The following is a 144,179-nucleotide window of genomic DNA, read 5'->3' as shown; positions in this document are numbered from 1 at the left end:
ACAGGGGACTGGTAGCGCTGCCATGGAGGCCCAGACTGTAGAGCCAACCAAGTGTGCCGATCGCCTGCAGTGGGCTGGGTCTCCTTCCCCCCCCTGCCACCAGAACCCCCCAGCACCCCCCTCGCCACCGGACCGGAGGTAGGAAATCAAACCAATTAAGGTCGTATTTAAAGAAAATTGGAGCAGGGTTGGAAAAGTGGGGGCTTTTCCAAAAACCACAAAAAGAAAAACTCCATGGCTGTTCCTAGGCAAAATATGGAATGGCATCAGGACTGATATGGAATGGCACTCTTTGTGGTTGATGGTGTTGAAGGCACTTTTAGATGTCTCTTACTCTTTACCAATACAGCATTCCCCAGCCCAAAGTTCTGTCTAAAAATGTGCCCTTCGTATAATTCTAGCTTTTGTCAATTGAAAGTTGAGCTATTTCAGCTATTAATCATGTGAATATGCTCTTGTCAATGGTGTTTCTTATTCAAACAGAGGTTCAGGGAGAAATGGATGTTAAATAATGACTCTGACCAGGAGGCGTGGCTGCTTTTCCACTCAGGTTGTCTGTTCCCTGCCTACTGTGAGATTTGGCCCAGTGTAGAGTAGAGACAGAAAGCAGCTCTTCATAATGAGTGCATGGGGCGTAGCCAGGACACTCCAGGGGCCAAATCCACTCTGGCTCTGCTATCTATGCCCCTGGTTGGAAGAGAGGGGCCTCTGTGAAAGCACAGACACCTGTGGGGATAAACAGTGAGAGGGAATGTGGAGTGTGATAGTGGTGTCTGATCCAGCGGTCTGTCTGTATGAATGTGTGTGGAGGAGTGTGTGATATGTGTGAATTGATCTGAGGGGGATCTTTACAGCTAGAAAGCTTGTCTGGGATCAGCAGTAATTGCCCCCCTTGGTCGGGGACATTAGCACATTTCCAGAGCTCTCTCTCTGATCTTCCTCCTTGCTGTCATCTCTCAGGAAAATCCCCTCATTACTGAGCCCAGAGTGTAAATGCCCCATTTTTCTTTCCCCCCCCATAAGCAGGCTTTGTTCCCTCTCCCATTTCGCTTTTTTATCTCAGCACTTAAAAGCAATTATTCACTAAATATGAATGCTTTCAAACAGACACAGCTATTCCAAAGTCTTTTTTTCTCCATTCATCTTTCTCTCCTTTGCCTTATGGGCAAAAACAAAGGGAGGAAAGTCAAGGTGTCTGGTGTCTGAAGAGCTCCCTCCCCGGCTGCAGAAAAATAGTTGTTGTAATGTGATCATACATTAAGGATGAAAACAAAACAAAGAGAGGGTGGGGACACCTGAGGACGCGCCCTGTCACTACAGAGGAACCATGGGAACTGCTTCTGAGCCCAGCGGCTGCCAGACGAGGGGGAGTGGAACACAGTTGTGCGCCGGCCACAAGATGAGATAGGACTCTATAATGCAGTAACACTGCTGTGTTTAGGAGGGCCACACAGCAGTGTCTGATGTTCACACCTGTAGATGCAGGCTCAGTGTTACCATTCTTGTCTGGGATGTTTGTGTGATATTGCTGCTCGTGATGATGATGGTGATAAAGATGGTAATTACAATGACGATGATGATAATAGTAACTAGAAAAGGACGTTTCAGTAGAAACTTTGTGTGCTTGCTCAGCTTACTGAAGGTATTATTATTAATGGTAGTGGAATAAGCTTACATAGTGAGATAGTTAGAAAAACATCTTTGAGATATCTTCCACTAAAACCAATGAAAAGTAAATATTTGGTGACCATTGAAACAAATGTTTCAATGTTGATTAATGCAACTTTAAATGCTTACAGTGTTAAAAGTAAAGCCTAAAGCTGATGTCACACGAAGCAATCTGAACTCAATTTATGTTGCTTGCAACAAAGTTGCATCTGGGTTGCTCAGTGTGTCACAAAGTGGAATAAAATGTATTTAATTGTCATTTTCATCAACAATCTACACAAAATACTCTGTAATGTCAAAGTGGGAGAAAAATTCTAAGGGTAAAATAAAATCATGAAAAATAAAACACTAAACATCTTGATTATATACATATTCAACCTCCTGAGTCAATACATGTTAGAATCACCTTTGGCAGTGATTACAGCTGTGAATCTTTCTGGGTAAGTCTCAAAGAGATTTCCACACCTGGATTGTGAAACATTTGCCCATTATTATTTTCAAAATTCTTCAAGCTCTGTCAAATTGGTTGTTGATCATTGCTAGACAACCATTTTCAGTTCTTGCCATAGATTCTCAAGCAGATTTAAGTCAAAACTGTAACTCGGACACTCATAAATATGGAGAGCGGTACTCAGTAATGTGTAGTATTGGATTTGCCGCAAACATAACACTTTGTATTCATACAAAAAGTGCAGTATTACTTTAGTGCCTTGTTGCAAACAGGATGCATGTTTTGGAATGTTTTTATTCTGTACAGGCTTCCTTTTTTCACTCTGTCAATTAGGTTAGTATTGTGGAGTAACTACAACGTTGTTGATCCATCCTCAGTTTTCTCCTATCACAGCCATTAAACTCTGTAACTGTTTTAAAGTCACCATTGGCCTCATGTTGAAATCCCTGAGCGGTTTTCTTCCTCTCCGGCAACTAAGTTAGGAAGGACGCCTGTATCTTTGTAGTGACTGGGTGTATTGATATACCATCCAAAGTGTTAATAACGTCACCATCCTCTAAGGGATATTCAATGTCTGCTTTTTTACTTTTACCCATACACGAATATGTGCCCTTTTTTGCGAGACATTTAAAAACCGCTCTGGTCTTTGTGGTTGAATCTGTGTTTGAAATTCACTGCTCGGGACTTTACAGATAATTGAATATGTGGGGTACAGAGATGAGGTAGTCATTCAAAAATCATGTAACAAAGGGGTTGAATACTTATTGACTCAGTTTTTATTAATTACTTTGACATGATTTATTGTGAGTAGGCCAGTGACAGAAAATCTCAATTTAATCCATTTGAATTCAGGTTGTAACACAACAAAATGTGGAAAAAGTCAAGGGGTGTGAATACTTTCTGAAGGCACTGCATGTACAGTACATGGTCTGGCAGTCAATAAATGTAATTTAAAAAGTGAACCCAGACCTTTCTCTGTCCAGTTTCAACTGAAATTGCCCAATATGAACTGCACTGTCTAGCTAGCTTAGCTCGTAGCTAGCTTGGTAAAACATGGTTGGCAATAGGCAACATTTTGGCTAGCTAGCTAGCTAAATTGTACAGCCAGTATTTTCTCTGTATCAATGCTGTTACAATTACTAAACGTTTGGATAAACAAATAATTTATGAAACCATGATGTGATGTATGACAAGATTGGATGTTGCATGCAATTTCAATTGGCCAATTGCTTCATGTATCAGCAAAGTTCCATGATATGATTTCACTTGCAACTTGCATCTGCACCAGAATTTGCATCCAAATTGCTTTGTGTGACACAGGCTTAACAGTTATCAAAATGCTGCATCGAAGCAGCTAAAGTAAGAAAAAAGTGTGTTTCCCCCAGAAAAAGGAAAAAAAAAAATAAATAAAAAAATAAAAATAAAAAATAAAAAAAAAAAAATTAAAAAAAAAAGAAAAAAGTGTGTTTTGGATGTCTACCTTAAAAGATGAAAGAGACAGGTTTAACCGTCCTTGTCTTGAAATTGAAACAGGAACACACCTGCCTTATTATCCCCCTGTTGTCACCATAACTAATAATAATAATAATAATAATATGCCATTTAGCAGACGCTTTTATCCAAAGCGACTTACAGTCTTGTGCGCATACATTTTTACGTATGGGTGGTCCCGGGGACACATGCAGGTCACCATAACTACACATGCAGGTCACCATAACTACACATCCAGGTCACCATAACTACACATCCAGGCTTGACAACTCGTCCATAAGACGCAGTTAAAAGTAAAGATCACACCTTAGAAAATTATGTAGCTAGATGTCATTGGGCCCCAATTTGCTTCCTTTAAACAGTGGCGCGCTGCACTAAATGTCCAAATATCGTTTTGGTAATTTGGTGTCATCCCAAGGTGTATCTGCTCCGACAACACAAACTTTGCACCAATATGTAGTGGAAGAGTAAATGGGAGTGTTCGAAGCGAGTGGGCAAATTAGCCATTCCAAGTTCAATAATTAACAATAGGCGAAAATATAAATTTATTTGATCATAACAGGTACACCATTGGTCGGAGATAATTCCTCATACCACCTGTACCCTACATATCCTTTGCAAATATATTGAAGTAGGTTTAGTATATTCTCGCATTACTAAATGATCTAAACAGCGAGATATTCTCTAAAACATTGAATGACCAATGTTGCATACGAAAGTATTCACCCCGCTTGGCATTTTTCCTATTTTGTTGCCTTACAACCTGGAATTAAAATTGATTTTTTGAGGGGTTTGTGCCATTTTATTTACACAACATGCCTACCACTTTGAAGATGCAAAATAAATTTTTTTGTGAAAAAAACAAATAATAAGACAAACAAACTGAAAACTTGAGCGTGCATAACTATTCACCCCCCCCCTCTTTTCATTCGTTATATTTTATTTTATTTTATTATTTTTTTTTGGGGGGGGGGGGGGGGTAGAAGGATTACTTTATCCTATCCCAGGTATTCCTTAAAGAGGTGGGGTTTCAAATGTCTCCGGAAGGTGGTGAGTGACTCCGCTGTCCTGGCGTCGTGAGGGAGCTTGTTCCACCATTGGGGTGCCAGAGCAGCAAACAGTTTTGACTGGGCTGAGCGGGAACTATGCTTCCGCAGAGGAAGGGGAGCCAGCAGGCCAGAGGTGGATGAACGCAATGCCCTCGTTTGGGTGTAGGGACTGATCAGAGCCTGAAGGTACGGAGGTGCCGTTCCCCTCACTGCTCCATAGGCAAGCACCATGGTCTTGTAACGGCTGCGAGCTTCAACTGGAAGCCAGTGGAGTGTGCGGAGGAGGGGGGTGACGTGAGAGAACTTGGGAAGGTTGAACACCAGACGGGCTGCGGCATTCTGGATGAGTTGTAGGGGTTTAATGGCACAGGCAGGGAGCCCAGCCAACAGCGAGTTGCAGTAATCCAGACGGGCGATGACAAGTGCCTGGATTAGGACCTGTGCCGCTTCCTGTGTAAGGCAGGGTCGTACTCTCCGAATGTTGTAGAGCATGAGCCTGCAGGATCGGGTCACCGCCTTGATGTTAGCGGAGAACGACAGGGTGTTGTCCAGGGTCACGCCAAGGCTCTTCGCACTCTGGGAGGAGGACACAATGGAGTTGTCAACCGTGATGGCGAGATCATGGAACGGGCAGTCCTTCCCCGGGAGGAAGAGCAGCTCCGTCTTGCCAGGGTTCAGCTTGAGGTGGTGATCCGTCATCCATACTGATATGTCTGCCAGACATGCAGAGATGCGATTCGCCACCTGGTTATCAGAAGGGGGAAAGGAGAAGATTAGTTGTGTATCGTCAGCGTAGCAATGATAGGAGAGGCCATGTGAGGATATGACAGAGCCAAGTGACTTGGCGTATAGGGAGAAAAGGAGAGGGCCTAGAACTGAGCCCTGGGGGACACCAGTGGTGAGAGCACGTGGTGCGGAGACAGCTTCTCGCCACGCCACTTGGTAGGAGCGACCGGTCAGGTAGGACGCAATCCAGGAGTGAGCCGCGCCGGAGATGCCCAGCTCGGAGAGGTTGGAGAGGAGGATCTGATGGTTCACAGTATCAAAGGCAGCAGACAGGTCTAGAAGGACAAGAGCAGAGGAGAGAGAGTTAGCTTTAGCAGTGCGGAGAGCCTCCGTGACACAGAGAAGAGCAGTCTCAGTTGAATGACCAGTCCTGAAACCTGACTGGTTTGGATCAAGAAGGTCATTCTGAGAGAGATAGCAAGAGAGTTGGCTAAAGACGGCACGCTCAATAGTTTTGGAAAGAAAAGAAAGAAGGGATACTGGTCTGTAGTTGTTGACATCAGTGGGATCGAGTGTTGGTTTTTTGAGAAGGGGTGCAACTCTCGCTCTCTTGAAGATGGAAGGGACATAGCCAGCGGTCAAGGATGAGTTGATTAGCGAGGTGAGGTAGGGGAGAAGGTCACCGGAGATAGTCTGGAGAAGAGAGGAGGGGATGGGGTCGAGGGGGCAGGTTGTTGGGCAGCCTGCAGTCACTAGTCGCAAGATTTTATCTGGAGAGAGAGGGGAGAAAGAAGTCAAAGCATAGGGTAGGGCAGTGTGAGCAGGACCAGCAGTGTCATTAGACTTAACAAACGAGGATCGGATGTCGTCAACCTTCTTTTCAAAGTGGTTGACGAAGTCATCCACAGAGAGGGAGGAGGGGTGGGGGGTGGGGGGGAGGATTCAGCAGTGAGGAGAATGTGGCAAAAGAGCTTCCCTAGGGTTAGAGGCAGATGCTTGGAATTTAGAGTGGTAGAAAGTGGCCTTAGCAGCAGAAACAGATGAAGAAAATGTAGAGAGGAGGGAGTGAAAAGATGCCAGGTCGGCAGGGAGTTTAGTTTTCTTCCATTTCCGCTCAGCTGCCCGGAGCTCTGTTCTGTGAGCTCGCAATGAGTCATCAAGCCACGGAGCTGGAGGGGAGGACCGAGCCGGCCGGGAGGATAGGGGACACAGGGAGTCAAAGGATGCAGAAAGGGAGGAGAGGAGGGTTGAGGAGGCAGAATCAGGAGATTGGAGGGAGAAGGATTGAGCAGAGGGAAGAGATGATAGGATGGAAGAGGAGAGAGTAGTGGGAGAGAGAGAGCGAAGGTTGCGGCGGCGCGTTACCATCTGTGTAGGGGCAGAGTGAGTAGTGTTGGAGGAGAGCGAGAGAGAAAAGGATACAAAGTAGTGGTCGGAGACATGGAGGGGAGTTGCAGTGAGATTAGTAGAAGAGCAACATCTAGTAAAGATGAAGTCAAGCGTATTGCCTGCCTTGTGAGTAGGGGGGGACGGTGAGAGGGTGAGAGGGTGAGGTCAAAAGAGGAGAGGAGTGGAAAGAAGGAGGCAGAGAGAAATGAGTCAAATGTAGACGTAGGGAGGTTGAAATCCCCCAAAACTGTGAAGGGTGAGCCATCCTCAGGAAAGGAACTTATCAAGGCGTCAAGCTCATTGATGAACTCTCCAAGGGAACCTGGAGGGCGATAGATGACAAGGATATTAAGCTTAAATGGGCTAGTGACTGTGACAGCGTGGAATTCAAATGAGGAGATAGACAGATGGGTTAGGGGAAAAATTGAGAATGACCACTTGGGAGAGATGAGGATTCCTGTGCCACCACCCCTCTGACCAGATGCTCTCGGGGTATGCGAGAACACATGGTCAGACGAGGAGAGAGCAGTAGGAGTAGCAGTGTTTTCAGTGGTAATCCATGTTTCCGTCAGCGCCAGGAAGTCGAGGGACTGGAGGGTAGCATAGGCTGGGATGAAGTCAGCCTTGTTGGCAGCAGAACGGCAGTTCCAGAGGCTGCCTGAGACCTGGAACTCCAGGTGTGTGGTGCGTGCAGGGACCACCAGGTTAGAGAGGCAGCAGCCACGCGGTGTGAGGCGTTTGTGTAGCCTGTGCGGAGAGGACAGAACAGGGATAGGCAGAGGCATAGTTGACAGGCTGTAGCAGATGGCTACAATAATGCAGAGGAGATCGGAATGAAATGAACTAAACATCTGGGAAAGGAGAGAGCAGGGCCTCCCTCACCAAAAAAATAAATATAACTCTCCCAACTTCCACCTCAGAAACTATAATTGTTTCACTGAACCACCCGAATAAAACTCTCCCAACTTCCACTTTAGAAATTAGAATTGTTGTAAACTACAGCGGTTCAATGTTTCAAGGAATAGACTCAACTTACTTTATTCAGCTAGCTAACTATGACGCCATAGCTAACTAGCATGCTAGCATCCAATAACACACAGTTTAGCACCAATACTTGGTTACAACAAACTACCAATAGTGTGTTAACACACTAAACAGATCATTCGTGTCCGTGTCTAGTTCTTTCATAACGCCGCAATAATTAAACGTTGGCTAGCTAGCACAAAGATATTGTATTTAGCTACTACAGTACAGCTAGCTGGTAGTGTTGGCTAGCTAGCAATGGCTGCTGTGTTGACTTTGTTTGAAAAACGGCGTCGCTGCGAACGAATGTAGCTGGCTAAAAGGATATTGTATTTAGTTGCTACCGTTGCTAATAGCTACTCGCCAGCTAGTCTAGGAGGTGAGTTAGCTAGCTAGCTTCGTGCTACACCCGGCACCGCCGAATACAAAAATAACCTACAATAACTACATACAACAACTACCCACAACAGCCCACGATGCCTACCTATAATACCTAATAATATACAGCCCACGATGCCTACCTATAATACCTAACTACAATCTAAATACATAGTTTAAGCCTTACTCGACAAAGCCCAAGCTATGTATAAAGCCAAACTTACCCGACGCCAGCTGTCTGGGTGGCAGACTGCAATCAGTAGCTGTAATTAAGTCTCCCACATGGCTTTTGGCGAACACCAAACGTGTTTGCATATTTTTTTCTTTAAGCAATGGCTTTTTCTGGCCACTCTTCCGTAAAGCCCAGCTGGGCAGCCCTCTCTTGGCAGGTTTGTTGTGGTGTCATATTCTTTCCATTTGTTAATAATGGATTTAATGGTGCTCCGTGGGATGTTCAAAGTTTCGGATATCTTTTAAATAACCCAAACCTGATCTGTACTTCTCCACAACTTTGTCCCTGACCTGTTTGGAGAGCTCGTTGGTCTTCATGGTGCCGCTTGCTTGGTGGTGCCCCTTGCTTAGTGGTGTTGCAGACTCTGGGGCCTTTCAGAACAGGTGTATATATACTGAGATCATGTGACAGATCATGTGACACTTAGATTGCACACAGGTGGACTTTATTTAACTAATTATGTGACTTCTGAAGGTAATTGGTTGCACCAGATCTTATTTAGAGGCTTTATAGCAAAGGGGGTGAATACATACAGTGGGGGAAAAAAGTATTTAGTCAGCCACCAATTGTGCAAGTTCTTCCACTTAAAAAGATGAGAGAGGCCTGTAATTTTCATCATAGGTACACGTCAACTATGACAGACAAAATGAGGAAAAAAAATCCAGAAAATCCCATTGTAGGATTTTTAATGAATTTATTTGCAAATTATGGTGGAAAATAAGTATTTGTTCAATAACAAAAGTTTCTCAATACTTTGTTCTATACCCTTTGTTGGCAATGACACATGTCAAACATTTTCTGTAAGTCTTCACAAGGTTTTCACACACTGTTGCTGGTATTTTGGCCCATTCCTCCATGCCGATCTCCTCTAGAGCAATGATGTTTTGGGGCTGTCGCTGGGCAACACAGACTTTCAACTCCCTCCAAAGATTTTCTATGGGGTTGAGATCTGGAGACTGGCTAGGCCACTCCAGGACCTTGAAATGCTTCTTACGAAGCCACTCCTTCGTTGCCCGGGCGGTGTGTTTGGGATCATTGTCATGCTGAAAGACCCAGCCACGTTTCATCTTCAATGCCCTTGCTGATGGAAGGAGGTTTTCACTCAAAATCTCACGATACATGGCCCCATTCATTCTTTCCTTTACACGGATCAGTCGTCCTGGTCCCTTTGCAGAAAAACAGCCCCAAAGCATGATGTTTCCACCCCCATGCTTCACAGTAGGTATGGTGTTCTTTGGATGCAACTCAGCATTCTTTGTCCTCCAAACACGACGAGTTGAGTTTTTACCAAAAAGTTATATTTTAGTTTTTTCTGACCATATGACATTCTCCCAATCCTCTTCTGGATCATCCAAATGCACTCTAGCAAACTTCAGACGGGCCTGGACATGTACTGGCTTAAGCAGGGGGACACGTCTGGCACTGCAGGATTTGAGTCCCTGGCGGCGTAGTGTGTTACTGATGGTAGGCTTTGTTACTTTGGTCCCAGCTCTCTGCAGGTCATTCACTAGGTCCCCCCGTGTGGTTCTGGGATTTTTGCTCACCGTTCTTGTGATCATTTTGACCCCACGGGGTGAGATCTTGCGTGGAGCCCCAGATCGAGGGAGATTATCAGTGGTCTTGTATGTCTTCCATTTCCTAATAATTGCTCCCACAGTTGATTTCTTCAAACCAAGCTGCTTACCTATTGCAGATTCAGTCTTCCCAGCCTGGTGCAGGTCTACAATTGTGTTTCTGGTGTCCTTTGACAGCTCTTTGGTCTTGGCCATAGTGGAGTTTGGAGTGTGACTGTTTGAGGTTGTGGACAGGTGTCTTTTATACTGATAACACGTTCAAACAGGTGCCATTAATACAGGTAACGAGTGGAGGACAGAGGAGCCTCTTAAAGAAGAAGTTACAGGTCTGTGAGAGCCAGAAATCTTGCTTGTTTGTAGGTGACCGAATACTTATTTTCCACCATAATTTGCAAATAAATTCATTAAAAATCCTACAATGTGATTTTCTGGAGAAAAAAATTCTCATTTTGTCTGTCATAGTTGACGTGTACCTATGATGAAAATTACAGGCCTCTCTCATCTTTTTAAGTGGGAGAACTTGCACAATTGGTGGCTGACTAAATACTTTTTTTCCCCACTGTATGCATGCACCACTTTTCTGTTATTTATTTTTTAGCATTTTTTGAAACGTGTTTATTTTTTCATTCCACTTCACCAATTTGGACTATTTTGTGTATGTCCATTGCATGAAATCCAAATAAAAATCAATTTTAAATTACAGGTTGTAATGCAACAAAATAGGAAAAATGCGAAGGGGGATGAATACTTTTGCAAGGCACTGTACATCGATCACCTCTGCTCTCGGTCTCAATTACTAATGAAATCATGCAGCTGTGCATGATAAGGTATACAATTAAATAGGATAACATCTTAAACATTGTAGGGTATACTGTAGATTGTCCTAAAAACTAGTGGGACCTCCTACGGACGGTGAAAAATCATTGCTTTAACTCAATGTTGTCAGGCTACCATGTATTTTATACAGTAGGGACATTTCTACAATGGCACTATCACAGTGGGAAAGCAGAGAGTGGTACTGGTAATGAACAACGCTCCAAAGATGTCGCGTCATTATAGTTTCCTAAGCCAGCTATCAGACATTCTTCCTACTGTCCCGTTCACCCTGTCTAGACTGTCGCGTTGGATCATTGAAATGTGCTCATCACTGTTTTAACAGGTTCAAACAACCACGTTTGTGTGTCCATTCCACAATGATACCGCAATGTATTTTTTTATAGAGTGTCCACCCAGGCACAGGCTCATGGTGCGAGAAAATGCAATTCAGTGAGGAAATTTCACTTCCTTATGGTATAAAATACATTTCCCCAGAAAAATACGACCATTCAGTTTCTGAGTCGCTCAGTGCAGTTTTTCTATAACGTTAGGCTTACATCCAAAATCAGATTTTGTAATTGAATACATCTTACAACAAAGCAACAGTCACTATTGACAGGCGGTGCCGCTTCCTCTCATAAACTTTAGCACATTTTGTGTTGCAGTGGTCCAAAGCTACGTTTTTTCTGCGGGTTGCAAAAAGTACAATTAGGATGACAGGTGCTGAAATATGCAGGCTTTGAATTGTAAAGTGTCATGGTAGCCTATGCTTGAAGCTCCATTGAAATTTCTCAAAACTAAGCTTGTTTCTGTGGGAAATCATCGAAAAGGGACAGGTATTTCACATTGAATATGAAAGCATACATCGAAATATGAAAACACTATAGGCCTGTGTGGTTGTGGTCAGTAGTTGTGTGGTTGTGATTAGTAGTTGTGGTCAGTAGTTGTGTGGTTGTGGTCAGTAATTGTGGTCAGTAGTTGTGTGGTTGTGGTCAGTATTTGTGGTCAGTAGTTGAAGTCAGCAGTTGTGTGGTTGTGGTCAGTTGTTGTGGTCAGTAGTTGTGTGGTTGTGGTCAGTAGATGTTGTTGGTGGTTGTGGTCTGTAGTTTTGGTCAGTAGTTGTGGTCAGTAGTGGTGTGGTCAGCAGTTGTGTGGTTGTGGTCAGTAGTTGTGTGGTTGGGGTCAGTGTTGTGTGGTCAGTAGTTGTGGTCAGTAGTTGAGTGGTTGTGGTCAGAAATTGTGGTCAGTAGATGTGTTGTTATGGTCAAAAGTTGTGGGCAGTAGTTGTGTGGTTGTGGTCAGTAGTTGTGGTCAGTGGTTGTGCGGTCAGTAGTTGTGTGGTTGTTGACAGTAGATGTGGTCAGTAGTTGTGTGGTTGTGGTCAGTAGTTGTGTGGTTGTGGTCAGTAGTTTTGGTCAGTAGTTGTGGTCAGTAATTATGTGGTTGTGGTCAGTAGTTGTGTGGTTCAGTACTTCTGTTGCCAGTATTTGTGGTCAGTAGTTGTGTGGTTGTGGTCAGTAGTTGTGGTCAGTCATTGTGGTCAGTAGTTGTGGTGTGTAGTTGTGGTCAGTAGTTGTGTGGTTCAGTAGTTGTGTGGTCAGTAGTTGTGTGGTTGTGGTCAGTAGTTGTGATCAGTAGTTGAGGTCTGTAGTTTGTCAGTAGTTGTGGTCAGTATTTGCGAGGTTGTGGTCAGTATATGTGGTTGGTAGTTGTGGTCAGTAATTTTGGTCAGTAGTTGTAGTCATTAGTTGTGGTCAGTAAATGTGGTCAGTAGTTGTGTGGTCAGTAGTGGTGTGGTCAGTAGTTGTGTGGTTTTGGTCATCAGTTGTGTGGTTGTGGTCAGTAGTTGTGTGGTCAGTAGTTGTGTTGTTTTGGTCTGTATATGTGGTCAGCAGTTGAGGTCACCACTTGTCACTCGTTGTGGTCAGTAGTTATGTGGTTGTGGACAGTAGTTGTGTGGTTGTGGACACAAGTGGTTGTGGACAGTAGTTGTGTGGTCAGTAGTTGATGGCCAGTAGTTGTGCAGTCAACAGTTGTGTGGTTGTGTTCAGCAGTTGTTTTGGTCAATAGATGTGGTCAGTAGTTGTGTGGTCAGAAGTTGTGTGTTTGTAGTCTGTAGTTGTGGTCAGTAGTGGTTATTAGTGTTGGTCAGTAGTTGTAGTCAGTAGTTGTGTGTTTCAGTTGTTGTGGTCAGTAGCTGTATGGTTGTGGACAGTAGTTGTGGTCAGTAATTGTGGGCAGTAGCTGTGTGGTTGTGGTCAGTTGTTGTGGTCAGTAGTTGTGTGGTTGTGGTCAGTAGTTGTGTGGTCAGTAGTTGTGGTCAGTAGTTGAGTGGTTGTGGTCAGAAATTGTGGTCAGTAGATGTGTTGTTATGGTCAGTAGTTGTGGGCAGTAGTTGTGTGATCAGTAGTTGTGTGGTTGTGGACAGTAGATGTGGTCAGTAGTTGTGTGGTTGTGGTCAGTAGTTGTGTGGTTGTGGTCAGTAGTTGTGGTCAGTATTTGTGGTCAGTAATTATGTCTTTGTGGTCAGTAGTTGTGGTCAGTCATTGTGGTCAGTATTTGTGGTGTGTAGTTGTGGTCAGTAGTTGTGTGGTTCAGTAGTTGTTGTCTGTAGTTGTGTAGTTGTGGTCAGCAGTTGTGGTCAGTAGTTGTGGTCAGTAGTTGAGGTCAGTAGTGGTCATTAGTTGTGGTCTGTAGTTATGTAGTTGTAGACAGTAGTTGTGTGGTTGTGGTCAGTAGTTGTGGTCAGTAGGTTGAGTGGTCAGTAGTTGTGCGGTCAGCAGTTGTATGGTTTTGGTCAGTAGTTGTGGTCAGTAGTGGTGTGGTTGTGGTCAGTATTTGTGGTCAGTAGTTGTCAGTAGTTGTGGTCAGTAGTTTGTCAGTAGATGTGGTCAGTATTTGCAAGGTTGTGGTCAGTAGATGTGGTTGGTGGTTGTGGTCAGTAGTTTTGGTCAGTAGTTGTAGTCATTCATTGTGGTCAGTAAATGTGGTCAGTAGTTGTGTGGTCAGTAGTGGTGTGGTCAGTAGTTGTGTGGTTGTGGTAATCAGTTGTGTGGTCAGTAGTTGTGGTCAGTAGTTGTGTTGTTTTGGTCAGTATATGTGGTCAGCAGTTGTGAGGTTAGTTGTTGTGTGGTCAGTAATTGTGTGGTTGTGGTCAGTAGTTGAGGTCACCACTTGTCACTCGTTGTGGTCAGTAGTTGTGTGATTGTGGACAGTAGTTGTGTGGTTGTGGACAGTAGTTGTGTGGCTGTGGACAGTAGTTGTGTGGTTGTGGTGAGTAGTTGTGTGGTCAGTAGTTGTGTGGCCAGTAGTTGTGCAGTCAACAGTTGTGTGGTTGTGTTCAGCAGTTGTTTTGGTCAATAGATGTGGTCAGTAATTGTGTGGTCAGAAGTTGTGTGGTTGTGGTCAGTAGTTGTGGTCAGTAGTTGTGTGTTTGTGGTCTGTAGTTGTGGTCAGTAGTGGTTATTAGTGTTGGTCAGTAGTTGTAGTCAGTAGTTTTGTGTTTCAGTTATTGTGGTCAGTAGTTGTATGGTTGTGGACAGTAGTTGTGGTCAGTAATTGTGGGCAGTAGCTGTGTGCTTGTGGTCAGTAGTTGTGTGGTTCAGTAGTTGTGTGGTCAGTAGTTATGGTCAGTATAGATGATTTTCTAATACAAATGTTGTGAAATGATAAAGGTAAAACATAGTAAACATGATTAGATACTTTGTAATCCAGATGCATGCCTGAATAGTGAATATAGTCCATGCAGTGTGTAACTGTTCTTTAATGTGTGTGTGTATATTACTTTTTAAGAAAGTGCCTGAGTCACGCCACCAATATAATAGGATAAGAGACAGAGGCACCACCTAGAGAAGCGCACGTAGCCATTGTAAGGAAACTATGTGTGGTACTTTGATTTTGGAAGATGGTGGTGGTGTGACACCGAAATATGTTAATCATGTACATATAAGGGAGTAACTGTGTAGGTTGTATAAACATGACTATGCATTGATTCTGTGTAAAAGGAGAGTTCAGAGTCAGGGCAGGCAGTTGCTCCATGGACCAGCTCGGCTTTGTTGCGCTTTAATAAAGTCTATTTTTGAATTCACAAGCTCCGTTTTTTTGAGAGATACTTTTGAGTTAAATATTTCTACCACATAAATGGCAAGCTTGCCAGGTGTGACAAACAGGGACCAGAGATGGTGAACACCTGTGACTGTGGACGGCTTGGACGAACTATACAAACAAAGTGGCCACTGCAAAAAGGTAAGCAAAGTTCTTACTTAATAGTATAACGTTTGTGTGGTTCGCTCCGGGCCCGGCCTCAGCTGCAGTACACCAAGTAGGTCTCTCCAAATTTAAGAACTAGAAAACCAGAAACTGGGAGCTTTTGAATTCAAAATGCATGCTAAATGATAAAGGGAAAAAAGCCTAGAGGGTTGCAATACATAGAAAATAGTTTAAGTAAGAGTAGATCTGCTCGGTCCGGGCAGGTGGGTGATTTGCTTGGGTCATTGTGGTTCATTCAGTTGTGATCGGGTTGGATGTTTTATCTGTCTCGTTCGTGTTGCTCATCTGGTAAGTATGATCAAATCTGCTTGATTAATTTGATTGTTTTGTCTGACTCGTTTTGTACTCATCGAGGCCACTCGGTTGATTAATCTGAGGCATTTGTTCAAATCGTCTGATTCATTTGTTCGTCCGACTGGTCGTTCTGTCTGATTCATTGTGATTCATTCAGTGTGATTGAGTTGGATGTTTCGTCTGTCTCATTCAGGTTGCTCATCTGGTCAGTCCGGTCAATCTGTTTAGGTCGATCACTCAATTCGTGCATTCAATAATCAAAGTCACTCAGTTATTCATCTGAGGCATTTGTTCAGTTCGATCGATTCATTTGATTCATCCTACTGATCACTCTGTCTGGGTCGCTTCAGCGCGAGCGGCTGTCCATCGGTTTGGGCGATCAGAAAAAAATTGGAAGTCCTACGAATACCGCTCTAAGTGGAAAAGTTTATCACTAAGAGGACTGTATAGGTAGGCATAAGAAGTCCTGGGAATACCGCTATAAATGTGTTGAGGAAGTGAATCATTTAGAGGGCTGCATAGGTAGGCAAAAATCCTGTATTATACCGCTTTCTTGTGTCGAGGAAGTGAGTCAGGAAAGGGGCTGAATTTGCAGGTTGCTTAGGAAAGCGTATGGAAAGGTGAGAGTAGAAGTTAGTTTGAAAATAATTCTGCTCTGGTGGGGAAAGGCTGGCACACCTCTTCTGGGCCGTTGCTTAAGTGTAAGGAAGGATTACTTTATACTATTCCAGGTATTCCTTAAAGAGGTAGGGTTTTAAGTGTCTCCGGAAGGTGGCCAGTGACTCTGCTGTCCTGGCGTCGTGGGGGAGCTTGTTGCACCATTGGGGTGCCAGAGCAGCAAATAGCTTTGACTGGGCTGAGCGGGAACTGTGCTTCCGTAGAGGTAGGGGAGCTAGCAGGCCAGAGGTGGATGAACGTAGTGCCCTCGTTTGGGTGTGGGGTCGAATCAGAGCCTGAAGGTAAGGAGGTGCTGTTTCCCTCGCAGCTCCGTAGGCAAGCACCATGGTCTTGTAGGGGTAGAAACACACATACAGTTAAGTGGTTTGAAGTAAAGAAAACACAAGCAAAGGAAAGATTCATGAGGTGTTCCACACAAAAGAAAAGTGGACATCAGGAAATATAAAAGAAAAACCGAACATATATTTATGATAGCTAGATATTCAGTGGTTGGGAATTAGTTGAAATATGCAAGGGGAAGATTCATGAGGTGTTCCACACGAGAGAAAAGTGGACATCAGGAGATATAAGAAATAACCAAACACACATTTATGCTAAATAAGTTCTGGCTAAAATAACCAAAGACACTAATAGATTAACAATAAGAGAAAAGCAAGTAACAAGATAAAAAGGAACTAGGGAACAAAATAGTACAAATATTAAAATAAACCAAAAAGGGGTTAAAACTTGTGACTGGCATTAAGGAGTCAAAAATACAGGCCATAAATATGAATAAAAGGGCAGTAGAAATCCTGAGTGCTAGGTATCCCCTATGCAAGGGAGAAATAATAAAAACATCTAAAAAAATGGGAACAACGCACCAGGAAGATGGGCACCAAATGGCCAGAAGGAGGAATGTTTGACTTCACAGTGTGTGAGGAAATGGAAACACTAATAAAAAACTATAAAATAAAAGACACAGGAAAGAAGAGGAAGGCCAAAAGAGAAAGAGAAAAATAAGTACTCAACATGTTTAAAATAGAGGGAGAAGGACTGCTAAATAAAACACAAGAAGCCAGAAACATGTTGAGAAAGAATGATGAGAACATTTTTACATTTTAGTCATTTAGCAGACGCTCTTATCCAGAGCGACTTACAGTTAGTGAATACATATTTTTTTATACAGGCCCCCCGTGGGAATTGAACCCACAACCCTGGCATTGCAAACGCCATGCTCTATCAACTGAGCTACATCCCTGCCGGCCATTCCCTCCCCTACCCTGGACGACGCTGGGCCAATTGTGCGCCGCCCATGAGTCTCCCGGTCGCGGCCGGCTGCGACAGAGCCTGGATTCGAACCAGGATCTCTAGTGGCACAGTTAGCACTGCGATGCAGTGCCTTAGACCACTGCGCCACTCAGGAGGACAAAACAAACAGAAAGAAAGTGGACTGGTCCACGGGACCTCCGCCATACACCGGTGGACAATATCCACAGGTGTTCGGAGTAGTATCAATAAAAGGAGAAATAGAAATGGAAGAAGAATGAACTCCTTTTATGTCCACCCGGAGGAGAGAAAAGGACCCGAAAGAAACAGGAAGAACCAAACAAAGGGCAGAAATAAAGCCAAAAAGATTGGACCGCTATGGAGAGCTAAGGTAGGCCTTGGGAAGAATGAAGATGACAAAAGAAGACGATGGGGAATCTCCGGATGAAGATATGACAAATATCGAAGCAACAAACGAGCTAATAGGAAGAGAAATAGACAAATTGACGAGAACATTTATGAAAAAGGAAGAAAGGTAGAGAGAACAGAGCTGGGTTAGACAACAGACTGACAGGGAACTAGAGGAGGAGGAAGAAGGAGCAGCGGCTGAAATATGGGGGGGAGTCTGCAACCAAGAAGTAAGGGAGGAAAGAGTGCGGAATAGGAGAACACTGAAAAAACCTGAAAAATATGAGGGGCAATATCCAATCTTAATAAAAGGTACCCAGGCACATTATTTTCCATGGGGATCGCAGGACCTGGAAGGATTGGTTGCCCGCCTGCCAGATTTGCATGATGGGGCAGGAAAATGGATAAGAACCTTTGAGGAGCAAACCATGGGGAAACTGCTGGCTGTGGGGGATCTGAAGGCACTGTTGGCAAGGGTGGTAGGAAAGGCAAAATTGAGGATGTACTGAGGAACTGTGACCTGGAGAGAGAAGTGACAGACCCGCAAGGAGACGGGATGGACTTTGACTCACGCCGCCCTGAAGTCTGGTGAGCACTGAAACTGGAATATCTGGCGAGAATTGATCCCAAGTCACTAAAAGGGGGAACACTGGGGGAAACAGAGAATCCAGCTGCCTATCTACATGAACAAATGAAACGATGGAGACTGGAAACAGAACGAGACCCAGAAGGGGACCCACTGATGACAACTCTGTTCCGAAACTCAGTGATAGAGGCCATGCCCCAGCCAGTGAAAAGCAGGCTGGAGGATGTGGTAGGACTAACCTCAAAATCACACAAAGAATTCTGTGACTATGTGATACATGCATTAGAAAAACAAAGAAAGGATGAACAAAGACTCATGGAACAGGGGAGACATTCAAAGAAAGCTGACTCAACTCCAGCTGGAAGAACTGACAAACAGAGGGAAGAATAAAATCCAGGCTCCAGTAACAGCACCTATGGCTGAGACAGGAATGGTGGCTGCAGTCTCTTCCGGAGGGCCACAACTGCTTCCCGCGCCACAGGCTCAAGTGCAACCCACACCACCAGTAGTGAATGTGTATGCACAACAACCCCAGCAATGGAACAATAGACAACAAAAACCTCTACAAAACAATCAAAAAGGAGGAAATCGGGGCCCACAAGGGCCACCTGGAATCTGCTGGGGATGCCAACAGCCAGAGCATACCAGACGAAACTGCCCCACAAACCCCTGGCAACAACAGGGGAACAGAAACCAAAGTAATTGGAAAAAAACTGGCGGCTGGCAAAAAAATCAGAAACAATTCCAAGGTCCTGTGAACCCATGGGCGGGGCCCAATCAGGGGTACTAGGGGTGCCTAGAGAATCCTACAGGGGAGGGTCAGTTTCCAGTGTTAACTACGCAAGCTGATCAAGAACCTATGCTGCAGGTTCAAATAGAAAATAGAGGCACACCCATGATGATTGATACTGGAGCCACTTACACTTGTGTAAGTCCAAATTATGCCTCTCACCTCCCCATGTCTGGCAAATACACCAAAACTGTAGGATTCTCGGGACCAAACGCAGTTAATTCCAATGACAGCTCCAGTTCGCCTGACAGCGGATGACAAATCCGCAACCCTCCCTATACACGTATCAGAACACACCCCTGTCAACTTATTAGGAAGAGATGCCCTATGCAAAATGGGTATACAAATTTGGTGTTCCTCTGAAGGGGTAATTACAGATAAAGCAGGGTTAAACTTACAAATGGTAATGACACAGGGCACAGCAAATGTATATTGGTTAGGGGGCATTGAGACAGAAGTAGATAAGACAGTCAAGAAGTGGGGTAGGTTTATACAGGCTCAGATACCAGAAGCAGATAGAGGAAAATCAGAATATCATTGGATAATGCAATACGATCCCAATCGTGATGATCTTTTAGAACAGCTGTGGTTGTTAAACACAAATGGGAAATCAGTACCAATTATGTCTCAGTACATAGTCATAGGAAAACAGGGAGCAGCAATGGAGGTAACAGATAGGGACAACTCAGACTTTGTGGCAAAATTGTATCATGTTTCTGGTGCTGCCCCACACATTACTTTACTAGTAAACAAGGGAATGGAGGCCAAGGATTTGGGCCCCATGATGAAGCGAGCAAAAACAAGTCAATGGAACAAAACAGAAAACCCGCTAATTGTGTTGCTTAATCTACTGATAACTGATGCGCATGGTTTTGACCATTGCGCAAGGGGGGAGGTGATAAGGAAAATTAAAAACAGGGATACTGGTCACCATATCTACAGGCAACGGTAGATGAGGTATTAACTAAATGTGAGGTGTGTGCACAAAACAATGTACGAAAAGGAATAACTAGGTTAATGGCAAAAGATACATGCTAGTGATCATAGATAAATTTAGCAGATGTGTAGAGGCAGCACCATCAGCAGACCTAGGATCAGGGACAGTAATCAAATTTCTAACCAGAGAAGTAATACCCAGATTTGGAATACCAACAGAAATCAGTTCAGACAATGGATCAGCATTTATTCAGAAAACGGTGAAACAAGTACTACAGCAGTTAAAAATTAAGCAGAGACTGGGGTGTGTATATCACCCGCAGTCGCAAGGAATGGTTGAGAGAATAAATGGAACCCTCAAGGCTAAACTGAATAAAATCTGCACCAGTGCAAAGCTCAATTGGGTGGATGCACTACCACTAGCTTTGATGAGCTATCTAACAGAAATACGCACCTAACCCCGCATGAAATGCTTACGGGTCGACCCATGCCAGTGGCAGTTCTGAGAGGGCCCTACAAAGGACCCTCATTGGAACAATTAGAGATGGAGCTTAAAGCATATGTAAGACAACTAACTGCTATACATTAAGTGATCTATCTCCAGGAAAAAAGGCGAGAACCAGAACCCAGACCAGAGGAGCCAGGACCGGTGATCCCAGGAGACCAAATCTACATCTGAGTGTTCCGCAGAAAGTGGAACGAGCCCAGGAGAGAAGGACTATACACGGTGATCCGAGCAACGCCCAAGGCGATACAGGTGGAAGGAAGTACAACGTGGTACCATCTGAATCACTGCACCAGGGTTTCAAAGGGAACCGGCCTGCCACCGGCGAGCCATGAGGAAGCTGAGGATGTCGAGGCACCAGGCGGAGTCCAAGAAGAAGAAGAAGCAAGCACGAGCCTCAGAACCAACATCGAAGGCCAGCAGTTGTGGTCAGTAGTTATGCTGTTGTGATCAGTGGTTGTGGTCAGTAGTTGTGTGGTTGTGGTCAGTTGTTATATGGTCAGTCGTTGTGTTGTTGTGGTCAGTAGTTGTCAGTGGTTGTGTGTTTGCGGTCAGTAGTTGTTTGGTTCAGTAGTTGTGTGGTCAGTTGTTTTGGTCAGGAGTTGTGTGGTTGTGGTCAGTAGTTGTGGTCAGTACTTGTGTGGCTGTGGTCAGTAGTTGTTGTCAGTAGTTATGTGGTTGTGGTCAGTAGTTTAGTAGTTGTGGTCAGTAGTTGTGGTCAGTAGCTGTGTGGTCAGTAGTTGTGGTCTATAGTTGTGTTGTTGTAGTCAGTAGTTGTTGTCAGTAGTTGTGTGGCTGTGGTCAGTTGTTGAGTAGTTGTGGTCAGTAGCTGTGTGGTCAGTAGTTTTGTGGTTGTGGTCAGTAGTTGTGGTCAGTCATTGTGGTCAGTAGTTGTGTTGAGTAGTTGTGGTCAGTAGTTGTGTGGTTCAGTAGTTGTTGTCTGTAGTTGTGTGGTTGTGGTCAGTAGTTATATGGTCAGTAGTTGTGTGGTTGTGATCAGTAGTTGTGGTCAGTAGTTGAGCTCAGTAGTGGTCAGTAGTTGTGGTCAGTAGTTATGTAGTTGTGGTCAGTAGTTTTGTGGTCAGTAGTTGTGCAGTCAGCAGTTGTATGGTTGTGGTCAGTAGTTGTGGTCAGTAGTTGTGTGGTTGTGGTCAGTAGTTGTGGTCAGTAGTTGTGGTGAGTAGTTGTGGTCAGTAGTTTGTCAGTAGTTGTGGTCAGTAGTTTGTCAGTAGTTGTGGTCAGGATTTGCGAGGTTGTGGTCAGTAGATGTGGTTGGTAGTTGTGGTCAGGTGTTTTGGTCAGTAGTTGTAGTCATTGGTTGTGGCAGTAAATGTGGTCAGTAGTTGTGTGGTCAGTTTTTGTGGTCAGTAGTTGTGTGGGTGTGTTCAGTAGTTGTGTTCAGTAGTTGTGTGTTTGTGGTCAGTAGATGTGGTCAGTAGTGGTTATTTGTGTTGGTCAGTAGTTTTGTGTTTCAGTTTTTGTGTGCAGTGGTTGTGGTCAGTAATTGTGGGCAGTAGCTGTGTGGTTGTGGTCAGTAGTTGTGTGGTTCAGTAGTTGTGTGGTCAGTAGTTGTGGTCAGTAGTTGTGTGGTTGTGTTCAGTAGTTGTGTTCAGTAGTTGTGATCAGTAGTAATGTGGTTATAGTGAGAAGTTGTGGTCAATAGTTGAGTTGTTGTAGTCAGCAGTTTTGGTAAGTAGATGTGTGGTCAGCAGTTGTGTGGTTGTGGTCAGTAGTTGTGGTCAATACCCAACTAACAAGGAACGTAACTGAGACATATGTAACATTCCCCTTAAGTCTTCCAGAGGTGCTGAATGTCATAGCCCGTTTGGGTCATTATAGGCACATTCGTAACGTTTCTAATAAGTATTATAGAGGTTATAAATATAAAGTCGCTATACAGACATCATGGGAACATTAAAAACGTTACATGGTAGTCCATGAAATGTTCTGGATATCATGTTATTTTGGAGATATCCTAGGAACATTTCATAACGTTACATTTAGAGCTATGGTTTGTCTTCATATGACGTTACAATCGGAATGATCGAAATACATTTTTGAATATCGTCTGTAAGTTTCACAATAACGTTATTATGACTTATATGGGGACTAAAATAACTTTGTGGTCAATAGTTGTGTGGTTGTGATCAGTAAATGTGGTCAGTAGTTCTGTGGTTGTGGTCAGTAGTTGTGTGGTCAGTAGTTGTGTGGTTGTGGTCAGTAGTTGTGGTCTGTATTTGTGTGGTTGTGGTCAGTAGTTGTGTGGTTGCGTTCAGTAGTTCTTGTCATTAGTTTTGTGGTTGTAGTCAATAGTTGTGGTCAGTAGTTTTGGTCAGTAGTTGTGGTCAGTAGTTTCAGTAGTTTGTCATTTAGAGTGTTCTGCACATTTGAAAGTTGGTTTGCAGTGAGTATCTTAAAAGGTGTATGAACAGCACAGTTCCAAAACTTCCACCAACATTTTTTAAACTAACTCAAGTTAGACCTTTTTACACTTGATTAAGTTGAAATATTATGTTTCACATTAAAGCTGTAGGAGGAGTAGTGGTAATAATAAGTAATTGGAGTATGACAAATAACTGTAATGTGTTGCTTCACAATCACACTAATGATGGCAGTGGTAATGATGAAGAGGAGTCAAGAAAAGGAAGAAGAGCAGGATGATTTTGGTGATGATGTTGCTCCTGCTCCTGTAATCAGGGGTGTTTGTGGTTGTTATACTGTGGTTGTAATTGTTTACAGTGGTCTGTTTTATCTTAGGCTGAGGTTAGGTTGGGAATGATCCCTCTGAGTCAGTCCTCAATGATTAGAAGACATGGGTCATTAGGTCTACAGACCACCCTTGAATGGCATCTAGCTACATTTACAAAGGAGCAGATAGTCTACAGAGAAAACCAGAATCAAATCAAATCAAATTCATTCAAAATCGTGCTTCATAAACAACACGTGTAGACTAACAGTGAAACTTACGGGCCCTTCCCAACAACACAGAGAATAAAAATAAAAGAAATCAGAAAAATAATAACACGAAGAACAAATGCACAATGAATAACGATAACTTGACTATATACACGGGGTACCAGTACCACGTGGATGTGCAGGGGTACGAGGTAATTGATGTAGATCTGTACATTTACAGTGCATTCGGAAAGTATTCAGAACCCTTGACTTTTTTTTTTTAATCCCCTCATCAATCTACACACAATACCCCATATTGACAAAGTAAAAACAGGTTTTTAGAAATTTTTGCAAATGTATAAAAAATTAAATAAAAAAATGAAATATTTTATTTACATAAATATTCAGACCCTTTAGTCAGTACTTTATTGAAGCACCTTTGGCAGCGATTTCAGCCTTGAGTCTTCTTGGGTATGATGCTACAAGCTTGGTACACCTGTATTTGGGGAGTTTTGCCCATTCTTCTCTGCAGATTCTCTCAAACTCTGTCAGGTTGGATGGGGAGCGTCGCTGCACAGCTATTTTCAGGTCTCTCCAGAGATGTTAGATCAGGTTCAAGTCCGGGCTCTGGCTGGGCCCCTCAAGGACATTCAGAGACTTGTCCCGAAGCCACTCCTGCGTTGTCTTGGCTGTGTGCTTAGGGTCATTGTCCTTTTGGAAGGTGAACCTTCGCCCCAGTCTGAGGTCCTGAGCGCTCTGGAGCAGGTTTTCATCAAGGATCTCTCTGTACTTTGCTCCGTTTATCTTTCCCTCGATCCTGACTGGTCTCCCTGCCGCTGAAAAACATCCCCACAGCATGATGCTGCCACCACCATGCTTCACCGTAGGGATGGTGCCAGGTTTCCTCCAGACGTGACGCTTGGCATTCAGGCCAAATAGTTCAATATTGGTTTCATCAGACCAGAGAATCTTGTTACTCATGGTCTTAGAGTCCTTTAGGTGCCTTTTGACAAACTCCAAGCGGGCTGTCATGTACCTTTTACTGAGGAGTGGCTTCCGTCTGGCCACTCTACCATAAAGACCTGATTGGTTGAGTGCTGTAGAGATGGTTGTCCTTCTGGAAGGTTATCCCATCTCCACAGAGGAACTCTGGAGCTCTGTCAGAGTGACCATCGAGTTCTTGGTCACCTCCCTGACCAAGGCCCTTCTCCCCCGATTGCTCAGTTTGTCCGGGCGGCCAGCTCTAGGAAGAGTCTTGGTGGTTCCAATCTTCTTCCATTTAAGAATGATGGAGGCCACTGTGTTCTTGGGGACGTTCAATGCTGCAGACATTTTTTGGTACCCTTCCACAGATCTGTGCCTCGGCAAAATCTTCGACCTCATGGCTTGGTTTTTGCTCTGTCATGCACTGTCAACTGTGGGACCTTATATAGACAGGTGTGTGCCTTTACAAATCATGTCCAATCAATATAATTTACCACAGGTGGACTCCAATCAAGTTGTAGAAAAATCTCAAGGATGGTCAATGGAAACAGGATGCACCTGAGCTCAATTTCGAGTCTCATTGCAAAGGGTCTGAATACTTATGTAAATAAGGTATTTCTGTTTTTGTTTTTAATGAATTGAGGGAAGTGACTCCCGCTCAAGAGGCCGGCAGATAAGGTGAGCTTTCTCACAACTTTGGGCGCTGGTCGGTTCGTGTGCTGTGTGTGTGCGTTGAGGAGATGTACCGTTTAAGAACTTGTGTGTGCACCTTGCTCTTATTTGCTGTGTGATGAGAATCCGTTCTAAATTTCTAAATTTGTTTGCGTTGGGAACAACGCAAACAGGGGGGAGTGTCTATAGGAATTGTTAACACTGGGCACACGGATATTTGGCTTGAATAAAATTAAAAGGAGTGTCCAGGAATAGCATGAAGGAATAAGGCCAGGAAATAAGGAAAAAGTATACTATTAGGACGTCGCTGATTTAAGGAAGCCCTCAAACGAGGCGATCATTAGGATGGGCCGAAAATCCTGAAAACTCACTAGGTTGATTTTTAAGGTCAGTTCTGGGAACTGGAGTTTGTGGAATATACATTCAATTGTACGTTACCTCTCGACATATGGTTGACGAGGTATATGTTCGAAGTAACCTCTCATTGCATATCTGCAACTCGAGGTAGCAGAAATTTAGGAAGGAACAATGAGAAATAAGGAGCGACGGTAGCATGCTTAGTGTATTGTTTGAACGGATGCATTCCTCTTGAATTGTGTGTGTGTGAGAGGAAGAGAGCCTATGCGTGTGTGTGTGGAAATGGGGAGGTCTCTGCTGTGTGTCGACTAAGGCTATGACAACAGGGGTTTTAGTTTTTTGTAAGGAAATATGTTAGTTAAGGTTAAAACCTTATGAGTCTCCATTAGAGAGAACGTTTAATACTTGTTAACTATATATGAGCCCCTGGGAGGACGTTACGGTTAAAACCTTATATGAGTCACCATTAGAGAGAACGTTTAATAATTGTTAAAAAACTATGAGCCCCTGGGAGGACGATTATTTGTAATGGATCAGAAAATAACTATAAATCTGCAGATTAGAATAAGTGAAGATAAGAAACTTCGAAGTAGGATTTGTGTTCTATGTTCTGTGTTGGTTTGTGAGTTTTGTTAAGTGTTACTGTTTGTCTGTGTTGGAAATAACGGAGGGACAGCTGGTCTGTCTGCTTTCTGTTGTTTAGCTTGGAGAGAGCTGCTTGGGAGAGCTCCTCTCGCTTTGAAATCGCACTGGTGAATGAGCTGCGCATGCGTGGGATTTTATGAGTTTAGAGTTACGCAGAGCAAATATGCCACTCCCCTGCCTGCACTGAGCTGCTGTGATACGCAGACTTAGTGCTGCAGGGATGTGAAAAGGGGGAGACTTTGAATACACACGGATAAAGTATTCTGTTTGATAAGTGGCTGTTGCTTAACTATGAAACTATTTGATTGAGATCTATTGAATTTATAAATGAGAGATATGTTGACGGATTAAAAATAAAAATAATTAAATAAATAAAATAAAATGTTATTGCGCTATTTATAATATTCCTGAGTTAAGCTGTTTGCTTATTTCTTAGCGCGAATGTGAACATAGGTATGCATATAATACTAAATTGTTGTCTGTTTCCTTTGTTCTCCTGTCATGTGAGAGACGAGAAGGAGGAGACAGAGAGAGAGAGGAGGTGCTGACCAGTGCGTCACGCGACAGTGTGTGCTGCCCCGGATCCAGTCCAATCAAGGCCAGTACTGTTCTGTTCACAAACTTACTTTCCCATACAGGATATTGTGTGTGCCTAGCATATTTCATGTTGTGACAATTTAACGGGGACTTGGCAACAGACTGATCAATTGATGTAATTAAGAATTGCACATTGGAGTTTTTTGTGCATGGGTTGGTTTGATTAGAGTTGTGTTGGAAATCCAGCACTGACATTATTCTGTAATATTAAGGTAATTGGGTGATTATTAAGCAATTGGTTTGTGAGTGCTGTCGTGTTGCTGGATTACAGGTCTTTCTTTTTTGGATTGCTCTGAAGTTGACTAGTTTCCTTTACTTTTCCTGATCGGATGTGGTAAGATTGCCACTAATCAATAATTTGGTAAAATAAAATAAAATAAAAATAAATAAGTAGATAAATTGATGGATGAATTAATTAATTAATTAATCAATTGGTTAATTAATTGATTGCTTGATTGATTATTTAATTAATTATTTAAATAAATTATTTAAACAAAATCATGATTTCGGCTCAAGGACAAGGAGAGCCACAAGCTGTACGGATGACACATGAATCTATTTGCAGTGCGAAGATGGATTCAGACCCTATGAAAGAGGAGATGTTGCAACAAGTTCCAGAATGTTTGTGGTCTCAACACAGTACCGATATTGGACTTGTGAAATCAGCCCAACCGGTGAAAGTTGAACTTCGACCAGGAGCCAGACCTCCTTGGAAGAATCAGTATCCATTGAAAGATGAAGCAATCCAAGGGATCGAAACACAAATTGAAGGACTTTCGAAAGCAGGTGTTTTAAGGACAACAAAAAATCCTCAGAGTAACACACCTTTGTTGCCTGTGAAAAAACCAGATGAGACTTATCGTGTGGTTCATGATTTGAGAGCGGTGAATGAGGTAGTGACTGACTTTCCAGCAGAAGTGCCAGACCCGCATACCTTGTTAGCCCAAATTCCTCCTGATGCGACACATTTTACGGTGTTAGACTTATGTGGTGCATTTTTTAGTGTTCCACTTAGTGTAGAAAGTCAGGGTTTATTTGGGTTCACATATAAGAGACAGTTCTATGAGTACAGTCGTTTGCCACAGGGGTACAAGCATAGCCCGCACATTTTCAATAAAGTACTGAAGGATGATTTGGTAGGGATAGATCAGATATTGCAAAGCACTGTCATTCAGTACGTAGATTATATAATTATCTGCTCACAGAATAAGGAAACATGTCATAGAGACTCAATTAAATTGCTACAGGTATTGGCAGAAAAGGGGCATAAGGTTTCACAGAAAAAGTTGCAATATTGCCAGGAGAAGGTTGTTTATTTGGTTCAGAAAATAATGCATGAACACAGAAGCATTTCGGACAGTCAATTGGAAGCTATTCGTAAGGCTCCGAAGCCTAGAACTGTCAGAGAGATGATGACATTTCTTGGTATTGCTGGTTATTCTTCAGCTTGGGTTGAGAGCTATGCTAGTTTGACGGGACCTTTGAGAGCTATGGTTAAGGATACTGGAAATGGTCAACTCCATAGCAATCTTTCCTGGACACAGGAAGGCCATGTGGCATTTGAAACGATCAAACAGAGGTTGCAGGAGGCACCTGCACTCACACTACCAGACTACTCTAAGAATGTTTTGCTATATGTGTCTACTTCTACTGGAGGTAAATATGCATGTCCAGTTCTTTGTCAGCCGACAGGCACAGGGACGAATCCTCAGCCTATTTCCTACTACTCTACTGCCTATTCAGAAGTAGAACTAGGGCTACCACTGTGCTACAGAGCAATGGTGGGAGTATATTCAATGTATGACAAAGCATCATCTGTTACAATGGGTTACCCAGTAACAATTCTTACCCATCATAGTCTCAGAAATCTTCTGAACTATGGAAAATATACATTGACTATGCCTAGGTTCAGAGACTATCATAGGCTCTTAGAGCAGGAAGATGTCACCCTAGTGAGGTGTGATACGGTGAATCCAGCTGAGAATTTGCCAACTTCAGAGGATGGTGAGCCACATGATTGTGTCCAAGAAGCAGAGAAATACTTGAGGCTTAGATCAGATTTGCAAGCCTTTCCATTACGTGAGGCAGACCTGGAGTATTGGACTGATGGGTCTTGTTATCGTGTGGGAGATAAATTGTGTGCTGGCTATGCAGTAGTTAAAGCCCAAGGAACTGGATTTGTTGTTGAAAAGGCTGAAGTAATACCACAGCCTGCGTCTGCACAACTTGCTGAACTTGTGGGGCTAACAGAAGCATGTTTGTTAGCAGAAGGAAAGCGAGTGACGATATACACTGATTCAGCATATGCACATAGTGTATGTCATTTGTTTGGAGCAGTGTGGAAAGGTTGAGGGTTTAAGAAAATGGATGGTTCTCCGATACAACATCATGCGCAAATAATGAAACTGTTGCATGCTATGATGAAGCCTAAAGAGATAGCGATAGCTAAGTGTGCAGCTCATAAAACAGATGTGTCAAAAGTCACACAAGGGAACAAAGCTGCTGATGAAGCTGCAAAAGCCGTCACAGGAGCGGACAAATTGGGCAAAGTTTTTCTGGTCACTCATGGATTGGACTTGGAAGACAAAATTACGCTTAAGGATGTGATTTTGATGCAGGAAGCTGCTTCTACGATCGACAAACAGTTATGGCTAGACCGAGGTGCCATCAAAGATGCTACTGGTCTTTGGAGAAACCATGAGGGGTTGATAGTAGCGCCTCTATGTCACGCCCTGGCTCTGGGGACTATGTTATGTTGAGCCAGGGTGTGTAAGTCTATGTTTGTATATCTATGTTGGCCTGAGTGACTCCCAATCAGAGGCAACGAGTGTCAGCTGGTTGTCTCTGATTGGGAGCCATATTTAACTGTCGGTCTTTTCACTTTGTGTTTGTGGTTTCTTGTTCCGTGTTTGTTGGTTTATGTAACCAGGGACGTCACGTTTCGTTTTTGTTGTTTTGATCGTGTGATCATCTTGATAAAATAAAATGTTCGCATTCAACGCTGCGCCTTGGTCCTCCTCATTGGTAGACGATCGTGACAGAAGAAACCACCATAACAGGACCAAGCAGCGTGAAGAAGAGAGAGGATGGACTTGGGAGCAGTGGAGTAGGAGTCTCGACTGGGCCAAGCCAAGAGAAGAGGAGAGAGGTTGGACTTTGGAGCAGTGGGGTGAGAGTCTGGCGAGAACGATGGAGGCCTGGCCCACGGGGAGGAGAGACCCCCAGAAAATTTTTAGGGGGGGGCTCACGACGTCGGGGCAGCAGGAGGCCGCGATAGAGCGGTCCAGCGGGTTGGCAGAGGAGGCCGCCAGGTTACGGGAGTCACTGGTCACCAGGGGGAAGGAGGTTGTAGAGGCACGGCGAGAGGTACTGGCGTGTGTTGCCAGTCCGGTCCGGCCTGTTCCTGATCCCCACGTAGGGCCAGTGGTGTGTGTTCCCAGTACGGGCCGGCCTGTTCCTGCCACTCCCACCAGGTCTGTGGTGCGCGTCGCCAGCCCAGTCCGGCCCATCCAAGCTCCCCGCACCAAGTCAGTGGTGCGCGTCGTCAGCCCGGTCCGGCTCATTCCTGCTCCCCGCACCAAGTCTGTGGTGCGCGTCACCAGCCCTGTCCGGCCCGTTCCTGCTCTCCACACCAAGTCTGTGGTGCGCGTCGCCAGCCCAGTCCGGCCCATTCCTGCTCCCCGCACCAAGTCTGTGGTGCGTTTCGTCAGCCCTGTCCGGCCCGTTCCTGCTCTCCGAACCAAGTCGGTGGTGCGCGTCGCCAGCCCAGTCCGGCCCATCCAAGCTCCCCGGACCAAGTCAGTGGTGCGCGTCGTCAGCCCGGTCCGGCTCATTCCTGCTCCCCACACCAAGTCAGGGGTGCGCTTCGTCAGCCCGGTCCGGCCCGTTCCTGCTCCCCGCACCAAGTCAGTGGTGTGCTCGTCAGCCCAGTCCGGCCTGTCCCTGCTCCACGCACCAAGCCTACGGTGTGCGTCGTCAGCCTGGTAAGGCCCGTTCCTCCTCCACGCACCAAGCCAGGGGTGCGCGTCGTCAGTCCAGCACAACCCGTGCCTGGGTCATGTCCGAGCCGGATCCGCCGCCGAGGCGGAGTGCCCACCCGGTCCCTCCCCTGTTGTGGTTGTTTGGCGCGGTCGGAGTCCGCGCCTTTGGGGGTGCTGTCACGCCCTGGCTCTGGGGACTATGTTATGTTGAGCCAGGGTGTGTAAGTCTATGTTTGTATATCTATGTTGGCCTGAGTGACTCCCAATCAGAGGCAACGAGTGTCAGCTGGTTGTCTCTGATTGGGAGCCATATTTAACTGTCGGTCTTTTCACTTTGTGTTTGTGGTTTCTTGTTCCGTGTTTGTTGGTTTATGTAACCAGGGACGTCACGTTTCGTTTTTGTTGTTTTGATCGTGTGATCATCTTGATAAAATAAAATGTTCGCATTCAACGCTGCGCCTTGGTCCTCCTCATTGGTAGACGATCGTGACACTCTAGACCTATTAGGTCTGATGATTCAGGAAGCACATGGGTTAGCTCATGTTGCAAGGGGGGAGGTTAGGAGAAAGATCACAAAGGAATATGGTTTTTGGGCACCAAATTTGCTTGAACAGGTTGACTATGTCATAGGCAGGTGCACAATCTGTCTGAAAAATAATGTTCGCAGGGGTGTGACTGTTCTTCCTGGTCACATTCCTACACCGAGAGGTCCTATGCGTGAGTTGGTTATCGACTTTGTTGATATGATAAAACCAGTTGATGGGAAAAGATACATGTTGGTGGTTGTAGATAGATTTTCACGATGGCCGGAGGCCTGTCCAACCAAGCGAAAAGACGCTCAGTCGGTTGCTAAGTTCTTGTGTAAAGAAGTCATAAGCAGGTGGAGACTTCCCGATTGAATATCCTCAGATAATGGGAAGGAATTTGTGGATAAATCAGTGAAATTGATGTTGCAAAAATTGGGAATTAAGCAACGTCTTGTAGCAGTTTATCACCCACAAAGTCAAGGGATTTGTGAAAAAATGAACGCATTGTCAAAATTTGCCAGCATACGGGTCTAAACTGGATAGCGGCGCTTCCTTTAGCATTAATGGTGTGTCGCTCAAGTGAGTTGCGTGATCTACGTATGACACCCCATGAACTGGTCACAGGAAGAAGGATGCCTACACCTTGTTTGCGAACAAGCGGAAAGGGTCCAAGCTTGGCTCTTTTGGAAGATAAAATGAGAGCGTACGTTACATAAATGGCCAATTTTCATAAAAAGTTGTCCACATATGTTTCTGACAGGCAAAGAAAGGAAGAGGTGCAGGAGAAGCTTGATGAGCAAAAAATTAGTACAGTGCAACCTGGGGACAAGGTGTTCGTAAAGGTATTTAGAAGGAAGTGGTATAACGAACGTCGTGAAGGACCATTTAAAGTTGTTCGTAGTACTGGAACAGCTGTCCAGGTTAAAGGGTCTCCAACGTGGTATCATTTGTCACATTGTGTTAAAGCGCCTGGAGAAGAGGTGCCACGCGCAGAGAGACAGGATGTTGAAGGCTCAAGAGAGCAGGATGAAGATAGGGAAGAACAGGCAGAAGGAGAGATGCATGACAATATCCAGAGTCAAAACCCAGAAGGAGAGATTGTCCATGTTGTGGACAACGTTGATGATAATGTGTACACTTCTGATGATGCCAGAGATGACTCTGCAATGGATGGAAAGGAAAGGAGATTTGGGGACATTGATTTTCAATATGTCCCAGAAACAACAGGGAATATTTCAGTGGAATGTGAAACTGTGGAGATCACCAAGGGCAACTCTGTTACAGGAGAAGCTGGTGATTCGGTTAGACAAAGTAGGCCCAGACCAGTTAGGAGAAAAGTCAGACCAAAACGTTACGAAAACTAGGGTTGAAGTAACTCTAGGAAAGTCAGCTCAGCTTCCATGTCAGTGCACGAGAGAGAACAGTGGTGAAGGGAAATTTAGAGTTCAGTGGGAAGATAGCTATGGCAGGAGTTTAGATCTGTTAGGAGCAGTTGCATTGAGAAAGTATGCATTGCTGAATGATAAGAGAAGACTGAAGATTGAGGGTAATTGCAGTCTCTATGTGTACAATTCCCAGCAGGAGGATCAAGGTGATTATAAATGTATTTTTTATAATCCACAGTTTGAAAGTGAGGGATTAGAGTCGGGACTGAGAGTTAATGTAGTGACACTAGTGGTGATAGATGGAAATACAAGTAAAGAGCTCCAAGCTGTAGGGAAAATCGCTCCAACACCAATTTTAGAAGAAAAGACTGTCATTAGGGTTAGGATGGGTGGTACAGCTCATCTTCCTTGTAGATGTGAGAGACGGAGTGGGGGTGGTGACATTCCTACCACGTGGAGAGATAATTATGGAGAAGAAGTGTTGTTATCAGGACCAGAAGTAGAAGCTGTGCCCCCTAATCAAAGGAAGTATATTTTGTACAACGATATGAAGTGGAAGAGGGTTATGAGTGATTGCTCACTTCTTTTGCGTAATATTACATGGGAAGATCAGGGAGAATATACTTGTACTTATTTAGAGCCAGTGTTCAAATTTGTTCCGGTTAAGAATGACTGGTTAGAAGGCTATGTAACTCGTAAGGTGACGCTTATGATGAAAGATTTAAAGTCTGTTGAAGTTTCAACAGTCACCAAAGGAGTTCAGGTGCGGTATATTACAGTAGCCACTCCAACAGTAAATAATACACAGAGGACATCTGTCACTTTGCCCCTGGAAATAATTAAGAGTGTTAATACATCAACTAAAGCCACTATTTTAACAGTAACTTTGAAAGAGATGAATGTTATGACGGCGATAACAAATTTCGGAAATGTGACACAGACACCAACAACAACTTTTCTGAAACTAAAGGATGTAGTAAACGTGACTCAGAAGTCTATGATACAGATGGAGAGTGCTGTAAATGGTATTAAGGATAGTGTTGAAATAGGAGAGCAGATGGTAGCAGAGAATGATGTAGATTCATCTGAAATAGTGCAGAATTCTATCCCGGAGGTACAGGATGAGTTCTTTAATTTTGATGGAACACCAGAAGATATATCTGATCAATACCGCTCGTTAGGGAAGAGAGAAACTAAATGGAAGGCATATGGATTTGATTCTTCTGTTTTGCAAATTAAAGATGGATGGGCAGGTAGGAATATATGGTTCCAGCAGTTAACTCATTCTGTAAGATCAGTGAGGAATCTTGAGGGTCCATGTCTGTTGAGAATTCCAGCACCAGGCACATGGGGTTCAATCTTAGAGACGGTGGCTCAACCTCTATCAACTGCGTGTCAATCTTATGCTTTATCATGGCTGTTGTATCAGCAACAATCATTAACAGATATAATGATGTCGTTGTCGAAGCATTTGTTTAGGCCTAGGTTTAATTGTTCTTGGTTAAATGAATTACCATATGTGAATTTGTTAGATCGGAAGGAAAATCAGTTAACAGCGATTCCTGAAGCATTGGAGGTAAAACCCATGAGGGCTAAAAGCAGTTTTTGTTCAAATAAAACATATGATGGACCGGGTATGTTTATGGGAATATCAGATTGTGATGGTTATATGATGACTTTGGGTAACCATGAACGTAAGGTTAGTGATGAGACATATAAAGTAACTTTTTATGTTCCATTTAGTAAGAAGAGCAGGACTTTGATGGTGAAAGATCAGCTTTTGCCTGGCAATGTGACTATAGGGAATTTTCGAGATATTTGGTGGGTCTGTGGTGATAAAGCCTATATATTCTTACCCTATGGATTGACAGGCTGTTGTTACATGTCGACGTTGAAGCTTCCATATGAGGTTTATACCATTCAAAAGGGGGAGGCACCGGACACTGCTAAATCTGATTCTAGGTCTGGAAATAGGGTGAAAAGGGAAATGGCGAAATTTCATAATTTGGAATCCTACCATTGGAGGATAAGTCTAGGAGAGAAGTGGGGACTTGGACTTTTTCCATGGTATGGTGTAACATTTTTGGCAGATCACATTGATAATATTACCTATACTTTGCAGGGTTTTGCAAATGAAACGATACGAGGGTTTAATCTTCTGTCAAATACTCAAAGAAGTCACAGACTGACGCTGTTGAAACATGACATGGCTCTTGACTATATTTTAGCCAAACAAGGTGGCTTATGTTTGGCTATGAACTTGACGGGGGATGATTGTTATACTTTGATCCCCGATAGTTCCGATAATATCACTAGTGTTATAGATGCATTGAAGAGTATAAGGGATGCGTTTGGTCGATCTGAAGGAGCTGGATGGTCAGCGAAGGCTTGGTTGCAAGATCAGTTAGGCCCAGTGGGAGCAGTGATAGTTCAGATTTTAGTAGCAGCTCTTGTAGCGCTGTGTGTCAGTGTTGTGTTCCGAAATGCACTGACACTGATGTGCTTTTCACTCTGTTTCAAATGTTCTATTTTCTTAATTTTTTAATTTGGTAAGAAAATATGAAGCTATGTGGACATTATGTAACGAAGGAATCCACAAAGAACAACTTCAACCCATTCAATGGTCAGAATTAAGAGTTTAGATGTTGTTGTGGTCTTGGTCAGTAAACCAGTATTACATAATATGCTGTGGTCCTGTGACAGACTGACAACATTTTGGGAGACAGCAGGTGCTATCATTTCATTGTGTCTAGGAATTTATATCCATCCATCTCCACGATTATGTTTGTTGGGAAATGTAAATATCGGTGATAAATATAAGATCAAGTTTTGTCATTTCAGTCTAATTGCTGCAAAAAAATTTATAGCCATCAATTGTAAGTCTCCACCTGCAACAACAAACTGGAGGACTGAACTATCTAAGTACCTCCCATTAGACTCTATATATTATAAAATCAAATATAAACCAGACATAATTGACAGAATTTGGAAACCGTATGTTGTTTTTATGTTCTGTTGTTTCTGTTTGTGACTCTCAAATTTGTTTGGATATATTTTTTTGCCTTAGGGGGATTGACACTGTGTGAGATTAAACTTGACTGAGTTCTGTAGAAATACAATCAAAAACAAATTGTCCCCCAAAAAGTTTATCTAGATGGATCTGATAGCGTGAGTGTCTGTGAGTATTTTCTGAGTCGTTCCTTCGTCAATGATCCTCATGGGTCTCCGTGGTAACAGAGGTTTGGCTCCACAGAGAGTTCCTCCGCTGTGGGAACTGGATGGTGTGTGGAGAAACAGAGAACAGTCTCTGAAGAATTACACTGTATGAGAAACTACCTTAACTGGGAGACTCTAACTCACTCTTTTTCTGCCTTCCCTTCCCTTCCCTTCCCTTCCCTTCCCTTCCCTTCCCTTCCCTTCCCTTCCCTTCCCTTCCCTTCCCTTCCTCCCTTCCCTTCCCTTCCCTTCCTTCCCTTCCCTTCCTTCCCTTCTCTCTCTCTCTCTCTCTCTCTCTCTCTTGCTCTGTCTCTGTCCCCCTCTCTCTCTCTCCTAGATTTATGTCTCTCTCTCTCTCCCTCTCTCTCTCCCAGATCTCTCTCTCGCTCCCAGATCTCTCCCTCCCTCTCTTTCTCTCTCTCTCTCTCTCTCTCTCTCTCTCTCTCTCTCTCTCTCTCTCTCTCTCTCTCTTCTCTCTGTCCCTCTCTGTCATTGAGTTAATCATGGTCCTCAGTCTGAGAAGGGTTGCATCACGACTCTCATAGCGCCAGAACCCTTGGCCCTTACTGTTCTTGGTCGATCTGTGGGAACCGTGATTTTGGACGACAGCCGCTTTTCCCACCACCAGTCCAGTTAGAAAATAGACCCAGGCTTACTAAGCACCCAAATCAAACTGGTTCTAGCCCGCTTGCCACTTCTCACGAGTTCTGGCAGGAGAGGTCAGCAGCTCCAGAATAAGCTCTAATGGGTTTCGTATGCAGGTACCGCTGGGCCGCTGCGACATGGGATATTGTTTTCATGAGAAATGAGAGGGCTTTAACGATCATGTACTCTTTCCAAAAAAAGAGACTATTTTTTCTCCCTACTTCTTCCCAGTTTCTATGTATTTATAAATAATATTTATCTTCTTCTCTAACTGAGAAACAGTCTTGTTTGTGTTGTATTACTGTCAACTAGCTGATGAGCTGATGATGAGTTTGAACAGAGTGGAAAAATGGGACTTAGAGAAAGCTTACATACTACAAATGCAGGATGGAACCATGTACTACAAGGTCATGTAGGTTTTACAAAACATATGAATGTAATGTCTGTATTAACTGATGTTCTCAATGGTTTCGATTGTTTTGGCGCATGCCTGCATTTTGGTGTTTGTCTACCGGTATGTTTGATTGCTTACTGAATAATAAATCTCCCCTCTCCTCATACTGTAAGACCATTCATCAAGCCGTCTTCGACTTCCATCACATCCATTCAACTTTGAGTGTGTTCCCCATCTTCCCGGAGAACTACAGTTTTAGGAAGAGGGCAGCAGAAAAAATCTGAACTCTTCTTGTATGTCTATGACAAAGCCAAAGCCAGATGGGAGTTCCTCTGGTCCCCACATGTGAAGCACAGAGTCAATCTCACAGAGTGTGTGAAGACAGCTGGAAAATTCCCCAGAGCTCTGGCTAATTGAAAGCTTATCATCTTCTCTTTGTATTTTCTGATCCGTGGGGGAGCGGCGTGGAAGGACACTGGCTCTGCGATGAGACTAAAGGAAATGGATGGTAGTGTTTAAAACAGCACAGATCTGTCATACACTGTGAAGTGGAGCGCAGGCTCTCTGTGTGAGAATCCAACCGGTGTGAGATCTGTCAGCGGGGATTCAGAGTGTGTGTGTGTATAGAAATGCTTTGAGTGTTCTGAGTTAATTGAATGCAATGTGTCTCGAGCCTGCGTGTGTGCGTCCTGAGGCTTTGTTGTCTTGCCAAGACTGACCCCACAGAAGGCCCGATGCTGAGAGGCATGGAGCTAAACCCATACAGCGAAAAGAAAGGAGAGCAAAGGAGAAGAAAGGGGATGAGAGAGTAGGTGGGCAGGAGAGGAAAGAATTTAGAGGTAAAATGGAATAGAGAGAAAGTAGCATAGGAGGGAGGGAGAAAGAAACGAGGGAGTGAGGGAAGCAACGGACCTTTTCATGGAATCTCAACAGGTGGGATTAGTTTAAGAGTGAGGGATTGTGGGTATTGTAGTTCAGGTTAACCACATAACCCATTTGATATCAGACCACCCTACGAGAGAGAGATCTCAAGTGTTTAATCCTGTGGGCAGACCTCAAATGAGCTAAATAGATGCCATCAGCAATGCATAAATTAACACCCAATCTTTCAGTGGAAAAGAACGCTGACATTCCTAACTTTTGCTCTTTTGTTTTTTAACAAGTGACAACTTGCTGATGTGCGCTGCGTGGAGGTTGCCAGGGCGGTATCGGATTCCTGTGATGTGCTCTATTTACGCCCTGGGTACCGCCGTGTTGACAGCTGTGGCGTTTGCGGGGCACTGAGAAGTGTGGGTAATTTGCCAGTGAGAGGCGTACTAATGGGAGACTAGGGGATAATGAAGAGGGAAGGCTTGTGTAACGCACCGCCACTTAGAGAGAGAGAGAGAGAGAGAGAGAGAGAGAGAGAGAGAGAGAGAGAGAGAGAGAGAGAGAGAGAGAGAGAGAGAGAGAGAGAGAGAGAGAGAGAGAGAGAGAGAGAGAGAGAGAGAGAGAGAGAGATAGAGAGATAGAGAGATAGAGAGATAGAGAGATAGATAGATAGATAGATAGATAGATAGATAGATAGATAGATAGATAGATAGAGCGAGAGAGTGAGCGAGAGAGTGAGAGCGAGAGGGCGAGAGTTTGGAGGGACATGGTATATATTATATGGTATTTATGGCTCTGAGCCTAAGAGGGTATTGGATGAGAACGTAATTGCTGGAACGGAATACATTGGAATGGAGTGGGTTTGATTGAACGTTCGTTCCCCTATACTGTACCCATTAGTCTGCTGAGGTGATCCTGTTTGTATTTCTAGAGGTGAATTATAGCAATACCTTCCCTCTGCTAACCACAGAGGTATTTACAATTGAGTCTTTTCAATACTGAATGTCAGAATTGCAGAACCTTAAGATTTCGGAGTTAATGCCTAAACCTTAACCTTAAAAATTCGGAGTTAATGCCTAAACTTAACCTTAAACACTTAAAAATGTGACATTTGGTGCAAAAGGTTGCATGTTCGAATCCAGCGATAGAAAGTTGTTTTTGAGATTTTTGTTTTAAGCCTATCCCAAACCTTAACCCTTAACTTAACCATTCGGAGTTAATGCCTAACCTTAAGATTAAGGAGTTAATGCCTAAACTTAACCCTAACCTTAAAAATGTGGAGTTAATGCCTAAACTTAACCTTAAACACTTCGAAATTTGACATTTGAGGAACAATTCTGACGTGAGACTGTGAGAGCTTGTTGTGAAGGATTTGGTCGTAAATATATTTGAGACCCCTCCCCTAGCTCAATGATTATATTGTGCTATAGAGTGTTATTACTTGTGTTGACATAGCCTAGATTTTCTCCTCATTAGGGGGAACTGATATACATGTATCATTTTGTCATATTATAATTGGAATAAAAACAACAATCATGAGAAAAACCTGAAATTGATGTTTTTTAATTAAAATGATTAAAAACGACATTATCCACACACTTTACAAGCACTTAATACAGAGTCTTTAAGGATATTACATGGATGAAAATTAAATTAACATATCAGCTTCAGACATACATGCTTTGAGCAAAATGAATTAACATTATGGTATAACAAAATGAAGAGGAGGTTGTTTAAAAGAAACAGTAAAGAAAACATAAGCTTTGTGCTTTTCTATCCAACGTAAAATAAAATGTAATTGTACAATTGACCTCCCTGTTTTGCAAATGCCTCATGATATACACACAACCTCTTTCTTAAGAGTTATGGACATTTTGTCAACAGATCTTGGAAACCAACTGAGACATTTTGTGTAAAACAACAAATCCAAACCCTCAGTGGAACAATATTACAGGCCTTTCTTTGGTTTTGATATAACCACATGATATCAGGTACATCTTTGGTTTCTCATAGCTGCATGAATTTGGCCCAATCTAAAGTTAGGCCTTCAAACCCAAAGGGATGGGTAGGAACACAGTGATTCTAAGAACATGCTATTCTTTCCCTCCTCTCCCCAAGCGATAGGAATGAATCTTTATATCATTGATTGTCTTAAACAAAAATATGGCATAGGGTAGTAGATTTGTCAATAGAATTAGTTTAACTTTTTTTCTGAGCTACAAATGCTAGCAATGTTTTTTGTTGTCTACTGTATGAGCTCAAAGATTGGGGGTCGCTAAACCATCACGATTGCCCACTTTGAAAACCCTCTATCTTCATCCCTACTCTCCGTGTCCCCCTGGGGTACAGGGATAATGTCTGTGAGTGGTGTGTGTGTGTGGTGTGTGTGTTTGTGTGTGTGAGGTTTCACTCGTTCTTCATACAGGTTAGTATCTTTGTTTGATAAACAAAGAAACAAGATCTGCATAGCCACATAATGTGGGTTGTGTGCCTTAAGTATTTATTTTCTTCTCTCTGAACTGTGAATCTGTGGAAAAAAATTGAAAGATGGCTTTGGGAGCTCAAAGAGGCTGGGGGTTGGTGATTGGGTGATTGTTTAAGGGGGGATCTTATAAGTAATGTGATTGGTGGAATTAATGTTGGGATCTGTGCTTCTAATGGTTGAATACCATGAATGTTTTTAGTGCCTCGAAGCTACATTGAAATACAAAATAATAACATTAAAAGTTGAGTTTTCTTTCATAATTTAGAAGAAATATATTACACAAATTCAAATTTTATATTAAACAACAAATAAACAAAATATTTATATAAAAAAGATAAGGTAGAGAGAAATGCTAAATGTTTTGGGGCATAAGTGAACATTTTCTCAAATTTGGCTCAAATAAATATAAAAAAGTAAACTGTATTAGACATAATATACTAGAACAGTTTGCAGACACAATGAAGAAATATATAGGCCTACCATAAGTAAAAATAAAGATAACAGTCCAAGAAACTAAAAAGACAGGAATCCATAAAATTCCTGCTTAAAAAAAAACTATTCTCTGCTAAAGTCCTGGAAAGTCCTCAAAACATCAGCTATTGTTCTGCTACATAGATTATCAATACATTAACGACTTTTGAGTTTCACTCAAATACATAATGTTGTTCATTTTGAATAAGCATTGCTTACTGTACCTCCAATGACTGATCTATCCTAGTACAGATAATAAATTCAATTGTCAAGCAATGCATAACTACTTTGAGACCATGGATTGTTCTTGATGATCTTTCATTGACTGAAGGATGAATCTCTAAACCTCACACAAAATAAAAACTTCAGGATACATTAGCAATGCAGCCACAAGTCATCTAGGGCAGGTTCTGAGTCATGTGAAGCAAACATCCTATTTGACTTCTGTTTTCACATGACAGTCAAAGGCCGTTGAGGCAGTACAGTCACTGGTCTGGACGCTTAGCTCGTAATGCCAAGAATGGTCCTGTCATCTGAGGGATAAGGATAGTTTTGGTCTCGTTGGCTGATTAGCCACAACAGCACTTGCATTTTTACCATTCATCAGCTGCATAGAATCAATGGATGTGAAGGTTTTGCCTTTTCATAGTCTATGGTATGCATGTTGTACCTGTTTTTCAGAAGAACCTGATATATTACTATGGCTTATTTGGTCTAACACCATACATCTATTTACAGTTATTTTGCAGTTCTTACTCATCAATTGAAAATAATGAGATTTCTATGGCTTTCAGAGTCTCAGAGAGTAATCCCTGTCACAGTGCAGGGTATACCCATGGCTTGCATAAAGGCCACCTCTAGCCATGGCATTCTGAGAGACAGTGAATGTCTTTGGTCAACTAGGAAAAGGGTACGACACGAGTGCGGGAGAAATAAAAGACAAACATGCAACATTTATTTTTGGGGTGAAGGATTCATATTTTTTTGTTCATTTAACTTCTTTACTTTTGCTTTTTCTTTCTCTCTCTCTCTCTTCTCTGTCCTACATTTCCTCTAGCTGTCTGACAGTCAGTAGGGCCTCCAGACAGATTCGTCCATGCGTCCAGACCCGCTCATGGTCGTAGGGGAGTTGCTGTGGCTGCCATCCGCCTCCACCCCCTCGCTCTGGTTGCTCAGGCCCTGGATTATCAGGCTGTTGCCACCTCCAGAGGCAGAGGCCCCCGAGCAGGGCAGCAGGCGGGTGGGGGAACGCTCACCCCCGGTCCCGCCCGGGCCCACCATGGAGAACTGGTAGGAGCCGGACCCGGTACCATAGTACAGGTGGTAGGGGGAGGAGTTGGACTGGAAGTGGCTGCCCTGGTTCTGGTTGCCCGGGTAGGGCGGGGGCAGGTAGGTGTGGTAGCGGGAGGAGGCAGACATTCCCGTCACACTGAGGCCTCCGATGCCCGTGCTGGAGGGGTTGGCTGAGTAGGTGAAGGCCCCTGGGTAGTGCATGCGTGGGTCCGAGAAACGGGGGTCAGTCAGTGGGGACAGAGAGGGGAAGGAGGTCCTCTGGGGGAAGAGATCAGCGTTGGGACCTGAGAGAGGGAAAGAGAAACAACAGATTTGGTTTAGAGACTCCTGGTGCACATAAATGACCCACCCATGAAAATGTTTCAGAGTCAAAGTGAGATAGGGAGAGTCAGAGTTCCTTCCTTTGACAGGAAGCTGTAGTAAAGTACCACATCCCCAACTGACAGTGTGGGCCTCCAGTCTACAACCCTGCAAACACTAGCTAGCTAGAAGTAATGAACTGAGAAAGGTTTTGGTCAGTAACAGTCATCAAGCTGTGACAGCACATCAGCACACAGATCTGTGAAGTTATGAGAGAGTCCTCCCCCTCAGCCTCAGGATAGTCCTCCTAGACAACCATTCCAGCTAAACCAGAGTAACCTACAGTAACAGTATTCTCTGTTATTTCGAAGAATGAAAAGAGGCGAACACTGACAGCTTGTTGTGCATTGTGTGCTGTTGTGTAACTCTACATAAATCACACTGAAGAGAGGGAACAGGAAACTACAGAGATAACCGTCACATTCAGACACAAACAGGGGGAGGGAGGTAGAGAGAGGGAGAGAGCAGTCTGGTCTCATAAACTAGATGTTACATAGTATACGTAAATCTGAGACACTCAAATTAGTATGATATGTTACGTCTGGTATGGTTACATAAGACAGAAGGTTACTTAAGTCAAAAATGAAAGGAGGGTGGTTGGTCAGGGTGGATGGGTAGGCATATAACGCGAACGTCTAGCAACCCCTAGGTTGCATGTTCAAATCTCATCACGGACAACTTTAGCATTTTAGCTAATTAGCAACTTTGCAACTACTTACTACTTTTTAGCTACTTTTACATTGCATGTTAGCTAACTTCTAACCCTAACCTTAACCCTAACCTTAACCCTAGCTAAAGTTAGCCACCTAGCTAATGTTAGCCACCTAGCCACCTAGCTAACATTAGCCACAACAAATTGTAAATTCTTAATATATCAGTGCTAAACTATCCTGAAGTGTAGTCGCATAGGTAACACAGTACACAAATTTCCCAGCCACGCATTCCCTAATTTATTCAACTGACAGAGGAAATTCAGATCTTGCTCAAGGGTTTGACTCTGCAGTTTTCCTCGCTGGGATTTGGAACAGCTCCTGTCACCAGCTTATTTCCTTAAGCACAACACCATACTGCCCCACAAAAACCAAGGCATGACTGCAGGGTTAGGCTGATCTGGCAGTTCTTTCCAAACACAACATGAGCTGTGTGTGTGTGTGTGTCTCAGTCTTCTCATTCATCTGGCTGCTGCCACTGACTGTACTGTAGTATCTGGGTTTGATAGGTGCATACAAGGACAGATGAGGACTGCACACACAATTCATTTAATGTATGCACCTAGGCCTTCAGCTAGTCTACCTGTTGAATAAGACATAGGTAACCCATAAAGGACCCACTGGGCACAGACATTAGTTAAACGTCTAGTTTTGATTTACAGTTGGTTGAGTTGTCAACTGACGTGAATTCAACGTGAAATCAACAAATAATGTCATGTCTTTGGATTTAGGTTAAAAGTTGGGTGACAAAAATACGAAATTCCCTTATGTTGATGACTTTTTACAAATCCAATCAGTTTTCCACATTGATTCAACGTCATCACATATATTTTTTGGGGCTGACATAATGTGGAAACAACGTTGATTCTACCAGTTTATGCCCAGTGGGGCTCCACAATTACCAATATTGACAATAGTGACAGCATCAGCAAATTAATGTGACAGACAAAAATTTGATTACGTTTTTTTATTCTTTATTCTGTGTGATGTAGTCTTCTGTAAACCAATAAACGGCAGTTTAATATCGCTCTATCAATCAGTTTAATTTCTCTTTGGCAGGCAGTCAAGAATTAAGGTTTGCTCAGGGTGCGGCAGACATTCACCTATTGGAGAAAGTAGGCCAACGGGAGCTATAGAACGCCTGATAACTGTCGCTCATCTCTGAGTCCTGTCTGACTGGTTTCTTGTTACTGTAGCCAGGGTTTTGGAATAAGAAATATATGTTTTACAATCAGAATTATGAATAACATATATCTGAGACTTTTATTATAGCGTCACCATTTAGAATTTATGTTAGGGACTTTTATTCTGACAATACCTTTCCCCATGCTCACCTGTGCGGGGGATTCACAGGAGTCAATTATGTTCTACAGCTACTTGGATTCGGATTAAACTACAGTACCAGTCAAAAGTTTGGACACACCTACTCATTCCAGGGTTATTCTTTATTTTTACTATTTTCTACATTGTAGAATAATAGTGAAGACATCAAAACTATGAAATAACACATATGGATCATGTAGTAACCAAAACAGTGTTAAACAAATCAAAATATATTTTATATTTGATGACAGCTTTGCACACTCTTGGCATTCTCTCAACCAGCTTCATAAGGTAGTCACCTGGAATGCATTTCAATTAACAGGTGTGCCTTCTTAAAAGTTAATTTGTGGAATTTATTTCCGTCTTAATGCGTTTGAGCCAAGCAGTTGTGTTGTGACAAGGTAGGGGGGTATACAGAAGATAGCCCTATTTGGTAAAAGACCAAGTCCATATGATGGCAAGAACAGCTCAAATAAGCAAAGAGAAACGACAGTCCATCATTACTTTAAGACATGAAGGTCAGTCAATATGGAACATTTCAAGAACTTTGAAAGATTCTTCAAGTGCAGTCACAAAAACCATCAAGCGCTATGATGAAACTGGCTCTCATGAGAACCACCACAGGAAAGGAAGACCCAGAGTTACCTCTGCTGCAGAGGATAAGTTCATTAGAGTTACCAGCCTCAGAAATTGCAGCCAAAATAAATGCTTCACTGTGTTCAAGTCACAGACACATCTCAACATCAACTGTTCAGAGGGGACTGTGTGAATCAGGCCTTCATGGTCGAATGGCTGCAAAGAAACCACTACTAAAGGACACCAATAAGAAGAAGAGACCTGCTTGGTCCAAGAAACACGAGCAATGGACATTAGAGTCCAAATTTGAGATATTTGGTTCCAACCGCCGTGTCTTTGTGAGACGCGGTGTGGGTGAACGGATGATCTCTGCATGTGTATTTCCCACCGTAAAGCATGGAGGAGGAGGTGTTATGGTGTGGGGGTGCTTTGCTGGTGACACTGTCTGTCATTTATTTAGAATTCAAGGCACACTTAACCAGCATGGCTGCCACAGCATTCTACAGTGATATGCCATCCCATCTGGTTTGGGTTTAGTGGGACTATCATTTGTTTTTCAACAGGACAATGACCCAACACACCTCCAGGCTGTGTAAGGGCTAGTTTACCAAGAACGAGAGTGATGGAGTGCTGCATCAGATGACCTGGCCTCTACAATCAACTGACCTCAACCCAATTGAGATGGTTTGGGATGAGTCGGACCGCAGAGTGAAGGAAAAGCAGACAACAAGTGTTCAGCATATGTGGGAGCTGGTTGAGAGAATGCCAAGAGTGTGCAATGCTGTCATCAAGGCAAACGGTGGCTATTTGAAGAATCTCAAATATAAAATATATTTTTATTTGTTTAACACTTTGTTGTTTACTACATGATTCCATATGTGTTATTTCATAGTTTTGATGTCTTCATTATTATTCTACAATGTAAAAAATTGTAAAAAATAAAGAAAAACCCTTGAATAGGTGTGTCCAAACTTTTGACTGGTAGTGTATATAGAAATAAATGAAATGAAATCAAATCAAATTTGATTTTCCACATGCACCGAATACAACAGGTGTAGACATTACCGTGAAATGCTTACTTACAGCCCTTAACCAACAACTTTTTAATAAAAAAGTAAAATAGAACAACAACAAAAAAGTGTTGAGAAAAAAAGAGCAGAAGTAAAATAAAATAACAGTAGGGAGGCTATATACAGGGGGGTACCGGTGCAGAGTCAATGTGCGGGGGCACCGGCTAGTTGAGGTAGTTGAGGTAATATGTACATGTGGGTAGAGTTAAAGTGACAATGTATAAATAATTAACAAAGTAGCAGCAGCGTAAAAAGATGCGGAGGGGGTGGGGGGGGGGGGCAGTGCAAATAGCCAGGGTAGCCATGATTAGCTGTTCAGCAGTCTTATGGCTTGGGGGTAGAAGCTGTTGAGAAGCCTTTTGGACCTAGACTTGGCGCTCCGGTACCGCTTGCTGTGCGGTAGCAGAGAGAACAGTCTATGACTAGGGTGGCTGGAGTCTTTGACAATTTTGAGGGCCTTCCTCTGACACCGCCTGGTATAGAGGTCCTGGATGGCAGGAAACTTGGCCCCAGTGATGTACTGGGCTGTACGGACTACCCTCTGTAGTGCCTTGCGGTTGGAGGCCGAGCAGTTGCCATACCAGGCGGTGATGCAACCAGTCAGGATGCTCTTGATGGTGCAGGTGTAGAACTTTTTGAGGATCTGAGGACCCATGCCAAATCTTTTCAGTCTCCTGAGGGGGAATAGGCTTTGTCGTGCCCTCTTCACGACTGTCTTGGTGTGTTTGGACCATGATAGTTCGTTGGTGATGTGGACACCAAGGAACTTGAAGCTCTCAACCTGTTCCACTACAGCCCCGTCGATGAGAATGGGGGCGTGCTCAGTCCTCTTTTTTTCCTGTAGTCCACAATCATCTCCTTTGTCTTGGTCACGTTGAGGGAGAGGTTGTTATCCTGGCACCACATGGCCAGGTCTCTGACCTCCTCCCTATAGGCTGTCTCATCGTTGTCGGTGATCAGGCCTACCACTGTTGTGTCGTCGGCAAACTTAATGATGGTGTTGGAGTTGTGCCTGGCCATACAGGGAGTACAGGAGGGGACTGAGCACGCACCCCTGAGGGGCCCCTGTGTTGAGGGTCAGCGTGGCAGATGTGTTGTTACCTACCCTTACCACCTGGGGGCGGCCCGTCAGGAAGTCCAGGATCCAGTTGCAGAGGGAGGTGTTTAGTCCCAGGATCCTTAGCTTAGTGATGAGCTTTGAGGGCACTATGGTGTTGAATGCTGAGCTGTAGTCAATGAATAGCATTCTCACGTAGGTGTTTCTCTTGTCCAGGTGGGAAAGGGCAGTGTGGAGTGCAATAGAGATTGCATCATCTGTGGATCTGTAGGGGCGGTATGCAAATTGGAGTGGGTCTAGGGTTTCTGGGATAATGGTGTTGATGTGAGCCATGACCAGCCTTCAAAGCACTTCATGGCTACAGACGTCAGTGCTACGGGTCGGTAGTCATTTAGGCAGGTTAACTTAGTGTCCTTGGGCACGGGGACTATGGTGGTCTGCTTGAAACATGTTGGTATTACAGACTCAGTCAGGGACATGTTGAAAATGTCGGTGAAGACACTTGCCAGTTGGTCAGCACATGCTCGGAGTACACGTCCTGGTAATCCGTCTGGCCCTGCGGCCTTGTGAATGTTGACCTGCTTAAAAGTCTTACTCACATCGGCTACGGAGAGCGTGATCACATAGTCATCCGGAACAGCTGGTGCTCTCATGCATGCTTCAGTGTTGCTTGCCTCGAAGCGAGCATAGAAGTGGTTTAGCTCGTCTGGTAGGCTTGTGTCACTGGGCAGCTCGTGGCTGTGCTTCCCTTTGGAGTCTGGCATTATAACTCGACTCCTTACCAACGGGCCCTCACAGAAAGTAATAGATAATTAAGTCAATAAATTAGGGTTACAGTTATAGCTGTCCAAGATTTTCCAAGACGGGCGCAATTTGCATTGTAGCCTAATAGTGCCTTGCCAATGCTATGTTTCATTAAGTAGGCCTACTGTGGTTTCTGAAAACAGCAAAGGATTAAAAAATATGCACGCAGCAATTAAAAAGTTACCGTGCAGAAACCAGACACGTGGCCTTTGGTTACAGAGGCGTGCAACATGCAGGTGTGCCAGTTATTGTGAAGTGCCATAAGTCTTCCCATCTTGCTATCCTACAACAATATAAGTCATCCCTTCACTTCCCTATATGCCATTGCCCACTGTTTAGTGCAGTGGAGGCTGCCAAGGGGAGGACGGCTCATAATAATGGCTGGAACGGAGCAAATGGAATGGCATCAAACCATGTCTTTCCACTCATTCCGCTCCAGCCATTACCACAAGCTCATCCTCCCCAATTAAGGTGCCACCAACCTCCTGTGGTTTAGTGGCATACATTTTATCTAGATGTACTGTACATAGGCTAATGGGCTAAATGTTGGTCTGTCTGTTTGTAGCCTATAGCCTGGCTGATTATTTTGTACATAGGAAATAGTGGCAGTTTGATACTGGGTAAGTTGGGAATGCAGGTATGCAATGTATGCTCTGGAATTTGTTTGACTTTGACTTCCTTGTCCTGTGTGTCAGTGGCATAAAATAGACATTGTGAATACCAACAGGTGAGTCGTGGTTGCTTGTACCTGCTGCACACACACACACACACACACACACACACACACACACACACACACACACACACACACACACACATACACACACACAGTCTGATTTGGTGTTCATGGGCTCAGTGTACAATGTGGATTTGGAATAAGGCTGTAACGTAACAAATTGTGGAAAGAGTCAAGGGGTCTGAATACTTTCCGAATGCAGTGTATATAAAACATATTTTGATTTGTTTAACACTTTTTTGGTTACTACATGATTCCATATGTGTTATTTCATAATTTTGATGTCTTCACTATTATTCTACAATGTAGAAATAGTAAAAAATAAAGAATAACCCTTGAATGAGTAGGTGTGTCCAAACTTATGACTGGTACTGTATATATATATATATATATATATATATATATATATATATATATATATATATATATACATATATATATATATATATACATATTTGATCATTTTCCCCTAACCCTACCACCCCTCTCCTAATTGGAGTAAACTAATGGACAGGTAGGCTTCTACTTCCAGCTTATACATACTATATACTTTTTAGGGACACAGTATATTTTACAATAGTTATCTTTTGTTTGTTTTTAGTCCCATCCTTCAGCTACCTTCAACCCCTCCCAAGACAGGCTGTATTTGTGAAACAGCAAGCGCTTGCACGCCACAGCCCTGAGGGGGGAGGATGCTGAACTTGCGTGCCACAGTCTTGTTGAAATGTCTACGTCTGGAGAACTGGGTACATTTTCAGCAACAAAAAAATATGTTCCTTTGCAATTTCCACGGCTCCTGCTTTCTTTTTTCAAGAACACATTTATTTTCTGCAGTTGAAATTCTCTTCTTTTTCGGATGAGAGGGGTGCGTGAGGAGGGTTAGGGGGGCTGTTTCTTTTTCCAGAGTCTACCAGGCACCGGAGTCGGGCCCCGTATCTGATTTCACGCAAGGAAAATCCAAACCTTCAGCTGCTGTTGATTCGGGACACTCTCTCTCTCTCTCTCGCCCCCTCTCTCTCTTCCTGTTAAATATAGGCTTAAGGGTAGAGCTGGGATCTGTGGCACGGGGACTTGATGGCTCTGGTGGCTGTGGCCCACCCCGCACATGATCTCTATTTAATTGTCGCCAGTTGAAACGTGTTGACTAAATTGTGGCGGAGACAGGCTCCTGTATTTCGTCAGGGGAAACTCAACTGGACACTTATCAAAACACCTTAATGGGGTTGTGTCATGTCACAACCTTGGAGGTCGGCCAGCCAGAGAGCACCCACATCCACCGTTCCCCTCTCAGCAGCTCAGCGGCTCCCCCTAGAGGAGAGGGTTAGATAAACAACTCCATACTCACGAACCAAACCACAGTTTTGCAATCTTCTTTTTCTATTTACCCTATGTCTACCCTAATCCACACACAGCCACCTCCTCCTCTCTCTGCCAGCTAGGTATAGGCCTAGGCCATAGGCTCTGCCGCAGGACTGGGGAGGAGGAGCGGTGGGTCTTTGGCACAGGGTCCTGACGGGGCCTAGCTGGTAGCAGCGGCCCACCCCACACATGATCTCCATTAGGCTCAGCTGAAACGTGTTGACTAAATTGCAGGGACATGAGAGGGGATGGACCCCAGAGGGCTGGCTGGCTCGGCCTGCCGTCTGTGATGTTCCCACTCTAAAAGGGGTGGCTGGGAATCAAGTTTTTTTTCAAGAGAACACAGTGTTCTAGCGCGCTCTTCCCTTTCTTTCACTCTTCTCTCTTTCCCTCACTCCCTTGCTTGTGTGCACGCTCCCATATTAAGTTCTGTCACACCGCAGGGCTGGGGGAAATCTCTCTCTCTCTCTCTCTCTCTCTCTCTCTCTCTCTCTCTTGCTGTCTCGCTCTCTCACTCTGAGGTCCACTAGTCGACAGTCAAGCGTGTAATCCAGATATGGAGGGAGGTTTGCCTCATTTGCTTATGGGAGAAACTGATTTTTGTTCTTAACATATGGTAGAGCTGAGGCCACCAGCGAGGTGTGTGTGGAGCTGTGAAGGGATGCAAATCCAGGCGCTCACCTGTGAAATGTTTACTCTGAATGCAAACGTTGACAAACAGCGCCCAGGGAAGGGTGTCTCAGGCAAATGAGTGGAGGGGTGGGAAAGAAAGGGAGAAAACCTCAGATCAGGCTGGCCCAGAGAGAGATAGATGGAGAGAGAGATCTCTTCTCCTTTCATCTCCCCCCTCAGACCGCAGCCAGAGACAAGTGACTGTCACTGATTTGAGAGTAGATTCGATTTTGATGGGATGAGAGTTTTTATGTTACACATGCTGTCTGGTTCGTAGAGTAAGAGCTTGACCAAATGTTACAAGGATGGCCAGAGTTGACATCAGTATGGCCAAGCAATACAACGCCAGCCAAATAATGTTGGTCCACAAGCCAAAGAATAGGAGACACAAATGAACACAAATGATCCGTAGATGTTTGTTTAAGCGCTTAGGCCTTGGGGTCACAGCTTCGCATCTGATGCAAATAGAATAACACGTCAACAACCCCAAAGCCCCTTCCATGGTAACCACTGTAGCATGTGAGCCCAGCAAGTTTTGCATGGTCCTGTTTAACACTAGCAACACGATTGTGGCATAAGGGAGTTTGTGATGATAAAACACAGAGATTTTCCTAATGTATCAACGAACCAGATGTGATTTAGGAGTTTGGATAACTAAATTACCTGGATGGGTTCTATTAAGATTTGTTATTGCTAAAGAGTTTGTAAGCTCTGGCCAGGTTGCATGTACACTCCTAGGTATTATTCATTGTCATCCTAATGTATTAATATTTCAGTCTCTTTGGAATTGGGTTGGAATTGCATTATTAGACATCTCCTCAATAACTTTAGTCCCCATCAAACATCAATTCTACTTTTCACACCCTAATGAATATCTTGCTCTAAAGTGAATATCTGGCAAGGGAATGTCTCGCTCGCGTAGTGTCAGAAGTAAATTTGCCAATCTATGCATTTCGGCTCCTCATTCTAAATCAGGGGAAAATGATTAAACTGCTCCGTTGGAAATCACTGACAGTCACACCTAAAATCTTGATTTACCTCAGGGGCTTTCCTTATCAAACGTATTGCAAACAGTCAATTTCCAGCAAGCCCAACTGATAAGTTCTACAGAAGGGTGTGTGAGTACGAGGAGCATCGAGGAGTAACATGGAAGGGTGTGTGAGCAGATGACTCAGCAGGTCTGGTGCGGTGGTTTCTGGGAAGAGGACGGGTGGGTGGCTATGTGGCCATGGGGCAGGAGAAGAAGAGTGCCAAAACACCAGGGTGGCGGGAGGGAGGAATGGAGGAGGGAGCAACGGGGTGTTCTGGAATGTTCTGGGGTCCAGAGCCCTGAGGGCAAACCGAAACACATTCCCAAAAATGTCCCAACGAGTGGAACGCCCATTGCCATACCCATAGTTCCAGCTCTTCCACTATCTCTATATTCATTGCACTATGTCAGAAAGATGATTGATTAACTATTGATGTACAGTTATGAAGCAGAATGTCTAATTGTTGTCCTTAGCTGCTCTGGAAGATGTTATATAGTGTGAATTGTCTCGGCTGATATGTATATGTAGTCCAAGCCTCCTCAATGATCCCCTCTCTGTATTTTTAATGCCTCTTGTCTCAGACTGGCAATTATGGCCATCTCTTGTTGCTCGCCACGCCTCTCATACTGCGCCATGATTGGGCCTTGCATGTTATGATTAAGCCTCAGAAACCAACAAACAACACTTGCAAACATCTTTCCCATATAGGCCTGCATGCACACGCACTCACACACTCACACCACATGCATACACACACACGCACGCACGCACACGCACAACAATATGGGGTCATCTAAGAAGAGCAGAATATTTGTGTTTACTTCCTATTGCTGTGGGAGTGTGTGAGTAAGAGAAAGAGAGAGAGAGAGTAAAAGAGAGAGAGAGAGAGAGAGAGAGAGAGAGAGAGAGAGAGAGAGAGAGAGAGAGAGAGAGAGAGAGAGAGAGAGAGAGAGAGAGAGAACATGATAAAATAATGGAGAGAAAGCACAAGTGAGAAGTAAGACGATTCAGATTAGTTTAGGAGGATAGGAGCCCAGGGCAGAGTAGATATTATATCTCTCTTACTTGACCATCTGAGGTCGTCCTCCACCTTGCATGTCTTCAGAGCTGGTGGGTCAATCTGGTCAGACCACAGGGCTGCAATGAACACAGATATTATGTGTTAATTAAGGAGAATTTAGACATGACACTAGGCTGATAGTACTGTATCTGTGCAGGTATGACAAAAACCTCATAACATGAGTGTTTCTAATTCTGATGCACAGTACAAGTACAAGATATTTAGAGAGAATTGTTTCAGGTTATGATTCTGTAGTTATGTGCACTTACTGAGTGTGTGTGAGGGGAGTGTAGCTACATTCTATCTCTTCAATGCCCTAAAAAAAGCAATCAATGTGTCAAGGCCATCTGAGTGTGGAGGTTTGGGGAACTGTCTACCTGTGACAGGTCTGCCTATGCTGACTGAGCAGAAAGGAGTGCAGAGGGGGAGCTCTCACTGGAGTGAGACTGGAGAGAAGGCCTGGGAAAACAGGGCTGATGGGTTGATGGAGCTAACCGGGATATTTTGGTCTCTCAAGGGACTGGGGAGCGGAGGAGGTGTGAGGCCTTTGTTGGCCTGTCCAGTCAGCCTGTCAGGGAGAGAAGAATCCCTACTGGCACAGCGCGTGGGACCCTGGTTCACAGTCAACGGCCACACCGCAGGAGGCTGACAATTTGACATGCAAATAGTGTCTGTTTGCTCTCGGTCTGAGATGGGGCAGTTGTTACAAGCCAACCTGCACGAACTGTGGACCTCAAACACACATGCTTGTACACACATGTACTTGTACACACACACACACACACACAAACACGCACAAACATTCTCATACAAACCATAGTACACATACAGATTCATAGACATACTGATAATTTTGGCAGTCATATATCTCCTGTTATTATATTTGTATGGCAGTTTTATCTATTGATATACAGTTATGAAGCAGAATGTCTCAAATGTTGTCCTTAGCTGCTCTGGAAGATGTTATATAGTGTGAATTGTCTCGGCTGATATGTATATGTAGTCCAAGCCTCCTCAATGATCCCCTCTCTGTATTTTTAATGCCTCTTGTCTCAGACTGGTAATTATGGCCATCTCTTGTTGCTCGCCACGCCTCTCATACAGTGCCACACACACACACACACACACACACACACACACACACACACACACACACACACACACACACACACACACACACACACACACACACACACACACACACACATGCACAAACATTCTCATATAAACACTAGTACACATACAGCTTCATAGGCACACATATTTGTATGCCAGTTTTCTATAAACATACAGTAACTAAGGCCTGGAGAGTGCTCTGGTCATGTCCCTGGTCCTAGACCTGCTACAGTAACACTACACTGCAGTATGAGGTGAGGAACAACATCCTAACCACTATATTAGCAGCAGTGATCCTGACCTTCAGAGGGGCCAGGAACAGGGAGAGGAGGTGGAGGGAAGGGGTTGTTCACCTATGCCCACACTGGGCCCAGGCTGGCTGGGGCTGGGATGTGTAAAAGCTCTCTCACCCCCGGAGCTACTCTACTTCCTCTCCAAAGGCCCGGATCAGCACTCAGCCCCTGAGAGGTCCCGCGCTTCGCCCCACAATGGGAAATTCTTACACATAAATGGGGTTATTCAGAAAGGCTTCGAAACAGCTGGTGCAATTCGCTCAAGAAAATAAACATTTTCTTCAAATATTTTGATTGGCCGGTGGACAACGTCAATACCAGCGGCACAGATTACCCCTGTTAATAAGAGGCTCGGCCCCCTGGGCGGGGCCAGAGATTAGGCGGTAAGGGGTAGGTGCAGGATGGGTAGGAGACGACGGCTGCATCACAAATATTTACGTTTTTTGGGGCGGTGCCACTGATGGCTGGGAGGACACAAATAAACACATGCTCTGCTTTTGAAGTGCAGTTGGAGATGAAAGGGCGTCTGCTGAGACGCTTCGAACCAAGATGGCGTTCCTCCTCGTGACTCCGGATCCGCCAGCGCCTCAGAGACATGTAATGCACTTGGCATAATGAAGCGTGTCATTGAGACACAGTGAATGCCGGGCCTTGTGCTGGCTTCCTGTTTCGCTTAGGCCCTAGGCGTCGCCACGAAGAAAGAGAATGTGAGAGACGAGAGAGAGACAGAGAGAGACAGAGAAGGGGGTAGAGAGAGAGACAGAGAGCCAGAGAGAGAGAGAGACGCCAGAGAGAGAGAGAGACGCCAGAGAGAGAGAGAGAGAGAGAGAGAGAGAGAGAGAGAGAGAGAGAGAGGGAGAGAGAGAGAAAGTGAGAGGGGAAGGAACATGGCCTTGGCTCAGCTATGTGGGACATTTGATATGTCTTTTGAGCCCTCACTTATAACATGAGTAAAAACAAACACAACGGCTGAAAAATCCTATGTTCTATTTGAGAGCCCCCCACCCTCCCTCTTTTTCCTCTCTCCTCGGAGTCAATAGAGACTGCTCATTGCACACATGTAATGCCTGTAATTGCTGAAATGTAGTACTCGACCCAGCTCTGATGTTAAATTATAACTAACACAAAGAGTTAAGTCTGGTAAAAAACTTGCTTTCCCTTCTCTTTTTCTTTTGACTGTGGAGAGATGGCTTCAAAATAGAATATTTTTTTATTTGAGAACAAAAACATTTTCAGTTTGAGTAATTCATCCTAAGGTCACAAAAATAGAGTAACCACAAGTGCAGCTCTTAGGCACCATAACAAATCAAATCCATGGTTGCCATTGAAATATTATGTAAATATAGCGCTGTAAATGTAAAACGGAATCCCTCGTCGCTGGTCTGGATTCCCGCTAGTTTTGGTGCGTTTGGCCTGAGAGCTCCTTTCCTGTACGGACTTGGCACGAACCAGCATGCATTGCTGCCCAAATGGAGCTTGGAGCCAACAGCCTTTCTACCAGGCTCACAGCATGGCCACCTCTCTCTGGTCTTGTCTTGACAGATAGTCAACCACCCACAGACCAACACAACTACCCAGTAACCACATCTGGTACTTCCAAACAGAGACATGGCCTTGCCATCTATAAGCATGTGCAATGTGCCTGGCTGCCTGCTCCAGGGACTGGCATGCTTGTTGTGTCTCACAGTGACTCTTTGTTGGTTCTAATTGGTTGATCATGTCCTGCTGGCTGTTAGAGTGGGTTTGAGGCTTGAGGTAGACACAGATCCAGATTACCCAACTCCACATCCTAACATTTACCATTAGAATGATTAAATAATATCTGACTCTGGACCAGCGGTTAGGGGCTCTGGGTCTGATCAGGGCTGTTAGTGGTAGAGACTGGAGCAGGCGTTCGCTTAGGGGGCCAGCCATCTTGTTTATGTGGAGTAAACAGTGTGGTCCCTGTGGACAAGAGAGGAGGGGTAGGGCCTCCCTCTAGCTAGCAGGACTTTCACAACCAGAGAGAATCCAGGATAGATTCAGCTGTTTGACATTTCACCACAGTAGAATTGCTGCAGATATATGCCATTGGAACAGTTTTGGTGTATTAGAGGAGTACCTCACAGCATCTCCTGTAACCACATGATACATGTAACCAACCTCCTGTACAGATAGGCCATCTCCCAGGTGTAATGGCTTAGCATGCCAACTTGTGAATCTATTAACTATTTTTTTATCATACAGTACATTCTATGAAGCATAATGAGAAGCTTCTTGTATTATCATAGCCTAGATTTAATGTGATGTGGCCATAACCCCATAACTACAGTCTCCTAGCATGCTGACATGCCAGTCTTTAGAGGGGCCTTAACAGGATGCTGAGATGTGATCGTCCTGGGCAGCATGGAGGTGGTCCTTTGTTTCCTGCTCTGCTAGAATCATTAAGACTAGATCCCTCATCGTGGTGAGAGAATTAATAAAACTGGAGTGTGTTTTATCACTCACAGCCATTACACGCACACACACACGCACACACACACACACACACACACACACACACACACACACACACACACACACACCTACCTCCTCCGCACCACAGGTTTCTTTGGCCCTCATCAAAGCAGTGAGCACTTGACTAGATGGCGGAAAGTTATGCTAGTATCTGATATTCATCCAGTTAGGAACACAGGTGTTGGAACAAATAGCATGTTAAATGATTCCACCTCAAAAGGCAAAAGACTTTGTATTGGATGATTAAACTGCCACTGACTTTTTTTTCTAAAACGCATTTCAGTTAAAAGAACAGCTTTGGTTTGGGGAGCTTGTTAAAGTAGCCTGAGGCTTGTTAACTTCGTCTCCTTTAGAAAAGAAAATGAGTAAAACCAGAATCTTCAGGATTCTTTTTGCAGCGTCTCCTTGAAATCTAATATTCTTTCCATTTAATCCTAACATCTTTCACATATTTGCCTCTTTGTCTGCCTGGTAAAACTGGTATAAACTGTAGACATTATACACAGGGTGCTTTAAGGAGATGGACGGCATTCTCTGAATATCATTAAAACACACACACATGCACACACACACACACACACACACACACACACACACAGACATACACAGTCTTGCACAGCTAATCTTGTGGGGACATACAATTCAGTCCCATTCAAAATCCTATTTTCCCTAACCCCTAACCCTAAACCTAACCCTAACACTAATTCTAACCTTAACCCTAAACCCCCTTAGATATAGCATTTGACCTTGGGGGGACCAATAAAATGTCCCCAGTTGGTCAGATTTTTCTTGGTTTATTATTCTTGTGGGGACTTCTGGTCCCCACAAGTATAGTTAAACATGTCCACACACACACGTTTAGAAAACCAGAATAAAAATATGGTACCCGATTGTCTGAGTGTGGGATTTGCTTGACTGCCCTGGTAGAACCACACACACACAGCTCCCCACATGCCCTCCCGTAGGATCATTCCTCACATCTAGCAGGCTCACCTGTGGCCACGGCTGAACAAAAACAAGTGGTGAGCCGAGCGCTGGAATCCTGTCACTGCATGCGCTATAATGAGCTCTTAATTATCCTGTCTGTCTAGAGCGCTAGCAGAGCTTGCAACATTGGCACGTAACTTTGTGTGTGTGTGTGTGAGAGAGAGAGAGAGAGAGAGAGAGAGAGAGAGAGAGAGAGAGAGAGAGAGAGAGAGAGAGAGAAAGAGCACATACTGTGTGTGTATTCTGTATGTGTGTGTGCGTATGTCTGAGAATCCAGGGCAGCGTTTAGCAGATGTCTCAAAGTGTTATGTTGACAACAAAACTCAGACACTATTTCATGGCTCAGAAAACAATATGAAGCAATGGGCTTTAACAGGAGATGACATTGTATTTTCTCAAGTTCTTGTCGGCTGTCAACTCTGGGTTTCTGTGTAGATAATAGAAAACATATTTTGCAATCGGAAGATGGGAATCCATTTAATTATAAAGTGTTGACGGCTCATCTATTACCCAGTGATTCTCAAACAAATGGGTCCAGGATTAAATGTATCTGCAAAATACAACTCTTTCTATGACGGCTGCCAAAAGCAGAGGTGTGTGTCGTGTTTATATCTAAATACATCCCTGTGTTTCCAAATGTGATTTATTACCAAGGGACTATTTTAGTTTGAGCTAGGTTTGTAGTAGTATGTTGTCTAAGCATGACTGCTATACATACTGTACATGGCGATGCCCAGTGATCTGTGTCATAGTGTACATGGGCGGCAGGTAGCCTAGTGGTTAAGAGCGTTGGGCTAGTAACCGAAAGGTTGCTGGTTTGAATCCCAGAGCCAACTAAGTGAAAAATCTGTCGATGTGCCCTTGAGCAAGGCACTTAACACAAATTTATTCTGTAAGTCGTTCTGGATAAGAGTGTCTGCTAAATGAATAAAACATGTAAGTGTACATATGTAGACGAGGGGAGGGAAAACATTTCGCCACTGTTATTTGATTATTTTAGCATTAGCCCTGAGCTACACAGTCATGGTGGTAATACCAGAGATTAAGGTGTGTGGTTTTACAGTCCTCCCCTCCTTGTGTCTACACACACACGAACGCATGCACACACATAAATACACTTCAGAGAGGGCCTCTAGCCCCTGGTGGGTGCTGTGTGGAATCAGTTTGGAGCTCTATGCCTCTCATCCCTGGCAGCTCTGAGCCGCATTAATGTGTTGTGTCTGGTGTGTGTTCTAATGGTGCAGGCCTTTGAGATCTGACATGCCTATAAAGATCTAATTCCTGCCCTAATCCTCCTGCAGCTAGGCAGACGAGGGCAGAGCACAGAGCCTTTCTTCACCTGCCATCTCACTACTGTCTGTACACCTCTCCTGCTAGACAGGAGGAATTTGGAGATATGTAGCAAGCCCTTATGGATACAGGGCAGTGAAAAGTATTTGCCCACCTTCTAATTTTCTCTACTTTTGCATATTTTTGATACAAAATGTTATCAGATCTTCAACCAAAACCTAATATTAGATAAAGGGAACCTGAGTGAACAAATAACACAACAATTACATACTTATTTCATTAAATAAATAAAATAAATATCTTTTTTTGTGTTATTTGTAAACTCAGGTTCCCTTTATCTAATATTAGGTTTTGGTTGAAGATCTGATAACATTCAGTATCATAAATATGCAAAAATAGAGAAAATCAGAAAGGGGGCAAATACTTTTTCACGGCCCTGTAAGTCCTTCTGGATAAGCTTACCTGCCAGGGCCGTTCCAATGACAGACAACATACATTAAAGTACAGAATGCAAACTTAAACCATCAGGAAATGTGTAAAAGTAGTGCTGTCTCTAGTTGTCTAGATGCTAACTACTCATGGTCCTACTGGTCCATGGCACTGGCAGATGATGTTCCTTGGCCATGTGCAGTACAGTTCATATCACTTATGGAGGAACAACAACATAAGTCAAATTAAGTCAAAGGACAGAGGAGAGCATGGTGCTGCTGATTAGCAGAGTTGTGTAAGCTCAGCTACACTACATGACAAAAAGTGTGTGGACACCTGCTCGTCGAACATCTCGTTCCAAAATCATGGGCATTAATATGGAGTTGGTCCCCCCTTTGCTGCTATAACAGCCTCCAATCTTCTGGGAAGGCTTTCCACTAGATGTTGGAACATTGCTGCGGGGACTTGCTTCCATTCAGCCACTAGAGCATTAGTGAGTTCGGGCACTGATGTTGGGCGATTAGGCCTGGCTCGCAGTCGGCATTCCAATTCATCCCAAAAGTGTTCGATGGGGTTGAGGTCAGGGCTTTGTGCAGGCCAGTCAAATTCTTCCACACCGATCTCAACAAACCATGCACGGGGGCATTGTCATGCTGAAACAGCAAAGGGCCTTCCCCAAACTGTTACCACAAAGTTGGAAGCACAGGATCGTCTAGACTGTCATTGTATGCTGTAGCATTAAGATTTCCCTTCACTGGAACTAAGGGGCCTAGCCCGAACCATGAAAAACAACCCCAGACCATTATTCCTCCTCCACCAAACTTTACAGTTGGCACTATGCATTGGGGCAGGTAGCATCCGCCAAACCCAGATTCGTCCATCAGACTGCCAGATGGTGAAGCGTGATTCATCACTCCAGAGAACGCGTTTCCACTGCTCCAGAGTCCAATGGCGGTGAGCTCTACACCACTCCAGTCAACACTTGGCATTGTGCATGGTGATCTTAGGCTTGTGTGTGGCTGCTCGGCCATGGAAACCCATTTCATGAAGCTCCAGGCGAACAGTTATTGTGCTGACGTTGCTTCCAGAGGCAGTTTGGAACTCGGTGGTGAGTGTTGCAACCGAGTACAGACGATTTTTACGCGCTACGCGCTTCAGCACTCGGCGGTCCCATTTTGTGAGCTAGTGTGGCCTATCACTTCACGGCTGAACCGTTGTTGCTCCTAGACGTCTCCACTTCACAATAACAAGACTTACAGTTGACTGGGGCAGCTCTAGCAGGGCATAAATTTGATGAACTAATTTGTTGGAAAGGTGGCATCCTATGACGGTGCCACGTTGAAAGTCACTGAGCTCTTCAGTAAGGCCATTCTACTGCCAATGTTTGTCTATGGAGATTGCATGGATGCACTCAATTTTATACATCTGTCAGCAACGGGTGTGGCTGAAATAGCCGAATCTAGTAATTTGAAGGTGTGTCCACATACTTTTGTATATTTAGTGTAGCTAGGTTCACAGTGGTGAGTCAGGAGCACAAGGCTAAACCCCATGTACTGAGAGATACACTTCCAGCCACAGAGAGCAAAACACTCCTAAACACCTCTACGACGCACTGATATAGACTCATTAACTGGGAAGGAGCCTCACTCTCTGTCAGCCCTAACCCCCTGCATGAGAACTAGGGAGTGGGTGAGAGAGGACAGCGTGTGTGTGTGTGTGTCTGTGTGTGTGTGTTTGTCTGTGCGTATGTGCCATCACAGATATGCCATCACGTTCAGAAGCTCTGACATATGTCTGTGAGCGAACCTCCACCCACGTACCCCCTCTCCCCTTAGACACACACACACACATTCCCCTCCTCCCCACTGTCTCAACTGCAGATCTGCCCTGTTAGGCCAGTCAGTTTGAGACTGACGTGATTGCCGATGTACCGGGTGGCTGTGAGATTCCTGAGGCTGTAGTGTGATGTGGTGAACGAGCCCCAGTGCCCCAGTCAGGCTGTTTGGCAGGGATCAGGGTGCCACCTGGCCCCAGACTGGACCCTGCGTCCTGCTCTCTGCGGCCCCAGGCCCCACCGACGCAGGGCATCCGGGGACAGAGCTGGCGTGAGTGAGCGGCCCCTGCCAGTAAATGTACTGGACCTCCCCCAGGTCTGGGCTCTCATATCAGCAGGGAGGGTTGTACTCAACCTGGGGCCTCAGCCTGCCACATACAGACTAACTCAACCTGGAGCCTCAGCCTGCCACATACAGACTAACTCAACCTGGGGCCTCAGCCTGCCACATACAGACTAACTAAACCTGGGGCCTCAGCCTGCCACATACAGGCTAACTAAACCTGGGGCCTCAGCCTGCCACATACAGACTAACTAAACCTGGGGCCTCAGCCTGCCACATATAGGCTAACTAAACCTGGGGCCTCAGCCTTCCACATACAGGCTAACTAAACCTGGGGCCTCAGCCTTCCACATACAGGCTAACTAAACCTGGGGCCTCAGCCTTCCACATACAGGCTAACTCAGCCCATAGAGATAAAGTTAGAGCAACACTGTCAGTTCATTATGTGTCACAGTCAGGCCATACAGGCTAACGCCAGCTCATAATGACAAATTTAGCTATCACTGTAGGCAGGGAGAGGCATTTGTAGAGCTAACCCCTATACAGTACTGTAGCAGAACGTGGAGTGTGGGCAGTGGTCCTACCTTGTATCTGGGACTGGGTGGAGGGCCCCAGGTGGCTCTGGTGCATGGGCCGGGGCTGGGGGTTACCAGGCCCCATCCGCAGGCTGGCCCGCTGGTAACGCTCAATCTCTGTCAGCCTATCAGAGAACTGCATCTTCTGGGGGTCCTCCAGCTTCACCCTGTGTCCTGAGGGAGGAAGAGAGAAGGAGAGAGGGAGAGAAAAAGAGAGAGAGAGGAGAGCCAAGTTACCACCTACACAGCCGGGAAATCATGGCACTTTATTAATTTTCCACAGCAGTAGTAAATAGTCAAAAATAGTCAAAACAACAGTACATCCAAATGTTAGGTCTGCTGTAATATTTGAGTTTTTCTTTCCTCAGCTCTCTCCATGGGCACCAACAGTTTACTAGGCCTTGTGACTCTGTTTAGAAGTGGGAGGGGATATATTGGCAATGGGGGATAGTACAGTGACAGAGTTATATAATATGAATAAAGGCCTCTGTTCTCCACCAACTAATCTGATTCAATCAGATGATATAACAGAACAGTAGCCAAGTTTACTTAGAAATAGAAACATATGAATAGAATGTTGACAGGCACTGGAGTTGTGGTTGTGCTAAATCTGCACCTGCCTTTGTGTTATAATCAGATAAATGGCTACATGCTCCTAATAGCACATTCATATAGGAATACCACTAATACTCTAGTGTATAACAATAGTACTAGCTTAATAATATAATAATAGTATGATAATGATAGTATGAAATAGTTTATAATTATAGCATCAGAAACTTCTTCCAATCTATCCCCTTATCCCCTAACTTGTCGACTCAACAGTACAACCCCAGTATAACCCCAGTATAACCCCTGTACAACCCCAGTATAACCCCAGTATAGCCCCAGTACAACCCCAGTATAACCCCATTACAACCCCAGTACAACCCCAGTATAACCCCAGTATAACCCCAGTACAACCCCAGTATAACCCCAGTACAACCCCAGTATAACCCCAGTACAACCCCAATATAACCCCAATATAACCCCAGTACAACCCCAGTATAACCCCAGTATAACCCCAGTTCAACCCCAGTATAACCCCAGTATAACCCCAGTATAACCCCAGTATAACCCCAGTTCAACCCCAGTATAACCCCAGTTCACCACAGATTGGGTCTACTTGTCCAAATAGTGACTATACTGTATGTCTCACAGCGACTCAGGTCTGACAAAGCAGTTACTCAGTGAGGGAAACACCCAGACATCCCTCCTAGACTATAATACTCATACTGGAACACACTGTGTGGACGTGTTGCTCATATGCGCATGTGCACGCACGTGTGTGTGTGTGTGTGTGTGTGTGTGTGTGTGTGTGTGTGTGTGTGTGTGATGAGAGAGATCGGAATGTATGAGTAAAAGCATATTTCGCACCTCGCATTAGTCTGATATGAACAAGACGTGGAAAGACCAAATACTACAAGCAAACCCTTTTCACTTTAATATCTCTTCCTCTGAAAAGGTTTTCTTAAAAGTCATACTTGCAAGGCTAATTTAATGCGATCTCTCTCCATCGTATTTAACATGTGATGTCACACACACACACACACACACACACACACACACACACACACACACACACACACACACACACACACACACAAACACACACACACACACAAACACACACACACACACCTAAATGCCATACGTTAGTCCGGATGAGAGACGCCTCTAATGGAGGAAGGGATTTTAATGTAACTATCAATGCAACAAACACATGTCTGAAAGAACATGTATATATTCTGTGGTTTTCTCCCTGGCATCTCTAATGTGAAGTAATGGCTAGATTTGAATATTTTATCACTGTATAAAGGGGGCCAGCAGACGGACTGATATGGATTTTGCCCGTCCTCTCTCAGACTGACCCATGGGCAATATATCTTCCCTCCTGCGATTTGACCCATGGGTAATGTATCCTCCTGTTTACCGCTCTGTCCATTTGGTAGAGATCACTCCCTCTCTTTACATACAATGAAGTATTCTCTGTCTCTCCCCCCCCCTACCCCCTTTCACACACAGACATACACACACCAATGATGTGGACTAAGCTCGACTCCCAAGTAGAATAAGTAGAATAGAATAGTCTACATTAAAATGGTGCCAACGACTTGACGCAGACACATTCAAATCAACGCTCTCACATGCAAACATACTGTAGATAAATAACCATCACCCAAACTACAACACAGTCCCCTCAAACACACCAACACATTGCCAGTAAGACACACCCACACGTATACTCACACACTCACACTGGGATCAACACCCTCCCCCTTGTGTGTGTGTGTGTGTGTGTGTGTGTGTGTGTGTGTGTGTGTGTGTGTGTGTGTGGATGAGTAATGTCTGAATGTGGAGACCAGGGCTGTTTGACTGTTTGACATGTCCAGCTGTCTGTGTTGGGAGTCAGATGTAAAAAACGCAGAAGGATGCAGTAAAAGTCAGTGACCCCACCTACAGTATACACCCACCATCTCACTATGACACAGGGACACAGTCTACTCCAGACACATCTGCACACACACACACACACACACACACAAACACACACACTCTACACACACTCTACACACACACACACACACTATACACACTCTACACACACACCCGCACAAATACACGCAGACACACACAGGCCCTTGCTGGCTTCATCTCCCACACAGACACCGCGGCTATGTCTGCTCCACCCCAGAGTAGGGGAGGCCAGGCGAAACGGCCCTCCAAATATAGACCCATGTATGTGTCCTAGTGCAGTTATTAACTTTTTTTCTGTGACCCGTGGTGGTCTGGGATGAACTGGCTGGCGCTTTGGGGATAAAAGGGATCATACTGCTTGATCACCCACGTGCGCGCGCACACACACACACACTCACACACACACAAACAGCAGTGGATCCAGTGGCTCAGGTCCAGCTGGCAGGGAGTGTGGTGGTCACACACTGTTCTGTACTTCCAGTAGGGGGTTTGGCCAGCCAATGTTACCATGAGAGAGAACCATAGGAGCAGAGCAGAAGCTTCATTAGGATCAGGCCTGGTGCTCATTACCCCAAACCCCACAGTTACTGTTAACACCACAAGTCAACTCACACGGTTGACTATAGCTCTCATCTCTACCCCCTCTTCACCCCCTTCTCTCTCTCTCCCCCATCTTTCTTCCCGTCTCTCTCTGTCCCTCCCTTTTTTATACAAGAGAAGACTTCAGCAGTTTCCCATCTGGAAGCTAATATACAGTATATTTACATTTACATTACATTTACGTCATTTAGCAGACGCTCTTATCCAGAGCGACTTACAAATAGATACAGTATACACAACCTTCCTCCTCTTTTCACCCCTCTAAGCCTCATAGAGAGGAAATGGATTGGTGCGATAGGGGGGTACTAAGCTATATGGAATTGTTTGAAGGTCATACCAAGGATCATTTTGCTATTTGATTTAGAATTTTAAGACCCCTTGAAGTATCAAAAAAATATATAAAACAATTATTTGACGTACATTTTTTTGACTAGTACCGGGGGATCTTCAGACGAGTCTTGTAAAGCAAAACAACCGACATGTACATGTTTGTGAGAGTCTCATCTAGTTTGTAGAGTCATAATAGTTTGTAGGCCAAACCGTTTGGACGCTACAGACAATTCTGTGGGAAGACCATGGTCTCATGGTCTGACAAACACCGCTCTAGCTGTCACCTTTCACCGCAGATGCGGAAGTGTTACATAGGCAGATGCAGATATCTCTAGCTTAAACTGACTGATTTTTATGGGGATTTTTTTATTATGCTAATTAGATGTCCGCAGGGGCACAGACATCGACTCTAGATTAAGAGACAGACAGAGCCCTTTACCTGCTGCTGTTCAATGCAGTGTTTAAACCTCTTTTAGGCCTGACCCCGCTCATCCATGAGTGTGTCTGGTAGAACGCCAGAGGTTGACTCCCACTCTGTAGGGTCTTGACCAGGGTTCTCTGCGCACCACAGACCCATTTCGGAGGGGATTCTGTGGTGGGATGAATATTTTATGTGTCAGGGTGCACTTAGGAAAGAATGCCCAGTTTTTTCTCTATGATATCATAACCACAAGATAGAGCTGGGAGATAGAGGCCAACGGGGAGGCAGGGATGATGTGGTTCAAACACCAGCGCTCAATACATGGAAGAGGTAAAATGGATGCCAGAAGCTGTAGATTTACTAGCTTCCTCTCTAGATGGCTGTTGCATCATCTTACAGCATTATAAGGATTGTGAGGACCAAATAAAAAGGTTGATATAAAATGTCTGGCATTATTAACTATGTACTGAAAATCCATTCCATGGAAAATCTCTTTAGAAATAATGGCTGTGCTTTTCCCACCCACCGTTTATGTTTTCTTTGGCCAATACAATAGTATTTTATCAGCAGATTAACTGAAGACATAGGGCCTTGATGTCCCCCATATTTTTTGTGTTCTTCAGAACACGTAGATACAGTGGGGAAAAAAAGTATTTAGTCAGCCACCAATTGTGCAAGTTCTCCCACTTAAAAAGATGAGAGAGGCCTGTAATTTTCATCATAGGTACACATCAACTATGACAGACAAAATGAGATTTTTTTTTCCAGAAAATCACATTGTAGGATTTTTAATGAATTTATTTGCAAATTATGGTGGAAAATAAGTATTTGGTCAATAACAAAAGTTTCTCAATACTTTGTTATATACCCTTTGTTGGCAATGACACAGGTCAAACGTTTTCTGTAAGTCTTCTCAAGGTTTTTCACACACTGTTGCTGGTATTTTGGCCCATTCCTCCATGCAGATCTCCTCTAGAGCAGTGATGTTTTGGGGCTGTCGCTGGGCAACACGGACTTTCAACTCCCTCCAAAGATTTTCTATGGGGTTGAGATCTGGGAGACTGGCTAGGCCACTCCAGGACCTTGAAATGCTTCTTACGAAGCCACTCCTTCGTTGCCCGGGCGGTGTGTTTGGGATCATTGTCATGCTGAAAGGCCCAGCCACGTTTCATCTTCAATGCCCTTGCTGATGGAAGGAGGTTTTCACTCAAAATCTCACGATACATGGCCCCATTCATTCTTTCCTTTACACGGATCAGTCGTCCTGGTCCCTTTGCAGAAAAAACAGCCCCAAAGCATGATGTTTCCACCCCCATGCTTCACAGTAGGTATGGTGTTCTTTGAATGCAACTCAGCATTCTTTGTCCTCCAAACACGACGAGTTGAGTTTTTACCAAAAAGTTCTATTTTGGTTTCATCTGACCATATGACATTCTCCCAATCCTCTTCTGGATCATCCAAATGCACTCTAGCAAACTTCAGACGGGCCTGGACATGTACTGGCTTAAGCAGGGGGACACGTCTTGCACTGCAGGATTTGAGTCCCTGGCGGCGTAGTGTGTTACTGATGGTAGGCTTTGTTACTTTGGTCCCAGCTCTCTGCAGGTCATTCACTAGGTCCCCCCGTGTGGTTCTTGTCACGGTTTCGGCCGAGGCTGCTCCTCCTCCTTGTTCGGGCAGGCTTCGGCGGTCGTCGTCCCCGGAGTACTAGCTACCACCGTTCGATGTTTCATGTTTGTTTGGTTTTGTCTGTTTGTACACCTGTCCCTTGTTAGTGTTTGATTCTGTTTCCTATTTAGTTATCGTGTGTTGGGTCAGGTGTTATGTGTGATTGTTGTGTCAGCTGTTAGCTGTTGGTGGGTTTTCCTCTCATGTTGTTTGTTTTTGAGAGTCCGCACTGCGTGCGCTGTTCTACTATTTTACGCACTGTTGTGTGTGTGCGTAATTGTTCATGCCTCCCGGTTGGGTTGGCCAGTTACCTGTTTGGAGTTATATTTTTGGATCACTAAAGTCTGTTGACGAACGCCCTTGTTCCTGCGCTTTGATTTCTCGCACCACATCCACACTCAGCATTCTTGACAGAATCACACATCACACCATGGAATCAGCAGGAGCAACGCGCCAACGGACATCATGGAGGACCGTCTTCGTGGGCAGGAGGACAGGATCAACCAGATCGGTCACGCCCTGGATCGGGTGATGAACACTCTCCACCGATGGGGAAAGCAGCGGGTACCCACGCCCCACCTACCGGACCATCCCCATCGGTCAGTCCTCCTGTTCCCCTTCCGGAACCCAGCGGGATTCGGCTCTCGCTCCCGAGGGCGTACGGCGGCTCCGCTGACTGGTGTCAAGGGTTCCTGCTGCAAGTGGAGCTCTACCTCGCCACCGTACACCCGGCGCCCTCGGGACACGGGCGTCTTCGCCCTCATCTCCTGTCTCACCGGCAAGGCGTTGGAGTGGGCCAACGCCCGAATGGAGGGAGAATAGACGCCGCTACTATTACCTATGCGGAGTTCTCCCGCCGCTTCCATGCCGTGTTTGACCATCCACCAGAAGGGAAGGCGGCGGGGAGCGTCTGCTCTACCTCCGACAGGGGATGAGGAGCGCACAGGATTTTGCTTTGGAGTTCCGGACTCTAGCGGCAGATGCAGGGTGGAATGAGCGGGCCCTCATAGACCACTTCCGCTGCAGCCTCCGGAGGGACGTCCAGAGAGAGTTGGCGTGCAGGGATACCACGTTGTCGTTTGACCAACTGGTCGACATGGCCATTCGGCTGGACACCCTGCTCGCCACCCGTGGACGTCGGGTGGGGTTGCCCATTCCACCCTCCGGCACCCTCCGAGCCGAGCCCTATGGAGCTCGGAGGTGCTGGCGCTAGAGAACGGAGGAGTAGGGAACCCGAGGGGCGTTCCCTGCACCAACTGTGGCCGTGGAGGGCACACCGCGGCTAGGTGTTGGGGAAGGTCCCCGGTGGAAGTGAAGGCAGGCCACGCATTGGGAGTCCTCCCAGGTGAGTAGGCGCCCTACTTACCCAGAGCTTTCTGTCGTTCACATAACCTTGCCTGTTTGTTTTCCACAGGTTGCACCTCGTTCCCAGCATAAGGCGCTAGTAGATTCAGGCGCAGCTGGGAATTTTGTAGATCGCCAGTTCTGTGTAGAGTTAGGGATTCCTCTCCTTCCCGTTGATAAGCCTTTCCCTGTACATGCCCTAGATAGCCGTCCGTTAGGATCTGGGTTAATTAGGGAGGTCACAGCGCCCCTTAGGATGAAGACGCAGGGGGGTCATGAGGAGACGATTCAGCTCTATCTGATTGACTCTCCTGCGTATCCGGTGGTGCTGGGACTTCCCTGGTTGATTACCCATGATCCTACTATTTCGTGGCGAGAGAAAGCTCTTAAAGGGTGGTCTGTTCAGTGTGAGGGGCTATGTCTGGGTGTTTCCATAGGGGCGACCTTGGTGGAGAGTCCAAATCAAATGCCCGCACTGCATATTCCCCCCGAGTATGAGGATTTGACATCGGTGTTTAGTAAGACAAGGGCGGCGCAGCTGCCGCCTCATAGACAGGGGGATTGTGCGATAGATCTCCAGTTAGGAGCAGCACTCCCGCGGAGCCATGTGTATCCCTTGTCTCAAGAGGAGAGGAAGGCATGGAAACTTACATCGCCGAGTCTCTGAGACAGGGATACATACGGGCCTCCACTTCACCCGCTTCCTCTAGCTTCTTTTTTGTGAAGAAAAAAGATGGAGGTTTGCGCCCGTGTATTGATTACCGCGGTCTCAATCAGATTACGGTGAAGTACAGTTATCCACTTCCTCTGATTGCGACTATGACGGAGTCATTACACGGTGCTCAGTTCTTCACAAAATTGGATCTCAGGAGCGCATATAACTGGTGCGCATTAGAGAGGGCGATGAATGGAAGACAGCATTTAGCACGACCTCCGGTCATTACGAGTATCTCGTCATGCCATATGGGTTAATGAATGCTCCTCAGTCTTCCAATCCTTTGTAGATGAGATTTTCCGGGACATGCAGGGGCAGGGAGTAGTCGTGTACATAGACGATATTCTGGTGTACAGTTCTACCCGAGCTGAGCATGTAGCCCTGGTGCGCCCGAGTATTGAGGAGGCTGTTGGAGCATGACCTATATGTCAAGGCAGAGAAATGTCTGTTCTTTCAGGAGTCGGTCTCCCTTTTTGGGTTATCAGTTGTCTGCGTCAGGGGTGAAGATGGAGGTTGACCGGGTGTCAGCTGTGCGTAACTGGAAAACCCCAACCACTGTGAAAGAGGTGCAACAGTTCTTGGGTTTTGCGAATTACTACCGGAGGTTTATCCGGGGTTTTGGACAGGTGGCAGCTCCCATAACGTCCCTGTTGAAGGGGGGTCCGGTGCGCTTGCGGTGGTCAGCTGAGGCGGACAGGGCTTTTGGGAGACTGAAGGACCTGTTTACCTCGGGCGCCGGTGCTGGCGCATCCGGATCCCGCTTTACCATTCCAGGTAGAGGTAGACGCGTCTGAAGCCGGTATCGGGGCCGTTCTCTCACAGCGGTCTGGCACACCACCCTAAACTCCGCCCCTGTGCTTTTTTATTCTAAGAAGCTCAGTCCGGCGGAGCGGAATTATGACGTAGGGGACAGGGAGCTGTTAGCCGTGGTACAAGCCCTAAAGGTGTGGAGGCATTGGCTTGAGGGGGCTCAACACCCTTTCCTCATTTTGACCGACCACCGTAACCTGGAAGACATCCGGGCAGCTAGGAGACTGAATCTCGCCAGGCTCGCTGGACTATGTTTCTAGCCCGGTTTGTATTTAAAATCACTTACATCCCTGGGTCCCAGAACGGGAAGGCAGATGCCCTGTCTCGGCGGTATGACACGGAGGAGAGGTCCGTTGAGCCCACTCCCATACTACCAAAGTCTTGTCTGGTGGCACCGGTGGTATGGGAGGTCGATGCAGAGATCGAGCGGGCGTTACGCACTCGACCCAAGTCCTCCACAGTGTCCAGTGGGTCGGACGTACGTTCGCTCGAGGTACGCGATCGCCTCATTTATTGGGCTCATACGTCCCCCTCCTCTGGACATCCAGGTATCGGCCGGACAGTTCACTGCCTTAGCACTAAGTACTGGTGGCCAACGTTAGCCAGGGATGTGAGGGTTTATGTCTCCTCCTGTTCGGGTGTGTGCCCAGTGTAAGGCGCCCAGACATTTGCCCAGGGGTAAGCTACAACCCCCTGCCCGTTCCGCAACGACCCTGGTCCCACCTCTCGGTGGACTTTGTTACAGACCTTCCCCCTCACAGGGGAATACTACCATCCTGGTCGTTGTGGATCGGTTCTCGAAGGCCTGTCGTCTCCTTCCCATGCCGGGTCTCCCTACTGCCCTACAGACCGCTGAGGCTCTGTTTACCCATGTCTTCCGGCATTACGGGGTACCCGAGGATATAGTGTCTGATCGAGGCCCCCAGTTCACCTCCAGAGTGTGGAGAGCCTTTATGGAACGGTTGGGGGTTTCGGTGAGCCTTACCTCGGGTTACCACCCGGAGAGTAATGGGCAGGTTGAACGTGTCAACCAGGATGTGGGTAGGTTTCTGAGGTCATATTGCCAGGGCCGGCCGGAGGAGTGGGCGAGATATGTTCCCTGGGCCGAAATGGCACAAAACTCTCTCCGCCACTCCTCCACCAAACTAACCCCTTTCCAGTGTGTGTTAGGGTACCAGCCGGTTCTGGCACCTTGGCATGAGAGCCAGATCGAGGCCCCTGCGGTGGATGAGTGGGTGCGGCGCTCGGAGGAGACGTGGAACGCTGCCCACGTTCATCTGCAGCGGGCCATCCGTCGACATAAGACGAAGCGCCGATCTCCACCGCAGTGAGGGGCCTGTGTACGCACCTGGAGATCGAGTCTGGCTCTCGACCAGAAACCTGCCCCTCCGCCTGCCCTGCCGGAAGCTGGGTCGGCGGTTTGTGGGGCCGTTCAAAGTCCTGAGGAGGTTGAACGAGGTGTGTTGCAGGTTAGAACTGCCCATTGATTACAAGAATATTAACCCCTCGTTCCATGTGTCTCTCCTCAGGCCGGTGGTAGCTGGTCCACTCCAGGACTATGAGATAGAAGAGACTCCTCCGCCCCGTTGGACATTGAGGGGGCTCCGGCGTACTACCGTTAGGTCCATCCTTGATTCGAGACGCCGGATGGGGGTCTCCAATATCTCGTGGAGTGGGAGGGGTACGGCCCGGAGGAGCGGTGCTGGGTGCCGAGGAGGGACATATTAGACCTGTCTCTTCTGACCGAGTTCCATCGGGGGTCATCCCACGCGCCCTGCTCCGCGTCTTCCTGAGTCGTCCCCGAGGCCGGGGGTGGCGCACGGCTGGGGCACGCGTCAAGGGGGTACTGTCACGGTTTCGGCCGAGGCTGCTCCTCCTCCTTGTTCGGGCAGGCTTCGGCGGTCGTCGTCCCCGGAGTACTAGCTACCACCGTTCGATGTTTCATGTTTGTTTGGTTTTGTCTGTTTGTACACCTGTCCCTTGTTAGTGTTTGATTCTGTTTCCTATTTAGTTATCGTGTGTTGGGTCAGGTGTTATGTGTGATTGTTATGTCAGCTGTTAGCTGTTGGTGGGTTTTCCTCTCATGTTGTTTGTTTTTTGAGAGTCCGCACTGCGTGCGCGTTTCTACTATTTTACGCACTGTTGTGTGTGTGCGTAATTGTTCATGCCTCCCGGTTGGGTTGGCCAGTTACCTGTTTGGAGTTATATTTTTGGATCACTAAAGTCTGTTGACGAACGCCCTTGTTCCTGCGCTTGATTTCTCGCACCACATCCACACTCAGCATTCTTGACAGTTCTGGGATTTTTGCTCACCGTTCTTGTGATCATTTTGACCCCACGGGGTGAGATCTTGCGTGGAGCCCCAGATCGAGGGAGATTATCAGTGGTCTTGTATGTCTTCCATTTCCTAATAATTGCTCCCACAGTTGATTTCTTCAAACCAAGCTGCTTACCTATTGCAGATTCAGTCTTCCCAGCCTGGTGCAGGTCTACAATTTAGTTTCTGGTGTCCTTTGACAGCTCTTTGGTCTTGGCCATAGTGGAGTTTGGAGTGTGACTGTTTGAGGTTGTGGACAGGTGTCTTTTATACTGATAACAAGTTCAAACAGGTGCCATTAATACAGGTAACGAGTGGAGGACAGAGGAGCCTATTAAAGAAGAAGTTACAGGTCTATGAGAGCCAGAAATCTTGCTTGTTTGTAGGTGACCAAATACTTATTTTCCACCATAATTTGCAAATAAATTCATTAAAAATCCTACAATTTGATTTTCTGGATTTTTTTCTCTCAATTTGTCTGTCATAGTTGACGTGTACCTATGATGAAAATTACAGGCCTCTCTCATCTTTTTAAGTGGGAGAACTTGCACAATTGGTGGCTGACTAAATACTTTTTTCCCCCACTGTAGGTTCAAGTATAACAGATAAGATACATCAGTGTGGGAAACGGACCCTGTGACTGGTCCCTTTGAATGTAAACACTGAAGAGCAAAATGATCAACCCTGATCGTCTACAAATGACATTGAGCCAGAAGGAGCAGGATGATTAAGGTTAGTATTTGGGGATCGTAGACCTGTGCCAATGGGCAACTCTTACTCAGAGCTGACCAACCCCTTCAGACCAGACGTGCCATTCTCAGCGAGTCCCACCCTAACCCCCTAAAGCCCATATCAGTGGAACACAGAGACAGTGTTTGCTCAGAGGGTGCTAATGACAGCTCCTAAACGCTGACGGGTCCCGCTGAATGATCACCCGATATGGCCCCTTTCCTCCCTCACCCCTGTGCTGCTGCTTTTTTTCTAACATTGAAAGAAAGAAACATATGTTCCCTTCCAAAGAGAGACACATTAAACACAAGCTCTTTTTTAGTAAAGGGCTGGGAGTTCTTTCAGGGGCAAAGTGAAACTCTATCTGGACTGCAAAGGGCAATACGTGCCTTGGCCCAGACCCAGGTCTGTGCTGAATATATTTGAAGTGTAAATATTTGTATTTGTCTATTTGTATAAATGGACTTGGTAGGCCCTTGATAGCAGACTAGAATCAGTTGAGTGCCTGAATCAGACTGAAAACTGTAACACGTCTAGGACTGTGCACTCTGCCTATATACAGTATAGGTGTACATAGTAAGTGAGGTGCATTATATGTTGGCCCTGTACCAATAGCTGTAGTGCAGGGTTCTGTGTTTGTTTAGCGCTATTGTTATGACATGTTGATGTCAGCCTCTCTCTGTCTGGAGCATGTGAATGCAGCTCCTGAGATCATTCATAGTGTGACAAAAACAACATATTTGACTAACATGCTGCTGTTGAGTGGGTTGAGTGTGTTGAGGGACGTGTGTGTGTGTATTAGGGAGGAATATTTAAAGGCAATAGGCCATATACTTTCTATCCTGAACTATAAGCTCTCTCTAACTGTTTCTTCGTCAGTCAGAAACACCAACCTGCTTGAGATCGACAGTTGAGAGTGTGTTGTAGTGGCGTTGGTCGGGTTGCTAGCAAACTTCCGCTTTGTCTTGGAGCTCGAATACGTTTCAACATCTGTTGAGCAAAGCGTTGCACACCTGTCTTCCTCTTCCTCCTATCTTGACTATTTTGCCCTCCCCCATTTCCCCTACCCCCTCTGACTTCCCCTTTCACTATCACTGGTACCATCAAGATGCCTGCGGCGTTAGCGATTACACTGTCACAGCAACGCAACCAATTACAGAATTGGGCTTTAGAGGCTGTCCAATCATAGTTTGAGTCTGACCCAGAAGGATGTGGGTTATATTTTTGAATAATGTTTGTGGCTCTTTAGTCTGTATATAGTCTGGCTCTAAATGAATCTCAAAAACACACATACCACACAACACCACACCACACACACAATTAACTATTTCAATGTCTCTTGTTATATATTGATGTCCATGTCATGAACTGAATGGACGCATTATTTCACTGTAAACTATCACCATGAGACGGACGACCATTAGCGAGTAGTAAATTCCACCATAGGATTCCATAATACTTACGTGGCTGTGACTAGTAGACTGCCACTCTGCCCATGTTGCACTGAGGTCTGTGTACTGGTGGGATTTCCACAGCCTACACCAATCTATCAGGGGAAGTTTAGCTAAGCCTGGCTCTCTCCCCAGCCTGTTACTGCTGCCTGTCTGTCTGTATGCATGCACGCATGTCTGTCTGTCTGTCTCAGAGGCAAATGTTAGCTAGGCTTCCCCTGGGGACCATACTCAGCCTGAAATCCCCCTGTCTACAGCAGGGCTGAAAACACACTCACAGCAGAAGAGAGAATGTGAAACTGTGTGTGTGAGCACAGATCCAGCCTTCCTGTCTTGATGAAGGGATAAGGCCGCGTGGCGGTAGTGTAGTTAGATGTTTGTGTGTGCGTGTGTGCGTGCGTGTGCGTGTGCGTGTGTGTGTGTGTGTTTGCGTGTGTGTGTGTGTGATTAGAGAGGAATAGGGGCTATGCCTGGGGCAAGTCAGGGCAGGTAGTATGAGTGGAGGGGTGCAGGCTTACCCACATCCACTAACAATACAGAGAGACCCGTAGCACTGAGCAATCATCCCTCTGTTGTTCCACCATACTATGTATGTGTTTCCTCTGGTGGAGGGGAGGGGTGATGTGTGTTAGTAGGAGGGAGTCAGTAAAGGTGGGTGAGGAGGGGGTGAGGAGAGGGTGGGGGGGTTGTTTTTCAGCACCTGAGCACAACCCTTCCCATGCAGCAGACTCAGCCTGCTGAACAGAGAGGGCCTTTTTCACCCTGGTGACAGATCATATTAAAGAAATAAGCTGCTCTGAGAGTGTTGTTTTAGCTCTGGTGAGAGGTTGTAGGGGTTGCAAGGCTGTGTGTACACTACCGGTCAAAGTTTTACAACACCTACTCATTCAAGGATTTTTCTTTATTTTTACTATTTTCTACATTGTAGAATAATAGTGAAGACATCAAAACTATGAAATAACATAGTCATGTAGTAACAAAAAAAGTGTTAAACAAATCAAAATATATTTTATATTTGAGATTCTTCAAATAGCCACCCTTTGCCTTGATGACAGCTTTGCACACTCTTGGCATTCTCTCAACCAGCTTCACCAGTCTTGAAGGAGTTCCCACATATGCTGAGCACTTGTTGGCTGCTTTTCCTTCACTCTGCGGTCCGACTCATCCCAAACCATCTCAATTTGGTTGAGGTCGGGGGATTGTGGAGGCCAGGTCATCTAATGCAGCACTCCATCACTCTCCTTCTTGGTAAAATAGCCCTTACATAGCCTGGAGGTGTGTTGGGTCATTGTCCTATTGAAAAACAAATGATAGTCCCATTAAGTGCAAATAGATGGGATGGCGTATTGCTGCAGAGTGCTGTGGTAGCCATGCTGGTTAAGTGTGCCTTGAATTTTAAATAAATCACAGACAGTGTCACCAGCAATGCACCCCCACACCATAACACCTCCTCCTCCATGCTTTACGGTGGGAAATACACATGTGGTGATCATCCTTTCACCCACACCGCGTCTCACAAAGACACGGCGGTTGGAACCAAAAATCTCAAATTTGGACTCCAGACCAAAGGACACATTTCCATCGGTCTAATGTCCTTTGCTCGTGTTTCATGGCCCAAGCAAGTCTCTTCTTCTTATTGGTGTCCTTTAGTAGTGGTTTCTTTGCAGCAATTCGAACATGAAGGCCTGATTCACACAGTCTCCTGTGAACAGTTGATGTTGAGATGTTTCTGTTACTTGAACTCTGTGAAGCATTTATTTGGGCTGCAATTTCTGAGGCAGAGGTAACTCTGGGACTTCCATTCCTGTGGCGGTCCTCATGAGAGCCAGTTTCATCATAGCGCTTGATGGTTTTTGAAACTGCACTTGAAGAAACGTTCAAAGTTCTTGAAATGTTTCGTATTGACTGACCTTCATGTCTTAAAGTAATGACGGACTGTCGTTTTTCTTTGCTTATTTGAGCTGTTCTTGCCATAATATGGAATTGGTCTTTTACCAAATAGGGCTTTCTTCTGTATACCCCCCCTACCTTGTCACAACACAACTGCTTGGCTCAAACGCATTAAGAAGGAAAGAAATTCCACAAATTAACTTTTAAGAAGGCACACTTGTTAATTAAAATGCATTCCAGGTGACTATCTCATGAAGCTGGTTGAGAGAATGCCAAGAGTGTGCAAAGCTGTCATCATCGCAAAGGGATACTTGAAGAATCTCAAATATAAAATATATTTTGATTTGTTTAACACTTTTTTGGTTACTACATGATTCAATATGTGTTATTTCATAGTTTTGATGTCTTCACTATTATTCTACAATGTATAAAATAGTAAAAATAAAGAAAAACCATTGAATGAGTAGGTGTTCTAAAACTTTTGACTGGTAGTGTACAGGGGTAGCCAGGGCATGGTAAGCAGTGAGGTGTTGGGTCAGAGGTGGGTAGGAGGGAGGGAGGGTGTTCTCAGAGATCTATGGCAAAGAAAAGCAACCATCGTTGTCACATGTCAACGCAACGCTAGCAGATGTGTCAAAGGTTTCGCCTTCACACCTCGGTGTGCATAAACTTACAAACACAAACACCTACGCGCGTATAGCTACAAGCATGCACAAGCCATGTCGACACACACACAAACACACACACACACACACATGGGTTGCACGCACACTGCTCAGTGTAACAACTGACAGGAAGGTAGACTCCAGCTGTGTCAAAGGGCAGGTGTGAATTTTCCTCTGTATTTGCGTGCGTCTGTTTGCTTTTGTGTGTTTGTGTGTGTGTGTGTGCGTGTGTGATTAGGGGGGAGAGTGGAAGATTTGTCTGCGTTTGTGATTCAGAAAATTGGAACTGGAAAAGTAAAAGTGTGTGTGTGTTCATGTGGGTATGTGTGTGTATGAGGAGGCTGCTGTGTAAATTTATGTCAGTTTCCAGTGATGGGGTTCCAAGGTCTGTCCATAAACAGCCTTTAAACAGGGGACTGGTAGCGCTGAATGTGTACAATAATATATATTTTTTTATTGTTGCAATATGTAAGGGCGTTAATGTGTTTGGACCCCAGGAAGAGTAGCTTCTGCCTTAGCAGCAGCTAATGGGGATCCCTAATAAATACAAATACAAATGTTGTCCTACACTTTAATCTTGAATACAATCAAGGTCAGCAGAGTGCCACAGGAAAAAGCCCTGGACACATTCTCATAGTGCAGACCAGACATTAAAATTCAGTGGTTAGTATTTACTGCCTGTGTTAAACTGATGTTTGAACCACAGGTTGAAGAAGCTTCTCTCCTCCATGTTTGCCCATGGGATTACTGACTCCTCCAGCTCTGGAACCAACATTACATCTCCAAACAAGTTCCAGAAAAATAAATATGTCAACCCCAGAGTTTTCCAGTAAGCCCCTCACCATAGAAAAACGGTTTATTGTCATAATGCAGTAAGGGAGTAAATATTACAACTCATGGGCCATTTATTTTTCTAAATGGATATCTGAACCTTTATTAAATTAGGTCTAAAAGGTCGTAATGGCTCCCTCCTGTATGGTTGAGAGTAAATAAGGAAGAGGCAGTACATAGAGTGGGCTTATACTTCTCTCCACTGATAGGTAAACAGGAAAGACATTTGGGCAGTGAGTTTGGGGGAGGAAGGGGGGCTGAGTTTGGGTATGAAATTGGCTTTTCTGTGTTTCTGAGAAAAAGTCCCTTGGCAGCCTCACATCCATCATCAGGGAGAATTAAAAGCACTTGCTGAGGCCTCTGTGTATAATTCTGTAATTCTTTGCATGTCCACTTGCTTCGTATGATGTCAGCGAATACAAAGTTAAAATGTTGTTGGGGGCATTCTATCCCCGCCCCCCACCCGCCGCAAGTGTGTGTGTGCATAGCGAGGGGGTTGATTGTGTGTGTTTGTGTGTCCACCCAGACAGGAGCAGACTTGAGCCTATATGACTAACCTGAGGAGTAGAAAGGGGGCATAACAAAGCAGTATCATCCTTTTTTCCTCCTAAATAGAAACTTCTGCATTCATGTCACAACGACTTTCAGAAAAGCAAACAGAGACACAGAGGGGGTGATGGGAAGAAAAAGAGACAGTGATGGGCTAACTGAATGGTTCAGCTCTTTCTCTCTCTCTCTCTGTCTGTCCTTGATTTGCAGTGCTTTGGGCTTAATGGGATTATCTACAGTACACTCTTAGAAAAAAAAGGTGCTATCTAGAACCTTGTAGGGTTCTTCGGCTGTCCCCATAGGAGATGGCTTTGAAGAACCCTTTTTGGTTGCAGGTAGAACCCTTTTGGTCCCAAGTTTGGTCCCCCTTTCTACAGAGTGTTCTACATGGAACCCAAAAGGGTTCTCCCTGGAACCAAAAAGGGTTATCCTACGGGGACAGCCAAAGAACCCTTTTGAAACCCTATTTTCTGAGAGTGTAGTGTGTGTGCCTGTTTCTGTCTGTCTGTTTTTCTCTCTCGGTGTGTTTGTGTGTATGGAGGGGTTTGGGGTTAGCTGAGGGGTTTGGGGGTAGCTGAGGGGGTTTGGGGGTAGCTGAGGGGTTTGGTGGTAGTTGAGAGGTTTGGGGTAACTGAGGGGTTTGGGGTAGGTGAGGGGTTTGGGGTAGCTGAGGATTTTGGGGTAGGTGAGCGGTTTGGGGTAGGTAAGGGGTTTTTGGGTAGCTGAGAGGTTTGGGGGGAGCTGAATGGTTTAGGGGGAGCTAAAGGGTTTGGGGGGAGCTGAGGGGTTTGGGGGGAGCTGAAGGGTTTGGGGGGAGCTGAAGGGTTTGGGGGGAGCTAAAGGGTTTGGGGGAGCTGAAGGGTTTAGGGGAGCTGAAGGGTTTGGGGGGAGCTGAGGGGTTTGGGGGAGCTGAAGGGTTTAGGGGGAGCTGAAGGGTTTGGGGGGAGCTGAGGGGTTTGGGGGGAGCTGAGGGGTTTGGGGAGAGCTGATGGGTTTGGGGGGAGCTGAATGGTTTGGGGGAGCTGAAGGGTTTAGGGGAGCTGAGGGGTTTGGGGGAGCTGAAGGGTTTGGGGGGAGCTGAAGGGTTTGGGGAGAGCTGAAGGGTTTGGGGGGAGCTGAGGGGTTTGGGGGGAGCTGAAGGGTTTAGGGGGAGCTAAAGGGTTTGTGGGGAGCTGAGGGATTTGGGGAGAGATGAAGGTTTTGGGGGAAGCTGAAGGGTTTGGGGGGAGCTGAGGGGTTTGGGGAGAGCTGAAGGGTTTAGGGGGAGCTGAAGGGTTTGGGGGGAGCTGAGGGGTTTGGGGGGAGCTGAGGCCTAGTGTTTCCCTTTAGGGTGTTGTACAGGGTGCTGATGGGGCTATGGGTCACAGCAGCCAGGGTCAAATAGTAATCCCCTCTGCCCTCTCAGCCCTACCTCTCCACTAATAAAGGTCCTAATCATGCCATGGCTCTACAGGCCTCACCTCATGCCTCTACCTGGATGGCTGAGGACACTAGCAGACTGAAGTAACATAGCAGAGTCACTGTATACATGGCAGTACAGCTCCCTCTTGCTACACTCTTGTACCTAGTCAGAATATACGTTTCCTCTGAAACCAATCAAACATATTCAACTTACAGACCGCATTCCAGAGGATTTATCAGTCGGACAATATTTGCTCAGTTTCTAATCGCAGAAGCCAAGTGTGACGGAGAGACTGAGCCCAGAGAGAGCGCTCGCTGTCGCCTCAGGTCATTCCAAACAACATAGTGACATTTTTGGGAAACCGTAAAATCTCACGATTTGCCTCATAAATGTGCGTCCTTTATGTCTTTAACGGCACATGTCCAATTCCACATCAGATCAGATCAGTCTCTTTAATGAGGTGTTTTTCTCTGAAGTCTTCTTCTTTGACATCAGCTCTGCTGCTTTGTCTCCGCGTCTGCAGGTTATGCATCTGGGAGTTGAAGTGAGGATGGATGGCTGGGCTGGCTGGGTGGTTAGGCAGGAAAGCACCCCACGTCAGACAGACGTGACATTTTTTTCTCTTTTGGCACTGATACACTGTAGGGTTTTTCAAAAACACCCGTCTCCATTTCAACATCAAAGTGGCCTTTGAGAGAGCAATTGGCATTGAGGGCGAGCCTTTCATGTGATTTGTGGAGCATAGGCGTGGTCGAGCTGCTGACTTAAGGGATGGACACACCTGGCAGGTGTGCACACACACACACACACACACAAACAGCTGTGTGCACATACACACATTAACACACACCTCTCTTTGTTTACTATGAAGAGTGACTGCACCATGAAGAAAAATAACATAGCAAATGTCATTGTTTGTCTATTTGCATACTTTGTACGGTCTGCGTGCCAAATCCAAATAGAATCAAACCCCCACTCCCCGCCTCCTATCCCCAACACCCCCCTTAACCTTCTGAACCCCAACAGAATAAATATAGGTAACAAAACACAGCAATGCTCAAGTGAATTTTGTACACTCTTAGAAAAAAAGGGTTCCAAAAGGGTTATTCGGCTGTCCCCATAGGATAACACTTTTTGGTTCTAGGTAGAACCCTTTTTGGTTCCAGGTAGAATCCTTTTGGGTTTCATGTAGAACTCTCTGTAGAAAGGGTTTTACATGGAACCCAAAAGGGTTCTACCTAGAACCAAAAGGGTTCTACCTGCAACCAAAAAGTTTGAAACCCTTTTTTTAAGAGTATAGAAGTACTACGGTACTGTGCGTGGGAAAGCGTGTGATAGTATCATAAACACAGGATATGCAGAAGTAGGGCCTGCTATGACTGACAGTGTTGGGGAGTAGTGAACTACATTTAGTTCAACAAGTAATTTCACTACATTTTGCAGTAGCTTTGTGATAGTTGAACTAAATGTAAATCTTGGTAGTGTTGTCAGTAGTTAATAACTTTTTTGCCATGTAGCGGTGTAGCTAACAACTGGAACTACGCACTACTTTTTTTGCAAAAAGAAAATATAAGATGGGTGAAGTAGGCAAGAATTTCCTTTCCTTTCAGCATCAGCCCTATGTAATTATCACGTGAAACATAGATTTTGTGTTTAATAGGCCAAATTACACATTCTGTTCATTAACATCTGACTCCAGAGTGATCTGTTCTTGCAATTTGTTGTCTATGACATTTCAGATTTAGATATGATAATTTATCACAAAGTTTGGATGTAGTGAACTACCTTTTCTAAGTAACTAGTTAAGTAAACTATATTTTTCTTAAAGGTAGCTTTAGTTTAGCTTAACTTCTTCCAGTGTTAAGTAATTGGTAGCTTGGTAAACTATGTTTTCAGAGTAGCTTCCCCAACACTGATGACTGAATGGATGCATGTGCATACACAGTATGTCTCTGTTTACATGCATGCAAGTTTATGAACTGTACACACAGTGTAGTCCACCATGGCTGTCTGTGATGCCTCTCACCTAGGGTTGAGCTACAAACAAATAGGCATTTTAATTCATTTTCTCAGTTTTTTCACAGGCGTGTATGTTCTCAGCCCAGCCCTGTGTGCCTCGTCTCTGGTGAGTTCATCTTTCTCAGGAACGGATTCAGTCTGGGTGAGATACATACTAATAGCCCCTCCCCCTCTGAGGATATGTGACGGGTGATGTCATCACACAGAGAGAGACAGGGAGGAGAGGGCAGAGATGGGGGAGGGAGAGGTGGGTGGGGGGGCAGCAACAGGGAGGAAAGGGGAGAGATGGGGGACGGAGAGGTGTGTAAAAGGGAAGTGACAGGGAGGGTCTCAACACTCAACACAGTCATCTCCTCTTTTTGCTCTCTTTCTATCACACATCTTACATTTACATTTTAGTCATTTAGCAGACGCTCTTATCCAGAGCGACTTTACAGTTAGTGAGTGCATACATTTTCATACTGCCCCCCCGTGGGAAACAAACCCACAACCCTGGCGTTGCAAGCGCCATGCTCTACCAACTGAGCTACAGAGGAACTACTCTCTCTCTCTCTGATGCAGAGTCTTATCTCTCTCTCTCTCTCTCTGATGCAGAGTCTTCTCTCTCTCTCTCTCTGATGCAGTCTTCTCTCTCTCTCTGGTGCAGTCTTCTCTCTCTCTGATGCAGTCTTCTCTCTCTCTCTGATGCAGAGTCTTCTCTCTCTCTGTCTGATGCAGAGTATTCTCTCTCTCTCTGATGCAAAGTATTCTCTTCTCTCTCTCTCTGATGCAACGTCTTCTCTCTCTCTGATGCAGTCTTCTCTCTCTCTCTGATGCAGTCTTCTCTCTCTCTCTCTGATGCAGAGTCTTCTCTCTCTCTGATGTAGTCTTCTCTCTCTCTGATGCAGTCTTCTCTCTCTCTCTGATGCAGAGTCTTCTCTCTCTCTCTGATGCAGTCTTCTCTCTCTCTCTGATGCAAAGTCTTCTCTCTCTCTGATGCAGAGTCTTCTCTCTCTCTATCTCTGATGCAGAGTCCTCTCTCTCTCTGATGCAAAGTATTCTCTTCTCTCTCTCTCTGATGCAACGTCTTCTCTCTCTCTGATGCAGTCTTCTCTCTCTCTGATGCAGTCTTCTCTCTCTCTCTGATGCAGAGTCTTCTCTCTCTCTGATGCAGTCTTCTCTCTCTCTGATGCAGTCTTCTCTCTCTCTCTCTGATGCAGAGTCTTCTCTCTCTCTCTGATGCAGTCTTCTCTCTCTCTCTGATGCAAAGTCTTCTCTCTCTCTGGAGAGTCTTATCTCTCTCTGATGCAAAGTCTTCTCTCTCTCTGATGCAGAGTCTTCTCTCTCTCTATCTCTGATGCAGAGTCCTCTCTCTCTCTGATGCAGTCTTCTCTCTCTCTGATGCAGTCTTCTCTCTCTCTCTCTGATGCAGAGTCTTCTCTCTCTCTCTCTGATGCAGAGCATTGACGTACACAAAGCTGCTTCTCAGAAAGCCCAGGGTGGTGAGCTCTAATTAAAGAGACTGGTTCGCGTTGTACAATTTAGCTTGAAGGCCTATTGTACAACAAGGGCAGTGTTTGTGACGAAGTGACACAAAAGCAACATGGTGATGTGTATGTGAGGGGAAGAGGAAGGGAGGGGGGAAAATACTTAAAACAGTTGGAATAAAGTGTGTGTGTGTGTGTGTGTGTGTGTGTGTGTGTGTGTGTGTGTGTGTGTGTGTGTGTGTGTGTGTGTGTGTGTGTGTGTGTGTGTGTGTGTGTGTGTGTGTGTGTGTGTGTGTGTGTGTGTGTGTGTGTGTGTGTGTGTGTGTGTGTGTGTGTGTGTGTGTGTGTGCGTGCCTGTGTGTATACGTGTGAATGTGTTTTTGATCAATCATGCTGAGTGAGGTGAGTGGTGTGTGTTTGGCAGATTATTGCCGCAGGGGAGCTTCAGTCCTGTCCGTCAGGTTTCCCGACTGGATCTGTAAACATTAAAAAAGCACTTCCCTCCCCCTTTGCCAGCTTCTCTGCTGGCAGCCATGCAAATGCAGGCCCTACACAAACACACAGTAAAGCCCTGAGCAGTCCAGCCCACTCCGCTCTGCCAGCCAGCCAGCCAGCCGACAGGTGAACGTTTGCAGGCCAACCAAGGTGGGGGCTTTCATCTCACAATGGGATAGAGGGATAGTAATCTGCTTTGATGGTGTACTTAAACTCATGTACTGTGTACTTTAGCTGAGGATATCATAGGATAGCAATCTGTGTTGTGTGTTTTTAAATGTTTTGTTTTTTTAACACAAAAAAATATAAGGATTCTTATTATCAAGTACAAATGTGGTGGTGCCGTTCTCGATTTAAGAGTCCACTCTTTTTAAAGCAAAATTCCCCTTCCCTAAATTAAATAATGTCACTTTATAGCAGGATGGGGCCTGGCCACAGGAGTGTATATTAAATAAGCGAGGCCACACTGACGCCTTCAGTACAGACATGACATGTAGACAGAGACAGAGAGGAGACAGCTTTACGGTATGTGCAGGGATATTTCCAACTACAGGAAGCCAACACACTGACTTGTGCATGCATTCAGGAACACACACATACAGACAACTTGAGTGCCTATTTTTCTTCAGCAGCGCATGCAGACACAAACAAAATGCAGTACATATCCTTTACTACACACATAGACATAGCCAGCAACTCTATCACATTTCACATACACAGACACGCACACACACACGCAGACACACACACACACACACACACACAGTGGATATTATGATCTATTCCTCCCATTTTCCACACTGTTCTCCTCCATTTCCAACGCCTCCTCAAATAGCCTCCAGCCTGGCAGTGGGGCAATGCACCACCCCCAGCCTCCTTGCCCTTCGCACCCTCGCCCTTCACTAGGACCCCCATATCCCCTCCATGTGGCACCCAGAACCCCCTGGCTCCCTGCATTGGCCAGTTGGTCTGTTTTGACTGGGCTAAATCCACCCTATCCCAAATAAAACCCTTAACAGACATGAGCACAGAGCATAGCAATCCACCCATCAACGGCAGCCACTATAAACCTGCACAGTATAACCATAATAGACATGATATCTCAACAGGAATTATCATTAAACCCTATACCTATCTGATCTGACTGCTCCTAGCCAAGCATGTGCATACACACACCAGCAGCCTGTAGCGGTTGACTCATCCTTGTAACACAATCCTCCACAGTCTTTCACATGATCATACATTAAACCACATTGATATGCATCACTGCCCAAACGATGGCGCTAACAGCTTTAGCCTATTGGACCTCACTGGCACAGCTCACAGCAGGCAGCTCACCATCTCTTTAGAGTGTTAAGTCATCGAGCCACTTATGTGGTCAACCAGGTACGACCCTCTGACCAAAGGCAGCAGGGTAGGGCCACAAGCGTTTGGTATTTGCGGCTTGGAGACACAGCTCCTCTTAGCGGTCTCGGGTTATGTCTTAATACGCTTTACAGTTTCCTCTGACAGTGCCCATCCCCATCCCCACAACCTAATACCACACACACACACACTGCTGCAACACCGAACACACTGCATTGTCTCCCATTGATTGCGATTGCTGGTCAAATGTTGTTGATTCGCCCACATACACTGACATTACACACACATACTCATCGACACACGGCTACATTTTCTTGTATCATCTGCATATGACTCATGTATATATTTTAGTTTGCAATGGTGGCACCCTCTTCTCTCATCTCCTATGCCAAGAATAGCCTATCTCTCTCTCTCTCTCTCTCTCTCTCTCTCTCTCTTTCTCTCTGTGAATCCCTCTACACACAGCTCCTAAGAGCAAGACAAGACAAATATTCTCATGTACCCTGTAAGTACTCACGTCTGGGTTCCCTGGGCCCATCCACGGTCACTTTAATGGCACGGTGGTAGGTGGCCACCTGAGGGGGACCAGTGAAGACTGTGATGGTCAGCGTGAAGCTCTTTCCTGGGGTACACAGAATAGAGAGGGCCTTGGTTAGTGAAGGGCATCAGTAACACAGAGTTTCAGGAGGAACATCAAACCAGAGCATGTGTGAGGGTTTACTGGCTTGGTTAATTAATTGTGGAAATAAACAGATTTTTGTGGAACATAAGCACTTCGTTCATAACCACCACAGTCAGCTTGCTTAATTAAAATTGCCTCCTGATATGGCTCCCTTTTAAGTTTGTGAATTAAAGGGACCACCACTTTGATGGGCTGAAATGTGGGCATGATTTGAATTATTGAGAGAATGTATTCCAGATTGTCCGAAAGGCTTACAGCCACAGTTTATTGTTCAACAAGGCAGATTCTTGCACGAGCTTCCTCGAGCTCTCCCATCTGCATGAAAGGGGAGAGAGGGAGATCGTGCAATGGTCCGTTTTTCGTCCCAGGCTATGAAGCGGCGCTTTCATAAAAAAGGCATCTCTTGTTAAAGAGACTGTGGGGGGAAAGGAATCCTGGGGTGGGGTAATTGACTACAGAAATGAAAGCTACGTTTAATTCAGAGACTGTAGCGTTTTCCATTCATCAGTCTGCAACTATTTAAAGTGTAACATTTAAGGGAAATATGTGAGCGCTGGGCCAGGAGTAAGGAGAGGGAAAAGAGAAGGTTCTGGTGGAATGTCAGCTATGTGAGCGCTAGTTTTTAGAAGTGTAAACAGGCAAGCTTTTAAAAGTGCCAAGCCTTGAACTGAATATTCTGGTCCAGGCGATTTGTTTATTTGGACAATGGTGCAATGTTCATAGAATATATGCTGCTGCTACTAACCTGATCATCTTTTGAGGGGGGCGTGCGTGATGATCAATTAGGACTAGTCCTATAGAAAGAATTGTGGCAATGCTTGGCTGAGCATTAGGCTATAATTTGAAATTGGGCTTTGCTCTTTGTCGATAAAGAATTATCAAACCACATCTTAAAATGTGTAATAATCATATTTTATTTCGTCCCAATAAACACTGATAATCCCCATAATTATACCTGTGTAATGCTGGTGCGATCTCGCAACTATAATTGCCCCACTATAATTCTCACATTCCCTAACACTTTTATTTTATCCATTAAAATATTTTATCACTTTCTTTGTTTAAAATAGATTACCAAAAGTAGGTCTACTCAGGCTGTAGTTTTGCAAGTCAGTGCAATTATGACGCATGACGCATGCAGGTGTTTTGTATGTGATGTTAGCTCTTGATTTCATTTAGTAGGCCTAATACTATTCACGGTTTAAGGATATAGTTGCGTGACTCCCTCTGCTCACCTCGTCCGCTTCTGCCCACGAACCGCAGGTCGTTGAAGCGGGCAACCTGGTTCTTCATCACCGCAGACGCGTTCCTCAGCTCCGCAGAGAAGTTCTCGTCGTTACCCGCCATCACCGTGACCAGAGTCCCGTCGGGCACATCACCGAGTGCGACAACCTGTGAGAACTCAACGTGGTCAACCGGGGTCACCATGCTAAACCAAATACAGACTGCAACAAACCGCATCCGGTAGAATCAAAAAACCCGATATAAAATACACCAATATTAGACCTGATTTCCAATCCATAAAAAAATATGCCTTTTAGATATTGTTATCAAATATTTTGGTTAAAATATATAGGCCTATTGTGCTATTAGGTTATAACTACATGGTAAGATGCTTCCTTGAAGCAAGCTTGCAATTCAAACAGGAATATTTTTAAGCTATGGAAATTACTTTGACATTTGATAGGCCTATATCCAAATCACTTTCCAAAAGAATGTTTGCAAATTCTCTTCATTAAATAAGTAGGCCTATGCGATCTAAACAAGCATTTTTTTTGTTGGATATGATACAAATCAAATAGATATAGGCTAGTCTATTTTTCTAAACATTACACTTTTAGGCCACAAATTCTATCACGTCGTGGTGTATAAATATAATTGATAACTTTCAGTGTAGCATAATTGCATTGCTTTGTAATATAGGCCTACAGATTTTTATCTGCATTGCAAAACCTTGCAAAATAGCAATTTAAAAATAACTATCTTACCAGATATAATACTATATGGTATCATTAGAATTATTGTTATTCAATTATCATTATTTGTATTAGGACCTATATTGTTGGCTAATTGTTGATTAATTGTATGTCATTGCAGTTGCAAATCCAAACACTTTTCTAAATCTCATATTCAAGTAAGTCCAATGCAAAAATTAAACACAAAATAATTATGCCAAGTTATCACTTTGGCAGGCCACTATAATTTGGACAACTTGATTTAATTCAATTATTTAGACCTATATTACAGAATAGGGCTCTGCGTAAAAGTAATTGAAATAGGCCTACTAATGCCAGTAAATGCCTTGTTGGCTATATGAAACCTACTCAAGAGAGCTTAAAAAATTGTATTTGACATTTTTTCTTCAGTAACCTACAGTAATACATCATTAGGTCGTTCATTACTTCATAAATGTCCATTTATAATTATGCATAATTTACCTTACCTTGAAAGCCACAGGGAGTGTCTTGTTGCACCTCCAGTGTGAGGGCAGCACCGAGCAGAGGAAGTTTGGGCTGTCTGTCCGGACCAGCTCGCCAGCGTGGTCTGCCAGGACGTCCACCACATTCCTGGCCTCGGGTCGTGTCCTCAGTGGTCCAGGGGTGCCCATGGTCCCGCTGCCGTCTCCAATCTTGCTGCAGGGGAATGACGTGGAGGGCGGTGTGAACCGTCTGGTGGTGGTAGGGTCTACGGGAATATGCATCACAACAGCTTGGGTCAAGGCCACTTCTCTAGGGGTTTTGACGAGTGTTCGGGGTTCTTTTTTTGGAGAATATATGTATTTTCTCGCTCTCTGACACTTGCTCCTTTGGTCTCGGTCAAGTCCAGCGATTTACGCGATGATGGAGGTGAGCGCACGCAGCCCCCCCCCCCCGGTTAATCTATCACAATAAATCCTGAACTGTCCAGTGAGTGTAGAGACTTTTTATCTTGCAGAGACGATAGAGTTTGATGGTTGCGTGCTATATCATCTGCTCAGGATGTAGCTGTATGAGAAACATCGAGTTGATTTCTGCTTCTCACTGACTACAGCAAAACCATGAAACCGCAACCGCAACTTTTTTCACAGTGCTCTGTTCTGGTTGCCTATAAGGCTTGCACTCTATTCTGCACTATTCAGCACTTAATGCGATGCCCCGTCCGCACTACAATTTTGGCCGCATATTACAAAATAAATGTCTATACAATGAAAAAAATGAATAACTATCTATTCGACAAAAACACTAAAATATAAAATTATTAATAATGTCCAGTGAAAAGGAAAACTATGAAATCCAATCGTTTTGCAATATTCACGGAAGCTGACGAGTCGAGTGCTGCTTGCTTGGGCTTCAACTTTACAGCAGAATTTTCCCAATATCTTGTTTCACTCTCCGTGAATGAATGAGCTCCTTCAATTGAATTGTGCTGTTTGGTTCTCGCCAGACTCCGCGGCTCACACTGAAGATGTTGTCTACTCAACAAAGTAGGCTAGCTATAGCAGAATATGGAGGCTACTCAGCAATTCACAGTTCGAGACGCGGAGTTCGAGACGCAGAAGTCCGATGGTTTCACGTGAAGTTTCTTTATATTCAATGATTTTTGTTCATCCGTATCAAATGTCCTGCCACTTGCCACTGGTTATCCTTAATTAAACTAAAAAGTTAGTCGAGATCCAAAAACTATTTTCATGAAACTATTCTGTCTCCACGTTGAAATAATCTTGAATATCTGTCCTTTTGCTGTAGTAAACGCAGCTGAAGGTAACAAAGACGCGCTTGAGTAAGTGGTGGAGCGAGAGTGAAGAGTGCTGTGATATTATTTACTCAAGTAATTTTAGTGTTTAGTGGATGGAGTGTGGCGATGACTTCCACCAATGAGTCGCCTGGGTTGGGCTTTCATTAGACCAATCAAAGTCTCCGAAATATAGGCGAAGTGAAATCGCTCTCTGCTTATTCTGCCATTCACACACGATACATTATTAATAATAGACTATGTATTTGTGCTTTTCTACACGATGTGCTTAGTTGTTGTAATGTTTTGCACAGTTAGCCTATATTTATACTTAAAATTATAGCGACTGTTCTCAGCTGAATGGTGAACCAGTTATAATTCAAAACAAAAGTTATTTGTTAATTGAAGATTTAAAAAATATATATTCTGTGTTATGACTGATCCCCTTTCCTTCTTTATATGACATCAGCAAAATTCATATAGGCAACCACTTTTCGAAGAAATAGAATCACAATGCATTCTGCCTATATTAGCACATCACCGCAGTGCGTTTACATACCGAGTGAAAAGAAAACTATTATTCAAGCAGCACATTTATTTGGTGAACTCAGAAGAGACCAACGTCTTTAGAGTAAGTAGGCCAATTATATAATGTAGCTATATGATCTTATTATGGGCCTATACCCTTATCCTATGTGTTTTTACTAAAAACAAAAGGCTACTTCTGAATGCAGAATTGTCAATCAACTGTAATGAGCTATTGATCATTTTAGGAGTTCATGCACCTTTCGAATGACATAGCTACGGTTAATTTATCAATATGAGTTGTGAATTTATTATGATTTCCTCATTATTGTTCTTTATGCAATTCACCCTTGAGTTTTCAGAGAACATCAAAGCCAAAGGCATCTACCGGATGATTTTTGATTGTTTAGTATCGCCACGTAATAGAAAGTAGACCTAATAGGCTTAGGCTACATTACATTAACTGTCGTGCTGCTGGGGTTAGAGACCTACTCACAAAATATGTGGAATACATATTTAGCAATATACTTTTGTTGTTGTTATTTTATTTTTAAAATGTTATTTGTTCCTATATTCAAGGATATAGGATAAATTAGGCTAAGGATGCGTATACATTAATAATATAGGCCTATCAAGTTTACGTAATATGCATAGATGCATCTTTGTCAATATTTATAATTATATATAATTGTGTTATCACCATGATTCGATCACACCAAATTAAAACTAATTAAAGCATACAAACAATTTACCCCATAGGCTTACATAACAACTACAATTGTGCCCAAATACAGTAACCACAGGCAATTATTAATTGGAATTCCATCATTGAATAGGTTAGTCAGTGTACTGCACATGAAACGGCACACCCCGTTTACTCGTTCCCATGCAATGATGGCCCACAGACGCTAGTTGGCGCATTTGTCTTTGTCAAATGGACCTGACTTAGTAAAGAAGGGGTATGGAGGGAGAAACGGCATTTGTACCATCACGGAAAATCTGAAAAAGCAACATATATACTACACACTAGCTTGATCCAAAACGAAAAAATGTGGGTCCTACACGACAATTATTAGGCCTACCTGTTTCGAGCTTAAATATTTTTTTAGTAAATTGACCCATGTGCTGGAATTCTACTCGTCCATTCCATTATTTTCTGAATTGAAGTAGGCTTAAAATGCGAAATAAAAACCTCTCAATTTGTATTCGTTTAATGCCACCTTTTAGGTTCTTAACAATTTACGAATAAATGTACCTTGCACTGTTTTACTCTTATATGCCTCGATTAGGAAATCATTTAGATATTTTTTTACACAGATGTATGGAGACATTACATTACATTACGCCTTGGGTGTGACAATAGCGCTTTACAAATTAAAATAATAATAATAATAATAATAATTAATATAATAATGATATATTTGCCGTTTTGTCCAACACACAATACATTATTGAATAAACAAAGACAAGACATACTGTATAGCCCACCTATATATCAAAGAGCAGTTATTTAGTAAACAGATAAAAGTAAAGGCGCTGAAAATCATTATGAAGATTACAATCACATTCGTTATAGATTAGCCTACATATTAATTGTGGAAAAGAAAAAAAATGAGAAAAAAAGGGGGAAAACCCCGTTTTAAATGTCTAATATTTGTGGTAAACTTGTTTATTGAATCAAGAGGCATTTGATTCTTGGGGTTATTTTTGTGGTGAGATGCACAAACACATTAAAAACCGCTCCCATCAGAATTAGGCCCTATGTCAGAAATAAATAACACAAAACACATAAAGGGATCGGATAATGCCTTGAAATTCATTGAAGCAAAATGTTATAACTTACCTACCAAAAGCACGTGTGGGGTACTTATTTGTTTGGCTTCAATTTTCCCAAATATTGAATTTAGTGCGGTATCTAGGTCTAAATTGCTTTATTGAAGTTAATTCACATTGGGATTATTCATTTAGGTAAGTGTTTGATAAATAATTATACATGATTGACAATCATTAGGCTACTGTCCTGGGGGGAAAAATACCTTTAAATATTTCCTCCTATTTCTATTGAATATGCAAAGTGTGTGTGTGTGAGAGTTTGTGTGTGTGTGTGTGTGCGTGTGCGTGTGCGTGTGTGTACGTGTGCTGTTGTTGTTTATTTTAGAGGGAAGGGAATTGTGGTAGGGAAGGGATGGGAGTGGGTTTAGATTTACCCTTAATTTTCTTTATTTTACTGATGTCAGTCAGACAGATCAAGCCAGAGTCTTGTTGGGAGAGTGGCGAGGGTGATGGGAGGAGAAGATTGTACACGCTTCACGCCTGCCGAGACCGTTAGGAGGGAAGCCATTTGAAATCATATTTTAACAACACGAATTGGCGCCAAACGTATTGATAACAATTATCACACAGCCATAGTCTATACATTGATTTGCTAGGCTGTTGTCTGTGGAGTGCAGACTGCATAGTGGGGTGAGACCTCAACCGGGTGAGCTGTCAGCAAGCCTGTTTCTTTATGAGGAGAGAACGTGAAATTCTTAATTGCTACAACAGCACTGAATGACCTCAAATATCAAGGCATGTGCCTTTTGGAGAACACTGGACATTTGTCTAAAACAGATCATTCTTCTAATTATAAAATCCTATGCCTAAAATCTTCTGAGTTTATATCTGAGTAATTAGAGAGTAACTATTCAACCAACTGTTGTAAACTTATAATAATGCAATTATCCTAAAATGTTTATGCTGTTAGCTGAAGCTGCAGGGCGCATTTTCAGGACCTCATGTCTTCAATAGTACCGCCTGTCATTGTCCGCTATTTTGAGACAATTAAATAACTAGAGTGGGACAATTACATCCGGGATATTTCAGTCGTCCTCCTGCCTCTGTTCATTTGTTAATATCTGACCACAGGACTGACTACCCTGCGCAGCGGTAATGCGCGCTTCTGGCGCCTGTCTTATTTAGACCCCTACATTTCAACAGGCAGTTTCTACTGTTTCAGCCGCACAGAGACTGAGGACGGAGCCTGTCGTGCCCCTGAACGATATTTAATGATTCGAATGGGTTCAGCTCAACCGAATGCAGAACTCCTGGAGGATATCTGATACCCCAGACCAACCTCATGTACTAGACGTTTTAATCCTCTACTTTTAAAATATAGAGGTTTCAGCTATAGCCTCTATAGGCCCAGTCTAAACACTACAGGCCTCCAGTTTGGATAGAGTTTGGAGGGTTAGAGTAAGAAAGTATAGAGAGTGCTCCAACCAAAATTAATAGATTCCTTATGAATATGAGAAGTTTCCTTCTCTAATTCATATTAACTCTTACTATGACCTGTGCACTGGCATATAAACCTCCAGCCATGCTATCTCTCTGTTGTGAAAAACTTAGGACCCTATTACCTGAAAGGTTTTAAAAAGAAAGAGCATTTGCCTTTGAAAGCATCCAACTGCTTCTGCCTTTTCATTCACACTTGAGGCCTGGTTTAGAATGAGCCTGCCTTGCCTGCCCCACAGTGTCCAACCAACACCCCACACCATGGGAGATCAAGGGGAGCATCAACGTTTTCTTCCTCACCATTTCCATATGATTTGGCTGATAATGAGACAGAATGTAAAAGTTAATAGTTAAGAGTATCATCGCCATTCGCTGAGAAACCCACAATAAGCCTGTGAGGTGTAAACCTACCCCTGACTCCACCATGCCCACCACCCACCATATCTCCTATGTCTGTTGTCACTTTTAACAGGTTTTGATGGATGGGGAGACACTTTCAGATATGTGAGGAGATACAGTGAAAGTAAAATGTTAATTCTCAATATGAACCTCAATAACACCGTAAACCCATTAGATATTTACAGATGTCTGCACATGTGCCATTGGAGGGGTGATTTTTTCATTAGAAAAATGGGGCTATGGGGCAATTACAAATAGTTTGAGGTTAAACGATGACATAAGACAAAGATTTCTATCTTTAGTGGCTGTGGCGGTCGCACATTTCTGTACATTCACAAATTACAGGGCGAGCCTGGCCCTCAACCCACCGAATGCATTCCTTCCAAAAAGTGTCTTCTCGTATTTCAGCCTGGGGTTTTCTGCTCAGTGGAAATATGAGCGTTCTGAATGGACAACTCCTATGAAATTGAGTTTTATTCCTCTCGGATTAAATGAGCTCTACATTTGTGCTCAGGATATTTTTTGTACAGTATCAATGAGGAATTCTGTGGTAGACTTGAAATGCTGCTATCTTTTTTTAAATGCAGTTTGCTATGAAATGGACTTCTGCTGCTTGATATGACAAGAGTGTCAGTGATTAGTATTCCAAGCATGATGTAAGTCATCAAAGCATTCTGTCCCTCATCTCAAAGCCAAATCATATTCTAGCATTTGGATGTTTACACAGACTATAGAGAGACTTTGAAAAGTAATGCTTCACAGAGAGACTGGGTAAAGATTGTTTCATTTTGTATGGGAGTTCTGAGCTCCAATTGCTGATGCTCTCTCAAATGATGATTACATAATGTGTCAGCACATCGCAGTTGGTGGTCATTGTTGTCCGTTTTGATGTAGACCAACAAAACCCACATTGCCAGTTTTTATCATACCATATTTATGTGTTCTTAGATCTAAAGTGTTGTGCCAATTACTCCTCATCTTATCAAATTCCATTTAGCTGATTCAGATATGAGCACCAGTAGGCTACTCGTTTAATGAGATTAAACACTTTCACTTTTTATCTTTATTTTCTTAAGACTTAAAACTAATTTGGGGTAAATCATCAATTGAATCGCCTACACTCAGGTATGTGCATGTGATTCTTCTTCTTCTGTTATTCTTTTTACGCCACTTCGATACAGCTACAACCGGAAGTGACTTTTTCATAGCAGGTTAGGAGAACTAACGCAGCAGGTTAGGAGAACTTACGCAGCAGGTTAGGAGAACTTACACTGCAGGTTAGGAGAACTTATGCAGCAGGTTAGGAGAACTTAGCAGCAGGTTAGGAGAATTTACGCAGCAGGTTAAGAGAATTTAAGCAGCAGGTTAGGAGAACTTACGCAGCAGGTTAGGCGAATTTAAGCAGCAGGTTAGGAGAACTTACGCAGCAGGTTAGGCGAACTTACGCAGCAGGTTAGGAGAACTAACACAGCAGGTTAGGAGAACATACGCAGCAGGTTATGAGAACATACGCAGCAGGTTAGGAGAACATACGCAGCAGGTTAGGAGAACTTACGCAGCAGGTTAGGAGAACTAACACAGCAGGTTAAGATAACTTACACAGCAGGTTAGGAGAACTAACGTAGCAGGTTAGGAAAACTAATGCAGCAGGTTAGGAGAACTTACACAGCAGGTTAGGAGAACTAACATAGCAGGTTAGGAGAACTAACGTAGCAGGTTAGGATAACTTACGCAGCAGGTTAGGAGAACTTATGCAGCAGGTTAGGAGAACCTACGCAGCAGGTTAGGAGAACTTACGCAGCAGGTTAGGATAATTAACGTAGCAGGTTAGTAGAATTAACGTAGCATGTTAGGATAATTAGGTTAGGAAAAGGGTTACGGTTAGAGAAAATGCTCTCCTAACCTGCTATGAAAATCAATTCCGGTCATAGCTGTATCAAAGTGTCGTGAAAAGAGTTTGTTCCTGTGATTCTTGAGAAAGTCAAAGTCTTATTCGGGATCCATATACTCCACAAGCTTCCAGCATACTTAACATCTTTGTTGAAATTTAGAATTTCAGGTTATAATACAAGGTCACAGGGTTGGTTAACAATGATGACTTCCTTAGTAACCACAGAGTTTGAGAGATCTGCTTTTTCATATCAGGCCTCTCATGTGTTGAATAGCCTCCAGTTGGTACTTCGTTTAGATGATTTGGTGTCCCTGGGTCAATTTAGGAAATTAGTTAAGGATTTTTATAGTGATGAATGTGTTTCTTTTATTTGATTATAATGGCTAATGTGTATAGTGTATGTATATTGTGTATATTTTGTGCATTTTGTGTATAATTGTGTGTGTGCTGATGTGACTGTTGTTCCCAGGGCACGCTTGTGAATGAGACCTAGGTCTCAATGTGTCTCCCTGGTTAAATAAAAGGTCAATAAATATAGGCAGATATATAATAAATATCACATACAATGATGAATGAGTTTGTAACATCTCCAAAACCAGCAGCTAATTACTATGTAAGTGTGATGAGGTGAAGTAGTGCAGTCACACACTCAGACAATGAGCACATTCAGCTCATGCATCTTTAATCCACAGCCTACATGTTTTAAAAGGTGCAGAGTGTAGCCAAGGGCTTATTAAAGGCCTCTGAATCAATTGAGTAAAATAATGGCTGTTGGGGGATGTCTCTTTATTCCTGCACACTAAAGGACAGCTAGCTATACAGTAACTAGCTGAGTAAAGACATTAGTCGTTTCAAAGAGGCCTGTAGTCAGATGACTGTTATTATCACTGTTATCAACACACTCAGAGACATTTAACATGTTCCCCTTCCCTTGTTTTATACATCATGTATCAAATAATGTATGTACATGAAGATACTGATTATGATCACGCTTTCTGCGCTTCAGAGAAAGAGAGAGAGAGGGAGACAGAGAAGAGAGAGAGAGAGAGAGAGAGAGAGAGAGATGGAGACAGAGAGAGAGAGAGAGAGAGAGAGAGAGAGAGAGAGAGAGAGAGAGAGAGAGAGAGAGAGAGAGAGAGAGAGAGGGAGAGAGAGAGAGAGAGAGAGAGAGAGGGAGACAGAGAGAGACAGAGACAGAGACAGAGAGAGAGAGAGAGAGAGAGAGACTGAGAGAGACACAGAGAGAGAGAGACAGAGAGAGAGAGAGACAGAGAGACCAACACAGAGAGACACAGAGACAGACACAGAGGAAGACACAGAGACAGACACACACACACAGAGAGACAGAGACAGAGAGAGAGGCAGCGAGACAGACACAGAGAGTGAGCGAGAGAGAGAGAGAGTGAGAGAGAGTGAGAAAGAGAGAGAGACAGAGAGAGAGATACAGACAGAGAGAGAGAAAGCGAAAGAGAAAGAGCAAGCGAGAGAGAGAGAGACATAAAGACAGACAGAGAGAGAGAAAGAGAGCGAGAGAGAGAGGCTTATGTCCCCCTCTCCTCTAGAGGGGGCTGCTGCAGACATGACTAGGGGTGACTGTGCTGTATGTTCTCCTGTAGTAGCACTCATATACTTTCTCTCTGATACTCCCTAGTATGTGTCTAGTTCTTATGAAGGCTGTTATAAACCAGACAGTGTAAAGTACTACATAGTAATGATTGCATAATAATGCAATTCAATTAGATAACATGAAAACTATACATATTCAAAGATCAATATACTTTTCTGTAGTGTGACCTCACATTGACATGCTATATCAAAACCCGATCAAAGATGTTGTGTAAGAAATAGTTTCAATTTGTATGAAGTTGATTTAAAGTTTTAGATCTGATCGCCTGGTTCACCAACTACTTCTGAGATTGAGTTCAATGTGTCAAATCGGAGGGCCTGTTGTCTGGACCTATGGCAGTCTCTATGGGGGTGCCACAGGGTTAAATTCTTGGGCCGACTCTTTTCTCCGTGTATATCAATGATGTCGCTCTTGCTGCTGGTGACTCTCAGATCCACCTCTACGCAGACGACACGATTTTGTATACATCTGGCCCTTCATTGGACACTGTGTTAACAAACCTCCAAACGAGCTTCAATGCCATACAACACTCCTTCAGTAGCCTCCAACTGCTCTTAAACACTAGTAAAACTAAATGCATGCTCTTCAATCGAACGCTGCTGGCACCCACCCACCCGACTAGAATCACTACTCTTGGGGGTCTGACCTAGAGTATGTGGACAACTACAAATACCTAGGTGTCTGGTTAGACTGTAAACTCTCCTTCCAGACTCACATTAAGAATCTCCAATCCAAAGTTAAATCTAGAATCGGCTTCCTATTTCGCAACAAAGCCTCCTTCACTCATGCTGCCAAACATGCCCTCGTAAAACTGACAATCCTACCGATCCTTGACTTCGGCGATGTCATTTACAAAATAGCCTCCAACACTCTGTTTTGTCTCCAAAGCCCCATACACTACCCACCACTGTGACCTGTACGCTCTTGTTGGCTGGTCCTCACTACATGTTGGTCGTCAAACCCACTGGCTCCAGGCCATCTATAAATCACTGCTAGGCAAATCCCCGCCTTATCTTAGCTCATTGGTCACCATAGCAACACCCACCCGTAGTCTGCACTCCAGCAGGTCATCCCCAAAGCCAACACCTCCTTTGGCCGCCATTCCTTCCAGTTCTCTGCTGCCAATGACTGGAACGAATTGCAAAAATCTCTGAAGCTGGAGACTCTTATCTCCCTCACTAACTTTAAGCATCAGTTGTCAGAGCACCTTACCGATCACTGCACCTGTACACAGCCCATCTGAAATTAGCCCACCCAACTACCTCATCCCTATATTGTTATTTATTTTGCCCATTTGCACCCCAGTATCTCTATTTGCACATAATCTCTTGCACATCTATCATTCCAGTGTTAATACTAATTGTAATTATTTTGCACTATAGCCTATTTATTGCCTTACCTCCATAACTTGCTACATTTGCACACACTGTATATATATTTTCTGTTGTATTTTTTGACTTTATGTTTTGTTTACCCCATATGTAACTCTGTGTTGTTGTTTTTATCGCACTGCTTTGCTTTATCTTGGCCAGGTCGCATTTGTAAATGAGAACTTGTTCTCAACTGGCTTACCTGGTTAAATAAAACATTTTTTAAAATCAGGGTGTAAGGTTGACCCCGTGGTCAGACCCCACCCCTGTCACCCCTGTCTTTTAGTTGCTGTTCAAGGGGACACCTCCGGGGCCTGCCCTGGGGTCTCTCTCTGTGAACTCCCATGTCACCATCGGTCCGCCCTCACATCATCTGTCGGGTACACTCGCCCCACGATGACAGTCAGAATGCTGTGATGTGGTTATGTGTGGTGTTTATTCATTGGAAAGCCACTAAGAGTACCATTGGATGGTAAAGTCACAAAAAGAGCTGTGCTATTATAGAAGCACTTTTGGTTGAGATTTGATCTAGTTGGTTGCGTGTGTGTTGTGGGCCCTGTCTTGTCAAGCTAGGGGACCCAGTATGATGTATTATTGAGGGCAGTAGACTGCTGACCTGCCCTGGTTGCCTCATCAAGTCCCTTATACTGCCATGTCTGATTTGGCTTTAAACCATGTATTGTAATATACATTGACATCATATTGTTATTGGTTATTGGTAAATCATACACTTTAACAAGAGACTTGTTTATTGTCCAATATGAGTATTTAGCTTCATGGTGAGGTAGCTGATTTATTTAGTGCGATCCTTATTTGGCCTTAACTGTCCATGACCTTAATCTCTTATGTGTCTTATAAAAGCACCAACTCATCCATTTTTGAGGTTTTTAGTATGACTTATAATAATTTATCTTCATTCTTTGTCTCTTTGTCTGTCTGTAAGTCTGTCTGTCTGTGCTCGCACACACACAAACACACATCCCCAGTGTTTCTTCCTCTCTCTGGCGAGTGCTTCTGATGCAAGGAAGGCAATCTTTAATCTGTAGTAATTGCATGTTGCAGAAAAACATTTTTCCGCTGTGGTAATTGCTGCAATATGTGCCTCGGCGTTGCCAAAGTGACAGCACCCCCACCCCCAACACACAGACACACACACATCCGAGACTGGCTGACTCACTCTGCCTAGCCTCAGCCAACTGTGTCCGGCTACAGGAGCTGTAGACCCAGCCTCCTCTGGATGGGTGAGATACGGTAGACAGTTGGCTGTAGAATACAGAGGAACTAACTGGCAGGCAACACACCTGTGGCAGCAGCAACATCATGCTACATTCACCTTCAGCAGCAGATTTATAGTTCCTCCCAGTGACAGTTTAACGGCCGTACCACACCACTGCCAGAGCCCTGCCAGAGCCAGATCACAGCTCCAGACAGTTACAGCTAGTATTCATATTCAAAATGTGTTTTGTTACTCTCATGCATTGCACAAATAGACTAAAAAGGTATTACGAACATACAGTATATTTTTGGCAGCGCTGCTCTCGGGTCAGCTTTCTCCATTCAAATCTTACATTAACATTATAATTATTCCACAATACTGACGAAGGATCAGCTCCTAGAGAGATATTATCACCTACAGTATGGCTGCAAATATTGAGGCTGCTTATTCTAATGCTTACCCTAAATAATGCACTAAATCAAGATTTGGCACATCATTTTGCACGTTAGGCTACACATCATGAAAGATATTGAGGCAAAAATGTGACAGTAACCAAATAGCCAAATAAAACTCAATATCATTGAAATATATAGGCCTATAGCCATACTGTAGGTAGGCTATTTATATTTTAATACAGTCATTTGAAGCATCTTTTTATCCGTTGCTTGTTTGTAACAACTGTAAAGACATTGGCAACTTTGTATATGTAGTCAACTTTGTTGTGAAATTATCAGCAGTCAAGGAGAGATGGATAAACACTGTGATTCTATGTTTAGGATCCTTTTGGGAAAACGGGCCCTATCAAAAGACCAATTAGTGGAAATAATATCAGAATTGCGCTGCTGTCTAAACAAAGTCATTTTAGGTAAATATTCTGTTTCGTTTACAATTAATAATTGTGACCAAATTCCCTTTTGTTACTTTCCTTGTGTAGAATTAGGTTGACTTAATTACTGTTATTAGGCATAATTGATTGCCTGGCTACCCAATCTCCTCGCCCATGGACATTAGTTTCTTCTCAGCAATGAGTCTGGATCTGAATTCCCCCCCAACAATTTCTAGATCACAAACACATTCTAACCATTCTGATTGGTCCCAGAAACCGATGGGTTGGGCCAGAGCCAGAACACGTGGATAAAGAGGGGTTTTGAAAATTCATAATTGGCTTTGATACTCTTGAGTGGTTAGAGATGATCCAATCACTGATGACTGATTTGTACAACACCCCTAATTTTGACATCACCACAAATGACTTCAACAATGGCAGTCTCACTGAAGTACTCTATGTAGCAAACATAGAGCAGAAGAATAATTAAGTTTGAGTCATCAGGCAACATAATTGAGCCACTGGTGAGGAATTCTGTGAATGGGGTTAAATGAAGCTCAGCTCAAGGTAGATAAGGCTTCTGTGTCAGTCTGTGGCTGGACTGTTTATCAAACCATTGTCCACCACTCCACAACTCGTTAACAATGGTTTGCTATGTGTGATTGTGGCGCATGTTTATGAGGTCACCATATCAATTCGCCCCATGTCCCACACACTGTTCTGTGAGATTGTGGCCAAATTGTGGAGTGAGTTGATGAAGTCCTCGCCCACCATTTCACCACTCCACCACTTCAACAAACAGCTTCTCAGTGTGTAACTGTGGCTCGACTGTGGCGCACTTTTATGAAGTCATTATGCACCGCATCACCACCCCTGTGCCCAACACAGCCCCAATACATGTTAGCTCACTGATGTTGCACTTTCGCACACTCCAACTGGGTAACCACACACCTACGGTGGGCAGGGACATTTACAGATCCAGTGTACAGACACCGTGATTACATCCAGACTATCCACTGTGAGGTGAGCAACCCTTTCCTCTCTGAGCTGCTGCACTGCTGCACAACACAACCCATCAAACCACCCAGCAGTTGAACTTCCCTCTGTGTATTAAATGGTGTCTCTCAGAGATGAAACGTGTCACCCTGACAAGGAGAAGAGACAGCTCGGAGCTCTGGAAGCCTTGCAGTCTGACAGCCAAACATGTTTGACTGGCAAACAGAGACGCTCGTTCCCTTCCCCTGCCAAAATGGGAGTCTGTCTGTGATCCTCTCGCTCGACATCTCACACAAATATAGAAGCGAAATGAGAGACCCAGCAAGGGGTGGGTTGGCTGATCCAACCTGGACACTGGGATAGACGTAACACAGTAAACCTTAATCTGTATCCCTCCATTTAGTATGACAGGGTAAATTGAGCACAAGGACAGGGTAAGTTGAGCTGCCTTGGGGTAAGTGGATGATGATGTCCTGTGCAGTGGTGTAGTGGAGGGTATATGCAGGTATACACCGTATACCCACTTATTTTTCAGTGGTCATTGCGTATACTCACTTGTTAATCCCCACTGATACGTATCAAGTAGTGTAGTGGAAGTATACGCCATATCAATTAATAGGGCTGATGGAACCGATCAGAATGTTTAGCTTAAAATGTTGATAAACTATTATTTCTTCACATTTTAGGCGCAGCAATGTGCACACGGCAGTAGGCCTACGCGTGAACGTTCCAAAATGCAATTTGCGGGAAAACACAGTTCTAAAATGCGCACCGCACATGGGAGCGGTTTCATGGACAGAGATGGAAATATCCGTTAGAAAGAGGGGGATTTAAAGATGCAACAACTATCATGGGTTGATAATACTATTAGGATGATGCCTTTGGCTGCTAGACAATGAAAGAAAGTTGACATAAAACCAATAGAACAGGAGAACGCATATGAGGAAGGCTATAATTGCCTCCACGTTTCTATGGTGGGATTTTGGCTATAGGCTACTTTGAAGCAAGGTAAGACATGCCTCGTAATATAAAGTAAAACATCCAGGTTTCAAACAAGGAAGGAGCATGAAAAATATAGCGATGCTAATGATTTAGGCCTAACTGTCTTCTGGTAGATGGAAAGGCTTTCCCAAAAACCTTCTCTATTAAATGTTAACTAGCTACAAAGTAGCCTATGCCTACCTGTCAGAATGATATGATGACAATTTGCATCAATCCAGTGGCTATTTATTTTGCAAACTCCTTCTCATGTGCTACAGAAACACCACTAACCAAACAACAGTGCTAGGTGCCTGCACAGTTGAACTACACTCAAAAATCGAAATTTCTTCGATTTTTCCCAGATGTCAAAAGTGGTCTCCTGATGTGGTTTAAGCATTGTTATGGACTTAAAACATACAATTTTGTTGTTTTTCTGTTAAAAAAAAGTGAGATTTTGAGAATAAAAAACTGAAACCTGTGAATTTCTGACTCATTTGACTGCCTCATTTATCTGTTTCAATAGTAGGACTACTATTAGCCTACTGCACAGTACAGCTTGGGTTGGTCTGACTATGAAAGACCAATATGTGATTTATCATTTTAGAGTGTATGTCACTATTTCTCATAGAATCTTTCACACAGGGCACCTTTACTTCGCCGGGCGGGCCGTTTGGACATTTTACAGCAACATTTTAGTATACACACTTCTCCAGGCACCACTACACCACTGGTCATGTGACAGTGGGTGATGGTGCTGGTAGGTCAAAGTTTTATTCATGGAATGGGGGTGTGGTATATTGTATATCTTAAATGTATGCTTACATTCAGATATAGATCTCTCTGTTCAATATAAGTACATCATTGGGGCCAAGCTCCCTGCCATCCAGGCCCTCTATACCAGGCGGTGTCAGAGGAAGGCCCAAAAAATGGTCTAAGACTCCAGCCACCCAAGCCATAGACTGTTCTCTCTGCTACAGCATGGCCAGCGGTACCAGTCTGGAACCAGCAGGACCCTGAACAGTTTCTACCACCAAGCCATAAGACTGCTAAATAGCTAATCAAATGGCTACCTGGACTACCTGCATTGACCCTTTTTTTTCACTAACTCACTTGCACTGACTATGCACACACACTGGACTTTAACCACACACTCACACATACTTACACTGACACCACAACACATGTGTGTGACTGCCCATTAATTAACCATAATTTATTAACATTACTTTAACAAAATGTTTGTTTTATTTGATGACTTTATTATTTAATTCAAAGTCATTATCTCATCTCTATGCTGTCAGACAAAATCACTATTTTAGTAGTTCTTCAAAATAAATAAGGCATACTTTTATGACTGCTGAATGCCAACTATCAATCACGACTTAGATCATGTATTTTCAGGCTTGCAAAGCAACTGCTTTCTATCCCTCTCGATCGCATGTTCTCACTTCTCTCAGTCTCTGTGTGTTCTGTGCACAGACCTGATAAGTTTAAGCGGGCGCGCAATGGATTATGGTCATTGTAGTTAATTACCACGTTTCCTGCGCTAAACTATGTAGAATATTGGCCTGTTGGAAACTACAACTCCCTACTACAGTTCAGACTTTATCTGATTTATCTCTACAGAAACTGCACATTGAGCTCACAGAAAAAAAAACGGAACAAAATGGAATTCAAATAATTGAACCAACTTCGGTAACAGATATTTTGGTTAATCGCTCAGCACTAAAACACTACATATGCCCACTAGGTTAATTAGCCAAATTTGGTGGAATTAAATTAGGGCGTGTGTATTTCCGATAGTCGTTATGTATCGTATCACACGCACACAGCATACAGAACCTGTTTTGAGCGGAATATCACTTGCCATACAGCGCTAGAGCTGCTGCTGCAGATCCTCAGCTTGATGCTGCTGGAGTGAAACATGCTTTTTTAAGCCCAGTCATTGCTCAACAGTTCTGAATGCAATCGCGTGTTAAAAACATTTTGATTGGCACGATAAAAAATAGCTACTATTTGTATTTCTTAACTGGTAATTGAAGCGTGCCTCCCATTCGCCATTCAAGTGCACAGGCAACGGTAGGCAGGCTATCAGCGTATCGCACACCACTTTGCAATGTGAGCTGGAGGCAGCATGCATTTTGAAAACATATACTTAATTGTTTGAAGCATTTTGAAAACATATACTTAATTGTTTACGTTTGAAACCTGAACGGGCGGCCCACACACGTAACACGCACACACATGCATACTGACGCCACACACACACACACACACACACACACACACACACACACACACACACACACACACACACACACACACACACACACACACACACACACACACACACACACACACACGCATTCACACACAAACATATACACACACACATTCACACACACACAAACACACACACACACACTTTCACACTCACCACATACACTGCTACTTACTGTCTATTATCTATCCTGTTGCCTAGTCACTTCACCCCTACTATATGTACATAGCTACCTCAATTACCTAGCACCCCTGCACATCGACTCGGTACTGGTACTTTCTGTATATAGCCATGTTATTACCTCGTTCCCCTACACATCGACTCAGTACTGGTACTTCCTGTATATAGCCATGTTATTACCTCGCACCCCTGCACATCGACTCGGTACTGGTACTTCCTGTATATAGCCATGTTATTACCTCGCACCCCTGCACATCGACTCAGTGCTGGTACTTCCTGTATATAGCCATGTTATTACCTTGTACCCCTGCACATCGACTCTGTCTCCGCACCACGTGCTCTCACCACTGGTGTCCCACAGGGCTCAGTTCTAGGCCCTCTCCTATTCTCTCTATACACCAAGTCACTTGGCTCTGTCATATCCTCACATGGTCTCTCCTATCATTGCTACGCAGACGACACACAATTAATCTTCTCCTTTCCCCCTTCTGATAACCAGGTGGCGAATCGCATCTCTGCATGTCTGGCAGACATATCAGTGTGGATGACAGATCACCACCTCAAGCTGAACCTCGGCAAGACGGAGCTGCTCTTCCTCCCGGGGAAGGACTGCCCGCTCCATGATCTCGCCATCACGGTTGACAACTCTGTTGTGTCCTCCTCCCAGAGTGCAAAGAACCTTGGCGTGACCCTGAACAACACCCTGTCGTTCTCCGCTAACATCAAAGCGGTGACCCGATCCTGTAGGTTCATGCTCTACAACATTTGCAGAGTACGACCCTACCTTACACAGGAAGCGGCACAGGTCCTAATCCAGGCACTTGTCATCTCCCGTCTGGATTACTGCAACTCGCTGTTGGCTAGGCTCCCTGCCTGTGCCATTAAACCCCTACAACTCATCCAGAACGCTGCAGCCCGTCTGGTGTTCAACCTTCCCAAGTTCTCTCACGTCCCCCCGCTCCTCCGCACACTCCACTGGCTTCCAGTTTAAGCCTGCAACTGCTACAAGACCATATATAGACCTATACCGTATATAGCCATGTTATTACCTGGTACTCCCTGTATATAGCCATGTTATTACCTGGTACTCCCTGTATATAGCCATGTTATTACCTGGTACTCCCTGTGTATAGCCATGTTATTACCTGGTACTCCCTGTGTATAGCCATGTTATTACCGGGTACTTCCTGTATATAGCCATGTTATTACCCGGTACTCCCTGTATATAGCCATGTTATTACCTGGTACTCCCTGTATATAGCCATGTTATTACCTGGTACTTCCTGTATATAGCCATGTTATTACCTGGTACTCCCTGTATATAGCCATGTTATTACCTGGTACTCCCTGTGTATAGCCATGTTATTACCTGGTACTCCCAGTGTATAGCCATGTTATTACCGGGTACTTCCTGTATATAGCCATGTTATTACCCGGTACTCCCTGTATATAGCCATGTTATTACCTGGTACTTCCAGTATATAGCCATGTTATTACCTGGTACTCCCTGTATATAGCCATGTTATTACCTGGTACTTCCTGTATATAGCCATGTTATTACCTGGTACTCCCTGTATATAGCCATGTTATTACCTGGTACTTCCTGTATATAGCCATGTTATTTCTACTCGTTATCATTATTTGTTACTCACTGTGTATTTATTCCTTGTGTCAATATTTATATTATTATTATTATTATTATTATTATTATTATTTATCTTTAACTCTGCATTGTTGGAAAAGGACCCGTATGTAGGCATTTTTACTTTTAGTCTACACCTGTTGCTTACGAAGCATGTGACAAATAACATTTGATTTGATTTGAAAGATCACTTGCCTTTCCATTTCTTGACCAGTTGTCTGGGACAGGGATGTTGTTTCGATGTGCCAATTCATAGGCAAGTTCTCTGCATTTGAGATTACTAAGCCTATTAAACTGATCTGCGAGATTCTTGATACGTTTAGCAAGCTCAGACGCCATGTCATCAGATAAGTCCTTGTGTGCCTCTGCTACTGTATCATAGCCTCTCTTTCACACAGGTACATGTTTGTTTTCTTAGTTGTCAATGTACCTCTTCAGTGTCATAAGGTCTATTTTTTCATTCCTTGGTACTGCTCCAATGGACTACTTCCCTTCTCTCACTTCCTTGGCTGCTCTCTCAAGAACCTCAAGGGGGGCTAGACCCCTGCTTGTTTTACGTTTGTATACACGTGGCATGATGATGTCTGCTCTGTAATAAAAAAAATCCATCGTGAGTTCATATGCATTACACACTGCAAAAATAATATGCATATTATGCATAAAACGGACAAAATGTAATCATCATTTGTATGGAATAATCATTGTACTTATTTTTTTATTTTTTTTACCTAACTTGCTTACCACTTTTACCATGTGGTATCTTCCTTTACAGACTCCATGAAATTATGACCTGACATTATTAGTTTTGTGTATGGTTTCCTAGAAACAATGGGTGGCTCAACTAAATCTTTGGCTCAACTTATCCCACTCTCCCCTAACCTTCTGTCATATGTAACCATACCAAACATAACATATCATACTAAATTGAGTGTCACAGAATTACGTTTACTATGTTACATCTAGTCTTTGAGGCCAGGCTGGCTGAGTCCGAGCCCGCCGGCTCCGAAAATAAGTTGTGAGGCGAGGCGTCCCTCTCGCACAAAGGCAAAGCCCCATAACTCAGTGTTGTCCCAAAATGAAATCGCATGTGAACCGAATATTAGGAAGCACTCATGGCTGCCAGCAACCACCAAGCCATTATAGCTGGGCCTGTAAACCACATTTTCACCAGCAGACAATGCCCCTTTGTGCTCGTGTGTGGCTGCCCCCTCTGCCGTAACACAGAGTGGAGCCCTGTACAATTAAACGGTGTGGATGAAGAGAGCAGAGAGCAGAGCAGATAAGAGCAGAGCAGCTGAGATGAGAGGAGAATAGAAGAGAGAGGGAGAGAGAGGAGGAGAGCAGAACAGAGGGGAGGAGAGAGTTTGAGGAGAAGAGAGGAGAGAGGAGAAGAGAGGATGTACAGTGAGGGAAAAAAGTATTTGATCCCCTGCTGATTTTGTACGTTTGCCCACTGACAAAGAAATGATCAGTCTATAATTTTAATGGTAAGTTTATTTGAACAGTGAGAGACAGAATAACAACAAAAAAATCCAGAAAACGCATGTCAAAAATGTTATAAATTGATTTGCATTTTAATGAGGGAAATAAGTATTTGACCCCCTCTCAATCAGAAAGATTTCTGGCTCCCAGGTGTCTTTTATACAGGTAACGAGCTGAGATTAGGAGCACACTCTTAAAGGGAGTGCTCCTAATCTCAGTTTGTTACCTGTATAAAAGACACCTGTCCACATAAGCAATCAATCTGATTCCCAACTCTCCACCATGGACAAGACCAAAGAGCTCTCCTAGGATGTCAGGGACAAGATTTTAGACCTACACAAGGCTACAAGACCATCGCCAAGCAGCTTGGTGAGAAGGTGACAACAAGTTGGTGAGATTATTTGCAAATGGAAGAAACACAAAATAACTGTCAATCTACCTCGGCCTGGGGCTCCATGCAACATCTGAATGATTCAGAGGAGAACTGGGTGAAAGTGTTGTGGTCAGATGAGACCAAAATCGAGCTCTTTGGCATCAACTCAACTCGCCGTGTTTGGAGGAGGAGGAATGCTGCCTATGACCCCAAGAACACCATCCCCACCGTCAAACATGGAGGTGGAAACATTATGCTTTGGGGGTGTTTTTCTGCTAAGGGGACAGGACAACTTCACCGCATCAAAGGGACAATGGACGGGGCCATGTACCGTCAAATCTTGGGTGAGAACCTCCTTCCCTCAGCCAGGGCATTGAAAATGGGTCGTGGATGAGTATTCCAGCGTGACAATGACCCAAAACTCACGGCCAAGGCAACAAAGGAGTGGCTCAAGAAGAAGCACATTAAGGTCCTGGAGTGGCCTAGCCAGTCACCAGACCTTAATCCCATAGAAAATCTGTGGAGGGAGCTGAAGGTTCGAGTTGCCAAACGTCAGGCTCGAAACTTTAATGACTTGGAGAAGATCTGCAAAGAGGAATGGGACAAAATCCCTCCTGAGATGTGTGCAAACCAGGTGGCCAACTACAAGAAATGTCTGACCTCTGTGATTGCCAACAAGGGTTTTGCCACCAAGTACTAAGTCATGTTTTGCAGAGGGGTCAAATACTTATTTCCCTCATTAAAATGCAAATCAATTTATAACATTTTTGACATGCGTTTTTCTGGATTTCTTTGTTGTTATTCTGTCTCTCACTGTTCAAATAAACCTACCATTAAAATTATAGACTGATCATGTCTTTGTCAGTGGGCAAACGTACAAAATCAGCAGGGGATCAAATACTTTTTTCCCTCACTGTATAGACTGGAGTGTCAGTTCTGTTCTCTAGTTAATTAGTCACAGTCGCGTCAGGAGAAGGAGGCAGGGGAGCCTGCCCTCGTTTAGCCTCGTGGCGAGAGGGACCTTTCATGTGGTTGCTCACGGAATGCTGTTGTTCATTCCTTCCTGCAACAAAAGCCACATGTTTTTTGTATTTTTTTGTAGAGCATATGGCCCCGTCCCCCTGGAAATATGAAGGAACAAGACAAGGTATGTCACGTATGAGTGGTATGACTGCTAAGAAGAAAAGGCTAGCCGGTGAGGAATTCACCAAACAATCCCTGACTGTGCCAATGTGATGCGCCTACTATACTGTCTACACCCACACACACACACACACACACGCACGCACGCACGCACGCACGCACGCACGCACGCACGCACGCACGCACACGCACACACACACACACACACACACACACACACACACACACACACACACACACACACACACACACACACACACACTCACGCACGCACGCACGCACACACACACACACACACACACACACAAACACACAGGCAAGTATACATGCACACACACACACACACACACAGGTAAGTATACATGCACACACACACACACACACACACACACACACACACACACACACACACACACACACACACACACACACACACACAGGTAAGTATACATGCACACACACACACACACACACACACTTACACACACACACACACACACACACATTTACACACACACACACACATTCACACACACACACACACACACACACACACACACACACACACACACACACACACACACACACACACACACTCACTGTCTCATCTGTTGTCTATGCAGCTACCCTGCCCTGTTAAACTCCTTTTGTCCTTGTTTGTGTATTTAAACAAAGGTCATCCCAGGTTCTGTCACACTCTTTCAAGTGTAAAAATGCCTCAAAGCATTTCCATATATTGAAATCGCATTTATTTTCCTCTTCACTGGAGTTCAATCTCCCCAGCCCTGTCTGGCTCACCATAGAGCGAGACTAGAATCAAACAGTGACCCAGGGCCTGTTTCCTGACAACTGTCCATGGTACTTTCCACTGCAGACGTGAGACAACTCTTGGAAGCAGCGAGCGACTGCAATGGGCCTGAAGGCTTTCATCCCAATGCAGGAAGGGTGTGGCTCCTCCTCTCCGTCAGAGAGTTTAAAGAGCTCAGGAGACTCACAGACATACTATAAATAATTTTATCACCTGCAATAAAACCACTATTGTGCACAAAATGATTACTGCCAATCATCAAATTGAACCCAACTGAGTTTGAATTAAATCATAATAAGTGAAGGGATCAGCGTCATCTCATCAGCATCATCACTGGAATTTTAATTGAATTCTTGTCTCTTCTCTGAACTTTTATAGTGTCCGGACAGACGGAGACTCTCTCTCTCCATTGCATGTATCTCTCTCTGTCTCTGTCTCTCTATGAGCTCCATGTGTCTGTAGTGACTGAATGTTTCCTCTCATAATCTTTGTGACTAATCACTAGTTGCGTTGCCCATGCGTAGTTAGCACCCTGCCCCATGTAATGTAGCGTACTTTCCTCTCCTCTCTCCTCTCTCTCTGTGACTCAGAGCCCCTGAGAAAACCTAACTGCTCACTACAGATGTAGGATCTTAATTTGATCCCCCTGTTGCAGGATAACTTTTCTGCAATGCAGGAAATGTAAAACTTGTAGTGTGTTTGAGGTTTAAAAAGGCTTCTGAAGTTTGTAATTTCCACTTTGAAATTTCAGACTATATTTTCCCTTATGAAAAATGTATCAACCCCTACAAAAATGTCCATGAATTATAATCCACATAATAGTTCACATTTCCTGTTCCTGCAGGATACTTTCCTGTTGTAGCAAACTGTCTCAAATTAAGATCCTACATCTGTAATCCTCTGATTGCTGTGTTTGGCCACTCGGGCTCGTCAGCACCAGGGCGGGCCAGGCTAACGACAGGCTAACGACAGGCTAACGACGACGACAACAACAAGCGTTTATAAACCCAATCAGGAGGCTGGAGTCTGGCTGGTTGTGTGGTGATTAGCCTGATCAAACCCATAACAGGCTTCTAGTCTACTGACTGACTGACTGTTCGCGGTGTCATTATGCTGATTAAAGGAGCGTTGGTTGGTCCCTAGCTACATGTAACACAGTCTTTCTGTTGGGTTGGTTATGGGTTGGTTATGTTAGCAGGGGTAGCCCTGCAGTAGTCTACATCATGTCTCAATGCCAAGGGGATGGTGGATGAGATGGTGTGACGATAAGAGGTTTAATGTTGATGGTGACATTAAGGTTCAGTGTAGGTTGTGTGGCAGCAAAGAGAGGAGTATGGTTTGTGAGGCTTTACATCACAGTGGTTTAACTCTCAGGTGATGGTGTGTTCGTGTATGACAGCATGGGGGAGAAGGTGAGAATAACTGATTCATCACCATTACCAGGGAGGATGGTTTACAACACAGTATTTTTAGACAAGTCAGCGTTTACCCCAACTGTGGGTTTTCCTGGACTGTTATAAAATCAGCAGGAGGCCATCTGTGAGCTCTTACTGACTATTACACTGAGGTCAGACAAGATTGAGAGGGCGAGAACGACATGGTCATCGCGTTGACACACTGTACAGTACTCCTCTCTGACTCAGCACACAGAGATACTCACAGTCAGCTGTCTGGACATGTGTGTGTCTGTACGTGTGTGTCTGTATGTGTGTGTGTGGAGGGGGCTGTGTGTGTGATGTGTGTGTGTGTGCGACGTGCGTGTGTGTTCATGCGTGCTTGCATGCGTGTGTGTGTATGTGCATGATTGTCTGTGTCCGTGAGAAGAGTTTCAGAGCCAGACGGAGTGACCTAGCACCAGACAGAGAATTGAGAGAGAATGGGGAGGGATAGAGGGACCACTTCTGCTCCATAGCTAAGGGGGGGGGGGTGGTTCTGCTGAGGGATTACAGAACTGAGCAGCTGGAGAGAATGCACAGATCCAAATCCACACCAAATATACTTCATATATTTTATTCTGCACAACTCATACTACATTGTTTTTTTTTAAGCATTCTTTTCATTCTTAGTATTCTTGTCACGTTCACTGTCAATAAAGCAATTGAACACGAGAGGGCATGCTAAACCGAGTACCGTAGATCAGCTCAGCCGTGCAAAAAGATTCATTTTGCGCAAACTCAAGTATACAGTTGCTTTTCTATAACGGGTTACCAATTAAATAAAAAACGTTACTTTGATAAATGTATTCATAGGCTACTATTTCATCCCTCAACAAAAATATAGGCCTAGTCCCGACACATCTATGGTTGCTAGCCAAGCCGGCTGGCCATTCATTATATTGATTAGGTTGCCAGAGACGCGACCCAGTTGTAAAGTATTTTTGTTCTACATATATATCCAGTTGTTCGTTCTAAATGTTCCGTTGCCATGCTGGCTGGCAACGCTCTTATCCCTTGCTTGCTAGCTAGCCAACTACGGCTAAGACAGTCAGGTCAAACAGTGCAGCTAGAATAAAAGCAACAGCTGCATTTGTTTAAGCTGTTTTGGATACATCCATAACAATGAGCTAATGATGCGGAATTTCGCCTGACATAGAGAATGTGCTCTCTCGTCAGGACACTGTTCAGAGGAGCTAGCCAACGACACAGCTAAAACAATCACTTCAAACTGAAGCTGAAGACAACAAATATGCTGCATTTCATGCTACATTTGATCTGTTTTTCTATTAACATTTCTTTGTATACACTACCAGTCAAAAGTTTGGACACACCTATTCATTCAAGGGTTTTTCTTTATTTTTAAAAACTATTTTTTACATTGTAGAATAATAGTGAAGACATCAAAACTATGAAAGAACACATATGGAATCATGTAGTAACCAAAAAAGTGTTAAACAAATGAAAATATATTTTATATTTGAGATTCTTCAAATAGCCACCCTTTGCCTTGATGACAGCTTTGCACACTCTTGTTATTCTCTCAACCAGCTTCATGAGGTAGTCACCTGGAATGCATTTCAATTAACAGGTGTGCCTTCTTAAAAGTTAATTTGTGGAATTTATTTCTGTCTTAATGTGTTTGAGCCAATCAGTTTTGTTGTGACAAGGTAGGGGGGGTATACAGAAGATAGCCCTACTTGGTAAAAGACCAAGTCCCTATTATGGCAAGAACAGCTCAAATAAGCAAAGAGAAACGACAGTCCATCATTACTTTAAGACATGTAGGTCAGTCAATACGGAAAATGTCAAGAACTTTGAAAGTTTCTTCAAGTGCAGTCGCAAATACCATCAAGCACTATGATGAAACTGGCTCTCATGAGGACCGCCACAGGAATGGAAGACCAAGAGTTACCTCTGCTGCAGAGGATAAGTTCATCAGAGGTACCAGCCTCAGAAATTGCAGCCCAAATAAATGCTTCACAGAGTTCAAGCAACAGACACATCTCAACATCAGCTGTTCAGAGGGGACTGTGTGAATCAGGCCTTCATGGCCGAATGTCACACTCTGGTTCTAGGACTGTGTGTTAGAGCCAGGGTGTATCTCATTTGGTGGTGTTGTGGTTGGGTGAGTTTCATTTTGTTTGTGTTTAGTGGTGATTGGTCAATGACTCCCAATCGGAGGTAACGAGTGTCAGCTGTCGGCTCGTTATCTCTGATTGGGAGCCATATATATACTGTTGTGTTTCACTGTTTGTTTGTGGGTTTTTGTTCTATGTTCAGTCGATGTACTGAGGACGTTACGGATCGTGTTTTGTTTTGTCGTTATTTCTACATTAAAGTCATGTTCACTCCCAACGCTGCGCTTTGGTCGTATTTCATAGGCGATCGTGACACCGAATTGCTGCAAAGAAACCACTACTAAAGGACACCAATAAGAAGAAGAGACCTGCTTGGGCCAAGAAACACGAGCAATGAACATTAGACCGGTGGAAATGTGTCCTTTGGTCTGGAGTCCAAATTTGAGACAGACAGCAAACATTTGTACAAACCCCCATTGTTGCTACCAAATGTTAGGCTAGAAGCAAGGGGAAATAATGTTTAGATGGCCTTTACAGTGGAGATCAAGTTAATGAATTGACTGGCTTGGCTGATGGGACAGTGGATGAGCAGGGATTTCTCAGATGGAACAGAAAACAAGATTCCCATTTTTGCGTCATCGGCTTACCTGTGCTAAATTGAATTTTTAGTATGGCTTAGAATGCGTCTCAACCAATCACAGTGCTTGTTTTGACTAACCCATTGTAGAATGGCCATTTCACTATTGAGTTTCAGTATACAAGCATTGTTGTTCATTTTTAACTACCTATTTGACAAAACACTGTGCCTCGCCATGGTATCTAAATGCTATACAAGTAGAAATTCCCCAAATCCTGTGACTGGTAAAGCTGAATGACCTGTAAAATACATTATGACCACCAACACTCAATTGACTGGCATTTGCTTGAAGACCTTAATATAAAAGCCAAATCCCTTATATCTGCCAAATATAGACTTAAAGTACTGTACATTAAAGAGGGTTCAATTCACAGAGGACAGTTTCACTGTGACTAATATGGTGTCCAAATAGCCAACTAGTAAGAATTCCCATTTCTGAAATGTTCATCTCTTTAAATAACTTCTTTACATTTTGGGGCAGGTTGTCACATCCCTAAATCGTGTGTTTTATTGCACCAAAGACAATTAACTAAACGTAAACAACTTGAGATATTTCTTTGAAAAACAGAGAAAAAAATAAAAGGAAAACAATTTCATAGCCTGCAGCTTCTATATCCTATCATTATCTGCATTTTTCCTCCACCGTAATTAACTTTTTTTTTTTATTGCTTTTGGGAAGAGGGATGGGCTGTGGATGTTTTGAGCATGATTAAATATTTTTTGTAATGAAGGAAAAAGAGGCATCAGTTTTAACGTTCATTTTGACCTGTTTTTGTTTTTGCTGTTGAATTGCTCCATGTCTCCACATTGAAAGCCAGATGTGTCATACTGTATATAGGCAACTGAAATAAACTGTATGTGAAAATAAAACTAGTTGTCATACACTATGCTAAATGGGATGATTCTTCTTTATGTTGTGGCTACAGATAGGATGTTTTTCAAAACATCTGTTTAACTGTATTACTAAGCATGCAGGGAGGGGTCATGCCTTCTGAAAATCAACAACATGCTGTAGAAGTTTCAAATTCAGGTCATATGGACTCAAATGTTTGTCTAGTTTTGGGGTTTTTTGTTCACAAGGTAGCTTGACAAACTATATATAATTAATTTATATTCAAGAAGTTTCTTAATTTTCACTCTTTAATTTCCTGTAAATTAGTTGTTGGTTATGACCTAATATCACCTTCATTAGCCCAACACTCCTAACTAGAGACTTGTTTGTGAAATGTTGAAATCATAGTTAATTACATGGTAATAAACACTTAATGACGTGGCAATTAAGACTTCATAGCACATATATCATCTTCCTGTAACTTCATTATTGCCACACTTAGGTCACCATGCCATAATCACTGGTGGTATTAGACGGTTGCTTGTCCCTAAATGTCAGCTGCCTCAGTGTAGGAAACAAGCTGTGGCTTAGGGCATATGTTATACAACTGCATAGTAAGTGACATAAAACATTACGAGCCTGGGTTTGTTCATAAGTCAATTGTCTCTCAGACAAAAGGGATGAGGTCATTAAGAGCATGATAGTAACAATGTGGATTTAACCAACACCACCATAAAGGCCTAATGAAATATTATCAGCTCATAAGAGTAGGTAATTAAGCGTAAAGAAATGACTCGTCGGAATATTGGAGCCATATACAGTAGATGGTAGACTTATGAAAATCAAACAGAAAATTATATTTTGATCATTTCCATCTCATTATCCAGTTATCCACATATTGTAATCGTCTGAATACTTTCCTGCCTGCATGCTAGTGTTCTTGTTCCAATATTTATTTTCCACATTGAAGGGTCCCAGTTAAAATAACTTTTCTAGACGTTATAAATTGTGCTGACATCCCAGTGCATTGTATCATGACAGACTTGGACATTTGTGTCTCTCACCATACCAATTATTTCATTCTGCCGCTCCGTAATTATTATGTAAGGGTATAATACATATTTTCTTATTTTTGTTCGTCTGAGGGTGTTGTGGTAATGTATTTAGCATACATTCACAGAGTTCAGTCTCCTCAGAACTGCCATACACAATCAGGGAGCTGCTCTTAACGTGCAGGCTAACTCTGGATGAACTGTACTAAAGGGGCTGAGACGCCACACACAGTTTTCTTCATTCTTCATCCAGTCTGTCACAATGGCCTACTGGCCCAGAACCAGCATCAGATCATATTCACAATACACACCAGCCATGCCATGCTATGCAAAGTCTATCTTTAGTTTGTTTTCAAGATTCATTTCAGAAACATGTTGGTCACCCATCCAGTGACGTTTGTTGATGGAAATAGAAGTTGTTCGCCTTTCCAAAATACTTATTTGTCCAAACAAAATTTGAACCGAAAGACCAACAGCCTGCACTCTTAGAAAATAAACTGCTATCTAGAACCTAAAAAGGTTCTTCAGCTGTCCACATAGGATAACACTTTGAATAACCCTATTTGGTTCCAGGTAGAACCCTTTTGGGTTCCATGTAGAACCCTTTCCACAGAGGGTTCTACATTGAACCCAAAAGGGTTTTACCTGGAGCCAAAAAAGGTTATCCTACGGGGACAGCCGAACAACCCTTTTGGAACACTTTTTTCTAAGAGTGTACAGTAAATATCCACATTATCAGACTGGAGACAAACTAGCCCTTGTGGTTGCCGGTCGACCACCAGAAAATGTTATTTACTACAACACAACTTTAACCTTGACCAATGTTATATAGAGTTTAGCATGCTCAGTCAAACAATTTAGGGGAGATGGGGTTTGGGGATTGATTGACCACATAATCAGCAAATGTGTCCTCCCTTCCTCTACCTGGAAGCCATCTTGTTGGCGACCCCTGAAGGTATTTCCCATCAATGGGTGTTGACAGACGGTGAAAACGACGAGACAGTCCAAAAAGTAAAAAAGTACCTCAAACGTTTACAGCACTAATCAAGTCCAGAGCGTTGCTCCCATCCAATATGCCCTCAGAGTTTTATAAATAGATATTATACTCGGCTAAATTGGAGACAGGATTCCGCTACTCGGTGGCCGTTGTGAGTTTTTTTATTATTTGCCTAGCTTTTTGAGTATTGAAACTCTTAATATCTGGTTACAGATTTCAGCTCACTCAGCCAATCTCCATGTTTTGGCATTGAAGGCCTGACGATCAGCAGAAAGGCTTTGACTGGCTTCCAATTAAGTATATTATTAATTTAGGAGGGAGGAAAAAACACACCACATGTCTAAGTGATTAATAAATTCCCTAGGGGCCATTCTTCCTCACTGCAGATTTCTACACTTTTGATAGTAAGCTACTGTCTAGTAACTTATGACACTGCCACAATAACATTGTTGTTATGTTTTTTTCGGGACATTTTGGCATTAAAGATCTGATCCTTTCGTTAAATTCATCTTGAGGCTTATCCGTAATGTTAGAGATTTAATTTGAGGGTTTTACCCAAAGTTTCTGTTTCTCACACAATTCTAACAGTCATGACTCCTTCAGCTTTTCATTTCCGAGTTGTAGAACTAACCAGACCACCTCCCAGAATCCACCAAAACAACCTCACTACTACTGTGGCGAAGCATTGTACGTTTCTCACACAGAAACAAACTTTCATTCATACAGTACAACAAGCCAAACATATAAAACCATTCCCATCCTAATAAACTGAGGCCTTTTTTCTTACACAAAGGAACTCGCTCCCATGAGCGTTACACTCTAAATGTCCTCCTGTCTAAAGGGCCTGCTGGGAAAACAAGCTTCCCTTCCAACTAGGAGGAAAATCAGTCAGGGAACCAAGCCAGGGATATGACCCAGTGCCCATGCCCAATCAGACTCACTGTAAACCAGGTACATCACCTGGCTCAAACACTGAATACAGCCAAAGTGGAAGGTTTGTAACCCAATAAAAGTGTATAAAATGTTCTCCACATAAAGTAAGTGTGGGCTTTTCTTTCCTCGTATTGACTAAATTGCCAGAATTTGGGATACCAAGCTGTTAATTTTAGTTATGTGAGTATTTAGCATACCTCAAATGGTTATATCTCCAGTAATGGTTGGATTGTGTGTGTGTCTGGATAATAGGTCTGTTGTGAGAGAGGAGCAGGTGTAACCTCATTGTGGTTATTATCGGGGAATGACAGGAGCTCTGTTAGTCTGTATCAGATTAGCGCCTTTAGAGAGCCTCTACATCTCACACACTTACACTCAGCCATAGTGTACTAACTGACATAGTATTATAAATACCGTGAGAGCTTCAGTGTCCCTCTCTCACCTCTCTTCGCTCCTTTCTCTCTATTTTCTCTCCCCCTTCTCTGTGCTGCAAGAGTGAGGTTTTTGAGGTGAAGCACATTCTTTTCTCACACAAAGCGCATCAGATGATGCACATCACATGCTCACATGTGTTCACTTCTCAGCGTGAGATATGCTGCTGCTTAATGTGATGGAACTAAGAATATCATTCTATAACTGCAAATGGACAGGGTTTCTGTGCGTGCTTTTATTTATATATTCAGATCATTTCTGAACACATATTAATCAAAGGGTAGGCTATACAGTATCTCTCTTGAGTTGCTAATCATTAGAGATAGATCTTGAAACAATTATGAAGAACCTTAGATGTTGACAATTTTCTGAACTAGTCAAGCTAGAAAATGTATGACTTCTGAAATGATTTATACATCCACATTTCCATTTAGGACTCATGTATCATAGGATTAAAGTCAAGACTTGAAAGCATACAGTCATCCACAAACATTAAGCAGTCTCCTTGATTACAGTTTGATTTAAATCGAAAAAAAAGAAGATCTTGGCCAAATTGCTACGCCTGTGTAATGCAAGTTGTTAAACTAACCGCCAGAGTATTTTGCTTACATGAGGTAGTCTTTATTTGAAATGCTTTCAAATTGAACTGGAGGATTTAATGACTTTTGGCCTTTGTTCTGTTACAGTTTGGTTTCATTTTCTCAGCTGAACGAATTGTAAAAGGATATTGCATATTCACTAATGATTTCCAATGGCGATTACAGCTTTAAACACTCTATTTTTTTCCAGCCTATCTTTTGCATGCACATCAGTTTTCCCTGCTCGCTACAGTGATACTGCTGAAAAACTAAATCAAGCATCCGAAGCGCATTACATAAAAACCCCACTAAGTATGAGATCTGATCCCAAGTCAGTCCTTATTCAGACATTAGAGAGTAACATGTTAAATAAGGCCGTAATACTTGAAAGGAGAATAATCAACCAACAACCATAACCTCACGCTCACGACTGCATGATAATAAACAATGAAGAGATGAGAGGGATGCAGAAAGAGAGGATGAATAAGAGAGAGAGAAAGATATAGTGATCCAGAGAGAGAGATAAATATATAGTGAAGCAGAGAGAGAGAGGAGTGAGGAGAGAGAGAGAGAAAGATATAGTAAAGCAGAGAGAGAGAGGAGTAAGGAGAGAGAGAGAGAAATATATAGTGCAGAGATGCGGCTTTGTCAAGAGGAAACTATAAATGACTGAGTATCTGTCTGAGCTGTGAGAACACTGAAACACCATCCTCTGTCACTCTACGCACTGTACTGTGGTTCCAGTAGGGATATCAGAGGCTTGTTCTCATATGAGCGGCAGATGGGAGTGTGTGTGTGATCGTGTGTGTAGAGGGGGAACCGGGGCTCCAGAGATTTTAAGATATATTCTGCAAACAATTAGGAGCTGGTAGTACTTCTCCTGTGTCTGTCTCTAATTAACACAACAACCAGGCCTCAATCAAGGGGAGATTTCTTGTGCCATTTTTTGATGTAGCAGAAACAGTGGGAACCAATCTCCCAGACCTCCTCAGATTAATGGCTCAGTGACTCTCACAGCGACGTGCTCTCGTTAAAATGGCATGTTGGGGACTTTTTAGATTGATAGCAAAATAATAAAAATCTAATTTTCAAGCAGCTAGAAAGAGAGGAAACTATGTAATACTTACACTCCCCTATGTATTTATTTGGACAGTGAAGCTAAAACTTTTAATTTGGCTCTATACTCCAGCATTTTGGATTGGTGAGCAAATGTTTTATGTGAGGCCACAGTACAGAATGTCACCACTTATTTGAGGGTATTTGTTTTATCGTTTAGAAATGAAAGCACTTTATGTATCTAGTCCCCCCATTTGAAAGTGTCATGAGTATTTGGACAAATTCACTTATATTGTATAAAATGTAGTAAAAGTTTAGTATTTGGTCCCATCCTAGCATGCAATGACTTCCTCAAGCTTGTGACTCTACAAAATTGTTGGATGCATTTTCAGTTTGTTTTGGTTGTGTTTCGGTTTATCTTGTGCCCAATAGAAATGAATGGGAAATAATGTATTGGGTCATTTTGGAGTCACTTTTATTGTAAATAAGAATATAATATGTTTCTGAATACTTCTACATTAATGTCAATGCTACCATGATTATGGATAATCATGAATGAATCGTGAATAGTGATGAGTGAGAAAGTTACAGATGCATAAATATCAAAATAATCCGAAACACAACTAAAACAAACTGCAAATGCATCCAACAAGTTTAGAGTCACAAGCTTTATGTAGACTTTGCGTGCTAGGAATATGTGACCAAATACTAAACTTCTGACTAAATTGAATACACTATAAGTGAATTTGTCCAAATACTTATGACACCTTCAAATGGAGAGAGTAGATACATAAAGTGCATTCTAAATGGTAAAACAGATTTGTATGGAAACATCCTCAAATAAAATGTGACATTCTGTACTGTTGCCTCATATAAAACATTTGATCTGAAATCCAAAATGCTGGATCATAGAGCCAAATTAAAATAAATACGTAAGGGAGTGTATGTTCTGGTTGTCACAGCAGAATATCTGACTTTTCTAAATCTAACTGTTGAAACGGTTTGAATTAACTGTGCAAGGTGTTGGCTAAGGGTCTCTCGCAACAACACTAACTTAAAAACAGAATTTAATCTTCTATCACTTCATGTAACCTAATTTTACTACATTATTATCAAATAATCGTATAATTTATTGTTTTATTCTTTTAGCTGAACAATTCTCTCTTAACTTGAAGTCAAGGTAGGCTTTACTTCCAAGTAAGGGCCGCTGGATTGAGGTAACCATGGAAACAAATGGCTCCTTCATTAAGAGCAGTCTTCAGCATGAGTGTAATGCACTCACCTCACCACACAGGCGAAGAGTACCTCCTGTAAGTAGTGTAGGAGACCGACCAATGTTTTTTCTCTTTCTGTTTTATTGTATTGCTGTGTTCCAGTAAAGGCCGGTCAGATGGAGCCTTCCTTCCTCTTATTCTCCCAGTGAGCTAGAAAACCTCCCTCTTGATGCCTGTGGTAAGAAGCCCATTATGGGTGTGCTCCATCAAGACTACATAAAACACAGCACTGAGGCCCAAAGCTGTAAGGACCCTATCACTAACAGCCTCAGCTACTGTATGGATCCATTCCTCCTCTCACCCCATTTAATAGGAACGTTAAGGACCCATTCCTCCTCTCAACCCATTTAATAGGAGCGTTAAGGACATTCAGTGTGTGTGGTAGAAGGCTACCAGAGAGGGTCTACTCAAACACCAAAACAAAGTTTCACTTTTAGAAGTGTTGCTGTCCCTTTTGTTTTGGAAGTAAACACACACGCACGCACACACACACACACACACACACACACACACACACACACACACACACACACACACACACACACACACACACACACACACACACACACACACACACACACACACACACACACACACACACACACACACCCTCACACTCCTTCTGCTGCCAAACAGACGAGGCCACACATTTTAAACAACTGGGAACGAGGGGACTGCCAGAGCCGCCAATATCCTTCTCTCTCTGACACCTCAAGCCACAGACGTGACAGAGAAGAGAGAGAGAGAGAGAATAGAGGGGAGGAGAGAGTGCTTACCTCTCAGTAGAGTGGGGCCGTAGTTGCCGAAGGAGTCAAAGATGCTGTTAGAAGCCATGTCCTCGTGCCTGAAGTGGTGCCAGAGTCGTCGCCAGCCCTCTCTACAGTTGATAATGACCAACCTTGGAGAGAAATGGGGGTTGAAAGAGAGAATGAAAGAGTGAGAGAGAGGAGAGCAAGAGAGGACAGATCCTGGCACTCAGAGCCCGTTTGCAACCAAGAATTTGGGGTTTGTGACTACCGCAGGAATCCCTAGCCACAAGCCTGCAAAGAGAGCAGCATATGTTTGCAGCACCAGGGGTATAAGACATTAAGAAAGAGAGAGAGGGAGAGAGAATGATAGGGTGAGAGGGAGTGAAAGAGAGAGAGAGAGAGAGAGAGAGAGAGAATGATAGGCTGGGAGAGTCAGGGAGAGTGTGGCTACACTGAGGTGCAGTGGTACCATCCCTCTCCAGGACTCTGGCCTTCCAGTGGACTCACCGTTGCTGTATCGGATCTGAACGTCCTGTTAGCGGCCTGGGGTAGGGTGGCAGGGAGATGTGGTGCTGTGGTGGTCCGGTCCGTCAGTGGGCAGGGGCTCTGAGGTTACCTAGGTTCTCTCTCTCTGTCAGGAGACGTGGTGTCCCACGGTGGTGGCCTGACTGGAGCGTCAGTGTTTGCTAGAGCCGGGCTAAAGCCACAGCTCTCTCTGTATCCTCGCCATCCTCCAGCTCCCCTCCTTGAGTGGTGGAGCCCGCGTCACATGTCACGTGAGGTCACAGGTCCTCTCCTCCCCTCCTCTCTCTCTTATTTTTGTTCTTACTCTGTGTAAATAAAAATTTTCCTCTTTGCTTTTACTTTCCACAGCTCTATCCTTCACTCTCTCTTTTCTCTCTGTCTTTTGATTGGTCAAAGATTCGCCAAGTATAGAATTTTCTATTTTCTTTTAAGTTCAAACCAGGCAGCGGACTACGACACTCTATCAGAGAGTGCCGAAACCCAATGTGAACAACCGGAAAAACATTAAACACACATTAAGAGAAACAGAAATAAGAAGACTGATAGAGAGGCAGAGAGCATAAGAGAGAGAGACAGAGAGAGAGAGAGAGAGAGAGAGAGAGAGAGAGAGAGAGAGAGAGAGAGAAGAGAGAGAGAGAGTAGACTGTGGGGAGTAGAGTGGGGTTTGCTGCCGCAAGCAGAGAGGAAACAAGCAGAGCAAAGCAGAGAGGGTTCTGTCTCTGAGCGCTTTCAGAGAGAGACTGTGTGTTTCTGTGTATGTGTCTGACTCACTGCACATCTGTGTTTGTAAGAACTGGTGGTTTTGGGCCTACATAACCAACCCTCCACCCCCACTTACCACTTGATAGTATCCTAATCTTAGCCTCATTAGAAGAGGCAGTGCCAGCACTTTAGCCTTGCTCTCTCCTCTCCTCTCCTCTCCTCTCCTCTCCTCTCCTCTCCTCTCCTCTCCTCTCCTCTCCTCTCCTCTCCTCTCCTCTCCTCTCCTCTCCTCTCCTCTCCTCTCCTCTCCTCTCCTCTCCTCTCCTCTCCTCTCCTCTCCTATGCTCTGTTGTCCACTCTGGTATTACTATTTCTCTCTCACACACACTGTCCTACTTTCTGTCACACAAAACAATTATTTAGGGACATTTATTTCAGGCCTGTAATACAGGACAAAGGAACAATACACAAGTTTATTAAATATTTAGAAAATATATCAACATAGATCCACTACTACATAACTTACTAAAAAGCATTATGATTTTGAGCAAAACCTGAATTTACTTGAGGCCCATTTGGCAGAGTTTTCCCCCCTCAAATATCTAAACCGGACTTAACCTAATTGTGGTTTTGACACTTTCAGAAAACTCATATTCTGGGCAGGGCTCTAAAAAGAGAAGCCTGTAGAGCCCTGTACGTATGTTAATTTGTCATTTCTAATCTAAAAATGTAGAAATTCAGGATGCAAACCAGACAGACAGACAAATACACTCTTAGAAAAAAAGGTGCTATCTAGAACCTAAAGGGGTTCTTCGGTTGTCCCCATACTGTAGGAGAACCTTTTGAAGAACCCTTTTTGGTTCCAGGTAGAACCCAACATGGAACCCAAAAGCGTTCTACCTGGAACCAAAAAGGGTCCTACCTGAAACCAAAAAGGTTCTCCTATAGGGAAAGCTGAAGAACCATTTTGGAACCCTTTTATCTAAGAGTGTAGACAGACAGACAGACAGACAGACAGACAGAAACAAAGGTAGGCAGAGACACAGACATTGCCCTCTGAGGTACTAGACACTGCATGTGCGAGTCATACTGTAGGTGGGTGAGCGTTAGCCAGCCAAGCTGCCCAAACTTCCCCTCTCTCCTCTCTCTCTCTCCCAGTCACACTAACCATGTCTGGCCTCGGGACAACACGACCCACAACCACTGTCTGGACAGTCATGTGACCTATGGTTACCTTCGGCAACCTGTGTGTGTGTGTGTGTGTGTGTGTGCGTGCACTTGTATCTGTATATGCTACTTGTGAGTTTTATGCATTTGTGAATATTGTTGTGTATGATTGAGCAAATCTATGATCCATATACACATGTTTATATAGGTGTAGCACGTGCTCATGTGCTAATTGATGGACAGGGCTGTATGCTCAACGTTCTTGTCTGTGTGTGTCTGTGTGCCTCAGAGCCCATCCTGGCCTGTAAATTAGCAGTTGCAGTTGGTTAGGCGGCAACGCAGGGACGGGAAAATAACACAGCGTCAGGGAGTGTGACCGAAGGCTGAGGTCACAACGAGTCCCAGAGCTTTTATCAGTCCATCTCCTCGGCCACTACAGGCCTCTGACATAATCTCACACAAAACACAGCATCCTTTTCACACCTCTGCAGCCCGCACTTGGCCAGGCAACCAGGAGATTACAGCTCTCAGTGTAACTATGATATAGTGTACCAAAGAGCATGGATAAGACATGCAGGCCTGAATTTGGACAAGTTTGACATGTTATGTGAAGAGATTGACATGTACAGATGTCAGCTCTAGTGAAGAGTCTTTCTGAGTTGAATATCCAGCCCAGAAAACAGAGTCGTACTGTCACTCCCAGCATACAGTCAAGCCTGATCCACTCTCCGCTACTCTCCTCCTCTACTCTCCTCCACTACTCTCCTCCTCTACACTCCTCCTCTACTCTACTCCTCTACTCTACTCCTCTACTCTCCTCAACTACTCTCCTCCACTAGTCTCCTCCACTACCTTCCTCCTGTACTCTACTGTCCTCCAATACTCTCCTGCTCTACTCTACTCTCCTCCACTACTCTCCTCCAATACTTTCCTCCACTACCATCCTCCTGTACTCTACTCTCCTCCATTAACCTCCTCCTGTACTCTACTCTGGTCCTCTACTCTCTTCCACAACTCTCCTCCACCACTCTCCTCCTCTACTCTCATCAATTACTCTCCCCCTCTACTGTCCTCCATTACTGTCCAACTCTACTCTCATCCTCTACTACACTCTCCTCCGCTACTCTCCTCCACTACTCTCCTCTCCTCTACTCTCCTCCTCTATTCCTCTACTCTACTCTACTCGACTCTTCTCCTCCACTACTCTCCTCCACTACTCTCCTATTCTACTCTCCTCCTCTAGTCTCCTCCACTATTCTATTCCTCTACTCTCCTACTCTACTATCCTCATCTACTCTCCTCCACTACTCTCCTCATCTACTGTCCTTCTCTACTCTCCCCCTCTACCCTCCTCCTGTTAACTCCTCTACTCTACTCTACTGCTCTACTCTGCTCCTCTAATCTCCTCCTCTACTCTCCTCCACTAGTCTACTCCACTACCCTCCTCCTGTACTCTACTGTCCTCCAATACTCTCCTGCTCTACTCTACTCCTCTACTCTCCTCCACTACTCTCCTCCAATACTTTCCTCCACTACCATCCTCCTGTACTCTACTCTCCTCCATTAACCTCCTCCTGTACTCTACTCTGGTCCTCTACTCTCTTCCACAACTCTCCTCCTCTACTCTCATCAATTACTCTCCCCCTCTACTGTCCTCCATTACTGTCCACCTCTACTCTCATCCTCTACTACACTCTCCTCCGTTACTCTCCTCCACTACTCTCCTCTCCTCTACTCTCCTCCTCTACTCTACTCTACTCTACTCTACTCTACTCTTCTCCTCCACTACTCTCCTATTCTACTCTCCTCCTCTAGTCTCCTCCACTATTCTATTCCTCTACTCTCCTACTCTACTATCCTCCTTTACTCTCCTCAACTATTCTCCTCTTCTCTGCTCCTCTACTTTCCTCCACTACTCTCCTCTACTCTCCTCATCTACTCTCCTCCACTACCCTACTCTCCTCCACTACTCTCATCCATTACTGTCCTCCACTACACTCCTCCCTTACTCCTCTACTCCACTCTCCTCCACTACTCTCCTCTACTCTCCCCCTCTACCCTCCTCCTGTTATCTCCTCTACTCTACTCTACCGCTCTACTCTTGTCCTCTACCCTCCTCCTCTACTCCCCTCCTCTACTCTCCTCTCTACTCTCCTCTTCTATTCTCCTCTATTCTACTCCTCTACTCTCCTCCTTTACTCTCCTATACTAATCTCCTCCTCTACTCTCATCCTCTACTCTCATCCACTACGCTTGTTCACTACTCTCCTCCTCTAATCTCCTCCACTACTCTCCTCCTCTACTCTCCCCCACTACTCTACTCCTCTACTCTCATCCTCTACTCTACTACTCTGCTCTCCACCTTTACTCTCATATACTACTCTCCTACTCTACTCTTCTACTCTAATCTCCTCCTCTACTCACCTTAACTACATTCTTTCTCTTCTCTCCTCCTCTACTCTCCTCCTCTAATCTCCTCCACTACTTTCCTCCTCTTGTCACAATCGTTTACGAACGAGAAGGACCAAGGCGCAGCGTGATAAGCATACATGTTTATTTAAACGAATAAACTCACGACAAAACAACAAACGAAACGTGAAGTCCAAGGTAGCACACAAACATACCATAACTGGAACAAGATCCCACAACTAACAAGTGCCAAAAATGCTGCCTAAGTATGATCCCCAATCAGAGACAACGAGCAACAGCTGCCTCTGATTGGGAACCACACAGGCCAACATAGATCTATACATACTAGATCTAACCATAGACAATAAACATAGCACAACACGACACAGAAAATACACACCCTGACTCAACAAATACGAGTCCTAGAGTCAGGGCGTGACAGTACCCCCCCCCCAAAGGTGCGGACTCCGACCGCGCCACATAAACATAACAGGGTAGGGGCCAGGTGGGCATTCCGCCTCGGAGGCGGATCCGGCTCCGGGCGTGACCACCACTTACTCTCCACCTCCCTGTTGCGCCCCTGGTCTGGTCTGGACCTCGCGCGCTGCTTCCCCCTCTCCTTCCTCCCACGACGTACCAAGCCCTGTCTGGACCCTGGTGTGGGAGACCCCGAACCTGGAGAGGGGCTGACGTCTGGGTCTGGACTGGAACCGCTGACTGGAGCTGGACCCGACGACGGTGGATCGAACTGCTCTGAATCCAGAGTGGAGCCGCTGACCAGAGCTGGATCAGGCACCGGTGGAGCGGACTGCTCTGGCTCCGGAGTGGATCCGCTGACCGGAGTTGGACCAGACCCCGGTGGAGCGGATTGCTCTGGCTCCGGAGTGGAGCAGCTGACAGGCACGGGCCATGCCGAACTGGACACACGCACCACTGCTTTGGTGCGGGGAGCTGGAACGGGCCGTGCCGGACTAGACACACGCACCACTGGCTTGGTGCGAGAGGAGGAACGGGCCGTACCGGACTGGCGACGCGCACCATTGCTTGGTGCGAGGGACAGGAACAGGCCGTGCTCTACTCTCCTACACTACTCTCCTCCTGTGCTCTACTCTCCTCCATTACTCTCCTCCTGTGCTCTACTCTCGTCCTCTACTCTCGTCCTCTACTCTCGTCCTCTACTCTCCTTCACTACGCTCCTCCACTGCTATCCTCCACTACTCTCCTCCAGTACTCTAAGCTCTTCCACTACTCTCCTCAACCACTCTACTCCTCTGCTCTCCTCCTCTACTCTCCTCCTACACTCTACTCTAGTCCTCTACTCTTTATTTTTTTTATTTTTTTTATTCACCTTTATTTAACCAGGTAAGCCAGTTGAGAACAAGTTCTCATTTACAACTGCGACCTGGCCAAGATAAAGCACTATTCTACTCCTCTATTCTCCTCCACTACTCTACTCTTCTACTCTCCTCTCCTCCTCTACTCTCCTCCACTGCTCTCCTCCTCTACTCTCCCCCGTCTACTGTCCTACTCTACTCACCTCCTCTTCTCTCCTCCTGTTCTCTCCTCTCTTCTCCTCCTCCACTCTCATATAATCTCCTCCTCTACTCTCGTCCTCTACACTCCTCCTGTACTCTACTCATCTACTCTCCTCCTGTACTCTACTCTCCTCCAGTACTCTACTCTCGTCCTCTACTCTCTTCCACAACTCTCCTCCACCACTCTCCTCCTCTACTCTCATCAATTACTTTCCCCCTCTACTGTCCTCCATTACTGTCCAACTCTACACTCATCCTCTACTACACTCTCCTCCACTCTACTCTCCTCTAATCTCCTCCTATCTCCTCCACAACCTTCCTCCCCTAATCTCCTCCTCAACTCTCATCCTTTCCTCTCCCCATCTACTGTCCTCCATTACTGTCCAACTCTACACTCATCCTCTACTACACTCTCCTCCTCTACTCTCCTCTCCTGCTCTATTCCACTCTACTCTCCTCTAATCTCCTCCTCTACTCTCCTCTAATCTCCTCTAATCTCCTCCACAACCTTCCTCCCCTAATCTCCTCCTCTACTCTCATCCTTTACTCTCCCCATCTACTGTCCTCCATTACTGTCCTCCTCTACTCCCCTCCTCTACTCTCCCCTCCTCCACTACCCTCCTCCTGTACTCTACTCTCCTCCAATACTCTCCTGCTCTACTCATCTACTCTCCTCCACTACTCTACTCTCGTCATCTACTCTCTTCCACTACTCTCCTCCTCTACTCTCATCAATTACTTTCCCCCTCTACTGTCCTCCATTACTGTCCAACTCTACTCTCATCCTCTACTACACTCTCCTCCTCTACTGCTCTATTCCTCTAATCTACTCTACTCTCCTCTACAACCTTCCTCTACAACCTTCCTCCCCTACTCTCATCATCTACTGTCCTCCATTACTTTCCTCCACTACTCTACTCTCCTGCTCTACTCTACTCAACTACCTTCCTCCTGTATTCTACTCTCCTCCATTAACCTCCTCCTGTACTCTACTCTCGTCCTCTATTCTCTTCCACTACTCTCCTCCTCTACTCTAATCAATTACTTTCCCCTTCTACTGTCCACCTCTACTCTCATCCTCTACTACACTCTCCTCCTATACACTCTCCTCCTCTACCCTCCTCTCCTCTCCTCCTCCACTACTACTCTCCTATTCTACTCCTCTAGTCTCCTCCACTATTCTATTCCTCTACTCTCCTATCCTCCTCTACTCTCCTCCACTATTTTCCTCTTCTCTCCTCCTCTGCTATCCTCCACTCTCCTCTTCTACTCTCCTCCACTGTCCCGCTCTACTGTCCTTCTCTACTCTCCCCCTCTACTCTCCTCATCTACTCTCCTCTAATCTTCTCCTCTACTGTCCTACTATACTCTCCTCTACTCTCCTCCACTGTCCCCCTCTACTGTACTCCTCTGATCTTCTCCTCTACTGTCCTACTATATTCTCCTCTACTCTCCCCTTCTACCCTCCTCCTGTTTTCTCCTCTACTGCTCTACTCCTCTAATCTCCTCCTCTACTCTCCTCCTCTACCCTACTCTCCTCCACTACTCTCCTGCTCTAATCTCCTCCACTACTCTCCTCCACTACTCTTCTCCGCTACTCTCCTCCACTACTCTCTTCCATTACTGTCCTCCTCTACTCCAGTACTCTACTCAACAACTCTTCTCCTCTACTCTCCAGCTCTAATGTCCTACTCTACTCTCCCAATATACCCTCCTCCTGTTCTCTCCTCTATTCTACTCTTCTAATTTCCTCCTCTACTCTCCTCCACTACTCTCCTCCACTACCCTCCCCCTCTCCTCTCATCTCTTCCTTCTCTATACCTCTACTCTCCTCCACTACTCTCTTCCTCGATTCTCCTCCTCTACTGTCCCCTACTCTCCTCCTCTACTCTCCTCCATTAACCTCCTCCTGTACTCTACTCTCATAAACTACTCTCCTCCACTACTGTCCTACATTACTCTCCTCTACTCTCCTCCACTACTCCTCTACTCTCCTCCATTACTCTCCTCCTGTGCTCTACTCTCGTCCTCTACTCTCTTCCACAACTCTCCTCGACTACTCTCCTCCATTATGGTCCTCCTATACTATCCCCCTCTACGCTCCTCCATTATGGTCCTCCTATTCTCGCCTCCTCTACTCTACTCTCCTCCTATAACCTCCTCTTTTATTCTCCTATACTCTACTCCTCTGCTCTCCTCTGCTACTCTCCTCCTCTATTCCCCTGCTCTGCTCTCCTCCTTTACTCTCCTCCACTACTCCTCTACTCTCCTCCTCTATTCTCATCAATTACTCTCCACCTCTACGGTCCTCCATTACTGTCCTCCTAAACTCTCCACGTCTACACCTATATTCGATTATCCTCCTCTACTACTACTCTCCTCCTATTCTCTCCTCCTTTACCATCCTCTTCTACTCCTCTGCTGTCCTCCACTACTCTCCTCCTCTACTCTCCTCCTCTACATTTTAGTCATTTAGCAGACGCTCTTATCCAGAGCGACTTACAGTTAGTGAGTGCATACATTTTCATACTTGCCCCCCGTTGGAAACGAATCCACAACCCTGGCGTTGCAAGCGCCATGCTCTACCAACTGAGCTACAGGGGACTCTCCTCCTCTACTCTCCTCCTCTACTCTCATCCTTTACGCTCTCCCTCCACTCTCCTCCGTTACAGTACTCTTCTACTCTCCTTCTCTACTCTCCTCCTACACTCTCCTCTTCTCTTCTACTCTCCTCCTACACTTTCCTCTTCTCTTCTCTCCTCTACTCTGATCCTCTACTCTGCTCCTCTAATCTCCTCTACTCTCCACTACTCTACACCACTACCCTACACTCCTCCACTACTCTCCTCCACTACTCTCCTCCTCTACTCTCCTCCTCTGCTCTCCTCCTCTACTCTCCTCCACTACTCTCCTCCTCTACTCTCCTCCTTTACTCACCTCCACTACTGTCCTCATCTACTCTCCTCCTCTACTCCTCTACTCTACTCATCTCCTCTACTCTATTCTACTCCTCTACTCTAATCTCGTCCTCTACTCTCTTCCACTACTCTCCTAAACTACTCTCCTCCATTACTCTCCTCCTGTACTCTATTCTCCTCCACTACTCTCCCCCACTACTGCACTCATCTACTCTCCTCCTCTGCTCTCCTCCTCTACTCTCCTCCTCTACTCTCCTTCACTACGATCCTCCACTACTCTCCTCCTCTAATCTACTCTCCTCTACTACTCTCCTCCACTACTCCCCTCCACTACTCTCCTCCTGTACTCTACTCTCCTCCACTACTCTCCTCTACTACTTTACTCCTCTACTCTCCTCCTCTGTAATCCTCCTCTACTCTCCTCATCTACTCTCTTCCACTACTCTCATCCACTACACTTTCTCTTCTCTCCTCCTCTACTCTCCTCTACTCACCTCCACTACTCTCCTCCTCTACTCTCCTCCTTTACTCACCTCCACTACTGTCCTCATCTACACTCCTCCTCTACTCTACTCTACTCCTCTACTCTAATCTACTCCTCTACTCTAATCTCGTCCTCTACTCTCTTTTACAACTCTCCTCAACTACACTCCTCCTCTACTCTCATCCTTTACTCTCCCCATCTACTCTCCTCCACTACTGTCCTCATCTACTTTCCTACTCTACCCTCCTCCATTACTCTCCTCCTCTACTCTCATCAATTACTCTCCCCATCTTCTGTCCTCCATTCCTGTCCTCCTGTACTCTCCTCCTCTACTCCTCTATTCTATTCTCCTCCTCTACTCTACTCTTCTCCCCTACTCTCCTCTACTCTCCTCCACTACTCTCCTCCTCTACTCTTCTCCTCTGCTCTCCTCCTCTACTCTCCTCCACTACTCTCCTCCTCTACTCTCCTCCTTTACTCACCTCCACTACTGTCCTCATCTACTCTCCTCCTCTCCTCCTCTACTCTACTCATCTCCTCTACTCTACTCTACTCCTCTACTCTAATCTCGTCCTCTACTCTCTTCCACTACTCTCCTAAACTACTCTCCTCCATTACTCTCCTCCTGTACTCTATTCTCCTCCACTACTCTCCCCCACTACTGCACTCATCTACTCTCCTCCTCTGCTCTCCTCCTCTACTCTCCTCCTCTACTCTCCTCCACTACGATCCTCCACTACTCTCCTCCTCTAATCTACTCTCCTCCACTACTCTCCTCCACTACTCCCCTCCACTACTCTCCTCCTGTACTCTACTCTCCTCCACTACTCTCCTCCACTACTCTACTCCTCTACTCTCCTCATCTGTTATCCTCCTTTACTCTCCTCCAGTACTCTCCTCCTCTACTCTCCTCCTTTACTCACCTCCACTACTGTCCTCATCTACACTCCTCCTCTACTCTACTCTACTCCTCTACTCTAATCTACTCCTCTACTCTAATCTCGTCCTCTACTCTCTTTTACTACTCTCCTCAACTACACTCCTCCTCTACTCTCATCCTTTACACTCCCCATCTACTCTCCTCCACTACTGTCCTCATCTACTTTCCTCCTCTACCCTCCTCCATTACTCTCCTCCTCTACTCTCATCAATTACTCTCCCCATCTTCTGTCCTCCATTCCTGTCCTCCTGTACTCTCCTCCTCCACTGCTGTATTCTATTCTCCTCCTCTACTCTACTCTTCTCCCCTACTCTCCTCTCCTCCTCTACTCTCCTCCTATTCTCTCCTCCTCTACTCTCCTGCTCCATCACTCTCCTCCTGTACTCTACTCTCCTCCACTACTATCCTACTCTACTCTCCCGCTCTACTCTCTCCACTGCTCTCCTCCTCTACGCTCCAACTCTACACTCCTCCTCTACTCTTCTCCACTTCTCTCCTCCTCTACTCTGCTCCTCTACTCTCATTCACTACTCTCCTCCTCTACTCTCCTCCATTATGGTCCTCCCATACTCTCCTCCACTTCTCTCCTCTACTCTCCTCCACTACTCTCCTCCTCTATTCTCCTCCTCTACACTCCTCCTTTACTCTGTTCTAATCTCCTCCTCTACTCTGTTCTACTCTCCTCCTCTACTCTGTTCTACTCTCCTCCTCTACTCTCCTCCACTACTCTCCTCCACTACTCTCCTCCTCTACTCTCCTCCTCTACTCTCCTCCTTTACTCTCCTCCTTTACTCTCCCCCTCTACTCTCCTCCATTACTGTCCTCCTCTATTCTCCTCCTCTACTCCTCTACTCTACTATCCACCACTACTCTGCTGTACTTTCCTCCTCTACTCTCGAACTTTACTCTCTTAGCCTCCTCCTCTACTCCTCTACTCTCCTTCTCTACTCTCCTCAACTACTCTCATTGTCCACTCTCCTCTCCTCTTTTACTCTCCTCCTACACACTTCTCTTCTCTTCTCTTCTCTCCTCCATATCTCTCCTCCTCTACACTCCTCCTCTACTCTCCTCCATTACTCTCCTCCTCTACTCTCCTCCTCTACTGCTGCTCTCTTCCTCTACACTCCCCCTCTACTCTTTTATTATACTCTCCTCCTCTGCTCTCCCCCTCTACTCTCCCCCTATACTCTCCTCCTCTACTGTCCTACTCTACTCTCCTCCACTACTCTCCTCCTCTACTCTCCTTCTCTACTATCTTCTACCCTCCTCAACTTCTCTCCTCCAATACTTTCCTCATCTACTTTCCTCCACTACTCCTCCTCTACTCCCCTCCTCTACTGTCCTACTCTACTCTCCTCCTCTTCCCTCCTCCTGTTCTCTCCTCTACTTTAATCCTCTACTCTGCTCTTCTAATATTCTCCTTTACTCTCTTCTTCGATTCTCCTCCACCACTCTCCTCCTCTACTCTCCTCTTTTACTCTCCTCTTCTCCTTTGCTCTACTGTCCTCCATTGCTCTCCTCCTCTACTCTCCTCCACTACTCTCCTCTACTCTCCTCCTCTTCTCTCCTCCTTTACTCTCCTCTACTCTCCTTGTCTACTATCTTCTACTCTCCTCAACTGCTCTCTTCCACTACTCTCCTCCTCTACTCTCCTCCTCCACTCTCCTCCTCTAATCTCCTCCTCTACTCTCCTCCTCTACTCTCCTCCATTACTGTCCTCTTCTACTCCTCTACTCCTCTACTCTGCTACACTACTCTCCTCTCCTCTCCTCCTCTTTTCTCAAACACTATTCTCTTCTCCTCCTCCTCTACTCCTCTACTCTCCTTCTCTACTGTCCTCCACTACTCTCCTCCTCCACTCTCCTGTCCTCTTCTACACTCCACCTAAAGTCTCCTCTTGTCATGTCTCCTCTACTCTGATCCTCTACTCTACTCGTTTACTCTCTTCTACTTTCCTCTACTCTTCACCACTCTTCTCCACTACTCTCTTCCTCGATTCTCCTCCACTACTCTCCTCCACCACTTTCCTCATCTACTTTCCTCCACTACTCTCCTCCTCTACTCTCCTCCTTTACTTTCCTCTTCTCCTTTGCTCTACTGTCCTCCATCGCTCTCCTCCTCTACTCTCCTCCTCTCCTCTCCTCTACTCTCCTCCTCTTCTCTCCTCCTTTACTCTCCTCTAGTGGAGAGTAGTGGAGGAAAGTAGAGGAGGAGAGTAGATGAGGATGTAGTGGAGGTGAGTAAAGAAGGAGAGTAGAGGAGGAGAGCAGTGGAGGAGAGCAGAGGAGGAAAGTAGAGGAGGAGAGTAGTGGAGGAGAGCAGTTGAGGAGAGTAGAAGATAGCAGACAAGGAGAGTACACTCCTCCTCTTCTCTTCTTCTATACTATCCTCTTCTACTCTCCTCCTCTGCTTTTGTCTACTCTCCTCTACTCTCCTTCACTAATCTCCGCTTCTCTCCTCCTCTACTCTCCTCCACCACTCTCATCCTCTACTCTCCACCACTACTCTCCTCTACTCTCCTCCTCTTCTCTCCTCCTTTACTCTCCTCTACTCTCCTTGTCTACTATCTTCTACTCTCCTCAACTGCTCTCTTCCACTACTCTCCTCCTCTACTCTCCTCCTCTACTCTCCTCCTCTAATCTCCTCCTTTACTCTCCTCTACTCTCATCCTTTACTCTCCCCCTCTACTCTCCTCCATTACTGTCCTCTTCTACTCCTCTACTCCTCTACTCTCCTACGCTACTCTCCTCTCCACTTCTTTTCTCAAACACTATTCTATTCTCCTCCTCCTCTACTCCTCTACTCTCCTTCTCTACTCTCCTCCACTACTCTCCTCCTCCACTCTCCTGTCCTCTTCTACACTCTACCTAAAGTCTCCTCTTCTCATCCCTCCTCTACTCTGATCCTCTACTCTACTCCTTTACTCTCCTCTACTCTCCACCACTCTTCTCCTCTACTCTCCTCCTCTGCTCTCCTCCTCTGCTCTCCTCCACTGCTCTCCTCCTCTACTCTCCTTCTTTACTCACCTCCACTATCGTCCTCATCTACTCTCCTCCTCTACTCTCCTCCTCTACTCTCCTCATCTACTCTCCTCCACTACTCTCCTCCACTACTTTCCTCATCTACTTTCCTCCACTACTCTCCTCCTCTACTCTCCTCCTTTACTTTCCTCTTCTCCTTTGCTCTACTGTCCTCCATTGCTCTCCTCCTCTACTCTCCTCCTCTACTCTCCTCTACTCTCCTCCTCTTCTCTCCTCCTTTAGTCTCCTCTACTCTCCTTGTCTACTATCTTCTACTCTCCTCAACTGCTCTCCTCCACTACTCTCCTCCTCTACTCTCCTCCTCTGCTCTCCTCCACTGCTCTCCTCCTCTACTCTCCTTCTTTACTCACCTCCACTACCGTCCTTATCTTCTCTCCTCCTCTACTCTCCTCCACTACTCTCCTCCACTACTTTCCTCATCTACTTTCCTCCTCTACTCTCCTCCACTACTCTCCACTCCTCTTCTCCTCTACTCTTCTCCTCTACTCTCCTCCACTACTCTCCTCCTCTTCTCCCCTCCTCTACTGTCCTACTCTACACTCCTCCTCGTCTCTCCTCCTGTTCTCTCCTCTACTCTAATCGTCTACTCTGCACATCTAATCTCCTCCTTTAATCTCCTCCTCTACTCTTCCCCTCACCTCTCCCCCTCTACTCTCCTCCTCTACTGTCCTACTCTACTCTCCTCCACTACTCTCCTCCTCTACTCTCCTTCTCTACTATCTTTTACCCTCCTCAACTTATCTCCTCCACTACTTTCCTCATCTACTTTCCTCCACTACTCCTCCTCTATTCCCCTCCTCTATTGTCCTACTCTACTCTCCTCCTCTTCCCTCCTCCTGTTCTCTCCTCTACTTTAATCCTCTACTCTGCTCTTCTAATATCCTCCTTTACTCTCCTCCTCGATTCTCCTCCACCACTCTCCTCCTCTACTCTCCTCCACTACTCTCCTCTACTCTCCTCCTCTTCTCTCCTCCTTTACTCTCCTCTACTCTCCTTGTCTACTATCTTCTACTGTCCTCAACTGCTCTCTTCCACTACTCTCCTCCTCTACTCTCCTCCTCTAATCTCCTCCTCTACTCTCCTCCTCTACTCTCATCCTTTACTCTCCACCTCTACTCTCCTCCATTACTGTCCTCCTCTACTCCTCTACTCCTCTACTCTCCTACACTACTCTCCTCTCCTCTCCTCATCTTTTCTCAAACACTATTCTCTTCTCCTCCTCCTCTACTCCTCTATTCTCATTCTCTACTCTCCTCCACTACTCTCCTCCTCTTCTCTCCTGTCCTCTTCTACACTCCACCTACAGTCTCCTCATCTCATCCCTCCTCTACTCTGATCCTCTACTCTACTCCTTCACTCTCCTCTACTCTCCTCTACTCTCCACCACTCTTCTCCTCTACTCTCCTCCTCTGCTCTCCTCCACTGCTCTCCTCCTCTACTCTCCTTCTTTACTCACCTCCACTACCGTCCTCATCTAATCTCCTCCTCTACTCTCCTCCTCTACTCTCCTCCACTACTCTCTTCCTCGATTCTCCTCCACTACTCTCCTCCACTACGTTCCTCAACTGCTCTCCTCCACTACTCTCCTCCTCTACTCTCCTTCTTTACTCACCTCCACTACCATCCTCATCTACTCTCCTCCTCTACTCTCCTCCACTACTCTCTTCCTCGGTTCTCCTCCACTACTCTCCTCCACTACTTTCCTCATCTACTTTCCTCCTCTACTCTCCTCCACTACTCTCCACTACTCTACTCCTCTACTCTTCTCCTCTACTCTCCTCCACTACTCTCCTCCTCTACTCCCCTCCTCTACTGTCCTACTCTACACTCCTCCTCTTCTCTCCTCCTGTTCTCTCCTCAACTCTAATCTTCTACTCTGCTTTTCTAATCTCCTCCTTTAATCTCCTCCTCGACTCTCCTCCACTACTCTCCTCCTCTACTCTCCCCCTCTACTCTCCTCCTCTACTCTCCTCTGCTAGTCTCCTCCCTACTCTCTTCTCTCCTCCTGTATCATCCTCCACTACATCCCTCTGCTCTCCATCTCTACTACTTTCCTCTGCTCTTCACATTTACTCTCCTCTACTCTCATCTACTCTCCACCACTCTTCTCCTCTACTCTCCTCCTCTGCTCTCCTCCTTTACTCTCCTCCTCTGCTTTCCTCCTCTACTCTCCTTCTTTACTCACCTCCTTTACTTTCCTCTTCTCCTTTGCTCTACTGTCCTCCATTGCTCTCCTCCTCTACTCTCCTCTACTCTCTTCCTCTTTTCTCCTCCTTTACTCTCCTCTACTCTCCTTGTCTACTATCTTCTACTCTCCTCAACTGCTCTCCTCCACTACTCTCCTCCTCTACTCTCCTCCTCTGCTCTCCACCACTGCTCTCCTCCTCTACTCTCCTTATTTACTCACCTCCACTACCGTCCTCATCTACTCTCCTCCTCTACTCTCCTCCACTACTTTCCTCATCTACTTTCCTCCTCTACTCTCCTCCACTACTCTCCACTACTCTACTCCTCTACTCTTCTCCTCTACTCTCCTCCACTACTCTCCTCCTCTACTCCCCTCCTCTACTGTCCTACTCTACACTCCTCCTCTTCTCTCCTCCTGTTCTCTCCTCTACTCTAATCTTCTACTCTGCACTTCTAATCTCCTCCTTTAATCTCCTCCTTGACTCTCCTCCACTACTCTCCTCCTCTACTCTCCCCCTCTACTCTCCTCCTCTACTCTCCTCTGCTAGTCTCCTCCCTACTCTCTTCTCTCCTCCTGTATCATCCTCCACTACTTCCCTCTGCTCTCCATCTCTACTACTTTCCTCTGCTCTTCACCTTTACTCTCCTCCACTACTCTCCCCCACTACTCTCCACTACTCTCATCCACTACTCTCCTATTATACTCTCCTCTACTCCTGTACTCTACTATCCTCCTCTACTTTCCTACTCTCCTCCTCTTCTCTTCTTCTATACTATCCTCTTCTACTCTCCTCCTCTGCTTTCGTCTACTCTCCTCTACTCTCCTTCACTAATCTCCTCTTCTCTCCTCCTCTACTCTCCTCCTCTTCCCTCCTCTATTCTACTTGTCTATGCTCCTCTCGTCTACTGTTCTCCACCACTCTCCTCCTCTACTCTCCTCCTTTACTCCTCTTCTCCTTTGCTCTACTGTCCTCCCATTGCTCTCCTCCTCTACTATCCTCCTCTACTCTCCTCCACTACTCTCCTCTACTCTCCTCCTCTTCTCTCCTCCTTTACTCTTTTCTACTCTCCTTGTCTACTATCTTCTACTCTCCTCAACTGCTCTCCTCCACTACTCTCCTCCTCTACTCTCCTCCTCTACTCTCATCCTTTACTCTCCCCCTCTACTCTCCTCCATTACTGTCCTCCTCTACTCCTCTACTCCTCTTTTCTCTAACACTATTCTCTTCTCCTCCTCCTCTACTCCTCGACTCTCCTTCTCTACTCTCCTCCACTACTCTCCTCCTCCACTCTCCTGTCCTCTTCTACACTCCACCTACAGTCTCCTCTTCTCATCTCTCCTCTACTCTGATCCTCTACTCTACTCATTTACTCTCCTCTATTCTCCTCTACTCTCCACCACTCTTCTCTACTCTCCTCCTCTGCTCTCCTCCACTGCTCTCCTCCTCTACTCTCCTCCACTACTCTCCACTACTCTACTCCTCTACTCTTCTCCTCTACTCTCCTCCACTACTCTCCTCCTCTACTCCCCTCCCCTACTGTCCTACTCTACACTCCTCCTCTTCTCTCCTCCTGTTCTCTCCTCTACTCTAATCTTCTACTCTGCACTTCTAATCTCCTCCTTTGATCTCCTCCTCTACTCTCCCCCTCTACTTTCCTCCTCTACTCTTCCCCTCTACTCTCCTCCACTACGCTCCTCACTACCCTCCTCCATTCCTCTCCTCCTCCCTCCTCTAATCTCCTCTACTCTCCTCCTCAATTATTTTCTACTCTCCTCCTCTACTCTCTTCCTCTACTCTGCTCCATTATGCTCATCCTATACTCTCCTCCTTTACTCTCCTCCTCTACTCTCCTCTTCTACTCTCCTCTTCTACTCTCCTCCTCTACTCTCCACTACTTTTCTGCTCTCTTCCATCTACTCTCCTCTGCTAGTCTCCTCCGTACTTTTTCTTTCCTCCTGTACCATCCTCCACTACTTCTCTCTACTCTCCACCTCTACTACTTTACTCTGCTCTTCACCTTTACTCTCGCCCACTACTCTCCTCCACTACTCTCATCCACTACTGTCCTATTCTACTCTCATCTCCTCTACTCCTCTCCTCTACTCTCCTCCTCTATTCTCCTACACCACTCTCCTCTACTTTCCTACTCTCCTCCTCTGCTCTCGTCTACTCTCCTCTACTCTCCTTCACTAATCTCCTTTACCCTCATTTACCCTCTGCTCTCCTCAACTACTATCCTCTTCTCTTCTCTCCTCCTCCACCCTCCTCTAATACTCTCCCCCTCTACTCTCCTCCATTATTCTCCTCCTCTACTGTCCTACTCCGCTCCTCTACTCTACGTTCTTCCTCTACTCTTCTCTTCTTCTCTCCTCTACTCTACTCTACTCTTCTACTCTGCTCCTCTCCTCCTCTACCGTCCTCCACTACTCTCCTCCTTTACTCTCCTCCTTTCCTCTCTTCTCCTCTACTCTCCTCCATTTCTCTACTCCTCTACTCTACTCTCCTCTTCTACTCTCTTCCACCACTCTCCTCTACTTTCCTACTCTCCTCCTCTTCTCTTCTCCTTTACTCTCCTCCTCTACTCTCCTCTTCTACTCTCCTCCGCTACTCTCCACTACTTTTCTGCTCTACACCATCTACTCTCCTCTGCTAGTCTCCTCCCTACCTTTTCTCTCCTCCTGTACCATCCTCCACTACTTCTCTCTACTCTCCACCTCTACTGCTTTACTCTGCTCTTCACCTTTACTCTCCTCCACTACTCTCGCCCACTACTCTCCTCCACTATTCTCATCCACTACTCTCCTATTCTACTCTCCTCTACTCCTCTCCTCTACTCTCTTCCTCTACTCTGCTCCATTATGCTCATCCTATACTCTCCTCCTTTACTCTCCTCCTCTACTCTCCTCTTCTACTCTCCTCTTCTACTCTCCTCCTCTACTCTCCACTACTTTTCTGCTCTACTCCATCTACTCACCTCTCTCACCTCCTCTCCATTCTCTCCTTCTCTACTGTCCTCCACTACTCTCCTCCTCTACTCTCCTCCTGTTCTCTCCTCAACTACTCTCCTCCTCTCCTCTCCCCCTCTACTCTCCATTCTCTCCTTCTCTACTGTCCTCCACTACTCTCCTCCTCTACTCTCCTCCTGTTCTCTCCTCAACTACTCTCCTCCTCTACTCTCCTCCTGTACTCTCCTCCGCTACTCTCCACCACTGCTCTCCTCCTCTACTCTCCTCAATTACTCTCCTCCTCGCTCCTCTTCTCTTCTCTACTCTTGTCATCTACCTTCCTTCACTCTCCTCCTCTACTCTCCTCCTCTACTCTCCTCCTCTTCTCTCCTCCTCTACTCTCCTCCTATACTCTCAACTACTCTTCTGCTCTACTCTCTTTCTCTACTCTCCTCCTCTCCTCCTGTACTCTCCTCCTCTACTCTCTTCCTCTTCTCTCCTACTCTTCTCTCCTCCTCTACTCTCAACTACTGCTCTACTCTCTTTCTCTACTCTCCTCCTCTCCTCCTGTACTCTCCTCCGCTACTCTCTTCCTCTTCTCTCCTCCTCTACTCTCCTCCTTTACTCTCCTCCATTACTCTCCTCCTCTACTATCGTCCTCTTCTCCTCTTCTCTCCTCCTTTACAGAGCCCAGTAGCGGTCAGGGAGGCAGAGCCCAGTAGCAGTCAGGGAGGCAGAGCCCAGTAGCGGTCAGGGAGGCAGAGACCAGTAGCGGTCAGGGAGGCAGAGACCAGTAGTGGTCAGGGAGGCAGAGACCAGTAGCGGTCAGGGAGGCAGAGACCAGTAGCGGTGGAGGCCAGGGAGACTAGTAGCATTGGGGTAGACCATTAGTGGAGAACCGTAATAAGATTATTGGTCTCACAGTAGGGGCTTTGGCGGCTAGGTCTGTGACAATGTGTGTGTGTGTGTAACACGAAAGTGTGTGTGCAATCTTTTGTGTGTATGGAGTATAATGTTTAAGCTTTAGTTTGATATGAACAATATATGTTGTTTACATGCTGTTTGTTATTCTGTTGTTCTAGGCATGTCAATGATGTATTGTTTATTCACATTAAAGTTATTCAATTTTAATTATGTTAGAATTTTAAATTTCTCCAAGAAGAAAACCAGTTCAGACATTCAACAATTTCCTTTTTTGTTGTTGCTGTTTGTGAAGAAATCGCATCTGGAATTTCCATGGGGGAACAGAGACAAGGAAAAACAAATATGGTATCATCCCCAGCCTTTCTGTTACCGTAGTTATACATCATGTGACCAATATTGTTATAGAGCAATAAAGGGAATTGGCTCTGTCCATTTTCTAGGCCTATTTAAGTCATAAAATTTAACTGAGTGTCCTTCTCTTGCTTTATTTTCTCTTTGTCTAGGTAAACATCTGCTTCATGTTTTGAAATGCATCTCCCTTGCACTGCCCATGACCATGAGGGAAATAGTCAGAAGATCATTGTGGCCTTTTGGATTCTTTTTTCTGCTGCCCATGCCTTGTTTATCAAGCCCCTGTATTTAAGCTCAATATAACTCCTGTTTTGCTGAGAAAACTGTGGTGGTTTAATCACTGTCAGTGGTCCTACGCCTTTCGGGTGTGGCTCGGGAGGCAAAAAGGACTGAGTGCGGTCGTGCATCCAGCTGCAAAGGGTCTTATTTTGTGGTCAAAAAATTGCAGGCTTCCGCATATGTTCCCCATAAACGTGGAATGCAGCGTGGGACTTGAGGAGGCTTTTATAATGAAGTGGCCGTCATTGCATCAAACGCAGGCAGGCAGGCAAGGATAAGGGCCGCCCTTTTGCCTTTGGTCCTGGGTTTGGATTGGATTGGATTTGGGGAATAAACAGGCTAGTATCCTTACTATTCCCTTACTATTTACAAACACCTTGTCTTCTGTCGCTATACGTACACTGTCCAATAGTAATTATGAAAGATAGATGAGTGGATGTTACTTTTATAATGAAATACTTCTGTACATTTTGCATACAGGCTGCAATTACGATTTAATCTGTCTCAAATCCAAGAAAAAAACACTAGAGCTGATACAATCCAAGATACAATTTTAAGTCACTTATATCCATAATCTCAAGTATCCTTAAGTAAAGTGGGCACCCCTACAAATTTACACACTCATTCCAAGAACCCTCTTCTGGAAATACTCTCTCTGTCTCTTTCTCCACTTTGCACAGCAGCAGCACCTCCCAAACCCTCACGGGGGGAAGTTGGTGTGTCACCATGTGTAAATGAACGATA

The 144,179-nt window shown here is 44.7% G+C and overlaps 1 protein-coding gene across 3 annotated transcripts; it reads right to left on the bottom strand.

Moving 5' to 3' along the window:
• Window positions 1-39,241: 39,241 nt before the first annotated feature.
• LOC121539191 (runt-related transcription factor 3) lies at window positions 39,242-123,803 on the bottom strand. Of its 3 annotated transcripts, none has more exons than XM_041847505.2 (8): window positions 123,534-123,801; window positions 123,054-123,175; window positions 88,695-88,936; window positions 87,487-87,643; window positions 86,072-86,191; window positions 61,995-62,159; window positions 52,688-52,759; window positions 39,242-42,208 (listed from the first exon to the last, which is right to left on the bottom strand). In XM_041847505.2, exons 2-8 carry the CDS (start codon window positions 123,109-123,111, stop codon window positions 41,700-41,702), a joined length of 1,323 nt encoding a protein of 440 aa, XP_041703439.1. In that variant the 5' UTR covers window positions 123,112-123,175; window positions 123,534-123,801; the 3' UTR covers window positions 39,242-41,699. The 3 variants fall into 3 exon arrangements, with proteins under 3 accessions (XP_041703439.1, XP_041703440.1, XP_041703442.1); XM_041847506.2 differs by having other exon boundaries at window positions 86,087-86,191; window positions 123,534-123,799; XM_041847508.2 differs by lacking the exon at window positions 52,688-52,759 and having other exon boundaries at window positions 123,534-123,803.
• Window positions 123,804-144,179: the final 20,376 nt, after the last annotated feature.

This window comes from Coregonus clupeaformis, chromosome 25, assembly GCF_020615455.1.
Source record: "Coregonus clupeaformis isolate EN_2021a chromosome 25, ASM2061545v1, whole genome shotgun sequence".
Classification (NCBI taxonomy): domain Eukaryota; kingdom Metazoa; phylum Chordata; class Actinopteri; order Salmoniformes; family Salmonidae; genus Coregonus; species Coregonus clupeaformis.
The sequence above is the reverse complement of the archived record's forward strand: the minus strand, read 5'-3'. Positions and strand labels throughout refer to the sequence as shown.

Coding starts and splice junctions, on each gene's coding strand:
- LOC121539191 (XM_041847505.2), bottom strand. CDS start 123,111: ATGGCTTCTAACAGCATCTTTGACTCCTTCGGCAACTACGGCCCCACT. Junction 88,937..123,053: donor CGGCCCCACTCTACTGAGAG/GTAAGCACTCTC, acceptor ATATTCCCGTAG/ACCCTACCACCACCAGACGG. Junction 62,160..86,071: donor CAGACGTGAGTACTTACAGG/GTACATGAGAAT, acceptor TTCCTCCCTCAG/GACACAGGGTGAAGCTGGAG.